General features: G+C 39.6%; 10 protein-coding genes across 17 annotated transcripts; 5 read left to right on the top strand and 5 right to left on the bottom strand.

Annotated features, from left to right (window-relative positions):
* Nucleotides 1-1,226: 1,226 nt before the first annotated feature.
* LOC103482491 (enoyl-CoA hydratase EchA19) lies at nt 1,227-21,698 on the bottom strand. 2 transcript variants are annotated; one of them, XM_008438683.3, is made up of 7 exons: nt 21,382-21,698; nt 19,120-19,290; nt 15,153-15,250; nt 13,477-13,621; nt 3,614-3,763; nt 2,516-2,631; nt 1,227-1,573 (listed from the first exon to the last, which is right to left on the bottom strand). In XM_008438683.3, the coding sequence occupies exons 1-7, from the start codon at nt 21,521-21,523 to the stop codon at nt 1,466-1,468; spliced, it is 930 nt and encodes a 309-aa protein (XP_008436905.1). In that variant the 5' UTR covers nt 21,524-21,698; the 3' UTR covers nt 1,227-1,465. The 2 variants fall into 2 exon arrangements, with proteins under 2 accessions (XP_008436905.1, XP_008436906.2); XM_008438684.3 differs by lacking the exon at nt 21,382-21,698 and adding an exon at nt 21,201-21,368.
* Nucleotides 21,699-22,396: 698 nt separating this feature from the next.
* Nucleotides 22,397-37,380, bottom strand: pdcd6 (programmed cell death 6). 2 transcript variants are annotated; one of them, XM_008438677.3, is made up of 6 exons: nt 37,138-37,380; nt 32,744-32,805; nt 25,812-25,856; nt 24,280-24,438; nt 23,618-23,727; nt 22,397-23,270 (listed from the first exon to the last, which is right to left on the bottom strand). In XM_008438677.3, the coding sequence occupies exons 1-6, from the start codon at nt 37,218-37,220 to the stop codon at nt 23,172-23,174; spliced, it is 558 nt and encodes a 185-aa protein (XP_008436899.1). In that variant the 5' UTR covers nt 37,221-37,380; the 3' UTR covers nt 22,397-23,171. The 2 variants fall into 2 exon arrangements, with proteins under 2 accessions (XP_008436899.1, XP_008436901.1); XM_008438679.3 differs by lacking the exons at nt 32,744-32,805; nt 37,138-37,380 and adding an exon at nt 31,124-31,370.
* Nucleotides 37,381-37,996: 616 nt separating this feature from the next.
* On the top strand, nt 37,997-54,863 carry rec8b (REC8 meiotic recombination protein b). Of its 5 annotated transcripts, none has more exons than XM_017301984.2 (18): nt 38,054-38,735; nt 38,921-39,003; nt 39,843-39,985; nt 40,561-40,636; nt 45,202-45,319; nt 47,064-47,139; nt 48,095-48,165; nt 49,258-49,339; nt 50,333-50,390; nt 50,480-50,654; nt 50,803-50,937; nt 52,121-52,196; nt 52,787-52,944; nt 53,158-53,197; nt 53,288-53,363; nt 53,448-53,543; nt 54,266-54,372; nt 54,485-54,863. In XM_017301984.2, the coding sequence occupies exons 1-18, from the start codon at nt 38,718-38,720 to the stop codon at nt 54,574-54,576; spliced, it is 1,680 nt and encodes a 559-aa protein (XP_017157473.1). In that variant the 5' UTR covers nt 38,054-38,717; the 3' UTR covers nt 54,577-54,863. The 5 variants fall into 5 exon arrangements, 3 of the variants coding, with proteins under 3 accessions (XP_017157473.1, XP_008436902.1, XP_081457561.1); XM_008438680.3 differs by having other exon boundaries at nt 38,114-38,735; nt 38,935-39,003; XM_081601435.1 differs by having other exon boundaries at nt 38,115-38,735; nt 38,935-39,003; nt 48,098-48,165.
* Nucleotides 54,864-63,255: 8,392 nt separating this feature from the next.
* LOC145549340 (uncharacterized) lies at nt 63,256-65,342 on the top strand. Its single transcript, XM_081601438.1, has 4 exons — nt 63,256-63,770; nt 63,939-64,038; nt 64,127-64,256; nt 64,933-65,342. Exons 1-4 carry the CDS (start codon nt 63,643-63,645, stop codon nt 65,028-65,030), a joined length of 456 nt encoding a protein of 151 aa, XP_081457564.1. The 5' UTR covers nt 63,256-63,642; the 3' UTR covers nt 65,031-65,342.
* A 432-nt stretch (nt 65,343-65,774) lies between these two features.
* ipo4 (importin 4) lies at nt 65,775-75,913 on the bottom strand. Its single transcript, XM_008438676.3, has 30 exons — nt 75,550-75,913; nt 75,167-75,253; nt 74,675-74,754; nt 74,542-74,583; nt 74,325-74,454; nt 74,016-74,195; nt 73,399-73,464; nt 73,189-73,290; nt 73,011-73,094; nt 72,742-72,897; nt 72,610-72,663; nt 72,407-72,516; nt 72,220-72,328; nt 71,362-71,491; nt 71,067-71,180; nt 70,851-70,964; nt 70,619-70,742; nt 70,334-70,445; nt 70,121-70,254; nt 69,960-70,037; nt 69,796-69,853; nt 68,603-68,708; nt 68,309-68,502; nt 68,174-68,224; nt 67,895-68,020; nt 67,483-67,709; nt 67,262-67,394; nt 67,059-67,163; nt 66,216-66,285; nt 65,775-66,031 (listed from the first exon to the last, which is right to left on the bottom strand). The coding sequence occupies exons 1-30, from the start codon at nt 75,613-75,615 to the stop codon at nt 65,901-65,903; spliced, it is 3,273 nt and encodes a 1,090-aa protein (XP_008436898.1). The 5' UTR covers nt 75,616-75,913; the 3' UTR covers nt 65,775-65,900.
* A 3,930-nt stretch (nt 75,914-79,843) lies between these two features.
* nanog (nanog homeobox) lies at nt 79,844-83,678 on the top strand. The gene is made up of 4 exons (XM_008438675.3): nt 79,844-80,870; nt 81,544-81,920; nt 82,001-82,144; nt 82,411-83,678. Exons 1-4 carry the CDS (start codon nt 80,492-80,494, stop codon nt 82,756-82,758), a joined length of 1,248 nt encoding a protein of 415 aa, XP_008436897.2. The 5' UTR covers nt 79,844-80,491; the 3' UTR covers nt 82,759-83,678.
* A 4,189-nt stretch (nt 83,679-87,867) lies between these two features.
* Nucleotides 87,868-96,784, bottom strand: tm9sf1 (transmembrane 9 superfamily member 1). Its single transcript, XM_008438673.3, has 9 exons — nt 96,311-96,784; nt 93,860-94,071; nt 92,826-92,957; nt 92,622-92,744; nt 92,163-92,521; nt 91,386-91,540; nt 90,964-91,149; nt 89,479-89,752; nt 87,868-88,967 (listed from the first exon to the last, which is right to left on the bottom strand). The coding sequence occupies exons 2-9, from the start codon at nt 94,019-94,021 to the stop codon at nt 88,574-88,576; spliced, it is 1,785 nt and encodes a 594-aa protein (XP_008436895.1). The 5' UTR covers nt 94,022-94,071; nt 96,311-96,784; the 3' UTR covers nt 87,868-88,573.
* An 87-nt stretch (nt 96,785-96,871) lies between these two features.
* On the top strand, nt 96,872-100,842 carry fen1 (flap structure-specific endonuclease 1). The gene is made up of 12 exons (XM_008438674.3): nt 96,872-97,011; nt 97,374-97,468; nt 97,659-97,761; nt 97,889-97,991; nt 98,123-98,186; nt 98,321-98,430; nt 98,612-98,748; nt 98,875-98,941; nt 99,040-99,171; nt 99,842-99,993; nt 100,289-100,403; nt 100,560-100,842. The coding sequence occupies exons 2-12, from the start codon at nt 97,387-97,389 to the stop codon at nt 100,635-100,637; spliced, it is 1,143 nt and encodes a 380-aa protein (XP_008436896.1). The 5' UTR covers nt 96,872-97,011; nt 97,374-97,386; the 3' UTR covers nt 100,638-100,842.
* Nucleotides 100,843-100,926: 84 nt separating this feature from the next.
* On the top strand, nt 100,927-105,666 carry LOC103456535 (sialic acid-binding Ig-like lectin 13). Of its 2 annotated transcripts, none has more exons than XM_081601437.1 (9): nt 100,927-101,086; nt 101,577-102,611; nt 102,872-102,934; nt 103,070-103,453; nt 103,743-104,042; nt 104,117-104,383; nt 104,848-104,926; nt 105,064-105,103; nt 105,340-105,666. In XM_081601437.1, exons 2-9 carry the CDS (start codon nt 102,536-102,538, stop codon nt 105,571-105,573), a joined length of 1,443 nt encoding a protein of 480 aa, XP_081457563.1. In that variant the 5' UTR covers nt 100,927-101,086; nt 101,577-102,535; the 3' UTR covers nt 105,574-105,666. The 2 variants fall into 2 exon arrangements, with proteins under 2 accessions (XP_081457563.1, XP_081457562.1); XM_081601436.1 differs by having other exon boundaries at nt 102,869-102,934.
* An 8,208-nt stretch (nt 105,667-113,874) lies between these two features.
* LOC103482478 (beta-2-microglobulin-like) lies at nt 113,875-117,780 on the bottom strand. Its single transcript, XM_008438665.3, has 4 exons — nt 117,564-117,780; nt 114,820-115,092; nt 114,553-114,590; nt 113,875-114,425 (listed from the first exon to the last, which is right to left on the bottom strand). The coding sequence occupies exons 1-3, from the start codon at nt 117,625-117,627 to the stop codon at nt 114,577-114,579; spliced, it is 351 nt and encodes a 116-aa protein (XP_008436887.1). The 5' UTR covers nt 117,628-117,780; the 3' UTR covers nt 113,875-114,425; nt 114,553-114,576.
* Nucleotides 117,781-121,896: the final 4,116 nt, after the last annotated feature.

Genomic DNA, 121,896 nt, shown 5'->3' with positions numbered 1-121,896 from the left:
TGCTGTCACTAAAGTAACTTATTTGTCTTTTTTTTTTTTACTCCTCTTAGAAGCCATTTTTCCATTTGTTTGAAAGAAAACACAGTTCTGATTCATAGCATGGATTTTGTGTTGAAGCTGCACAAAAATCAATCCTTTCTGTGGAAATTATTTTAGGTTTTCTTTTTTCTCCCCGTCTTTTTTTTTTTTTTTTAGAAGAAGCCTTTTTGGCTGCAGCACTGTACAGGAAAACAAAGCGGTGATTATTTTCTGGATAAAACGATGGAAGGAAATGGGTCATTTCTACCGCCTCCCACCGTGTGAGTCAGCTCGGGGTAACAAAAAGCAACAGATCCATGTTAAAAGCTTTGCGCACCATTAATCTTTGCCGTGTCATATTAAACAAACATTACTGGGATCGTTAAAAAAAAAAAAAAAAAGGTTTGCAGCTGATCCCGGACCCAGTCGCTGTCACGGCGATCCAGATAAACGAGCAGACCAGACTGACAGGAACTTATACAGCACTTAAGTTCTGCTATATTTATTTGACGCTGATCAGTTGGGCATGTTTGTAAGTGTGTGTTCATGGCCTGAGGTGGCGCAGGTGATGTGTGTGTGTGTGTGTGTGTGTGTGCGCGCGCAAGCGCTGGGTGAACTGGAAGCAGAGGGAGGAGGAAACATTAAACAGGAGCTCTGCGTCCTGTCATCACAGCGTCTAGACAGGACACCTCCTAAACCTAATGAGGTTTTTTTTTCATGTGTGTGTGTCTGGATCACCCACACAACCATGCATCTACACAGACATTCACTGCTGTACACTTTGGGGTTTAGATCTTCTTGTGTAACCTTTGTTTATTATAAACAAAAAGAAAAAAAAAAGTTCAAACTTGCAAACAGCCATAAGCGTCATACGTACGACATATTTGCACACATTTCTCTCTGAAGCTAAAGCCTCCGCTTCGTAGCCACAGGAATGTTTACACCTGGCACAGATCTGACAAGAGAACTTCGGATTTAGTCACACAAGCTTGCCCAGATATGCGAGCAGACTGTTATCAAGTGGTTTTCACATCAGTTCAAGGAATCGGTGACAAGATGGTGCAGGTTTGATGCCTTTTGAAGCCACTTTAGTCCTTTGTGTTGGGTTTGTTTTGTGGTAATCTGTTAAAGCCCTGATTTGCTAAGCACACAAATATTTCTGAGAAATGATTTAATACGTTTTAAATAAATGGAGGGGGAAGAAAAGCTGAAGTACAGGGCTATTTTTTATTATTTTAATACAGAAAATAATGCAATTCATGAAGATTTCCTTTCCCATACGAAGCATACGGCACTGATCTTTACAAAACTTCCTCATTGTGTTTTACATTCTTGATTTTTGCATGTTGTAAAGCAGTAATTATTCAGACTGCAACACAAGTTTGTGGCAACAATAGACTGAGATCACCTGAAGTCACAGTTCATAAGTCCTCCTACATGTGAAATGCTATGGGAATTTCCCTCCTCTTCCAACTCCTGAAGAAAACTGGATTGCCCCGGGAATCGCTTCAGCCTGGATGACTTTGACTCCATGATCAAATTCATACTGCATGGCCTGGACAGAGCAAAAGAGAAAAATTAAACCAATAAAAATGACTCAGAACAGGGATTACCACCTTTAAGATGAACAGACATCTTGGAGAAAGCTACTTATACCAACTCATCTACATAAACCACCCACGCCAATATCTCAGATCAGAACTGGAGCTTTGCAGTATCGCAGTCATCATAGCATCTTTAATGTGTCCAGAACTGCAATTGAAAAGGATGAATCGGATGCAATATTTTTGTAGGATTTTATATTTTAGGTACCACACACTCAGACTATGCAACTGGGGAATATATTTCACCTGACTTTCACTGCCTCGATCCCCACACTTAATGTATTTTTTCTTAGTGGCAGGTCGCAAAGAGTGGTGGTGACATTATGAGAAAGAAAAAGAATAAAAATAGCCCAAAAAATGCAACATTGCCATCGTAATATTCAGCAATAATATCCCAACGGCTTGTTTTTCTAGCAATAATTGGACCTGATCCTTTGTACAGGATTAACTTTGATATTAAATTTCCATACAGCTGTTTATAGCTTTATTGAATATGCCTACATATTTTATAAAGTCATTATATGTGCTTCTAAACAATTATTAGGAGACCCAGTTAGGCTAAATATTCTGTTCTTAGCCATAGTGCCATCACGTTACATATGATACAAAATACCATAACTACAAAATTCTGTGTGTTTCATTGGGATTTTAGGCAACATTTTATGTCATGCATGGTTTTCAAATTTCATTGCAAATAATGTGTGTAATCAGGCGCCTTTGCTCTCAGACCCTTTGGTGAATTTCTGATGCTAAGACGCCATCAGGTGTTAAAAACTTTGAACAACTTTCTTCTGTCCGTTTCTTTGTACGAACCTGAAGTCATTGAATTGGGTGTAAACTGAGAAACCAATCCGTCACTTAAACACTAGTGGACTGTGTGAAATGAAGAGTACCTGTGTGAAGGACTGGGCGTCGTAGCAGCTGAACACGGCTGAGGAGCGGTCTGTCCGCAGGCACTGCTGAGGGAAGGAGCTGATCTGCTCTGCCAGCTGCACGGCTGCCTGCAAAGCTGTGATTGCAAAGCGAGTCAGTTTACCGGTGGCAGCTCTTGCATGAGCGACCGTCTGATCAATCAAAAGGCAGGAAAATGATTTGAATTCTGGAGGAGGACAAAACTCAAAGCATTCATGCACAAAGCATGTAGAATCATCTACGATTTAAGCATGTGGGTAGCCTCAAACCCCATTTGAGTGGACAAACATAAAAGGAATAGTAAACTTGCTAAAGGTGTAACTGTCAGAGAGGTTTGATTTTTTTTTTTTTTTAACGTCGCATTTGTCCAAACACCCCTGGGAAACTACCCATGTGGCGCATATCAAAAACTACCACAGCAGCTTAGACACACAAACACAACGTATGTGTGCGCGGAATGGCAAAAGTGGCTGCATGTGAAGGAAAATGCATGCAGAGTGCTTATGAAGCGTTACAAAGGAAAAGACTCCTCATAATGCGGCTGAGGTTTCCTAGCTTTACGTCACTACACCTCCTGACCCACATCAAAGCCCTGGACCCAATCCAGATCCCTCCTATGGAAAACACTAACCCTGCTGATGGCACACTTTGATGCTTCCTTTGTATGTTTAGAAGCTGCTACTTCTTCCTTTCCCTCTGATGTTAAATGTGTGCTAAGTGATTATCCTTCACAGGGCCAATTAGGCTGCGGATAAACTGTGGGTAGAAGAACTTCCTGAAAGAATTTAGCTAATCATCCTGCGACATCCAAAGTGGGGAGATGAGGGAATGAGAGACTGAGTCGTAACGAGCACACAGAACCATAAACTGCATTGGATCTTTCAGGCACTAATGCAACACATCAATCCTCGGACTCCAGCTCCGTCCCTGATAGATCTTTAATAATACAATTCAATTTGCTCAAATAAATACCCAGTTTTCAACAAGAAACTTGTTCGAAATGTTTCCTCTTCAAGATCTGGAAAAAAAAAAAAAAACTACATGCAAGTAAGGCGACATATTCAAACTACTTTAAGTACCTTGACCGTCAGGAACAACTCGATTGGCCAGTCCGAAGGCTAGAGCCTCTTGAGCCCCGATCGGCCGCCCGGTCATGATCAGGTCAAGCGCTCTTGATAAACCAATGAGGTGAGGAAGCTGCACCGTCCCTCCGTCAATAAGGGGAACTCCTAGAAAAACATTAAGGTTTAAGCATACAAAAAAATAAATGAACAGAAGTAGAGTGTTCCCAAAATACCTTGAAATCCCATTTGTACCATTTGAGATCTAGAGTTGAGCCAAAAATTACTCAGATATGGATTTAATTACATTTTAAAGTTACCAGAATGCTCCATCTGAGTGTAAATAAAAGACTTTCAATGATCATTAAGAAGGGTATAATTTAATGGTATGCCTTTTTTATATAAAATGAAATTAAAAACCATTTTTCAAAATTGATCACTCCTTTAGCACAGTTTATAGTCTCATTTCCTGTCAAAATCTCCCATCTAATACTTGAGCAAGGCATAGGACTGACCTTTAATTACATTTTTTAATGAGTTTGTTTGTCCACAGGTTGATCTACGAAAATAATGAAACCCAAGTTGTCAACATAAGACAGAATGAGAATTAAACGGGGTCTGAAGACTTAATATTAGCAGCTTTTCCCAAAAACATTTTGTTTCAAGACGTCACACAGAATCTCAAAGGCCAGAAGCCTGTTTATCTTCAAACTTTATTTTAAATACTTTGAAATACTGTTCATCTGTACAGACAGGCTTTTAGACATTAAATGTCTTCTCCTGCTGTCTCCTTGAAATGAGTTAAAAAGCAGCCAAAAGAAGAAAAAAACAAACTGAAAATTTCAGAAAGCCTTAAAAACTGCTGATCAAATTCACTTTAACAAGTTAAAAGAAAGTTTAATTTAAATAATTCCTACATAAAAATAGCATTTGGTCAAATGAAAAGGAGTTTGTACATGTGTGAAAGTACATGTTCCCGTAAAAATTAATTCTGAATATACTCAAAATCTGAACTAAAACATAAGGTAAACTATTCCCTACAAGGTAAGCCGCTGTGTGAGTGTAATAAGGGCACCTAATACTCCTGGCAGTGCAGAAACGCAGGTTGCTTATGTCAGCGGGAACAAAGCTCTGAAACGCCTTCGCTCCTATACCTTCTTTACATCTGGTCATACGAGCTCAAACTCCTCACTGGTATCCTCACAGGAAACGTTTTTAATTATATATTATTTCCCTGTCCCACAAAGACTCGGGGCTAGGAGGAAAGAGCGAGTGCACTGCAAGGAACAGTCAGCTTCTGGCATTTATCCTAATTTCTAAGGAGCACCAGCTGGAACTGGCACACTTTCTCCCGATCGGTTCCACACCACAATCCCAACTCCCTAATTCCTCCAAGTCACTGATTCCATCTGACCACCCCTTATTGGGAGCACATGTGTCGAACATGTTGCTATAACCCCACATCATCATGCTTCCCTTCAGGTTGCATTTTCCTTTTTCTTCTTCTCTGCATGCGAAACGGTAACAAGTGACCAGATTGTACTTATACTTTTCTTTGTGTGTTGCCATACATGTGGCAAGCTGACCAAAGATTGTGATCAAGCTCAGGCTGCAGAGGGTTTCCACACTGTTGGTAACGCGAGACTTCATCCAGTTTTACAGCTGATTGTAATCAGAGAAGTGTTTTACACAGACTTTGAAGATAAACACCTGGAGCAGGTGGAACATAGCACTAATATTACCTAAATTCTTTTTGTTTTTAGCTAAATATACAAATTACACAGATCCCTGGTATAAAGGCATGTGTAATGGAGTTGGATTTAGTCCAGGACACTTCTGTTACCTCCTTACTGGGTTCCTCTCTTCTTCTTCTTGTTATTAATAAACCTGTGGTAATCCAGTGGCCTCAGGTCATAAATCATCTCAATCTTGTCAGATTTCCATTTCATTGTCCAACAGTACAAAATTTTACAGTTCTCAAATGGAGTTTCTTATACTTGTGCAGCAGACATATTACGTCTCCCCAGTCATCACCCTTGTTGATGAATTTCTTTGCTTTCAACCGTCAGGCAAGAATCTAGGTCTCTTTTCATCAAAACTTACCGGGTTGTTAATCAGGAGCGCCTTCCAGGTTGGAATCTGTTTTATCGTTAGAGCTTCCCAAATTTGTTGTGGCATAGATTCAACAAGTGTTCAAAATGTTAGATTGTCTACACCTGAAGTAGCGTTAGAGAGGTTATAGTCTTTGACGTGGTCATCTTGGGTTCAATTCCTGATCTTGCAAACCTTGCTGCACGTTTTCCCCACCTTTCTTTTACCTATTTTATATCTAGTAACTGTCAATAAAGGCCTCCTGTGCCAATTATATATTTTTTAAAATGTGACATTACACATATGACAACATCCTGCAAATATCTCAGCTTTGTCCAAATTCCCATACATCACCTCCCAAAGGAAGTAGATTAAATTCTGGTGGCTCTGGAGGTCTTTAGGCAACAGTCAGCTCTTTGTCATGTTTAAGAAACCAGTTAGATATGTGAATTATCCTGCTGAAAGTAGCCATCAAGAAACACTGGTACACTGTGGTCATAAAGGAACAGACATGGTCAGCAATTACACTTCAAATGGTACTAAGAGGCCTAAACTGTCAAGAAAAAAACATGTCAGCTGTTTTAAGGCAAAATTCTGCGCCTACATTTCTTATTTCTAACTAGAGGGTATTAAAGCTAGCCTTAAGTGTCTATTAACAAAAACAAACCCAGAAGGGTGGAAAATTAAGCAACAAAGAAATACAACTGTTGAGAAAGCAGCGTGACAACACAGGGAGGTGGAGCAAGCCAGGAGGACAAAGCCCGACTTAAAGACCAAGAGATAAAGAGGCAGGTTGACCTCCAGTCTGTCTGACTTTGTTGCTGCTGTTGGCACCACTGCTATCAGCAAACGGAAGGATGATCTCCCTTCTTATCCTCCGCGGCCGTCTCCTGCACCTCCTCGCCCAAGGTCTGATAGTGCGGCCTCTCGGGTGCCGTTTGACAGACCTCTGCTTTGTCACACATAAGACTGGCGATGACGGCGAATTTCTCCTTGAAGCAGTTTCCAACTAAAAACTTTGTGTTTGATTTGAAGGTTTAGACGTTTTGTTTTGGTAGGAGGCATTGTGCGTTATAGTGATTCAAATGCAAGATAAATAAGACGACGTTTCACCATTTACTCTGCAGTAATGCCACAAACCGTTTGAAAGGAGTCTGCAGCCATCTTGTCTTAAACACAGATAAGTCTACTGTCAAAGCAGAGGCTTGTTATTGCCAGGTTGGACATGAGTCAGCACAGCCTATTGTTATATAACCACATGTAAGAGGCAGCTCGTTTCCTGCAGCACGGGGTCATCACTGCTTATCTGACGGGAATGAAGGAGAAGTCTGGAAGAAAGAAGAATCATTGTGCTTTATCTGCTTTCTGCACACTTTGATATGCGCTAGCCCCGAGGAAGCAGCACAATGCACGAGCCATTAATATCCAACTGGCAATATCTCCCTGAAAACACTGAAATTCACAGAAAAGGTTATCTGGAAATTAGCTGGGACCAAACATCCGCCAGTCCACAGACACTTATGAAGCAAGAATGCTGTGAAACATGACACACTCGGGGACTCTAGCTGGCTCCTGGTCCTGCTGGCACCCTGACCACATCAAAGCTAAACCTACCACAATGGTCTCCCCCATGAGGGTAATGCGATTAAGTTTGATGTGGATTAACGGTTTCCGGATAACTCCAGACTAAATGGACAGATCCAAAAGAGCGGACTTTCAGGCGGAAGTTTGAAGCTTTGAAATGCTTGCTGGGAATCAATTAAAATATTTCAGTCGGGTTGGGTCAGAGATGGGTGCCACACTTTTAATTTGACTTCATGACTTTTGACCGACAAGGATGAAACTGAGGCCGCCAAATGTCCCATACTCCATGTGCATGTTACAGCCAAAAGCTTCAATGGGAAAAGTTGGGATTTTTTTGCGACAGACCAAATCACGATAGTAAGAAATTGCCACACGTCTTTGGAAAACGGTGCATAGTTTTCAAATGTTTTTACAAGAGATGTGCCGATCAGGTTTTTTCCTGCCAATACCAATCACCCATGAGGGCCGATCACCGATACCAATCACATAATTATTTTATTTTTTTATCATAAATACTACCGGTTACATTATGTGGAAAAAGGAATCATAAATTCACCTTAATTTAGACAGAAACTTGTTTTTAATAATTTTTTCCAAGAGCTAAACAAAACAGGCATTCTGCAAATTGTTCTGCTATCGGTAATACTATCTTTAACAGACTGATAACATATGAAGGCTCTGAAGAAGCTAAATAATGCAAAGAGCCAAAATAAAACCTCTCAACATTGCCAAAAAAATTCAAGTATAAAACTTAACATTCAAAGGCAAATACAGGTTCCATTACAATAAACAATTCAGAGTTACTGAATGAAAATTTCCTGATAGCATGGCGGCTAGCTGATTACTGCTAGTTCTGATTGGCTGTTTCTGACTGAGCGGAGTAATTATGCAGAGCAGGAGGAGGCAGAGGAGATCGATTATTTTTTTTAGAGATTATCTGTCTCATGTTAGGACAGCAAAAATTTTAATACGTATGTAAAATTTATTTTTTTAGGTTAGATGCTGCAGCTTTAAACAGAGGTTCGGTGTGAGAGTCACTACCAGGTGGAGCAGAAGCGGCGCTCCGTCTGAAATATTACTACCTGTAGCGCGTAGCAGCGGTTCAACAGCGAGAGCAGAACCAGCGTCTTACATCGCAGCTCAAAGACTTAAATAATTTTGCGGGTTATTTGTTTAGCTTTCTGACCGTCATGCTAATCCGGGTGACTGTTTGTAGCTGTGTGCTGCTTTACCTGCATTGTTTGGCATTGTTTTTATGTCGTATTAGCTTCGTTGTGTTGATGCATTTTGACGTGCTTCAATTTTCCGCCGCAACACGCAAACTTCCCCATTCACTCAGTGAATTATAGTTCCACTTCGCGTTTGCGCAGTGTGAAGGAAAGAGGAGACCAACTGCACATGCAGGCTGCGAAATGAGATGATCGGTATCGGCAACAAGAGCAAATGATCGCCGATCACCGATCATGCACTTTTTCACGAAAATCGGCCGATTATAATCGGTGACCAATCGATCGACACACCTCGAATTTTTACATCATCCAAAGAAGTGTGGCAAGCATATTAAGAGCCCCAGAGTAACTACTTTTGTTGCAATTACAGCTGGAGATCTTTTGAGGTATGACTCTACCACTGTTACACATTTAGAGACTAAATCATTTCCCAATTCCTCTTAGCAAAGCAGCACAAGCTCAATCAGATTGGATAGAAAGCATCTCCTAACATACATTTTCAAGCCTCACCACAGATTCTCACATCTGAACTTTGACTAGGCTCTTCCATTGCAGCCCTGGCTGCATTTTAAGGGTCGGTTTCTTCCTGAACGGTAAGCCTCTACCAAGCTCATTGGTCTTCATGATTATGTTTGTTGGCTAATGTTCTCTCTCAAGCCACTGAAGATTTTTCTTTCACAAAATAATTATGCAATACTTGGTGTTGGCTTGGCATAAAATCCCATCAAAATACACCAAGTTTTGTAGTTTGAACATGATGAAATGTTAGGGTTGTGTGAAAACTCTTAGGACTGTAATATAAAACTAATTTACAGGAAGGCATTGCAATTATCACATAATATCTGCACTACATGTTAAGGTTTATTCAAATTTATTTTGAAGGGTCTTTTGCTTTCGGACAAATGTAAATTCAGTTAGTTTAATCTGAATGTTTTCACATAAAAAAAAGAAATAACGATGCTCACATGTGTTTACTCAGTTGTAATCCTGTCTGTTTTCCTAACACAGCAGCGTGACAGCTCTGTTCATTCATTCCTCATGAAGGGTAAAGCCTGCAGATTAAACAGAGCTGGTTTGAAGTCGGATGATGTAATCGGTGCACTATGTCGGTCAGGTTCAGACTCTGAGCAGGTGTTTGGATTGGCTGATTTCAAGTTAGCTCTTGGATTGCGGTTTGACTTTGGTTCAAAACCCTGGCTTCTTTTCTTCCTCTCCATCAGTCTTGTGCAGCTACGGAGACGGGACTTAGAGCTGACGAGGGGAAACGAAGAAGAAGCGGGGACTCGAAGGATGCAGAAGATTAGGTGGTGTGTATTTTGGAAGGGTTTCATTTTCAGTCACAAAAAAAAAAAAAGAATCAAAGCGGTGACACTGGATCAACCTTGAACAACCCCCCAGGATTTAGGTTCTTGAATGAAATATTAGTACTTTTAACTTACATTTTCATATGCCAGCTTTTTTCCCCCTCTGCTTTACTTGTTCCTCTGGTTTAAGGAGCCAAAATAACATTGGAGATTTAAGTAAGCACTGTGGGTTTTCATTTAGGTCTCTGAGAACTCAAAGAGCTGTAGACTCTAATACCAGATTCCTGTGATGCAACCTTCTCCTCCTTCTCATTTCCTCTCTGGCATAGCCGAGGGGCCCCAGACAGGAAGCCGCAGGTTTCGGCAGCCAATACCATGCCAGAAAACTGTCAAATCCTTGTGGTAGCCATTGGCCCACATCAGAGGAGCACAGCGCGTCTCCAAGGGGTTTTCAACTCCAAAGCCACCAGGGATTCCCTCAGGCGACCGCCATCTGTGCCCTACCCAAAATCGGTTACAGAATCTGTCCATTAAAAGGAAATAATGGCTAAGAGACACTGGATCTTTAAATAAACTGAAGAACAGCAATGCCTTTGTTGGTAAAGGGGTTTTTGTTTTAGAAGTCATTTAAATTGACTTAAAACAAAGCAAATTTTTTTTTGTCTTCTAAATCTTCCATTTGTCTTGTTCTGCTTCATTAAATTCTTCTAATGTCCCTTTATGTATATTTTTATCTAAAGAAAACCGGCGTCAGAGTTGAAAAGTTAAGACGTCAGTTGTGCAAGGTTAAACTTTGCAGAAAATGTTCATGGATATGCACGGCTTCCTGAGCGAAAAAGTAATAACCGTTCTTAACTGTAGCATCAAATAAAACAGACATAACAGCAGTTTTAACTTAGCTGGAGGAAACAACTGAAACGTGTTGACAAATAAGCCTTGAAAAAGTGAGGCAATGACACCAGAAAATTAATCACTGGGGGAGAAATGTGCAACTTAATATGTAAAAACCGCAGCAACATTTCTCCCTGCCTGACATAGTTGTGAGCTGATGGAAGACGCTGGATTTGCTGAGCGTTTGTAGATAGAGAGGAATAAACCTGCACTAATGCACTCTGAAGTTTCCAACATTTCTCTCCAACCATTGTTCAGGTAAGTAGCTGAAATGGTAGTACAGATATGTAAAATTATTAAAATGAATAGTAATTTTAAGATGTACACTTCATTCAAAAAGCAATGCCTGAATTATTATTACACATGATTGAATTGAGACTATAAATTGGTTAAGTTAGGAAACAATCGGATCTCATGTCTAATAAGAGCTTCATTTGCTGGTCCAAGCATAAGTTGGCAAGTATTTCCAATTACATTTTATTATGAACATTTACTAAAAGTTAAGAAAATAAACAAATGCTCTCTGTAAACTTGTTTGACTGCGGGAGGCGATCAGATTTTTTCAAGCCAAGAAATGGTGCAGAAAAATCCAATTTAGTGGTTTTTTTGTACAGATTAATTTCTATATGTTCCACTAACTTAAATGACAAAGTAATACAAGTAAAAAATGTTATAAGTATTAAAACTGAGAAGCCCCAACGATGTCTCTTAAACTGGAAAGTGACAACACTTAACACAAAAGACTCAGAGCTCTGCCAGGACGCTCTCCTGTTAAATTACAGGCTTCAAATGAAAAGTTTTTCATGTTTATACTCCAAGTCTAGTACTCTCTGTAATTTATAGTAAAAAGCTGTATTTATAAACACCCTGGTTTTATTTCAAGAACTCTAGAAGCATAGCTAAAACCTATAGAAGAGTTGCTGAAGGGAAGTGAAGCCGCTCTTTACACGCCGAATTGCAGGACGGGGTTTTTTTGTGGGGGGGAGAATCCGGATCAGCTCTTTGTGTGTTTACATCAGAAAACTCCATGTTTTAGAAGTATAGTTGAGTCAGGCAGCAAGCCTTACCAGTAAAAATGCCAAAAAGGGAAAATGTTTATAAGGAAATTGTGACATAAATAACCCGTAAGCCCTGCTTGGCTACGCTGTGGAAACCTGGCAGTTGGTCGTTTCCTCCTCTACTTATCAAGGCTGCCCAGCAGACTGTGGCCATGAAGCCAAAAGGTCACGGTCGCCATCGTTATCACTTTGAGGCCCTGTCCTTGCGCACAAACACGAGGAGGCTGTGGTGATAACAGAGGACATAGTAACGACGCTGAAAAATAGAAACAAAGTCGACTTCCTGGTACGAGGAGACGGATGATGAATGCTTGGATGCAAAGAAAACAGACGGTTTTTTGGGGGGTCAGGTATCGTAAGTTGAGAAAAACATACAACATTTCAGTTTGATTTCTAGAATCAAACTGAAAGATGCCAAGTTCTACTAAAACTAGAAAATATATATATCAACATCAGTGTTGATTTTTTTTAAGGAACACAAAGTTTAATTTAGGAGACTTTCCCTACATTGGTCAAGTTTATCAACACACAACTGAGAAATGCCTGTTTATATATAGTTTTTCCCCTCAAACAAAACCCAATACCTACCATAAAGAAAAGGTTGAAACAAGATTCCTGAGCTGCTTGAAAGGATTAAAGATTAGCTCAACTTTGGGAGGAATGCTTAATGACACCTAAGAAAATGTGTTTTATTATTACCTAAGAGGAATCATATTAATAGGGGTTGTTGCCCTTTAAACTATTGCAGCATGGTCAAAAGCACACAGTAATGCTGATTAACTGTGAGACTCTGAAAGCTAAAGCTGTCTTGGAAGAAAAGGGGCAGAGGAACTCGCTCTTTTCCCATTTTCTGACAATTCAAGAGCCGTAGCATCAAAGTACATCCAACTGGTCAGAAATGGGCCAAAGAACTAGCTTGATCTTGCCAGAACAAAAAACGCTTCACAATGTGTAACAATGAGAGTTACTGTGTAGCAGCAGCGGCATCTGAGACTAAAATAAGCAGCATCAAAGAAAAATTAATCTGCAACCTCTTGGCCATTTGCAGAAATATCCATTTCCAGAGGAAAGCCACCCTGTGATGACTTTGGCCTTATTCTTCTGTTTAAGAAAATAAAAATGCATTGTAGCTGGTGAACAATGTTGTTTTCGAAACAGGAAACTCTGGAAGTTTGTTCACTCTTAAATATACAGGACAGAGTCCTATGAACTAAGATGGATGGCTGAACTGGCTGCACAGGCCAAAACTGACCAGGTCAAACCTGAAGGACAATTTACTTCATGTCTGGTTCATCTCTGGTTAGGAGCAGAGTTTACTCTGAGGTAAACATTCAAAACCTTTGACAATAAATATTTAAGAAAGAAATTATCCAGTTGAAATGAGTGTACGATCAGCCACTGGGGAGTCAGATGACTGGTCATCCCGTATTTCTGGACAAAAATACAGATAAAATGACCACTGGAGTCACAACAAACTCCAACTGAACTGAACAATCTTGAGCTTGACAGATAAATCATTCTTGGAGTTTTCTCACATACTGTGGATGTTGTCCGAACTACCAGGCCAGAGCAGAATATGGGAAAACTACTTCTGCCAAAACCAAGCTGCAATAAAAGCAACCCACAGAAGTAAGTGAGCAGACCTGATGTTATTGCACATGTTTTAAAAGCTCAAAATTAATGATCAAATCTCAATTAGGTCTGTAGGGCAGAGAGCAACGTACCAAATCTGCGGCAGAAGACTCCCATGACGGCGCTCTCCTCCACCACCCTCAGGTCAGCCAGCAGGGCCAGCTCCAACCCTCCAGCCACAGCGAAGCCGCTCACGGCCGCTATCAGCGGCTTCGACAGCTGCAGACGCGACGGGCCCTGGAGGAAACGGCTGAATCAGTCAACCCCGTACGCACGTAGGATGATGTTATGCTGCATGGCGATCCAAATGACTGAAGTCATCATGCAGGATGTAAACAGAGTAAACAAGGAGTGCGTATTATCACCACTTCACAGCGATTTATGCTCGTAACGCTACTCGGTAAAACGTTCCAGGCTTCATTTTCTAATTCATTTCTCAGACTGTCAAACAAATGAGGAACAAGAGGATTCGAGTTTTGACCACAGCTGAACAAATGAAGCCGTTTGTTTTTCCTGTATGAGGTACAATGGTCTCATGTTCTGCATAGGAGGTCCACTCAATCCCAACCACCAACAGCAACACGCAGGCCAAGCATTTTTATGGAGACTGTAATTCTCCATAAAAAGGTTACTGTATAATATTTAGATACTGTTAATCCATACCAACTGTTTGCAAGAGAGCATGAAGCTACAGTGAATTGCGTGGGTTTTCGTTAGCCCATTTTTATCTTTTGCAAGTTAGAACCACAAACCTTTTATGCGAGACTGAAACAACGGAGAAAATAAATATAAAGAGGAAGAAAAACAATTTTTGGTTGTCTTTTTTTTTTAATAAATAAAAATATGAAAATGATGGCTCGGATTTGTTTTCAGCCCCTGTGTATGTGTGGCTGAAATATGGTGGTGGCAGGATTGTGCTGTGGGAATGACAGAGAAGATGGCAATCCAAACAGAAAGCCTGTCCAGGGCAATGTTACTTCTGGTCAGACAGTGATGCTAATCTCACAGCTGATTAAGAAAAAGACGAGGAAGAAAGAGTAGAAGAACAACAAAACACATTTCCTAAATAGTGAGTGGCATTAATTTTCTATGAGCGAATAATTTAGCTTTAACAAATAGAACTGAAACATTGATATCATAATGAGAAATCAATTTGTTCTTTTTCTGTTTGTTTTTTTCATTTTTTGTTGTTGTTCTCTTCTGAGTAGTCAGTGTAAAGACCATCACATTATCGCAACTTAGATTAATTAGATTTGCAGCTGTAATTGCAAAAAAGTTGTTCCATATAATAATTAGTGGGCTGAATATGAATGCACATCACACCTTTGAGATTTTACTTGTAAACGTTTGAAAATTATGTATCTATTTTTTATCATTCATTTTAATTCAACATTCATTTTAATTCAACATCTTAATTATTCTCTACTTTGTGTTTTCAATAACATAACCCCTCCCCCCCATAAATTCAATGGAAGTTTGTGACTATAATGTCAAAAAACAAAAAGGTACAAATGTTGGCAGGTATTGTATCCCATACCCAGCAGTAGCAGAAGAGTACTAGAGGCAGCTCTTCTACTTCATTACTTAAAACAAAAATGTTCCCAACTACCTGCTCTCTCTAACATTTTAAAATAAAAACAATTACTAGCAGCCTGAACTTCTGGTTTTAGATTTTACGATTTACATGATTACAGATTTACATGACATTGAAATGTAGATGTAAACCTCACAAGTACACACATGCAATCACAAACCGAGCTCTGCTCACCATTGGGCCAGGACCCTTTGTGACATCTTGCTCCAATTTAAGGGGGGCTTTTTGATTGGCCAGCATTTTCAGATCATAACCAGCACAGAAATTCCCTCCTGGAAGAGACCGCAAAATTACAAAGTATGGCAAGAGAGGAAGGGAAAATGATGAGGAAGAAAGAAAGAAAAAAAAAGGCTGCAATTTGGCTTGCAGCTCGCTTTCTTTTGGCTCGCTGGCACACAAATCCTCCTCCTTCCCTGAAGGATGTAAATTCAATGCATAGGCGCAGACCGTGCATGTGCTCACATGCATCATACTCTCATTAATGGGCAAGTAATGCAGTGCAGCCACAGATCTCTTCCACTGGATTCATGTGGTAATTACAACATTGCCCAAGAGGCAAACAAACACTATGTCACTGTCTAAGGCAGGGACTCATAAAATCCTCCTCTCTCTGTAATGTGACAGTAATGAGAATGATCGTAATGAACACATGTGCCAGCAACACCCATCAACTGGGAGCTCTGATTACAGCTGCGGGTCAGCGTTGGGTTGTTGGAGGAAAAACTGTGTGTCATCCCGTTTATGGGAGCAGCACTGGAAACGAGCGTCTTACACCAGTCAGACCGTTTAAAGAAACGTGAGGAGCCAGAGCTGCGCGCTTTTATTCACAAGACATCAGCACAGAAAATGTGACACAATCGTGTAGGAGATGATGCATTATGAGGGCAGACTAATGTCTTTTAAGCGCGTAAAATAATCCTTTTACACGCGTAATAAAAACAAATGAGACGTCTGCCGTAAAAGTCTAATTTGCAGTGCTATTTATACCTCTTTGAACCTTTTTTTAAAATATTTCGTTATGTTACAACAGCAGAGACACTGAATGGGGAGATCACACAATAGACCGACAAAGCGTCATGAAGTGGAAGGAGTAAGGCTCGTGGTTATTTTATCTGCACATAAAGTTTGTCAAGTGTGGCTCACATTTGTGTTTAACCCTCCTCAGTTATCAGGTTGTAGATGGTTTTTACTTCTCAGAGGAAGAGAAGTCTGTCAACTTTCTTTGACAAAAAGTTCAAGCTCAGCCATATTAGACTGAGAGCAACTGAGTCCACCAATTCTCAGTTGCATTTAGTTCTAGACTTTGACTGGGTCATTTTGATAAATTAATATAATTTGATCTGAATCAAGACATGTAAAGCTCTGATTGGATGCTTACAGTCTTTGTACAACTGGAAGGTTAAACCTCAGTCTCAAAAGGTTTTCTTTCACAACTTATCTGCATTTACCTTCATCTGTCTTCAAAGCAGCTTCCCCGTCTCTGCTAGAGAGCTTGCTAACTCTCTATGTCTCACCGTGGGGGATCTTGTGCATAAAAAGTGCCTGCCATACTTTTTCAGATTGTGAAACCCATGTAGTTTTCCTTCCACGTTGCAGTAATGCTTTAAAGCAGTAGTGTGTGACTTTCATAAAGTACATTATCACAATGTACATTATCACAATGTCGTGACAGTACGATATGAGATATCTAATCATTTAGTAATAATTTTAGTTTACTTATCTCAGCTTTTAAAATAAAAAATTTTATTTGGTATACATTAATAAAATTTATCTTGCTTTGTGGCTCTAGACAAATTTTATTTTATAGCAGTGAGTTCAAAAGCGCTTCTTGGATTTTAAAAGATTGCCGACTCCTGGTCTGCGATATAAAATCCCCCAAAAAATACATTAAATTTTGTTGTTCAATTGTAAGTGAATATGAAAAAGTTCCACCAAGATAAAAACTTTGATTATGACATTAATTCTGGCTACAGAGTGGTAGTTTATGCCACAGCTGGAGCAGGTGGTGAGGGGTTTTCCCTACATTAATTCTGAATCCTACAGCATAATGCTGCTCTTGTACAAAATGATTTAACTCCTGTCCAGAGCTGAATCGCTATCTTGTTATCTTGATCCCCAACTTCCCCAGCAAACAGATTGAAGTCGAACCGGACAAAGACAAAGAGGCCCACATAAGTGTACGTTTCTTTAGATAAAAGCATCTGCTACTTATCAAAACAATTCGGGCTTCTAGATTGAGTTGCCAAAATATTTGACTCAGCAACTAAAATAAAAGCGTCTGATTGAACAAGACAATAGAGTTCTCTAACGTTTAATTCAGTTTGGCTCATCAAGACAGGAAAACAATAGCTGCTTCGACATCAAATTCTTGATATTGCATTTGTGGCGCAGAGCCAATATGTTAACGCAGAAGGTAATTCACTTTATTGATGAGGCTTAATATTAGGTTTAAAATAAGAATATGTGATGATCTTTGAAGCCATTACCTTCACTGTCATTGATATTCTTACTTACTTTGTAGTGAATATCAATGACAATCACTTATAGAAACTACAGTTTCTACAAATGATCAAATTACAACAAAATTATATCTTAAACAATTTGCCACTTTCTGCGTTCATTTAATGTGACGGCAGTGCTGCTTTACCCAGTTAGCATCTGCTATGGCCTTTTAGTCATGTTAAGCAACACAGCATCCAAAGCTTACCTGGCTAAAAAGCTACCAGAAACCTGAACGTGAAATCATCAAAACAAATGTCCCAGCAAATTCAACCCCTGCTGAAAGCAATTACTCTCAACTTCATAAGTAAAAAAAAAAAAGAAAAGAAAAATGAGCGAGCTGAGAGAGTGACTGTGTCAGTGTTAATTTGACCTAAATGGATTCCGTATGTTTGCAGAAACATTACATCCACGCTGGAACCTCCCTGCCTGTCATTTTACGGTACCGAGGCGCTGCTAATCACCGCCGAGGGGTCGGCCGGCTTCTAGTGATGGAGCAGCAGCGGACGATGGCCCGCTGACAGAAATGTGGGGTGTGATCGCTGAAATGCAAGGCTGACTTTTGTCCGTTTAAAGTTAGCCGCTACGTAGACCGGAGCCGTCTGCAGCCATCGTGTGGAGAGGCAACAAATTATACAGCTTGAGGCCACGACACACACCTCACACAGGCTGGTCCCCGGCCGAAGACAATGTTTCCACAGGGGGAAGGAGTTTACGCACCGTGTGCTATGATTAGAGCTGTGACCTGATCCTGGTCCAGCAGGGCAGGTCACCTCACAGGTGTTTGTGTTCACGGTCTGGGTTTTCCAGGCATTCACATCCAAGTATTTTGAGGATGAAGGGATGATGGAAACAGAAGATGCTTTAGTTTTCAGAGCTGTGTGATGTTTAGTGCTTTTGTTGTATTGCCGTATGCAACTTGTGTAAATTCAGTAAAAAGTTCACTGAAAGGTGCAAGTGCAAAAAAAAAAAAACACTTGAAATGGGTTTTGCTTGTGTAAACTTCCTGTTTGCTTGTTTTTGAAGTCAAGAGAAGAACTCCAGTCTAGAGCGTTAACTTGTGATTATTTTTCAGAAGTAATGCATGGAAATTAGTTTCCAAGACAGATAAAGTTTGCAACAAGGACAGATATTAAATATCTATAATCTGAGAGATGTGGGGAAAAAAAAAGAAAGAAAAGTATCCGTATTTATACAAAAGTTACTTGAACCAATATCTTATTTGTTAGTGTTATATTTCTGCCATTAAAATGTTTTAAAGGTTCAAATTGTCTTGGTTTTATATATTTTTTGCTGTTGTATAGCACAGCACGCTTATAAAACAGATTTTTAATCTTAATGAGTTTCTCTTCCTGGTGAAATAAGGTTGCAAACAAACATCTTTTAGCCACATCCGTATCTTCATTTAGCACTTTTTATGCTAAACAAGGGAAGAAGTAGTTTCAGAACAGCCAATCAGAGATTTTTCTTTTTCATTTTTACCTTTTGAACGTCTCAGGCTTTACACTTTTTCTCTGGTATAAATTTGGTAGCAAATGACGACAAATAGACAATTTTAAAATCAAAAAGAAAAGCAAAAATTTATGAATCCTTTTCTGACTGACATGAACCACTGACTCAAGATTTTGCTAGCATTGTTTACCTATCCCATGCAGAACAGCCACGTTCAAGTCCGGGGCGCTGTCGAAGGCCTGCAGCTCGTCCAGCAGACGACTCGCTGTCTCCTGGTTCACCGCGTTACGCACCTCTGGTCGGTTTATTGCCACGGTAACCACGGATCCCCTTCGCTCCGAGACCACAGTCTGACCTGCAGCTAATGACAGACGGCATGTGAGATGCACAGATTGAAAAAAAAAAAACCCATTATGGGTCACAACACTTGGGAGGAGGATGTCTGCGCTGGTGTGAGTTGTGTTTATGTGCGCTACGTATCGTGGCTCGAGGTTGGACCAGGCAGCCGACCTGACATTGTTTAGGTTCATCCCAGGGATTCCAGCTGCTTCCCACACCCACAGGACGCTGCCTCCAGAGGAGACGAGGCCAAGGAAACAAAGCTACTGGATGCGTGAGAGACGCTGACAGACTGCTAAACCAAACCCAGTGGAGGATGAAAAGCAAAGGCAATTTGTCTCAGGCGAGCTTTCGACTCTGCTACACCTTAAACAAACACAGTAATTACACAGAGCTGAGCGAGCTCCAAGGAAGTGAACCGCATCTTAACTACCTCTGTGGGACGTTGTTTGCAGTTTTATTTCAGGAACATTTTGTGGCAGAAACACTGGAGGGGACTTTTGCATCATGCGTTTATGTGAAATTCTGACCAAAAAAAAAAAACATATCTAAAGAATCACACAAGTAGTATTAAAAGCAATTTATCTCAAAATGATATAAAAACCATGGAAAATGGAAAATTTGTGATAGTTGCAAACAGCTAAATGTTATATATTACTCTATTCCGAGGATCTATGCTACATCCATCTTGTTGGGTCAGAATAATTCTGGGAACAATATCGTGATCAACATATTTATTATGGGGCAGCACAGTGGCACAATTGTTGGCATTGTTGCCTTGTTAGCAAGAATCACTGGGGAAACGATGCATGTTCTCCCTGCAGGCATAAAAGAGTTCTCTCTGGGTACTCCTGCCTCCTCTCAGTCCAAAAACATGCCTGTTAGATTACTTGGACACTCAAAATTGATCTTAGGTGTGAGTTTTTGTGTGTCTGTCTGTTGCCCAACAACCACTGGAAAGGGACCGCCATATTTTTCCCCGTTTTACTTGTGTTCGATTAGTGTTCTTTCAAATGATGCCACAGCTGTAAAGAATATATATATATATATATATATATATATATATATATATATATATATATATATATATATATATATATATATATACACCCTGAGTTCTAGGAATTAATCAAAATTATGCAAGATTCAAATATATGATTTCATCTTCATATTCTCAATGTTTCATTCAACAATACAAACTGCATAAATGTTCTCCTGGAAACTTTGCAAACTGGGAATGAATAAGTTAACATTTAATGTACACCAGGGAACAAAATATTGTAGTAATAGTTAGCAATCGTGTTAAAAAGAAACTAATTGAGATCGTCAGTAAACCATAAAGTCTGACAGTGTAATTGACACAATATTTATTTCAACTATCTTTCTACTGCTAGTTCAGAGAATCAATATATTCGAAGTTCACGTTTCAACATATGACACGATTATTCAGTTCTGTTTAGCAGGGCAGTTGTACTACTTAACGTAACTTGTGTAATGAAGGAACCTTTTCTATAATGGGTATGTTCTGCGTTTGTGAAACCACTCTCAACTGCAGTGCAAGATGTATTACCACAAAGACCATGGCGGCTTTTATTATTTTATTTATTTATTTTTTTTTTTGTCTTTGCGATACTAAATGTCAGACATTTTTAGTCTACATAACCCGTCTCTACAGTGGACTTTCTATTATTTACTTTTTTAAAAGCAGACAAAACCATCAAACAGATTTTTTTTTAAATATCCTAAAATTAGAATTAGTGTTTACGTTGAAGGAGTTTCCATTTGTTTACTGTAAACAAATGATTTATGAGCGTTATTAACAATGGAAAAGTTGATAGCCGACCTCAGAAAACATACCTTTTTCTAAAACTCTCACTGGTCAATTTTCAACTTTCACGACAAAAAATCTGAAGTTAGTCATTCCGTACTTACATTGCATGATGAAGTAGCTGATATTGTGACTCAATACAATATCCTTGAATTTGTTATTTTTGGAGTTTCCATCACTGTCTAGTTTTCTGCATTTGATGTCAAATGAGCCTTCTTCTGCAGTGTCATCACGGTGTCCTCTGCTGCCACCTACAGTTCTCATTACACTATTGCACACTCTTACCTGTCCCCGCGTCGTCGCTTCCCGTTGAAGCGCTGTAGGGTTTTGTTGTTTTCAAAGTCATGCTCCCACACTGACTTAATATTCTGCCTTGATGCTTACCGGCGAAAACTTGCCCAAGAGCCCGAAAATGTTTTAGCCACATTGCAAACACTTTCTTAAAGGGACACTCAGACGCTTAGAAATTCACAAACGATTTCGAAATGACACTCAAAACGCTTTTAAAAGCAGTCAGTCTAAGAGCTGAGCTCTGCTGGGAAGGCGTAACCCTGTTATGGGTCCTGATAGAAACCGCAGTCAAAGTGCTGAAGGTTCTGAGGACAAACATACTTGCTGCATTGCAGCAGTCATGCCTGCCAAAATACAGCAGAGGGCGCTCTCCTCTTCGATAAAATCTAGTTTCTGAATTTGGTCACATTTTATTAATCTGTTTCCGATTTGACTCATTGTGATGTTGCCCCTTTTATTTGGTTATCAGGACATGCTCCAACAGTCATTCACCATGGCCAAAACTAAAGGTGCAAGATCGTTTTGAAAAAGAATATTTTAATTTATAGAACTTGAACTTATATTTTTGTTATATTGATTCATTTATATACATGAAAATCAAACTTTTTCTTTGAATCTGAAAGTGTACACAAAGTAGCACATAACTGGGGGCAGTGTTATGCTGCAGGTTACTTTATCTAGTCAGATAAAATAGAAACAAAACACAAGGGTTTATGTTTGGAACTTGACACAATTGCCTTGTTTCCCATGCATGAATCTTAAACTTGAACAATTTTAAGATTTACAGGAAATAGGAAATGCTTTAATTTATTTTCTGCTCCACTTCTATCACATGTATGAGTAAAACAGGAAATAAAAAGCTGCCACCATTAGGAATATGCAAGTACATGAGACATAACTTGTACTTTGACATAATTCACCATGTTTTTGTGGGATGTCTACTTCTGAGTTATCTGTACAAAAGCAGCATTTCTACTTTTATTTTCATCCTTTAAATAAAGAGTGCAAATTTGACATTGGAGGACCTTTTTTAATAAAAGATTTCTTTTAATATTCGTGTTATTTTTTTGTACACATTTTAAGGCATCATGCACAGAAAAAAAAAGCCAAACTAAAGGATATTATGCTCACCCTCTACCAAAAATCATGTTCTAGCATTAAATATTTGCTGTTAAAAATATGTTCATACAAATATGGCATGTAAGCTGGCATGTCAGTGAACCTCAAAGCAGAGCGCCACCTGCTTTCACAGTTTTTGTAAACATGGCTTTGAGCAAAGAGGGCAGAGGACAAGTCAAAAGAAAGGGACGGCATGCTTCAATACGGGGCTTAATTTCCCTGAAAAGCATGCAAATTATATTTACAATGTATTATTTTACTCAACAGAAATATCTTTCTTCAATCGCTTAAGTTTAAGACATTAAAAATGTGTCGACATTAAACAGACAGACTAACAGACAGATGAGACAGATGTGTCCATAATTGTCCCAATACCATGGTCCCCAACATGGACCTGTTCAGATTTTGTCACCAAACAAAACACTACAAGATTTTTTTTTTTTTTTTGTCTTACCATATCTCAATCACTTAATTTTATTTTATTTTTTCTAACTTTAAGATTACAGCTTCTTATTAGACTCTCCAAATCAGGCTGAGACTAGGTTTAAAAGAAAAAAAAAAAAAAAGAAAAATGTTGTAGTGTCCACCCTGGCAGACATCCAGAGGGCGCCGGGAGCTTTGGCACAGTCGTGTCCAGTTGTGCTCTTCTGCGGTCTTCTTCTGCGTTATACGACGTTAAAGACCATGGAAAGATATTGTTCGTAAGACACTTGGATCCAGCCGTCCTGGTCTGTGTCATATCGCCTGAAAACGTCAGTCAACCTCTGCGGAGACGACAGAACGGCCACGTTAAGCGAGCTCAAACGATTGGCTACAACGGCATCTTCACACACGTCACACAAAATCGCCACAAACCACAAAAACTGGAACTGTACACTTCTAGAGAGGCATGTTATTCACTTATGTGCTGCAACTTTCAGACCATTTAAAGTCTGTTGTGTGATTGTTTAAAAACAGCAAAAATAAAAAATAGTTCTAGTGCAAAACTGTTTTTCTTGTAGCTTTCAGCTTTCAGACCAGACCCTTTGATTAAAATGTGTAAAAACAACAGGAAAACATTTGTTTTGAGGCAGCATCACAATCATTTGCTTCAATTGTTTTTATCTGTTACCTGTAATACAATGCAACACTGGATGAAGTCATCAAAGGCCACCTGTCCCTTCCTCTGCCGGTCAAACTTCTCTATCAGAGTGCCGTAGAACTGGTCTGATAGACGATAACCTGCAATGCAACAGTGGTAATGATTCAGAGGCAGTCTCCATTTGTTTTTTAACATTTTAATGTAGCTTTTTTTATATATATATAATAGATGTTTGTTTTTATTTTACTTTAGACAAGTTTTAGATGTAAGGTAATCAAACATTAGATCAAACAGCAGGAAAAACTTTCAGTGGATTATCCGGAACATTTTAACAGGACTGCGTTAAAGCAGACCGGTGGGTTTTGGCAGCGACTGATGAAGGTTAAGACACTAACATTTTATACTACCAATCAAGCTACATACAGAAAACAAGCAAAAGGTTGTTGTTTTTTTGTTTTTAAATTTGCCTCTAATACTTAAGCTGAAGAAAAATGTTTAACCTAAATGAAAGATTAACAGAAAAAGTGGGAAGTAAAGAACACCTCAGACAAGGGGCAAGTGTAAACCGAGGTTACGCTCTGCAACCCTCCTGACATGCCGCTGCCTGTACGCCATGACAGATCGCCCAGCAGTCGTAGCCCTCCACCAAGGCCAACAAATTCGAACTACTAAAAGCATACTTTGCTGCTCACCAAATCCGGTCAGTGCCTGTTTGAGCTCGTTCCTGTCGATGAAGCCCGAGTTGTCCCTGTCGTAGGTCCTGAAGATGTTCTGCCAGTCGGTGATGTACTTCCACACGCCGGCGAACTCGTTGAAGTTGACGCCGCCTTTGTTTTCCCTGTCAAACATGGCTGAGAGGAGGGAAGTGGAACTGGCTTAGAGGCATTTTTCAGACTTCAGGTATTCCTCATGCTTGAGGGTTTTCATGTTTTGTCCCCCTTTCCTCCACAAACTTTAAAGGAAGTGTGTGACAGAGCGACACAAACTAGCGCTTGGTTGCAATATGGTGGAAGGAAGCATAATTCTTATTGAGAGTGGAGGGTCACACACACACAAAAATGTTAGTAGCAACTGACTTGCACAAGCTCAGTGTCCCCCTGCATCGCCGCCGACTTGCAGATATTGATTTTGGTCTATACTGATTTTTTTTTATGTTAAATATAGTGACGCTAAATATAGTGACAAAGTTGCCAAGTTGGCGACAGTGGGGTGACCAGGTGGGGTGACCAGGTGGGGTGACCAGGCGGGTCTTTTGGTCAGCCCTCTCTCACAACAGAGCAAAATGAGACAATGGCTGATTTTCAGAACTTTGTGGAAGTAAGTATCAACCAAATATCGATTGGCCATCTGATTTATCAGTGCACCTCTAATTTTAGCTATATACCTGCTGCAATGAGACTGACCTAAACAATTTTATAATCTCCTCAACATGCCATCAACTTCTTGTTAATGAGCCATTCTCAATAATTCTCTATTTATTTGCTTCTTTGTTTTGGTCCGTCACACACACAAAAAAAATTAGATAAAAGGTGTGACAAAATATGAAAAAGTTCAAACGGTGTGAATACTTTGAATTGAGAGACAGCGTTGCATCTCTTCAAATTAACAGGAGGGTTTAAATAGTGTGTTTTAGAACTCCTGCTACATAAGTTACGAAGAAATAAAACTGCTCCAAGCACCACTACTCCCATTTCCTCACTCTCATGCGGATCAATCCAATTACCGCCCAACAAAGGGAGCGTTATCGCATGATGTGCTCCTCGCTGCAAGACCATAAAACAATGGATTTACTGCGCTCGGTGCAAACGGGAGGAAAGAGACTTATAGGGATTTACTCTTAAAGCTACAACACATCAGGAGATGAAAAAGTTCAATAAAAGAAAAAGGTCGCTTTCTTTTGCATCTGTGCCAAAGCACAATCATCGAGGCTGCGACTACACTGCAGAGCTAAAAAAGTTTGCAACCCGAGCCTCCAAACTCTGACGAATCGATACGTGGAGTCTGAGCCAGCGTTCCTGTTCTGCTGCAGGCTGTGCTTTCGGCTCCATCTTATTGTCTGCTGCAGTTTTCTCACCGGAGCACCACAAAAGATAAGTCTGTCTGTGTCCTCGCGACTTAATGGCTTAATCTGGTCGTCGTGACGCGGCGGGGACAGATAAACAACTCAAACGGTCTCAGCAGGGGGAAAAAAAAAAGGTTGGCGTCGCCGTCAGCAGTTACTTACAGATGATGGAGCGGACCGTCACCGGGTTGAAGGGAGTCCATGTGCCTGGGAATCGAAAAGCAACATGTTTACAATCACAAGAAAGGAACAGAGCAAAAATAAGGAAGAATGTTAATGTGACGTAGAAAAGCTGAAGCAGATGACGCAATTAATGCGGAGATTGATGATTAACTTTAAGATCATCTTCAGAAATATTTATTTCCCTTATCGCTGCTCTCAAAACAAATCACAACTTTGTCACCATATTCCAGCCTTACTTCTTTTAGGCGTGTCATTGTCTTATGAAAAGTTACCATCAGGATGGCTGTCTGGCTGGTGCAAAGCGTGGGCTAATTTATGATGGTCTTTAACAAGTTCACATGTTTTGTTTTTTGCATAAACAAACAATTTGCCCATATTTGAATCACAAAACAGAATATTAATGACAGACAGCCAGAGGGAATTAAAAGGGAAGCAGTGCAGAAGTACTTTAAAAGTGCATTCTTATTCTGGCCAGCAGGGGAAGAGGGAAATAAATAAAACTAAAATCTGAAAGTCATGTCTTTCATAATTGGTAAATTAAAGTTAATATAATCTGTGTGAAAAAAATAAGTTGTTAAAAGCTGTTGTCTAGAGAACCCAAATAATTTGTACACTTTCTGTAATTCTTTTTAAGATAGAGGAATAGAAAGAAAAAAACTTGAGACAACGATTTGTGCATTAAAGTTATTTGCTTTGATGCAGAGATGGAAACTGGACATGCTCCTTTAATTCCATGATTCCCTTGCATCTAATAGTTTTTTTAAGCCTAAATTTTTTTTATAAATTTGAATCAGCTTTCTGCCCTCTTTAGAAAAAAAAGAAAAAAAGAAGCCAGTCAGGAAAATCCCCCTCTGCACATCTCTGATTGTTTTAGTTTCCTCTGCCACTTCCTCCTCTTGCTTTGGCCGTTTTTTTTGTTTGTTTTTTTTTTAAGTAAAGTAGTGAAGAGTTGTGCATCAAACAATAACCGAACCACTAACACCGAAACCCTCCTGACAGAAGCAGAAAAGTGAAGCATTCATCAAATGACCACAAAACAGATTAAGAGAAAACCCTGAGTTGGGTGGCACATTGAAGCCACCACCCCACACACACACACACCAAACCAGTTATTTCTTTCTCCAGAGGTCCATCTTCAATCACAGAAAATAAAACCGTCAACTCTCAAGTCCCTGCAACTTGTACGGGGGTCTAAATCTTTGCTGAGTCACCACCTCTCTTTGTCGCAGGGCAGCAGTTTAATAGCAGAAATAAAGAAGAAGAAAGTAGAAGGATAAGAAGATAAGCTTCTCAAAAAAAAAACAAAAAAAAAAAAGGGAAAGCAAGACTCATTATTAGTCATTGTTACAGTAGCTGGGAGCACTTCATTTCATTTTGCTGACCTAAGAGTGCAACTTCAAATTTTACCCTCAAACCCTAAAAGTGCATGGAAAGAAACAAAATGCTGCTCCTGCTTTCTGCACTGAGCAAGTCTGCAGAGAGAGATAAGAGCCGCTCATTTGAATAAAAAGCAGAAAGATGCACTCAACATTCACCTTGATCTGATCCGAGGCTGGAATAAATGAAAGGACTGGAAAAGCTTCATGTTACTCCAGGAAACAGGTCATTTCTTCTCTCTTCGTTTGCTTTGTTTTATTGATGAGGAGAGGGAGGCTGTTCTGGGATCAGCCCTGAGGCTCAAACTGGGTCTTGGACCAGAATCGAGACGCTTCTTTACCCCACCCCCCCCCCCCATCTGTGGGAATGCTGATCATGGCTTATTGTGTTTCACTCTCTGGTTTTATTTAACCATAGAAATATATATATTTTTTTCTTCTTTCCCTCTGTTTGGAAGACATCAAACCTCAACAGTGTACTCATGAGTAGTGAAGTCTGTAAATCTTGATTAAAACGGAAAGTTAGCTCCGTTTTTATGGGCCGTGCTAGCAGTTTTACGCTGCAGTTACAGCGGTTCGCTTCAAAGGCCCGGAAATTCATTTCCAGCGATGTGCAAGTCCGTTTGGCCCCGTGAAACAAGAGAGGAAACAGGAGGAACAAATCACTTTTTAAAACACCTGGCTTTGCCGCCGGTGGCGGGACGCTGGCTAAATTAGAAACTGCTACACCCACTTCTCGAATGTTCTCAGGAGCAAAGTGACCGTCTTCCCTGACAACATTTCTCAAGTCTGTGGCATTCGCGGAGAGGAATCTTTCCTCATTCCTCTTTGCACAATCTCTACGTCATCCAGAGTCCTTTTCCTTTTTCATCTTTATCTCTTCAGCTCACCCAACAAGCTTTGGAGATTGAAAGAAAGTTAATTTTAGGGCTGGAAAAAATTATTGCTGTAATCGCTCACTCTACTGATTCTTCTGATTAAATGTGTGTTTTGTACAAATCTGACTTAATTATTGCTCTGAGTGTGTTATTTCAACATATGAATACTCCATACTCCATTTAAGGATTAACTGATTACCAAGTTAGTTGACGATTATTTTAATAATCGATCAATCGTGTTTAGTTGTTTCAGGCCCAGTTCTTCTTGATTTGGCAACAATTAGGAAGCAGGGCTGCACCGATTGCCAATTACCGATCGTTAAAAAGCCTGAGCTGGCAATTCCGATTTTGGCTGATATCAAAAGAAGTTTACATTTTCTTCTGCCACAAAAAGGTGATATTTTATCCCCTACCAGCCCATTCCTTCTGTATGCATGTCTTGATCAGAGATCCGATCCTCATTATTATTTCTTTGTTTCTATTTTAATACAGAGGATAAAAGAGGGACGTCAATCATGTTCCAGCGATGGAGCCGTCAAAAAAAATGTCCAAAGGCAGAGCCCCGAACAAGCTGCGACCTTTCCAGCTACACCGGCTCTTTGGCTCACAAAGCCGAGTACACAAACGTTTCACGGCGGGCGCAAGCTGTGAGGTCACCAATGTAGGCTGGATAGACTGTGGCTGTCGAGAGAGGAAGCGGAGGTGGGGGGCAGTCCAGTTTCAGTGCGAGTCTCCCTCTCTCTCTCTCTCTCCAATGGGAAGCCGGGACAATCCACCCTCTGTCCCGTCCACACACTGTGCTCTCTGACCCGCCAACCCAACAGCCAGCAGTGAGGTGGAGAAGGAACGTAGGAGGTGAAGAAAGAGGCAGCCTGGTGGAAAAACAGAGCGCTCCGACCGCAGTGTGTACACAAACGCATAACGGCCCCGTCGGAGCTCACTGAGAAGCTTGTGCTTACACGCTTTGCATAAGCAACCACACATCGATATACACTTTCCCAAACAGATCTTAAATGTTCAACGTTAGACTTCACAAAGTAGTCACAGAACATGCATGAGCCACATCCTGTCAGACCGGCACAGACGTGTGACTGAGGGGTAAAAAAAGAGACAAGTCAGGCTTCAAAAAAAGACAAGTAAACAAAAAACTAACAAATCAGCCTGTTGAGAAAAATTCATACTGCTAAGTAATGAAGAGCGGCTCTTACAGGGTCTTCTTAAGCTCACATTAATAATGACACAGTCACTGCATTACCTCCAAAAGGATTAGTAGTGTCCCGACACAACTTTTTCACTTCCGATACGATACCGATATTGTAGCTTTGACTATTGGCCAATACCAATATTGATCCGATACGATGTCAGCATGAATCATACACACTTTTATTACTTATTTTTTAAGTGTGGATTGTTAGAATAGGCTTGTTCAAGTGGCATTACTCAAAGACCAATAGTCAAAAGCAATAGGTATGAGAACAACTCATCCATTATTAACCAATGGGTCTGCATGTGGGATACAAGCGCTGCTGAATAGAAATGCAGATAAAAGCAGATTGCTGTTATGTTGGAGATTTTAGATGCAGGTCGATATAATCCAACACTTGCTTGTCTGATATCGAACCAATTTTCAATAACAATACCAGAACAAGACACTCTTAAAAAAGAAAAAAAAGCAAATAACCCATTGAGCACTTAAGCTAGCTGTCGCTCCACATGAAAAACATCAGCACGAGCAAAATCGAAGGGGTTATAAGGTCTGTGGCTGGAAAGCAGATACTACACTGTCTGTTTGGAGAGGTAAGCTGCTCACAATAACAATGTTATTAAAGTTAATAAAATCTATTATAGTGATGGAATGCAGAGCGTTACACAAGCCGCTGATTTTATTAACTTTAATGACGGATTTCATAGCAACTCTATACGTTTGAAATTACTCAGATCAGAAGCTTTATCCTAAGCTTCTATCTGATGGATCAGCTAAGGAAAATTTCCCCCCAAAATACAATCCGTGCCTTCATTCCAGCATCCGCCATAGTGCCAGTACATTATTTACTTGTTGGTTCGCAAAGATTTATTTATTTATGACTTTCTTTGTATCTCTAAACAGTAAGTTACTGGAGGGCAAGTTGGGACCAGTAAAAAATACATCAAAACATCCCCAAACTGCACAACGTCGCTCTCTTTTTCACTAAGGCTCAAGGGTTCACACGCAATTGTTCAACTCTTGGCCACCGCCCTGCTACCCTGTACGCTCGATTGATTCTAAAACTCCGACGCGGCCAAGCGGCACCGCATGGTGTCTGCAAGTCGGTTCCTTCTGAATCCGAGTCACGCTACGGCAGCAGCGGTCAACAGCTGTGGTTTATGACAGTCATGATTGCAGGACGCCCGTAACAACCCTGGTGCCTCGCGTCGTCGGCTAAAGAAACGACGGAGTCCAACTTTATCTGGCTTCCTATTCTTCAGTCAAACTGACTCAAAAGCACATCAGATCTTACAAACCGCTGCTAATGTGCGAGTGTAAATGTGAAGACTGCTGAATAAGCTCCTCGAGCTGTGCCGCTCGGCCAGCTCTGCCCGTCAGCAGTTTTTACCACACTGCTGTTTCTACACGGTTACAGTAAAGAGGACAGTAAATCTGATTGCATATCTGCTCTCTGCTGCGCAAAGGCAAGTCAGCGGAGAGATAATAAAAACTAAATTGCATAACATATACGTTTTAATGCGACAATTGCAGATTCAATATGTAGGCCATTGTGTCACAGCCTGGACTGAGGAAGGGAAGAGAGGAGATAGAGCAGAGAGATGCTACATATTAGCAGTTGACACAAAAAAACTATCTTTAGGAGAATGCTAAGCTAATGAGGTTCATAACACACATTCGACGTCGAAAGGGTCAGAACAAAGGATCTCCAGGCTGAATGATTTCACATAAAGAAGCAATTTTAGAAAAAGACAAATACTACAAAGTTTAATTGGTACATAAAAAAAGGTTGAACAGCTTTTACAAAGCCGTAACAAACGGCCCTGCCCTTACAGTGTCGGTGGCTTTAGCGAGAGCTCTGCAGGACGGGATGCAGCGCAGCGTGTGTTCGGCTTCGTTGGCTCCGTTTCATGTCACAATGAAAGTAATGAACTGGCAGAGGAGTCTGGGCCGGGAAGCCTGCCGTTCACTCTGCAAGGTGCACGCTCGGTACTCACAGAACTGACACGCACACAGACAGTGCCGAGTGCCCAAATGGAGGGGGGCGGGGGGACCTGAACCTTGGCAAAAGGAAAACACGAATATCTTCTTGATAAATAACACCAGCCTGTGCCTTCATGCACAAACGCACACTTAAACACTAATCAGTATGCTGAGCAAGAGCCACCGCGCAGCCTGATAAAGCGTTGTTTCACTGCTGCTTCTGGATTCAAGACTCAAATAAATAAATAAATAAATAAATAAATAAATAAAGGGGTTTTGACCCCAAGGTGAATGTGTTCAACAATCTTTCAAAATTCAGATATAAACTTCTTAAACAAAAGTACTGATTAAACAAAATAAGGGCTTCTGGATTAATGATATCCTAAAGTTTACCGCATTTCCATTCTGCAATCTCATTCAAACCAAGGTCAAGAGGAGGTGTGGAGCAGTGATGTGTGGTATGAAAACAGGCAGTTTTCCAGTACGCACTAGTCAAGCCCCTACTCTCAGAAGAAGCGAAACAAAGTCAGTTTATCTGCCAACAAGATATGTCCGTCGTTCAGCAAAACCAGTTGCGTGGTACTTAAAATCTCAAGTCCTGAATAGTGACTGACCCTCCATCATTAGCAGCTCTGATCACCTCACTGATTACTTCCATCCTCTTTTAAACTGGAGAAGTGTTACACCGCTGCCCTTTAAGCACCACCACCTGAAGGGTAATACATTTAAAATGCAACGCACGTTTTTATTTTTTTAACAGAGAAGATATTGAGTTTATTTTAAAGATTATACACGTTTCTGGAGAAGTGTTACACCGCCCAACTCTGTTGTTTTTTTTTTTTTGTCAAACTAACCATCATGTAATGTAAACACAGGGGTCGCATTTAGCTGCTCCAGAACTTCTTGTAATATTTATCTGTTCTCTACCAAACAAGACAGCAGATTGACATTAAGCTCAGGTTTACTTGGGCTAATGAATCAGGACAATGATCCACAAGGGAAATCAACAAAATGAGGATATTAGTCATGGGAACATTTATTTTATTAACACAAGCAGACGCAACAATCAAATGTTGGACCTCCAATGACTTGGGAATTAAGGTAGATCATAAAATTGGGAAACACACATTTGGTTTGCCGTTTATGATAATAAAAAATATACTCATGCTTCTGACTTCATATCCCACTGTAAAAGGTTTTAATGGCCACTACCTAATCCGTTTCATTCTCAGTTTTATCTCCAGAGCTTTTGATATTTCAAGAACAATTGAAGTGTTTTCTTTGGAAGCTTTCATCCCCTTGTCTTCTATACAGAGATAAAAATAAATCAACACCTCCAACCCAGGGATAAAAATACCAATCCTGTTCCCTTTTTGTCCCTACAGCTCGTCAGCCGCATTCATGTAAACAGCGGCAGAGATTTCAGGAACGAAACGGGGAGGGACACGTCGGCAGCACATCAATACGTACCATTGGACAGGGCCTGCTGAAGCTCAGAGTCTGAGATCACTCCACTCCGGTCTTTGTCAACCCTGGAAAGAAAAGAGAAAAATCCACAGATTAGCCCCATCTACTTTACCCTCTTCACACCCACAGACACCAGAAGACACAATAGCAGCTGACATCGGCACCCGCCTGTGGAAATCTGATCACACTAAGCGCGTGCCAGTGTTTCAGCAGCCCGCAGGAGTGAATGGACTTCTATGATCGGGACAAGCTAGAAAGCTCGTCAGGGAGAGACTGGCTTCCAGTAAACTTGGAAAGCAAAGTGAGGAAGAACGCTGACTTGCTTCGTTGCAGACGGATGTCGTCTGGTGCAACCGGCAGAGTCAGATTTAAAAAATCTCAGACAGTCAAGTTGATTTTATATGCAACAACAAAATCAAAAGTGAAAGCGGACAGAGGGGTGCATAGATGAACTTTTATTACAAATATCAGTGAGTTGTTGTTTTTTTTAAGGTTTTCTTCACATTTTTGTCAAGTTCTCAGTGCATTTTTGTCGCTGTATAAAAAAGAAAAAATACAAACTGTAGTATGGATTTATAGTAGACATTTATAAAGTAGTAAATGGACTGGACTTATGAGAGATTGTCAAGTCATACTCAATTTGCGCACATTTAGATCAACTCGGTCATGGCAACCTGGAATCTAACCTGCAGTCACAAGAAGTGCAAAAGCCAAAGTAAAAGAAATACATTTACATTTTGTCAGTGTCCTTTTGGAATTATTGAAGTGAAACATGTTCCTTTAGTCTGTTCCTAGTGGCAGACTAAACCAACCTTTACACTTAGAGCTTTATGCCTTGCCACATAAAGATGGTGATGATGTCAACCACTGGTAGACCTAAGGTTATGGTTGAGAAACATACAGGCGGAATGCAATATGATGTCTGCAACCCCCAATGTATACAAGTTCCAGTGAAGAGACTCTTACTCAACAGGTTTTTCAGCATTATTTAAGACAGGTACTGTCTTAAATAATGTGCCATAGCTCGAAGCACAAGTTTACAGAGTTTGTTTGCATTGGAGCTACAGTAGATGTATACTTTACACTTACTGCTGAAGAACAGAAATCACAGGCGGAGAATGGGGGAAAATTCACATCAGGAACGGTGTTTTCTTAGAAGGCTTAAGAAACCGTTACTTAATACTTTGTGACTCTGGAGTCTTCCTCCAAGACTCAGAGTCATGAGGACGGATAATGACACATGAAATGGCCTGACACTTTTAATCGAGTTTAGTCAAACATCCAGTGACTCAGTCGTTCCTTAGCAACCTGGACCTGTTGACGCAGCGCTCCCTCGGCAAACATACCAGCAGAGAGGAGCAGCGAGGGGGAGAAGACGGGAAAACCCTTCAGCGCTCACACACTCGCGCACACTCTCACAGGACCGGCCCACCGCCGACTGCTTGGGCTGAGGTTTCTGCTCCCAGCTGCGGTATATAGTATTTCTGAAGCCTACGTGGCCGTCTTTCACACGTATACGTTTGTGTGCAGTTCCCACCGCTTGAATTAGGAAAACAAACACAAACCTGCTCCGTCAGCTTGGTGGAATCAGAAATTTTTAAAAAAAAACAACATCTCTGCAGGTCAGAGTAAATGAAAGTTTTGTCACAGTAAAGGTAAAGATCGGTTGGGTTGGCGCCAGCAAAGGAGGCGCCCATCCTCTCCTGAACACTGATCTACTCAAAGAAGCATGTGTGTGTTTGTGTGTCACGTTCGGTGTGTTTTCTCCCCCACCTCCCAATCTCGGCAGCTCATTCTGCCTCAGGCAAAGTGACCTCGCAAGTCAGGGAAGGAGCGAATTGAAAAGCATCATTAAATCTCCCTCTTCCCCCGAAGAACAGGCACCATCTGGAGTTTCCATCCCCGCTGCTGTCAAGCGCAGAACCTGAATCTAACAAACCAAACCAGGACAACACAAAAACACACAAAACTGAGTCAGTGAAAACTGCTCAGATTTTTCTTTTTTCCCCTGTTTCACTTTTTCCTATTAGGCAACATGTCTGAGGAGCAACGCCCTTTCTGCTTTCCACACGGAAACTCCAAAGAAAGAAAGAGAGAGAGGTGAAGTCACTGGTGGGGAACAAAAAGATCCCAAACTTCCCCAACTTCTACTGCACTAACAAGAACACTTTCTTCTGGTTCTTAGACAATAAGTAGCCACTGTACATGATCAGCATTCTTATTCCTGCACAGCAACAAATTCCTGTTGTTGATTTCAATGAAAGGCTACTTGGAGACATTTTTGCCATTCCGTCATCAAAGCAGAAAAAATAGAAACATGACTCACACAGTATTACTTCATGGAGCATTAAAAAGAAACTTGTATGAAGCCCAAAATAATAAACAGAAGTTCTAGATATTGCTATAATATCTATATTAAACATGCTACATACCCTATGCTACCATTACTATCAGAATAGAAATCTCCTCTGATGGCTGATGATGAGCGCCATTTCATCAGTGGATGAAATATGAATGTATCTCGTGTCACCGCCATGATTTTTAATGACTCATCGCAATGACAAACTTATTCACATGCTATTTTGATTCCATTCCTTAACACCGCAATTTCAAAAAAATAGCGTTTTTCCCCAACAGCAGCAGATCATCGAAAAAGCTTTTCGCACATTTGTAATGGAAACGCAGCTACTGGCTGACTGAAATGCTGTCTTTTATGTCTTTCAGCCAGCTGCCCAGTAGTGCGCAGCAACAGGTGGGCGAGAGGCAGAATGGAAATTCCCAACCAGAAATATTTTCAGATGAATTTAGAGCTGACTTATTTAAAGTCATTTAAAAAGTGGGAGTAGAAATGTGGAAATCCTTAAAATACCTCGATAGTGGTAACCAACCCATGTCCAGTCATGACACCAAATAGAATAAAAAAAAAAGTGACTCATTGATGGGTCTGTGTGTTTATACGACACAGATCGGGAGGCCTCCCATGGCTCAACGCTGCTCTAACGACTCCGATCACATGACAGGGAATTCCAGCGCAGCTCAGCCAGATATTGATCTGCAGATGAGGCTGAACATGTGGGAGACAAGACTGAATGCACTCATGACTGTCACACGGTTTGTGTTTGACATTTACTCTTGTTATGCCTTTGTATAATTAAGTCGTCTTTAGAAGTCCTGTTTCTTTGACAACAAACCTAGAAAACTGGGTTTTGGACAAAAATTCAATAGTCCTCAATGAAAGCTCAGAAATCCAAAGTTCTGCATTCATTTATTGACATTTTTAAAGAGTAAATACAAAGATTTACCCAGAATCCTTAGCAGATGTTTCTGCAGAGGTCAGGAATTTAAATCTGAAGCCTGAATAAATACAAACCGTAAGAAAATCGTGGGGTGGATGGATTACTTACTCAATAAGTTTGGGGAAAACAACTTATCCCGCTCTGGAAAACACTAAATTCACGCTGCAGACTTTCCCATTTTTTTTTTTAGACCTATAGGTTTCAAGAAGCAGCAGATAAGAAACATCCAGGAGGAAACCTATGCATACCTCACACTGCATTATTCTGAAGTTCTGCTCCACACATGAATAATTTGCGAGGGCTGGTTCAAACCCCCCACCCCCCCAAAAAATGCCTGCAGCATTTCAGTAGTGTTGAAAGCAAATCCTCTGCAGTATTACATAACTTCAATTATTACCAGGGGCCAAACCAAATCAACATGTCCCTGATTGCCTGCTACTATGACTGCCACAGCTGCTGACACACATTTCAGCCTCATGACCATCAAGAGCCTCGTCAGCAGCCTCTCTCTAATGTTCTCATACGTACACCACATGTAACACATGGATTTACACATGCCCTTTTGGAATTAGTACTGATTTTTTTTTTCTCTCAATAGTATTTATCAGGTACGTTAGTATGAATAAAGTTGCCAGGTAAGAACCGGGGGGATGGCGTGGGGGAGATGCCTTCAAGGACTCCTGGAGGTCCTTCAAGCCCCGGTTTTAGAGCTCCTTCTGCTGAAACCAGCTGATTGTAAGTTTAGCATTAAACAGTTGTGGCACTTAAAACCTTCTGTACTGTGATCAGCTGAGTGACGAGTCACAGCCACAGGCTATGCAGCTCATGAAAAGGAACACTGCCGTAGCATTTCCTCCGCTGGGTCACGAATTTCCCCGAGGACCTTTACTATGAACCAAAAGCAGAAGAAACGACCGGAGAAAAAGACACACAAAAAAACGCACTGTCACTGAAATAATTTGGCGGAACCACCACCCAGTCCGCCTCTCTTCCTCTTCCCGCCTCTTACGACAGCAGCGAGTGCTCACTGCGGAGCGGAGTGAGAGAGAGAGAGAGAGAGAGAGAGACAGGCGGCGGAACGAGCCGTGTCTCCGCACTCACCTCTGGAAGATATTCCACAGGAAGCTCTGGTCCGGAGGAGCGTTGATATGCGGGGGGGCTCTGTAGGGGCTGTGATACGCCATCTTAATAAGAAAGCTCTGTCACAACAACAACAACAAAAAAACTACAAACCACAGCAGGCCAAGTACAGACTGTGCGCTTCCCTCTGCTGTAGTTTCGCTTCTTCTCAGCTGCTTCAATCAGACTTCAGCAGCAGAGCTCAAAGTGGCTGCCCACTCCCGCACAGGGGCGTGGCCAATCATTCACCGCTGCCCATACGGAGTGACGTCACTACGCCCTTCTCTTTCAACTTAAAAATAGCAACCGTAAACGCTGTGAACCAATATTTCCATTTTGAATAAAGTTAATGAAGGATATTGTGAAACACTTAAAATACATACATAGTATGTGATACATACATGTAGTATGTATCGCATACTATGTGATACATACTACATATTTTGGTATCAATCTAATACTAAGTAAAAATAAAGGCAATTTTACTAACAACGAAGCCGATACCGATACTTTTTATTTATTATTATTTAGATCTGATATAAAACCAAACTTCTGACATTCTTACAGGTGTTTTTGAGGTTTTTCCTTTAAATTGTTTTGTTAAATGTGCCTACAAAATGCTCTAATAATATATTATCACGACAAATAGAAACAATAGAACAACAAACAATTCTCTTTATAAAACAAAGTGCAAAAATTATAATTTGAGAGTAAATAAAAACAAAATTCATGATGTAATGTTTGACTAAACTGTTTTAAACTATTTTTTAAGCGTACAAAATATAATTTGAATCTGTTTGCAATGATGCAAGAAAGCATTTGGTCATATATTTACAGAATTGTACATGATTGAATTTTATTTAATTTACCATACAAATCTATTTCTGGAAAACATTTAGTCCTGTTTGTCTTGTAATGTGCCTTGAAATGACATGCGTTATGAATTGGGACTTTATAGAGGGAATTTAATTGAAAGCAGCCAATTAGTGGGTTATGTATTTATATATTTGCTGAGAGCATTATGCATTTATTTATTTATTTTTGTCTTTTGTTAAATATAACGACAAAGAAACAAATTGAGGAAAAATTCTTTGAGGTAAACTGGGGATCACATCCTGGAAAAGTTTTGAGTTTTCTCAAAACCAGTGAAATGGATGCTGCTGGCCTGACAACATTCGGTATCATTGTAATAAACAGATGTGTAGAAAACAAACGAAAATGTTGAATGTGGTTTTACCAACATCACTTTGGCGCATACCAAGGACTTCTCTTAAAAACGTTGAAATGACTGTTATTTTTCCATCAATTCTATTCTTATTTAATATGCCTGGTCCTGAACGCACCACTATTGTTTACTTTCAAACCGAGTTCCTTCCTGAGAGCTGATTGGTCGGTACGGATCCTGACGCGGGAAAGTGTCAGCACGAAATAACACGTCGCTCCTGAAAGTTGTCCTGTGGAGGTGAAATTGACCAACTTCGGGGATTGTTTTTTTTTGTTGTTGAAAAGTGATCGTCTTACAACATGTTTTACTACCCAAATGTTCTCCAACGCCATACTGGATGTTTTTCCACAATTTGGTAAGTTCAACAACGCCGAGTTATTTCATATTAGCTTGTGATGGAAAAATAAAGGGAACTAACAGCAGATAACCAATAATTTCCTCAACGAAATGCATATAGCTTCTGAGCTAGCTAATCATATTTTAGATGAATCCAAAATATTATATTTTAGATGAACATTATATTTAGGTTATATTGTGTAGTTTTTGCTATTCAGGCTAGCAGCCACTGGAGGTATCCGGGTCACTCGCAGGGAGTTCCTCAGGGTCAACGTAAAGCGGACATGGTAAGAGTGAAATTAGTATTTGTTGCTCTAGCTTCAGACTATTAACTATTGGTTTTATATTAGTTATATTTTTTTGTAATGAAACATAAAAACAAGAATAACGTAAAAACATCTCATTTTAAAAGCAAAAAAAAAAAGCTTCATATTTGAGCAAAAATATCGTGGAATAGAACATAATCTGAAAAGTGCGGCATGTCTTTCTTGGTATGTCTTCACCAGCTTAGCAAATCCAGAAACTGACCACGTTGTCCATTCCTCTCTGCAAAAACTCATTCAGAATGGTTCGATTCTGGTCCGAATGAAATGTCTTACTTCTTCTTCTTGTGATGTGCTTTGATTGAACTAATTCCACTGTTGCTCAGACATGGATGTGTTGCGTTGTCCTGCCGGAAGGTGAACCTTCGTCAGTCTCAAGTCTTTTGCAGCCTCCAAGAGGTTTTCCATATTTAGCTCCATCCATCTTCCTGTCAGCTCTGCCCAGCTTCGCCCACCCCAGCTGAAGGAAAGTCATTACGACAGCATAATGCCGGCACCACAACATATCGCAGTCAGGATTTTGTCTTCGGGATGACGTGCGTCGTTAGTTTGTCTTCACTGGTAGCGTTTTTTTGCTTGTAGATCGTTTCATCTGACCTTCCTCTAAAATGTCTATGTTTCTTGCGGCTATTTTCCCACGACTTAAACTTCTTGTCAACATATTCACCAGTTCACCTTTACTGATACTTTGTGTTGGTCTACGATGTAAAATCCCAGTAAAATATATTGAAGAGAGTATTGTACCGTTTTGGAGGTGGATGTACTTTTTGTATATCTGACTACTTTTTGTTCATCCCTCGCAGCAACGATATCTTGGACTATGTGACGGGACAAGTTCCTGCTCTGGAGCCCAACCAGTCCAGGCCTCGCTTCTCCCTCTACCTGTCGTCTCAGCTGCAGTACGGCGTGGTCGTCATCTACCACAAGCAGTGCGCCTTTTTGCTCGGTGAGATTTAAAAAAAAAAAAAAAGGATTCCAGCACATTTTGGCGCCGGCGCTTCGCACGTTTTCTGCCAAAAGCATCTTTTGCCGTTAGTCACAGGAATGCTCAGGAAACACAAACAGCCCTGCCGTCACACATCTCGCCTCCTGACTCACCCTGATATAGCAGGATGCGCAAACCAATATGGTGCTGATGAGAGCAGGATCGGTCTCGATTTACCGACACCGATCCCACATCCAAGAAACATGCAACCCACGCTGCTCTCTCAGTTCGATCGAAGCTGTGAAAGACCAGCATCATCCGAAGGCTTTGTAGTATGGGTCGCTGTGTTTGTGGGAGTCGTTGCGTCTGCCCCGCCCTGACCGTATTGTTATTTGACTGAGTTATTTTGTTTTCTTTTCTTCTGTACACTTTGTGATCGTCATTAAAACCATCGTTTTGCACTTCCAACCCTGGTCTGACCGCGCCTGAATCTTCACCATTAAAACCACCACTTCACAGCTGTTTCAAGCTGTGCACGTGAGAAAACTTGTAACCTCTTTGTGTGTTTTTCTTCTTTTTTTTTTTTTTCCTTTCAGAGGAGGTCCAACAGACTATCGACCGCTGGCTCCGCTTTAAAAGACGCGTCCAGATCGACCTGGCTGAATCCGACAGGTGAACATCCTCACAGCGAGCCGTGAGAAGAGACTCAGGGTGTTTGTGCGACCTTAAAACGTCTCAAATTCATCAATATAAAATTAAGGCCTTATATTGTCTTAAATTAATTATAAAAAAGATGTAAGTGCCTCATACATTAATCACAGGTAGGCCTGTCGCGATAAACGATAAATCAATTAATCGCACGATAAATGAAACCTATCGAGCTCATTTTAATTATCGGCTTTATCGTCTCTTCCTGCCGTTTTTTTTTCCTTTCTCTTGATGACACTGAATGAAAAAGGCTCACCTCCGGTGCTTTCCACTGACCCTCATTTCCTTAGTGTAATGTCCAGCGCACACTACACGAGTTGTCGGCCCATTTTCAAAACCTGAGAGACACATTACCCGACAGAAATCTAGGCATAACGGTTCGATCGGGTTCGATCGTGCTGTGTGGTGTCCAGCCACATGGGCACAAAATAATGGCTACAAGTCCAGTTAACTAATTTTAAAACCAGGCATCAATCAATGCTTTACTACCATCTACCTGTGATGCATGTGGTTAGAGTCAGCATAAAGTCCTGACTCAATAAAAATCATTATAACCTATTTATGACACGTTAACGAAGAACAGCTGAAAACTTACCGGGTTTATCAACTGCGGTAACAATTTGGCTCCAACTTCTTCCTTTGTCATTTCTATATTCTTTGCACGACATGATGTATAAATATTAATGTTGTTTCCGCATATCATTTCCAATGTCCCAAGTGGAAATATATGAGAAAAAAAACTAGAGCGTGAAAGAGAAGCCAATTCAGATAGAGCAATGAAAGACCTGGAGGAAATTGACAAACCGAGAGAAGATCGAGACGATATCTATGAACCAATGACAAAAGAGTTCATATTTCTGCAAAACACCAAAGTCAATTTGCAGGTAGGGTTGGACCAGGTGAAACGTTCATACGAAGAACTCGTTCAGAAGTATGAAACAGATGTTTCTGATCTTAAAGCCCAAGTGGAAATATATGAGAAAGAGCTAGAGCGTGAAAGAGAAGCCAGCTCAGATAGAGCAAAGAAAGACCTGGAGCAAATTGACAAACTGAGAGAAGATCGAGACGATATCTATGAAACAATGACAAAAGAGTTCACGTTTCTGCAAAGCAGCAAAAACAATTTGCAGGTGGAGTTTGACCAGGCGAAACGTTCAAATGAAGAACTCGATCAGAAGTACGAAAGAGATGTTTCTGGTCTTAAAGCCCAAGTGGAAATATATGAGAAAGAGCTAGAGCGTGAAAGAGAAGCCAGCTCAGATAGAGCAAAGAAAGACATGGAGCAAAATCAACAAACTGATAGAAGATCGAGACGATATCTATGAATCGATGAAAAAAAGAGTTCACGTTTCTGCAAAGCAGCAAAAACAATTTGCAAGTGGAGTTTGACCAGGTGAAACGTTCATATGAAGAACTCGATCAGAAGTACGAAAGAGATGTTTCTGGTCTTAAAGACCAAGTGGAAACATTTGAGAAAGAGCAAGAGGGTGAAAGAGAAGCCAGCTCAGATAGAGCAAAGAAAGACCTGGAGCAAATCAACAAACTGAGAAAAGAGCAAGACTTTATCTATGAATCAATGACAAAAGAGTTCACGTTTCTGCAAACCAGTGAAAACAATTTACAGGCGGAATTGGACCAGGTGAAACGTTCATATGAAGAACTCGATCAGAAGTACGAAAGATGTTTCTGGTCTTAAAGACCAAGTGAAAACATTTGAGAAAGAGCAAGAGGGTGAAAGAGAAGCCAGCTCAGATAGAGCAAAGAAAGACCTGGAGCAAATCGACAAACTGAGAAAAGATCGAGACGATATCTATGAATCAATGACAAAAGAGTTCACGTTTCTGCAAAGCAGCAAAAACAGTTTGCAGGTGGAGTTGGACAAGGTCAAACGTTCATATGAAGAACTCGATCAGAAGTATGAAAGAGATGTTTCTGGTCTTAAAGAGAACCAACCGGACCTCCTCAGAAGTCCGGTTGGCTTCTGAGGAGGATTTCTCAGAAGAAATGATAGACTTCGCTGGAGGATCCATCCCAGAGAATTTGGAGAACATGCAGGATGGTAAAAGAAATAAACCAAAGCTTTCGATTTGGAAAAGAATGCAAAACTTTATGCGTTTGAAGAAATTGAAAAAAGAAAGAAAAGAGTGAACTAAAATCAAGAACATCTTGCTCTAGCCATCCTGCCATGCGACACTCCGTCATGAGGAGATTTAGAAAGGCCAGTTTTTTCCCTCCCATTTACCAACTAGAACAGTGTTTCTCAACCCTGGTCCTCACCGCCCCGCTGCTCTGCATGTTTTAGATGTGCCTCTATTCCAGAACAGCTGGTTCAAATGATTGGATTGCCATCAAGTACTGCAGAAGCCTGTTAATCGCCCAGATATACAATTCAGGTGTGTGACAGAAGGGAAATACTTAAAACATGATTCCCTCCTAACCCAATTCAAAAAAAAAAAATTCAAACTTTAAGATGAATTTGAAATAGAAAAAAATGTGAGCAGCACAGAGATGCAGTGGCTAGCACTGCAGCTGCACAGAGAGGATGTGTCACATCTTTGCTGTGTGGAGTTTGCATGTTCTCCCCGTCCCTGCGTGGGTTTTCTCCAGGAGCTCTGGTTTCCCCCCACAACCCCTAAAACATGTAGGTTAGGTCAATTGGTCAATGTAAATTGCCCCCAAAAAGAGTTTAAGAACCTGCAAGAATTGGTTTAAAAAAGTCACCTAAGAGTCATGTGGCATCAGCACTACATCTAAGACTGTTCCTCACCCACCCGTGGCTGCTTCCTCTACATCAGCCCTGTTTCAGTGGTAGGTGGCGCAGAGCCTCAACAACACATAGCTCAATATTTATAGCAACCTATTCATTTAAGAATTACCATTCTTCTTGTAATTGTAATGATTTCTGTTTATTTTCTCACGGTTCTTGTAGTTTTATGGTTTGTCCTTTATTTTACCTTCTCTACTCACTTTTTATGTTGCACTTGCACATAAAAAGTGAGTAACACTTTTTATGTGCATAACAAATGAAATGTAGCTCATTGTGCTGCGTTTAAATCTGGAATTTACAAAAAGGTTGACAAAAAGATCATGCAGTGGCTTTTTTGTTTATTTCAGTGGGGCTGTGGATAGAGTGGTCGTCGTCTTGTGATTAGAAGTTTGTAAGTTCGAGTTCAGCTTCCTCCTGCCACATGTCCAGGCCCCCCTGGACAAGGCCCTTAGCCCCTAGTTGCCTACCGACCTGCTTATCGGTGTAAATGTGTGTGTGGGTGAATGTGACTGTAGTGTGAAGTGAAGTGCTTTGAGTGGTCAAAATGATTAGCAAGGCACTACATAAATTATCATTTATTTTCTTTGATAAATCTTGTGTTTGTTTGTTTTTTTTATACCAAACATAAAAAAGCTGATTTAAAAAGTTTTTACGTCTTCAGGGTCCCGGGTGTTAAATTAAGATTAGAATTACATCTGTACATAATATTAGCTGATAATTGTAATCATAGTTTAATACTCCGGACCCTGAAGAAGTAAAAACTTGTTCTATCTGGTTCGTTTGTTATATAAAAAAACTGATTTTATCAAAAATGAAAGGAACCGTGTGATCTTTCTGTTAGTCTTTATTGAGAAAAAAATATTCAAGATAGCATAACAAATTTAACCAAAAAAAAGTGCAATTTAACGTGAAAAAACTGAGTAGAAAAGGTAAAAAAGAAGAGCAATCTGTAAAACTTAATAAGTAGGTTTTTTGTTTTTTCAAGTAAACTGATTTAGTTTATCAGTTCCAGTGTTATGTGTTCTTTTGAAAATAAAGTGTATCTATCTATGGCAGGAAATCACATGCATTATTAGTCATTTCCATTAAATCAGTGTCAAAAGGTCTTGAAACAATATTATTGTTTATCACAATAATTTTTTAGACAATTGTCCAACAAAATTTGTTATCGTGACTGGCCTAATCACAGGTCTTAAATTTTGTCTTGATGGACTACTTTGTCTTGTACATTGTAAGTAATTTATTTTTCTTATGGGACTTTTCTGTAAAGCAAACGTTCCGAGTCGCATCACACATTTTCATTGCTAACTAGCTGCTAACATACCCTTGTTAGCTAGCACTTCTGTTCAAAAAAAAGCTTGGCACCATTACTGTAGAAAGTATCCCATTTTCTTTTGTACATTTCTGTTGTGATACAGGCCTTAAATTTCACTCATAATGGTCTTAAAACGTCTTGATTTTTAGTTGGTGAAGCTCGGCTGTCAGAGGACGTGAAGAGCAGGCTGTAGAAATGAGAATATGTTTGCTTTACTGACGTGTTGATGGATGAACTGAGCTCCTCATGCAGGGCGCTTCATTAATATTTCATAAGCCACGATATGGAACTGAGGCGGCGTGAGATCCTTTCATGTCGTAGCTCGTCCTTTTTTTTTTTTTATTATTATTCCCCATTGTTCTGCAAGTAAATCTAGCACCACAGGTGCGTTAGCGTCTCGTGGATCCGAAGTTAAAAGTGGCTCCTCTCCGTCTCGTCCTCCGGCAGGATGGCTCTGGATGTTCCCGACGGCCTCAACATGATGGAGGAGGCCGAGGGAGCTCTGGACCCCTTCTTTGGTCTGATGGCGTCCCACCAGCTGCCCAGCCCCTACAAAATAGTCCTGGTACGGTCAGCGCACACACACACACACACACACACACCGCCGGCGCTTCGTGTTGTTGTTGTGGCTTCTGTTGGCTCTGCCTGCAGCGCGGCACATAAAACAGACGGACATCTGCCAGCACAGTGAGCTGCTCCTCATGTCAAATATTTGGTGTGTAAATATTGGCAGGTTTGGACGGAGGTGGCAGCGTCGTGTCAGGAGCAGCGTTGGTTATATTTGCAGAGCCTTCTGAATTCACGCCCTTGAACTTTAACACTATTTTTTTTTTTTTCACTCCATGAACCTCAAACTTTTACATATTTTACGTTCTTGGGACGTAATGCTTAACGATTATAAGATAGTTGGGAGGTGAGAGGATAAGGAAGCTTGGTTTTTAAAAATCTATAAAGTGTGGCGTTCATCTGTATTCACCCCTCTTTACTTTGATACACTTAAATAAAATCAAAGTGAGGTCTTGTCAGTAAGTAGAACCCACTGGCGTGTATTTTAGGTCTGAAATGATTAACCAGATTAATCGATTATTGAAATACTTATCCACTAATAGTAGTTGGTTTATCGTTAATACAGACTCAAAAAAAAAAGAATATATTCAGAGCACTAACTTAGTCCAAACTGATTTAAGATAAAATAAAAAATCTCTGTCTGTAAATATTTGTTTTAACCAAAACTCCACAAGTCACCTGGTTCAAACTCACTAAAAGAATGCAATGTTGTTGCATTTTAGGCAATAAAATATTTATTTTCTTATTTAAAAAAAAAAAATGAATCATGTGTTTATTTTTATGAAGGTATTTTGTTCTATTGAGTGGAAAAAATACCAGAATCTTGAAATGGAAATGCAGAAACCCTTAGTTACTGTTTTTAAGTCCAAATATGAAGCTGAAATGCAGACAGTTAGATCATCCATCCATCCATTTTCTTACACCCTTGCCCCTCAGTGGGGTCGGGAGGGGTGGTGGTGCCTATCTCCAGCTAACGTTCCGGGCGAGAGGCGGGGTCACCCTGGACAGGTCGCCAGTCTGTCACAGGGCAACACAGAGACAAACAACCATGCACACACACACTCACACCTAGGGGCAATTTGGAGAAGCCAATTAACCTGACAGTCATGTTTTTGGACTGTGGGAGGAAACCGGAGTACCCGGAGAAAACCCACGAACATGCAAACTCTATGCAGAAAGACCGGGACCGGGAATCGAACCCAGAACCTTCTTGCTGCAAGGCAACAGCTCTACCAACTGCGCCACTGTGCAGCCGTACAGTTAGATCAACATCTTTATAAAGTTAATACATTAAAAGTAATAGAATATTCTTACTTTGTTTCCTTGTCATGTCTCTGCACTGTTATTCCATGTCACAGTGGCGTTTATCTCCTGAGCCATCGTTTTATTGAACCAGAAAGTGCTTAGTAAAGCAAATCACTTCTCTTAAGGTGTAAATCCAGACGTCCGGTTCTGGTTTCCTGACTTGTTTTGACCCAGACAGTTGTGTTCAGAGCAAATGATGGTGAATGATTGGATAATTATTACAGCCACGATTTTAGTTTCCAATATTAAAACCCAGAATTGTTAGATATTAGTCATTAGAGGGTGAGCTTCTTCACGACGCCCAGAAAATTTTTTCCTCTCCCCCCTTTTTAACACTAACCTTATGTTTAAAATGGCCGCAAACACACAGCTTTTCCACACAGCTCCAAAGCAAACAGATTTTCATTTGTCACACAGTTTGTTTTTGTTACTTGTAGACAGAGTTTGCGATTGAGGATTTGGTTTCGCAGCACTCTGCGGTGTCCAGCCCCACCAACGAACCAGACAACAACGGTGAGTTTTTATTGAGCTATATTTTGCTAATTTAAAAAATGAAAAAAAAGTTTCCCATAACTCTGTTGCCGTTGATAGATTAGAAACAGGAAGTCACAAAGATGTCAGTATCTTCATTAGAGACCAGCGTCTGAGGGATAGTTAGCACATTTAGCAGGAAAAAGCAAAGCTACATCAATCCTAAAGATACAACTGCTTTTGCCTTTGTTTCCTGATGTATGGAAATAAAAATGACTTCCTGATTCTCTTGTGTATAAATATGATCAGTAAAGAAGAGAAGGGAAGTAAAAAAACATCTTCAAACTCACTTTTTGGTGAACTAAAGGTTGAATTAGTGAAGTTCTGCTTAGTCTTCATCAGAGGTTTTTGTGTCGTTTCCTTCAGTCGTTCTTGGTGCAGCGCCACCTCAGGCGAGGGGGTGGAACAGCTTTTTCAAAGGTTTTTGTTTGTCTGACAGCGCAGCATGAAAGCAAACCGCCCTAGCTGAAAATGTAGCAAATGTTGCAATTTTAGTCCAAAATAGAACCGGGTCTACCGGACTATCAGGTGTAAAAACATCCTAACATTGAGGTCCTGGCATCACAAAAAAAAATACTGAAATGCCAGAAAATAAAAATTTGATTGAGTCTCTCAACATTATAATGTTCTAAAATATGAGGAAATAAGTGCAGAAACGATTTAGTGCTGTCTTAATGGACAAAGTTTTTCCTTAAAGTAATAAAAGCTGAGATTTATTAAAAGGCACAATCATGTGGCATTTTTTTTCTTTGATTGAATGGTGGACTTTTCTATTGTTTTTTTGTTTTTTTTTTTAGTATGACATCAGGCTACTGCAACGGAAGACGATTTTAACTTGTAGCGCGCAGTGTACGCTTTCGTTAAGATACAATTTACATATTTTTTAAAAGTGGTAACATCTTCCTGTCTGACAGCTTTGCTTCGTCTCTCCCTGAAGCAGGTTTCATTTTGCCTCCGGCTGCCATCACACTAACGGAGAAGGAGCAGTTTGTCATCAACACTGCTGAGGTAAACTCTCTGTCAGGGTTCAGCTTCAGGAACAACCCCAGTCATCATTTTTAGAGACAGCACACGTCCCAATGAATTATCGAGCCGGGATGCGCACGCGCGCGTGTGTGCGTGTGTGTGTGTGTGAACGGAGTCTCTATTTACAGGGAGTCTGTTTATCCTTAAAAAGTCTGAAATTTACGTGTCTGAAATTAAGCCCTTTAAATGTCTTAAATAAATGTTATTATTATTATGGCCTTAAATCTTACATTTTGTGGCAGGACTAGTTGTTTTTTTTTTTGTCTCGAGGGACTTTTCTGTCAGGCAGACGTTTTCATTGCGCTCTGCGATTTGAAGTGATTGCAGCTACCGCTAATCAGCTGCTAATATTCCTTTGCTAGCTAGCTAGTCCTCTTTTTTGCTTATATGTATATTTATTTTTACAAAAATAAACATATATATTTATATTTGTAGATTTCTTGCTTAACATGTCTTAAATCTCATTCATAATAGTCTTTAAAAGTCTTAAATTTGAGTCAACAGAACCGGCAGGAACCGTGTTTTAGCGTCTTTGTCGCACGCACAGATGTTTGCTTTGCCATCCCCTCCGGCCTTAAAACACGGCTCCGCTCGGTCCAGAGCATAGCAATTCATTTTATGTGCATGTCATGCAGTGAAATTGTTGGCAAACTGTAAACTGTAACTAAACCTTATGGCGTGTTAGTCGACCTCTCTGCAGTGTTTTAATCGCAGGCAGATCCTTGTGCTTTGATTATCAGACTGCAGCGGTACCTCCGCACTGCCTCCTCATTCTGTCACTCACAGACAGATAATGTTCCTCCTCAAGCATCCTCGGCCGATGAAGTCCATTTTGCCCCGATGAGATCTGACTTAATTAAATCAGGCTGCACTCAAACAGACATGTTGTTCACGTTTCTGCTCGTCCGGCTCCCGCCTGCCTGTCCTAAAGCGTTATCTTCGCCCCACGGGCAACACAGCGTGATACATCTACCACTAGCTTTCCTCTGGTTGTAATGTTTCTCATAATTTCCTCACGTTTTTTTTTTTTTTTCGTCCTTGTGTAGTCATTGTCTTTGTTTTCCTCCGAGGCAGGATTTTAACGGCGCTGAGCTTCCTGAAGCCACAGCCAGAGACATTGAGTTGCTGATGGATCAGCCCGATCACTTCAGGAGAGGTGAGTCTCCGTCTCTCATCGCTCTTTTAGTCACAGAGCTTTAACGTGCTTCGCGGAAGCTGCTGCTGTTGAATTTGATTTCTTGGCGTTTCTGGTTTTGTGTCCCACTAATTAAAATAAATAAAAATTGGTAGATTTTAATCCACGTGAGGGGAGTCTACAAAAGGCCGGACTCAGAATAGCCTGACCTGCTTTTGGAACAGGTGTTGCCAAACAGAGAGACGCAACATGTTGCCTAGAAAATTGAGTCGACCCTCTGCTACGGCAGCTGGTGGGCCTTGTTCGTTGCGAACATTTTCACAATTTTTTTCCCCCCCCCTTATCTGTTCGTGTTTTTATTCTTCCTCACAGTTATAGTTATACTATTTTTATGTAGAAACATACAACATTTTCAGAACTGATCTTCTTTATCTTGGCTGAGAAAAAAAAATCTAGTTCAATTTTAAATTGTGGTTTATTGTTTAAAGCTTTGCTACCTGCATTGAGATGTTTATCGAGCTAAAATCTCCCATTAGCTTTCCTACAGGTTATGTTCTTTTTAATGCAATGCCAGACATTGAGTTTTCTTCCCCGCTTTCAGCTGGTTGGGGTAAAAAAGGCTACTGCACTTTTCCCTTACCTGCATACAAACTTGGCTGGAAATAAATTCATTCATAGTGGTCTTCAAAAATTCTTAAAAGTCTGCAGAAAGCCTGATGATGTTTTCCAAATCTTGTCCGAATCATTTCTGAAGTAACATAAATGTGCATTCTGCAGCAGGAGGTTGCAGTACTGTGATCCACCTAATGGTGGCAGCACCTACAAAAGCCTGATCTTACCTGTGTTTTTGTGTCGCCATCTTTTAAACATCGAGGAACATCCAGTTGCTATCAGAGTGCTCTTTCTGGAGCACGGTCATGAAAACTTAACTGTAAAATCTTAAACTCCAACCTGTATTTGTGTGTTTAATTTTCATGTTTTATCTCGTTCTTGTTGTAAATATGTGCTAAACAGAAGATGAGGAGACTAACGAGAGGACTGGGGACCAAGCCGTCTCATCCTTCGGCATCCAGTGAGCCTGGAAACTTTTAAAACTGAGCTATAAAAGGCTGGTCCGCACGAGACGTCGCCTGCTGATCACGTGTGCGTTCCTGCGTCCAGGCTGAAGGACACGATGCTCGGGACAGAGCAGGACGTCATGTGGCTGCTGGACGAGGAGACCGGGGAGCCTGTGGAGGTTCCTCTGGCAGCCGTGGCCTCTGAAATGACCCCTGAGCACGTAGCGATGCCACCGGAGAGCGAAGGGGACAGAGCTACAGAGAGCCTCTGCGACGAGGTCAGAGACACATGGACAGAATCTTGTTTTTTTGTTTTGTTTTGTTTTTTTTAAGGAAACAATTGACAGCATGTCGGAGCATGTCAACATGTACTGCTGTTCTGTAATGCCATTGGTTCTCTGAGCGTGTGGTTTACTCTGCCGCCAGGCGGTGGGCCGTCCTCTGAGGACACGCGGCGGGAGACGCAGGCGCCAGCTGGTCTTTGTGGACCCTGAGGTCCAGATCCCTGACAAAGAAATACAGCAGCAGATTGAAGATCCACTGATTGAAACTCTAAATATGGTACATAACATACACATCAATATTTTATTTACTCCACTAGCTCAATGTTTAAGAATATATTCTGGTACATAAAAAGAGCTTTGGGCATCTTTAAGGTTTATAAGCACTGATTTGCCTTGTTAATGTTTAATGTTTTAAGTTATGAATAAACTAGAGCTGCAACTAACGATAATTTTAGTAACTGATTATTCTGACGATTAATCCGATTAAAGAATTGGTACATGCTGCAGGTTTCTCACTTAACCACTTCAGCGTTTTTGATACATTACAAACACATTAAAGGATGCAAATAAGCAAATAATTCAATCCCCATCTTAAGAAAGTAAACATTTTATTACCTAAAATTCAGCAACATAGAAAGATAAATACAGAAAAGGGTTTTTATTTTCTTTAACTGAAAAATGTCTATATTTTTGTACAGTTTTGTGTTTAATATTGCTCTGAGTGTGTTGTTCCCAATGGCGACGATTAATCGATTACTGAATTAGCTGACGATTAATACGATTAATCTTTACGAGCTTAAAGAGACGATCATTCACTCATTTTTCACAAATCATCTGTTTTAATTTAAACTACCTTTATTTGGTGTAAAATCATTCAATCCAGATTTGACAGGTCTGATTATTGTACAATTTTAATTAGAGACCAAATTAAGTTGATCTGGATGCCTGAAAAATGCTGCAAAGTTTGCTACTCTGCCACAACAGGAGCCATGATTGTGACGTTTCATGATTTGTGGCACATAGAGATAATTAAACCCAACTAAGTAAATATTTTTCTTATTATCTAGAAGCCTTGAGTCTGTGAAAGTATTTGTAGGAACCAACACCAGCAGCTGCACGCATAAACAACAATCTCTCTTAGGAGATGTTGTTCACGCACTCATTGAATTTTCTGTCGCTGCTTGACTGTAATCAGAGTCCTGCTATCCAAGTGTGGATTTCACTGGAGTTTCACTTAATTAAACTGCAGCTTTCTGTTTCTTCCCTTTGCCTTGAAACCCTTCCGGAGTAGAGCTCATTGATTCCATTTCATCCTTCTTCTTCTTCTTCTTCTGCTGTTTAAATTCCTTTGAAGAGTCATGATTTACTTCCAACTCTCAAGCTAATAAAAGAAAAAAGAAGTCACACTCTGCAGCATTCGTCTCAGTACCATGTAGGTAACATATTATTCTTTCTGTCAGACGGAGGTGTTGCTGGACGTCCCCGCGCTGACCAAGAGGGCCTCTCCTGCTCAGCTCTTCAGCGCCCCCTGTGGATGTCAGTAACAAGAGGCGACCCTCGCTCCATTCAGAATAAATCAATAAATCTTGTTGCAGAATATGTTTTTAACTGGCAAACATGATACAGATTAAAAAAAAAAGTTTGATGGTTGTTGTTGGTGCTAAACCCAGTTTGGACAGGGCCAGTTTTTTTTTTTTTTCTCCCTTGATAGATTTTATCCTTTCATAAAAGTGGAACAGAATATCTCTTGGCCCATTTTCTGCACTGACGAGTCTCAATATCTGCTCTTAAAAAAGGCAGAACAAACGCCTGCGGCAGTAACAGGTGGAATAATTGATTTGAACGCGAGTAGATTCCCTGGATTCAGCCTAAATTCATTTGAACAACTAGGTTAGTGTTGAAGTGGCTGCAACACTAACCTAGCTCTTCATGCAAAGAACTAAAATCTTGCAGGTTGATTTAAAAAAAAAAAAAAACATGTTTTTTAATCTGGGAACAAATCAGAAAACTCAAAAAAAACTGAAAAATTCAAACTTGTAAAAATAGCTTTCTGTGACGTCATCTGCCAATCTACCTACTCTGGTAAAGAACACAGATTATCCTCTGACCCCACCCCACCTCCGCAGCTCTCGTCCACCCCGGCCTCCTGTCGCTATGGAAACAGCGGGCCTCCATCGCCGTCCAGAGCGAGAGCGGGGCGACGCGGAGAGCGGAAGAGGAGTCAGAGCAGGACATGGAGATCCTGCGGACGGAGAGGAAGCGGAGGCACTCGCGCATGAAGGAGGTCGGTCGAGTATTTTTAGAGGAGAGCTCGGCACGGTCGCCACGAGTGACAGAAAGCGCTCCCGTCAAACGCCGCTCTGGTTCTCAAGAGTCCTCGCTGGAGTTCGTAGAACTGCTGCGGGGTTATTTTTGAGTTTTTAGCTCAGTTCGGTTGGCGAGACGAACCAGATCACAGAGCGTTCCATCTGATAAATCTGTGCCTCTTTCCTCGCAGATGAGCAGCCAATCAGGACTTCAAACCACTGAGGGCTCATGTGAGTCTTCTCTCCCAAACACTCGCTCCCCATTCAGGATTTGGCAGCACAATAAAGAGATCACCATTATTCACTTATGCTCGTAAACAGCTGCGTTAGATGCGATGCTGGAGATGCCCGATGAAGATAAGTTTGGAAGTGATGTAATGACTCCTGTCAGCAGATGGTGGGTTGCTGATGAACGGAGACGGCTAGATGAACAGAAAACATGTCATTGACTGCGTGTGTGTGTGTGTGTGTGTCTCTTTAGGTCTCCACATGAGGACGCCCAGCCACCAATGGAGCCGATAGCTGAGGAAAACATGGAGATGCCCGAGGCTCAGACCGACGCACACTACATGCTGAGGTTCGCCAATAAGCATGTTGCGCATTGTCGCGATAACCGATATTACTATTGTTTTCAGACCATTTTCAATAATATAATGGTGATATGTGCTGCATAGCATGTCTGTCTAGAAGTCATTGCTGTGAATAAAAAAAAAAGTATTCTGGTAAAGGCTCTGGACCCCTATACTTATATTATCTCAAGGAAGGTGATATTGTTTTGAGACCATTTTCAAGTAATGTAGACATATTTTAATTGGATTTTACTTGATAGAGCAACACAACATAATGCTTTTTTAAAATTTTGATTTCAATTCTGAATCTTTAGAGTATGTGTTGCCACTAGAGCTATGGGATATTGCATATTTTGGTATCGATCCAACACCAAATAAATATAATAAAAAATAAATATTGCCACTATTGATACTGATGTCAATACTTTCTATTTAACATATGTTTTTTCTTGATTTTTCCTTTGAATTGTTTTGTTCAAGCCTTTCAAACATAATTTGGACAAAGTTTACAAGTATCTAACATTAATTTTGTTTCTGTGCATTCTTCTAAACAAAGTGCAAAAAAAAATTATCTTCCAAGACCAAATCAAAACAAAATCATTTTTTGAGGCAGAGTTGAGAAACTACAGTACAAAAACAAAATAACATCTCAAAAAGAAATCGGAAACTAAAGTATCAATCTTCCCAGGCGCTTTCATCAGTCATTTTATCTCCGTATTTATTTCCACAGCTGGATCGCCTCCATCCAGCAGAGATTTGGTGAAGTCGCCTTTGACTCTCTGCTGCCCCCAAAGGCCGACCGCTGTACTGCAGCTCGCACTCTGAACAAACTGCTGGGTGAGGAAATCTGCTGCTTTTCCTCAAATATTCAAGAGTTTCTACCTGAGAAATGGTTCCGATCTGTAAGCTGTGATGAGTGAAGTTAACCCGTCGTCATTTGTGTGTGCAGAGCTGCTGTCAGACGGACGGGTGACGGTCTGTCAGACCGAGCCCTACAGCAGCATCGCCATAGCGCCAGCAGCACTCAAGATGCCGATCTGAACACACCTCAGTGCTCACTGATGGTTTATAGTAGAATGAATTAATTCTTCTATAAATTAAAAATTTTTATGTAAATGATAAGCAACCATTTGTTTCAGCAGTTTGCAGTTTTTAAGCAGTTTTTTTTTACTATTAAAGCCAATTTTAAAGACATTTTAATCTTTTAAATATTTATGGTATTTATATGTTTTAATAATTATTTTTAAAAAACATGTTGATAGTGTTTACACGTTGAGTTTTATTCAAGCTTTTTTCTATTTTAGACCATTAAATGTTACAAAGAGCAACTTTGATTGTGTTGTTTGTTCAACTAATTTAAAACTGAATAAAATTCTATTGACTTTCTCTAAATACAAACTCTAAAGTTGCCTCTTTGTTAAGTGGATATGTTTTCTTTTAAGAGTAACTATTCTTATGCAGCAATATTGCTGCAAAGATTGGGGAGGGTTTTTTTCAGTCATTTCTTTATTTCAACGTCAAAAAACACTGATCGAAAGTCATTGGGTAGAAGCACAATAATTAACAATGGTGGAAATAATATGACATCACGCCTGAACGAAGTGTTTGCATGTTAAATAAACTGGGCAGCAACACTATTTGTGTGGCACCTCGGTGTGGCTGAAGCCTGAGCTGAGGTCGGAGAGCAGAAATCCTCACTTACATCATCTCTCTGGAATGACGAAGCGTTTGAATAGTTTTGTTAACAGCAGGCCGCAGTTCTCCCTCCCAACTTTTGCAGCATGTTCCGATGCAGAAACGCAGGCACCACATGGCTTTTGTTTTGTAAATGTGAGATTACTGGCTTGTGGAAAAGCCACAAATGAAGATGCGAGCGCGACTTATTGCGGTTTTGCTAACGGATGCAATTAAAACCCATTTTGTCCCTATTCTCAAGAATCACTGTACTTCAAGAACAGTGTATGAGGTACAAAGCAAAGTAACTGCGGTGTCTTCAAACCACTGAAACCAGGAGGAATGGTTTCAAGTCGCTTAAATGTCTGATTATAGACGGAAAAAGTACGCCCTCACCTGTTGAGAAAGGTGTATTTAATGTTAAAGTCAACAGTTTCAGTTTCGTTTCATTCCCCCCTCCCCCTCAACAGTTTCCAGCTGATGCACGTAAGGGGCCCGGTGATTCGTTAGGGGCCCGGTAATTGGCCCGCCCCCCGGCCCGACGCTGACTTGTTCTAGTGCTAGTACTAGTGCAACTGTCATATTAATTTTTATACTTTTTGACTTCCAGATGCCATCCATCCATCCATTTTCTTGCACCCTTTTTCCCTCAGTGGGGTCGGGAGGGGTGCTGGTGCCCATCTCCAGCCAACGTTTCGGGCGAGAGGCGGGGTACACCCTGGACAGGTCGCCAGTCTGTCGCAGGGCAACACAGAGACACACGGGACACACAACCATGCACACACACACTCACACCTAGGGGCAATTTGGAAAGGCCAATTAACCTGACAGTCATGTTTTTGGACTGTGGGAGGAAACCGGAGTACCCGGAGAAAACCCACGCACGCACAGGGAGAACATGCAAACTCCATGCAGAAAGACCCCAGGCCGGGAATCGAACCCAGAACCTTCTTTGCAAGGCAACAGCTCTACCAACTGCGCCACTGTGCAGCCACTTCCAGATGCCCTCATATGAAAGCAGTTATCTAACTGTAATTGGAATACGTTTCAGATAAAGAATACAGAACATCATGTTTGCTTTTAGAGGGCATTCCAGAAGACCTCATTTGCACAACATCAGCTGGGAAGCTTGGATGCAAACAAATAATCCATGTCAGGTTCAAGGGCAGCACCCATAGGATCCGTAGCACTTGCAAAAAAATCCTGCTGCTCTGTGAGAGCAAAGGGTAACGGCTCAGTGGCCTTCCCAGCCATTAACACAGGTTTGTAGAAACTTATCTGTGTGTCACTTCATACCTACTTGCTTACAGTAGTTAATCTGTTAGGTGAGAAGAAGGCAAACGTTTAAATTTTAGGGTTAACATTGATACGTTTAGAATTGGTGCTTAGCAAGCTTAGACAGTAAAGAAGATCCAACCAGCCATGTTAACCACAGAAACACAGCTAATAATAGCATGTCAACTTAAAGCTGTTTGTTCACCCTTACAGGACAGGCCGGTGGTATGCTCTTTGGTGAATCTTGTAAAGCAATGCTGAACGGCATGGTCAAGGAGATGAATCCAGATTTTGTATCTCTGATACGCATCGTCATCCTGGAAAAACAGGTCTTTCAGGCTTTCAGGTTAGATGGTGAACTCAGAGCAGCCATACCATGTTTTTCTTTTTCTTCTTCTTTAGGTCGTGATGCACTGTTTTAATATTGTAACGTTGTAATGTTCCAACAAATCCGAGCTGGAGAGTCGCTGTCAGCAGGATGACGTTCAGAGCTGGTTCAGCTTTCTAGGTTTTATTTACATTTCCTTCAGTGAACCATTCGACCCACTCACATAGTTAATACAACAAACTCAGTAAGAATGATTTTGCTTTTATTTGTATTACATCATTTGTATCAAAAGGTAGTTCTTCTTCATCTGCCCTCTTGATAAGGGGAAGTTACACTTTCTGGGCAAAGTTACCGCACTTCTTATTCCTTTTTCCTAAACTTACTTACTTGGGGACGTTGGAGCATACTTTCTTCACCATCCATTCTTAGTTCAGTTGGTTATTCTTTAGTTTTCTTCATCTCAGTGATTTGAAACTAAAGACCACAGGTCACATGCCTCATCTACAAAACCAATCATATTTAGCCTACGCTGGCAAAAAGTCCCCTACACTTACAACTTATGTATGTGGACATGAATTATGGGCCATTCATGTCAAATATAAAAGTCCAGTTCAAACAAACATTAGAGAGACACTTCTACAAATCACACTTCAATTCACTTAATCATTGCTGATGTCCTGTGAAGTTTTGGGACGACATGGACTGAAGCAAGTAGCATAACTATACACATAACAGCGGGACCTGGTGTCTTTACTTACCCAGGCTGCACTTTACATATTAAAATTGTGTTGGAGCCTGAAGTCATTGACTTTCTTGCCAACATTCTGAAAATTAAAAATCAGAAAATTTTGTCTGTTTTGTTAGTCTGTTAGCCTTGTAGATTTTGACCAAATTCTGCTAATGTATGGAACAAGGTTATGTTTCTTTCCTTTTACAATCTCCATCAGTCAAAAATGTTAATGAAGCCTCTAAGGAAAGAGCAGTTCGTATACATTTCCTGTTTTAGGGTTCTCTAAACAACCAACAAAGAAAATACTGGACATGTATTTAGCAAGCTCATCGTCCACATCACCACAAGACCAAATGGTGATGTTGCCAACACCTGGTCCAGTGGAGCCACAAGTAGAGATATTACCTTTTGCTTGTGTTCAAAGTCTCCATATTTTCAGTTGTCAGATAATGAAATTTTATTTGAGAGTAAAATGTAGCTAAACTATAAATCAACCTGGTGACATTAATTTTGTGTTTTGAATTAAATTAAATATTTTTTGTGGGTCAATTAAAAGGTATGTCATCACTCAGAACATTTGACGTGTTTATATTGGGGATTCTTTCCATAATTGCATTGTTAGACACACATTTTCAACTGGAAAGAGAACATGTTTTCTGAAAAAACAGTTCCATCAACGCATAGTCATGTTTTGTGGCAAGACTCTTGCCTGCTTCTAACTAAAAGTGACTCGTTTCCTGTGTACAAACCCTAAGGAACAATAGAACCGGACTCATAGTGGATCTTGGAGAACTCTGATGAAATTCATACCTTTTTTTCTGTCCTATCTCAGTTCGTCTAAAACGAAGAGACAAAATTAGCTATAGCACAGAGAGACGAGTGTTTTCAGACGTTGGCATTAGGCAGAAACTGTATAAACTTTCACAAGAATCAACTTGATCAAATAAATGTTGGATCCAAAGTGGCAAACTATTTGCAAAATTTTTTCATTTTCAGTTCAGTAAATCTATTATTTATAGAGATGTGCCGATCAGGTATTTTTCTGCCGATACCGATTCCGATCACCCATGAGGGCCGATCACCGATACCATCATAAACACTACCGGTTACATTATGTGGAAAAAGGAACCATGAATTCACCTTAATTTAGACAAAAATTTGTTTTTAATAAGTTTTTCCAAGAACAAAACAGGCATTGTGCAAATTGTACTGCTATCGGTAATACTATCTTTAACAGACTGATAACATATGAAGGCTCTGAAGAGGCTAAATAATGCAAAGAGTCAAAATAAAACCTCTCAACATTGCCAAAAAATTCAAATATAAAACTTAACATTCAAAGGCAAATACAGGATCGATTGCAATAAAAAATCCTGAGTTACTGAATGAAAACTTCCTGATAGCATTGCGGCTAGCTGATTACTGCTAGTTCTGATTGGCTGTTTCTGACTGAGCGGAGTAATTATGCAGAACAGGGAGGAGGGAAAGGAGATCGATTCTTTTTTTCAGAGATTATCTGTCTCATGTTAGGACAGCGAAAGTTTTAAAACGTATGTAAAATGTGTTTTTTTTTTAGTTAGATGCTGCAGCTTTAAGCAGAGGTTCGGTGTGAGAGTCACTACGAGGTGGACTCTCACACCTCGCGGAGCAGCGGTTCAATAGCGAGAGCAGAACCATCGTCTTACATCGCAGCTCGAAGACATAAATAATTTTGTGGGTTATTTGTTTAGCTTTCTGACCGTCATGCTAATCCGGGTGACTGTTTGTAGCTGTGTGCTGCTTTACCTGCTATCTGATCTTCCATTTGTACTGCAGTGAGCCTCGATATAGCCAAACTCCTGAAGTATGGCATTGTTTTTATGCCATATTAGATTCGTCGTGTTGATGCATTTTGACGTGCCTCACCCCACTTGCTTCAATTTTCCGCCGCAACACGCGAACTTCCCCAGTGCGTTATAGTTCCACATCGCTTAGGATTTGTTGCTGCGTGTTTGCGCAGAGTGAAGGAAAGAGGAGACCAGCTGCACAGGCAGGCTGCGAAATGAGATGCAGGTGATTGGTTTGTGTGTTCGGCAACAAGAGACCGTGATCGGCGATCACCGATCATACACTTTTTCACAGAAATCGGCCGATTATGATCGGTGGCTGATCGATCGGCACACCTCTAATTATTTAATATTTAATAAAAATCTCTAATGATTATTACTACTTGTAATATATAATATTAAAATTGATTGTTTTAAAAATAATTGTTTTTAAAAAATTCATTTAGCATGTTATAACCACCAGAAATGATAAAATGTAAGGTTATATTCTTTTTGTTAGCTTAATATGCATCACTTTTTTCTGATGGCTATCAGTATTCATTTCCCTCATCTTTTTAAAATTTATATTAAAATGATGGAATTCAAAAAAAGAACACATTAAAAACAGACATATAGTGTTCATGTTATTTAAAGGGCACTCAATATTAAGCCTCCAATCGTTAATAATCTTCATATCTATTTTGAGAATAACCTATTTCATTCTCTGCTACTGTACGTTGCCATGGTTCCCTTTAGTTCTGAATGGCTTTTTTTTTACATGGCAAAAAATAGTTGTTACTGAAACGATATTAATATTAATATCAATTAATATTAATATATTAATATTTAAAAAGTTTTTTTATTATTCATTTATATCTATATAAAAACAAAAATGTGTACTCACATTTTATGGCCTTTAAGTGTTATAACCACCAAAAATAATTGTTTTAAAAAACAATTTAAAAACAATAAAAAACAATTAATATTGATATATTAATTAACATTAATATATCAATATTAATATCAAAAATATATTAATATTTTTGACAAAGTTTGCAAGCTTCTCAATACAGCCGGCACTATCAGGGAAGAGAATGAAACTATGGCTAAGGAAGTCAAACAAATTGCCATGAAAATAGAAAACACAAAAGATCTTGAAGATGATTGTAAGTACTTGGAAAAACAGATACAGACTGGTCGTTCGAGAAACCAAATGTTAAAACGGCAAGTTTATGATCTGAAAATGAAACTCGAGTCTCAAGAAGTCTTGGAGGAAAAAAGCAACACAAGACAGGAAGAACTTCAGCAACTGGAGGAAAGCAACGAGAAGCTTCTAGAAGAAGTTGTTGCCTTGAATTTGAAACTGAAGGATTTGGTTGTATTGAAAGAAACCTATAGGATGTTAGAAGGCAAGAAGAAAATTCTGACCCAGCAAAACAGCTTTTTGCTGAAGAACGTTGAGAAAGTCCAACAAAAAGTTTTACAACAAGACCACACAGAAAGGACTGTCAGACAACAGAAGTGAGCAACATATGTCTTCACACAAACAAAATGGCAAAAACTCCAAGGCTACTCTCAAGGACAAACTTCGGAGTATGACCTTCCTTTTTTCTTCAGCAAAGACTGACAAGAAAAATTGTCTCTCAACTGAGATGACCCAATATCTCAAAGAAGAATCAGACCTAGCATGAACCAATGCCTTTTGCTCCTTAGAGCAGTTCAAACAAAATTACGAGATAGGGCTGCAAAACACACAACCCTGGTGCTTTTCACCAAGGGTTCAAACTCCAACACTTAGTTTCTGCATGGACTTTCCACAAAATTCCTATGCCGATGTGGGTTCTCTCCAAGTGCTTTGGCTTCTCCCACCATCAAAAAAAAAAAAAGCAACATCTTAGTTTCTTTCACATTCCCTACATTTCCCTTCAAACAGTATATGGATGCATACATGACAAATTTTGTTCCACCAAAGTGGAACTGTGATACTCCATGCAGAGTATCACGGGAACTCTGCATGGAGTTTACAATGTGCAGATGTGGGTTCTCTCCAAGTGCGTTGGCTTCTATCACCATTAAGAAAAGGCAACACATTAGATGATTTTAATTAGGCTCACTACATTTCATTTGAAAAAGAGTGCATGCATGCACGTTTTGTTCCACCACTGGATGTTTCTGCATGGACTTTCCACAATATTCCTATGCAGATGTGGGTTTTCTCCAAGTGCTTTGGCGTCTCCCACAGTCAAAAAAGCTCGTTAGTTTCATTTAATTGGCCCCTTTACGTTGTGTTATGAATTGCGGTTGTTGAGGTTCGGACCCAAAAGCAGAGAGGTGAGGCAGCAACTGAGTTTTGAGGATTTAATGAGGATCTTCAGAGAGTCCAGGCAGCAGGTGAGCAATGAAGCTAAAACTCAGCACACAGGAGCTCTTCAGCATAACATAATTAGTGGTTTCTTAGTTACTCCACTGTCTATCAGTTGAAATAAAATGCAAACTGCACTGCAATCACCATTCATTGTTGTATCATCAGCTCACAACAAAAAGTATGTCAGATATCAATTCATATAAATAATTCAATAAATGCTTTCTTTGTGCAAGTTGAGTTTTGCAGTACAAACTTATAAATGATCTGATGGCCTTTTCAAAAATAATCAAATATTTTCTCATCACCAAAGTGAGCTGGAGTCGCCTCACAAAACCACAGGAAAAAGTTTTTGTTTGGGACGGCAAAAACAATTCTTATAAATAAATAAATACGCACATAAATGAATAAATAAAACCACTTTGGTAACTTTGTTTGAAGGGGGTGAATAAGACTAACATGACGCTGTCATAAACTTGACATAACACCTGTCATGAACATGAATAAGCCTTCATGAATATTTATGACTGTTGTCTAGAAAACCTAGACTTTTCTGTTTCAGAAGACGCTCTGACTCCACCAGATTACCAACCAGCTCTGAGGATGAACCTCCACATTGTCTTCATGATGCAAGCTTGTTTTTGTTTTTTCAATGAGGAGCTAGCTACATTTTCAACAACAAAAACTGGTGTGTTGCCAACACCAACTGCTTAACAAACATAATTTGATTTAAAGATAACTGGAAATAATTTTTCTTCTTGTTAATCTAACATTAATAAAGAGAAAAACGCCCGCAGCGTTTACGAGCAGCGGGCGGTCATGGGAGGGCAGGGTCGCAGGCCGGTTAGGGGTGCAGGTGGGAAAACTGGTGTTGGTGTGTCAGGGTTATTTGCTGTTGCTCATGGAAATCCAACATGCCGAGCTCCAGGGTTTCTGGCGTGGAATCTCATTTAAATATTTTACAGAATGCTATTGAAAAATATAGAACAAAATGTCTGCTTCCATTTTCCCCATGTTATAAGTGAAATAATCTGATAGTGGAACTACTACGTTTTTAAATCAATATTAAGGAATTGACTTAAAACAAACTTGTATATAGTGCTGAAAAGTAATAAGTTAATTTAGGCTTAATTCAAGTGTACTCAGATACTTGCACTTGAAAATAGACCAAAAATACCAAAAAAATATGTATTCATCTTATAGCAGAAGTCTGGGACAAAAAACCGTGTTGTGGAGAATGTGACGGTGCTGTGAGAGGCTCATACACCAACCTCACATTCAAAGAGCAGAGGACGAGATGATGCGGCTGGCATCTTTTCATTACACGCCGTCATAAATCTGTCATCCACAATGAACCTGAGGTCAGACGTTGGCATTTTAATGCTTCTTGTCACCTTACATGTTCATCCAAAACACATGAATCACTCAGCTCTGAGCGTTTACACCGTGACTGAAGACACAAAAGGCACATGCTTCCTGTATGCTGAGCTGAGAATAACCCTCTATGACTCCTCTCCTGACTGTATCAGTGTGAATGCAAATGCAAACTCCCAACAATCTGTCAGTCAGCTCTCTGACAGGTTAATAAACCTGACACCTGGGCGACACATAGCGCACATTTCCCACTGGCTGCTTATATCAGCCTGGACGGGTTGAGCTCAGGTCTGCATGCATCTCCACAGTTCGGAATCGTCACCCGGCTAGTATCTGCATCAGTGCAGGCCGAGAATAATAAAGAACAGCTGGAGACAGGAGGAGCAGATAGGGAGCATTGGTCACACTGATAACACTTCCTCAACAAAGAGGGCGCGGTGTTGTTGTCGGTGGTGGAACGGGACAGCGATTCAAGCTGGCGGCGGACAAAAAGCAGGCCTCCTTGGAGGAGGGAGAGGCCGAGCCAACGGGCAGGAAGCTCCGCGAGCCGCAAAGTGTGATGGTGCGCGTGGAGGTGGAGCAGGACATCCCCATGTCAGTGGCGCTGCCCATCGAGCTGCAGGTGGATGGTTCTCACCAATCCTTTCCCTTCCTGGACACCACGCTGGCTGATCTGGGCATCCAAGAGTGAGTCGACTCAAAATTAGGGCCGAAATGATTTGCTTGATGGGCGTTGTGTCCGAGTTCATTGGCTTGGACTGGATTTTTTAGACCCGATCTAAACTGAGTTTGGTCCTTTCTAGGGTTAACTAAAAGTAGAGGGTGCATTATCAAACATCTGGTTTACGTGTCCAGGTCAGACGTGAAGGAGAGGGTGGTGTGGGTCGACACCAAGAAGACGCAGGTGAAGAACAAAACAGGGAAGCTGAAGGAGAAGGAAACTACCATCCTGGAGGTATTTGTTCAGCTACTGGGAAAGCGCATAAAGATTGGGCGAAAGCAGGAAAGCAAAGTCATGGTGGTGTGTTTTTATGTTGCTTTAGGTGCGAGTGAAAGCCAAAAAGCCAGGAGATAAGCAACTCCAGGAGGTTCTGTACAGCACAGAAGCCCACACTGACCGCTCCTTCTGCCGGACAGGGATGGACATTCAGCCCTGGAAGCAGGGAGATCCAGGTTTGTACGCAACTCCTCTGTAGAAATTTAGATTTTAAATGTTATGAAGAGAGGGGAGGAATTGAATCCTCCACGCTCCAGAACTCACACAGCCACTCAAATAGCAGAAAGCTCAGACTGATACAGATCACATTGGTGTGCTAAAGTCTTGTAGAGTGAAGAAAGATCATACCAAACCTCTAATCACTGGAAGACTTGGAACACCACATGTATATCCATTTTCTCTAGTTGAAAAATAAAAAAAACTGCACACTGCTACTCAGCAAGCCTGAGTGGACAAAAATTCAGCTGTAAAAAGATATGCTAAATGGTGGTCCTAGTCTGAAAACTATGCTTCATTTTCTTTCCTTTTCATAACAAAGCACTAGTAAGTACATGGCTGTAACATAACTAAGTCTGAGAACATTTGCAAGTGATTGTACAGAGGTGTACAACGGCTTACAGGGCCACTGAAGACGATATGATAAACATTGTAGAAAAAAAAAACTTCAAAAGATTTGTATTACTTTTGGAACTTTTCTGAGCTTCAGAAGGTGAGGTTATTCCAGCAAATGTTCAAACTCTGAAATTTCCTCCTTTTTTTTTCTTAGAAACTTTCTGAGATTTTTTGGCGGCAATTTACTTTTTTGTTTCCCATCTACAATGGCGTTAATATAAAGATATATTGTCGTTCTAGGGAAGAACAAATTGAAGCCTGTGGAGATGACCATGGCGTTGGGTCTGGAAAACCGTCAGCCTGGGAATACCGAGGCTCAGGATCAACGAGACATCTGATGCGTGACAGGATAACTACCAAACAAAACAAAACAAAAAAAAAAAACACGAATCAACAAGGAGTAGATTTATTAACAAAATCAGAGTTGACATGTTGGAAATATTTGTTTTTTTTGTGTTTTGTTTTTGTTTTTTTTAAATGCATTTTGCATTTTAAACATCACGTAACTACAAAGTTAACCAGATATGAAAGTTGCAATATGTTAGCTTTTGTGCAACTTTCTCCAACACGTACGACCATAAGATGGGAGTTGTGCAGCATATACTGACAGGATTACTTACTGAGCAATAATAACCGTTTAAATCAGAAAACAGTAAGATTTTTCTTTTTTTTTTTTTATGAATTCTAGATGGCGAGGTGGTCATAGATCACTAATGGTGTAAAGCTACAAAGAGATCTCTGTATGGGGCAGTGAAAATTGACTTTACATGTTAAATAGTCTACTTTGCAAAAGATAATGAAGAAAAACAGGCACTTAAGTGAGTTCAGAACAGAAATTAAGTGAACTTATCAGGAAATTAATCAGCAATCGAAACTCCTTACCTCATACAAGTCGGGGGAAACTGTAAACCTTGTCGTCGTTTGAGTGAAAATTATAATTTTACAAGATCAACAAAAACCAGAGCTCAAAGAGAATGTTAAAACAAAACTTCTAAATACCGAATGAACTTTGAAATGTTTAACACAAAGAGACTGGGATGTAAATAAATTAGACCAAGAACTTATGAATGCAGTAAAACTAGTAGAGTGGCTGAAGTGCTATATTTATGTCAAACAGACAAACGTCCCCTTCCCCTCCTACAGTGCAACGTCCGTTGTCCTGTCAGAGTGTTTTACTGTTTGAAGGGAAGATGAAGAACGCGTTCAGGCTACGAGGAGGTGACGGCAGCGGCGAGTTTGGCTTGCTGCTCTGCTGGGAGGGAGGCTGCCGCTGCTTGGAACTCTGCGCCATGCTTCTGGGCCAATTCTTTCATCAGAGAAACCACGGTGCTCTGGGTTTCTGGGGCAGAAGATGAGAGACGGACTAAGACTCGGTGTGGACAGCTAATCATTGAAGACAGATTAGTACAGCTGAGCTGAATGCTGAAGAGCTCTGCACAGACGGCGGCTCTGAATCCCAACTGCAGCATCCCACATTTTCAAACGTTCATCGATGGGCGAGATCACAGATAAATGAGGTTCACCTTTATCAACATCCTTGTGGCCAACAACGTGACTGGAAGCGGCAACAATGGGCTTGATTAACTTCACCACCTAAGCAAGAGAAGAAGGGGAACAGAGCTGTCAGAGCCTTTGGAATCTAAACACAAATGTTGTCTTGCGCTGCATTTATCAGGTTTTTACATGTTCTATATTTAATAAATATAATAAAATATGAAACGGACATAAAGGTTGTCGAGTGTCTGTTTCAGAGCTGTAAAATACACTGAAAAGTATTTTTGGTCAAGTTTATAGTGCAAATATTTTCGTACTCTAGAAATAAGGCAAAACTAACAGGTAACTTTTCAGCGAGATAGATGAGCTTGTTTTAAATAAATAATTCCTTCATTTTGATGAAAAAAGTAGTTCAACTGGGATTTTTTTTTTTTACTTATACCAGGACATTTTGCCCAAGTTTTAAGTGAAATTTTTACTCGTACCATTTCATTAACATAACAGAATTATTGACTTAAAGCAAGCTTGCTGAAAAGTTACTTGTCAATTAGTTTTGTCTTATCTCAAAAATATTTGCACTAGAAAACAGACCAAAAATACTTGGAAAGGTTTAATTTTTTGCAGTGCAGAGCGCAAACATTAGAGGAGATGACTTCAGGTCATCCACTGCTGAAAAACATCTGAAACGGACCGTTCCTTCTGTAGTTTCATTATTTTTTACATGGTTTTAGATTGTTTTTAAGAGGTCTTAAAATAAAAAGAGGGATTTTTACAGTGACGGTATGCCCTGCTTTGACGAAAACAGAAGCAGGTGTGAACTATTTTCCAGTCTGGAGCAGGAGTGTTGAACTGGAAGTGGGTTTCTACCGTACCAGGACAGGATTGTGTTTGTAGAGCATCGTCAAGCAGTTAAACACCGTCTGGTTCTCCTCCTGATCTTCTTTAAGTGGAAGATGTGTCGCCAGAGCAGTTACGACCTATAATTAAAAACACTCAATATTGTGGACAGTTTTTTTTTTTATTTGGCTAATTTTCTGCATGAATGTGAAGCAAGGCTAGTTAAAGTGGAACCAACCTGCTCCAGAGGGACGGCGTCCACGTTGCTCATGATCATCCTGCAGAGGGCGGCACACAGGTTGTCGATTACTCTGAGGTCGGACTCCTTGCCAAGCATGTTTGAAAACACAGACAGCATCATGGGATAGTCTCTGCGTGGCGTTCTGTTAAGGATCGACTCGGAGCGTACGGCGAGCGGAACACATGGCTCACGGAAACGCGGGCAGATTAAAAGGATACGACACGACAAGTGGTCCGGCGGCTTGAGCCAGGCACCCCAGCCCAAACACGCTGTTGTTGCGGACCTCGGGGTCGCTGTCCTTCACTCCGGCAACCAGAACGGGAAGCAGGCGATTGGACAGTCGGCCTGCCACCCCTCGGCCTCCTGACACGCTCACAAGAGCGTGGAGGATTTCTCCGATCGTCCCCACGGAAAAGGAACGATCAGCCACCGTGCAGGACGATTTCTTTTGAGAAAGGGGGGAAAAAATAAAAAAACCATCCAAATATAAAGAAACTTTTTTTTTTTTTACAAAGCAACAGTAATTCCAAAAGACAACATGTAGTGTGACAGAGAAAGAAACAGATTTAAGTTCGCATCAGCCTATCTCCAGCCTAACATCCACATCTGCGTCAGCGTTCTTAGACTTACAGCTTTACTCATGATGAGAGGCAGTAGATCGTTCAGGTAAGGAGCAAACTTGTCTGCGGGAACGCTGGCGGCCACCAGGGGGATCCCTTCTCCTGCAAGCTCCTGCAGCATAGCGTCAAACTCTGCCTGAAACAAAAAACGCAGAAAGAGCGCAATAAATACCACCCTGGTTTGGTGGACAAACATTTTCACTTTATGTGAAATAAATGATGCACAAAAACCGAGGTATTATTTAACTATTTAAATCTACACAGAGTGGAACATTGATAGTTGAAGTACCTGTTGTTCTTCGTCATCGACCTCGTCGGTGCTACTGTCTTGGCAAGCAGTCTAATGAAGAGAGAAAACATTTAGTCTTGTAATTCTTCAATATTGAAACTTACTCCTCCTCCTGTTCCATCCCCCTGCCCCCACCTTTTTCTTCAGCACGTCACGGATGACGTTGCTGATCTCCTTGAGGTGTGAAGGGTTTCTGAACACTTCCTCCTTGCAGGACTTGATCACGGCGTTCATGGCTTCCAGGACGCCCATGACGACGGGCCGCTCCCGGTCCATCCGCACCGTCTCCACGAAGCACAGGAGAACCACGTCCAGCAACTTCAGCAGTGCTAATGAGCCCGAGAGTCAGTAGGGAAAAAAAGGAGAGCATGTTTTTAATGTCGCTGGCTATTAATAATGAATTATTCATTTAATAATATCCTCTTTTACCCTGGTGGTTGGTCTCGGTGCGATTCTCAGTCCAGACTTTGCGCTGAGCCTGACAGAACTGACCCAGAGCGCCCAGTGCTGCCCTGCGGACGTCCTCGTGGGGGAACTGTGGAGGGAACAAATTATTAGTGCTGTTCAGAGCAAATCCCCACCATGAAAACACAAGGCACACATTAGAAAAAGTACTGCTGGAGTTTCTTGCGACAGCAAATGTGGGCTGTTCGCTTTCTGCCGCTGTAACTGTAGAATCAATACCGCTGAGTGGGTGGTCGATAACACACTCATTATATATCATCTTTCTGCCACTAAGGTTTTGCAGTTATGCACAAAGCTAAACAATAGGCAGCAGACAAAGGAAGGGGACAACTGTAATACAACGCTGGCTACGTTTGTAGCTAGCAAGACAACCTAATCCCATTTTTAAATTGTTCTTAGCTAAATCACAACTGTATCCCAAACTACTGCTTTAAAGATGTAATGGATTTTATTTATATTTTATAGTTCTTAAGCTGAAAAAGGTTTCTATGAACATCTAACTAGTAAATTTTAGTATGTAGTAATACTACTGGAGTAATTATGAATAAAATAATCTGAATTAACCTTTAGGGTTCCCACAGGTTTCACCAAGTAAAATTTAAGACTTTTATAGACCGTAATCAATGAAATTCAAGACCTTTTTATCCACAGAAATGTGCAATCTATGTCCAGCCAGCTGGCGATAAATGTGCACTTACCCAAAGTGGTCGCACAGGTAAGCTAGCTAGCAACAGTATATTAGCAGCTAGTCAGTGGTAACCTCAACAGTATAGAGGCACAGAACACAATAAAGACGTCCGAGTGCGACTCAAACTTTTGCCTGACAGAAAAGTTCCACGAGAAAAAAAAAAAACACCCACTTGGAATATACAAGATTAAATAACATATTAAATGCCAAACTACATTTTACTTAAATTTAAGACATTTTAAGGACATAATGACACCCTGTAAATAAATTGCATAATACAGAAAACTAGTGTTTGGATTACAGATATCAACACAACTTTAAAGAATAGATTAGTTTGAGATATTTTTTTATAACCATGAATTAAAGTTTAAAAAGGTTATAAGGTACACTGGAACCGTAAACCAGTGAACTGAATGGAACCAGTCTAAGACAGTGTGACCCGGCTGACCGAACATCCAGGGTGACTTACATCTCTCATCTCAAACACCTGCTGGAAGCTGGACTCCAGGAAAGGCTGGAAGGCGACTCTGCGATGTCAACCCAGAGTAACAACAGGTGAATATTCCACAAGCAAGTTCTGGGAAAAAACATAAAACAAAATATCCAAAGCAGCAGAAAGTGAAAATGTGTTACCCGGTGCTTAAGGCGATCTCTCCCAGAGCTTCACAGGCATCCTCCTTCTCATCGATGTAGGCGTTTTCCACGCTGAACCTGCGACACGTGAAACAAAAGCAGAATGACTACGAGCCATTTCTGACCAGCAGATGTGGCGGTGATTATGTGGCAGAACCCACCCTGCGACCTCGTGGATGTCTGCCTCCGAGTCGTCTTCCAAAAAGTCCTCTTCGGTTTTTCCTCTCGCGTTGTTGCCGTTATCGTCGTCATCGTCGTCGAGCAGGACGAAGGTCTTGTCTTCGTCGAGGTGAGCCTAGAAATCAGTTTTCAGAGTGGACTTCAGTTTAGAGAATACCCGCGGAGGGATGGGTGTGTGTGTGAACACTTTGTACCGTGATGCCTTCATTAGACTTCAGAGCGAGCTGCATCACAGTTGTTATGGCAGTGAGGTGGGGGATCAGACTTTCGGGCGAGACGGTGGACACAGCTGAATACAGACCGTACCTGATTGCAAGCAGGGAGGAAACTCTTAGAAAAACACTTTCAGCATGAAAACTGTTCCCTCGGATTTTAGGTTTTTGGAGTTCAAGCAAAACCAAAGAGTGAATTTGGTTTATTTTATGCATGCTGCGTTTTGGTGTGGCTAAATAGCAGGGGCAAAAAAAAAAAAGACGTACGTGCATCGTCGCAGGTCAGGATCGTCGATGGTGTCGGTGAGGTTGAGGCCGAGCTGAATACATTCTGCAGCGAGAGGACTGAAGACTTCCTTGCCGATCATGCGGGCCAGTACAGCTAGAGTGTCTGAAAACAGGAACAAGTCGAGATCGTCATTGATACAACCCGGACAACGAGTTTGTCGTCGTCAGTTTTGGACTGAGAACTGAATTAAAGAAAATGTGGCTGATTTACCGAGGGACTGATTTTGCAGAGGCCTCATCTCCTCTGTGGTGGCGGTGAGAAAACCTTTCAGGCTTTCGATCACTGGAGGGAAATAGGGAACCAGCAACTCCTTGGCTGCGTTAGCTGAGAACATAAAAGACGATAATAAAGAAGAAGACATCGACCTGTTTTTTGTAAACGCTTTCTTGTTGCTTTCAGAAAGCTTGACTCTGAATAAATCCTCACCGATAGCACCTATAGCCGACACGGCCAGCTCTTTGATTTTCATGTTTTCTGCATTCCTGAGGGCAGATAACATGGTCTCCATCAGGGTGGGGAGGTAGGGCTCAATGTCAGATCCTGTTTAAAGAAAAATAAAGTACATAATGATTCCAGTTAAGAAATTATTCTATCAGGAAACTTTAAAACAGAAAATGTCAAAATCAAATTTGAGTTGTGTCAAAAATGCTGATTATTTAATCAGCATTGGATTAGAGAGATCAGCTTTATAGTTTGCGAGTTAACCGTTGACCTTTCTTACCCAGGTTCTCCATGAAGTTTTCCAGAGCAAAAAATGCCTTTGTGACGTGGCCGATCTTGGCTTCGTTCAGGGAGGTGAGGTATCCCAGCAGCAAAGGCATCAACTCTGCACAGTACTTACTCACTTCGGGCTGAAAGGTCCAGAATGAAAAACAAAGACAATTATATTCAGATGAGGTGTGTTAGCATACTAGCATGCAATTTGGTTCAGAAACAATTAAACATGGCAATAATAGTGGAGCTTTTTCTGGAGGTATGACAATAGTTTTCAGTTATTGTGAATTAAAAAGGCTCTATTTAACTGTATTTGAGATACTGAATCAGGACCTGAAGACAATATTTTTCAGCCCAAATCAGGACGACACAGAAGCTCTAACAACTAGCTGTGACATCCAAAAAGAAACTTGCAGCACATATACAAATATTACCAATTAATACATCTGAATAGGTCAAAATCTGAATTTGAAAAATGTTGTGAAGTTCCACCATTTCCCTTTTAACCCAATGCAGAGACTAGTAGATGCCATTATAATATGCAGTTTTGACCCACGAAATGCTTAGTGCTTCCTAGAGATTTTAACAGCTCTGTACATTTGGAAATTTGTTTTAAGGTGCATCTAATAGGTTTGATAAAGTGTTAATTGTTAACCATTCACAATTTATTCCGCAATTTAGAAATTACTGGCTTTAACACATATAAAAAATATGGCTGCGACTGCATTATGATCAGTTTTCTTAAATTTGTTTGACAGTCATTAGGCGACCATTTCCCCGTTATTCTTGTTAGGATTCATGTTTCTTTGTTTTTAAACCTCTGTAAAAGTACACTTTGCATGCATTTGTGATTAAAACCACTCACCTGTAAATATTCAGAGAACTGTCCGAGAGCAAAAAGGGCGGCGCTGCGCACCACCCTATTGCTGTCTGACAGACTCTGGCAGACAGTCTGCAGCACCGATGGCAGCATCCTACCAAGCACACACAGACTTCATCAGACTCACATTTACATCAGTTGTGCATTTTAACCATTTCCTTTTCTAACATACTTGGAGCGTATGTAGTCTGCACACCCCTCAGCCAGCACAGCGAGACACATGAGACCGCCCTTCTTTTGATAAGGGTTCTCACTGCTAAGGCAGGCCTGGGTGAGGGGCACCTAGCAGGACAGGATGCAGTTAATACATTAGAACGCTCATATAGGAGGAACGGCGTGCATAAGCTGCTGATAATTAACATCTGAATGACGTACAAGTTGATGAAACAGTTTGTCTGGAGGCATGTGGAGCGCCATGGTGTCAATCATCTAAAAAAAAAAAAAAAAACTTATGAAATTAAAGCTTTTTCTGAGTCGCTAAGTGATGTTGACATCCCTCATCTCCACCTGAGCCGCGCCATGCTTGGGGTTATCGCTGTCGTTGGGGTCGCCGCCATCGTCCTCTTCGTCCTCTGGGTCTTGCTCGCCAGGAGGGGGGGCTGCAGTCAGAATGGGGAAAATGCTATGCAGGATGGGATTTAGTAGCTTCAGCTTCAACACCGACTGCAAGAAACAAAGAATTCATGGATATTTTTGCTTTTTGTTACTACTTAGTCAAAGAGTGGACAAACTGCAAGCTACTAGTGGTGGTGGTGGGTGGGGGGGTTTCTACCTACATTACTTTTCAGCTTGATGAGGAAGGTGATGCAGGAGAGCGCTTTCACTCGCAGAGAGTCGCTCAGCGTGGTGTCACTGCCCACCTAAAACACAAACTCGCATTGAGACACAGAATTGTTTAAAACTACTTTTTGGAGATAATCCAGGAGTTCAAAAAAGGTCACATTTGCATCTCACCTCCAGGCAGAAGCGGACGATGTCTGCGATGTGGGGGACAATGATGGACATTTCAATCTCCATGAGCTCAATTAACACCTCCATGGCTTCAATGGCTTGGTTCTGAGCACACAAGCATCACAAAGCCTACAAGTTAGAACACCGTTTCCTCAGGCAAAACTGACCCAGCAACATCTGAACAAAAGAGGAAGTGCTCTGAAAAGAAGTTACCTCGTCTGCCTTGATGAGGTGTTTTAGAGCAAGAATCAGATTCGGAATGATGGCACGCATTTCCTTCTGCAGAGCAATAAAGTAAACTGTCAAATAAGGCAATAAAATAAACTCTGCAGAACATAAAAATAATAATAATTGAAACTACGTATGGGCATTTTATTGTATCATTCATCATGAAAGATTTCTTGCCATGACAAGAATTTTGAGTGATCGTCGTCACAAAAAATTTCAGTCGATGTTTTTAAAAAAATGGCCAAAAGTTCATTTTAATATTTTCTCCCTAGTGTTTTCCACGAGAGCATCAATAAGTAAATTTGATAATATAATTAAATGAAGACTACGTGCAGTCTAGTGATACAAATCACACTTTTTTCAAGAACATATAAAATCCGTGACATGCAGTTGCCTAAAAATGAAGTACTGTAGCACATAAGTTTATCTTCATTTAAAGTATTGTGATAATATTCTAAGTCCATATTGTCCACCTCTAACTGAAACACAAAAAGTTTTAACTTTTATGTTTGGACTCCCACTGACACCTCTCATGGCGGGTCAGTGGGAGTCCCACCGCAGTTTAGCCGTGAGAGGCTAAACGGTGAGCTGCACTCGCTCACCATCTCTTCAGTGCCGGTGTACGCAATAATGGCGGTGAGGGTGAGGATGCAGTAGTAGAGCGCTGTGGGGTTGTTGTAGTCCTGCAGCACGGTGCTGAACAGCTGCAGCAGCTGGCAAAAGTGAGGCTTGAAAGGTTCAGGATTGGACTCTATAACTTTATTCAGCAGCAGGAGGCCAACCTGTCGGGACAACACAGCTCAAATGACCAACTAAAACCAAGACCAACGTGTAAACAACATAGCAGGAGGTCTTAAGAATATTAGGTCTTAAAAAATTAATGAATTGTAGCTGCGAAACATTAGGTGTACCCCTCTGTCGTGAGGATTGGTGCTCTTGGTGGACTGGTTGAGGAGCTGCAGCAGAGCGGGCCAGCGGTCTGGGGTTTCGTATCTGACCATCACTGCACAAAGTTGGGAGACAGAGTGCTGCACCTTGTGTCTGCAACGCATCAATATGGAACATTACACGGTGTTAATCTGCAGGACACATTAATGTGTTATTTCTGTGGATTAGTCCTGCGCTTACTCTGCTTCCATGGAGAAGGCTTGGAGCACCACCGCTTTTAGGCTTGAAGCAAAAGGTAAACAGAGTCACAACTAGGCCTGGGTGAAGTTCATTTTAGTAGGACAACTCTAGTATTTAAACAGAAGAAGCAGACCTCTCTCTGTCATTTGGGCTGATCTTATTCCAGTGTTTCTTCACTCTTAACCTCAGCATCACTGCGGCTGACTGGCGAATCTGCATGCAAGCAGTAAACCATAGAACACATAGATGTTGCCGAATTTACAATAATAGTATTAATCGCTGCAAGCCATAATCATCTAAATTATGAATAATATAAAACCACTCCTTGTTAATGTGTATGTCCAACCTCCATGCAGACATCTAGAAATGTTTTACTTTTCTGCTATATGTGCAAATATTGTTGTCTTGGTCTTGAATTGTGCATTAAATGAAAAGAAGCTTGACCAAGTGCAGCATTGGTAAAAAAAATAAAAATAAAATCTATAAAAAATAAAACATCTAGCTTATGAATTAAGCTGCCAAAAGACAGGAGGAGTTTCATCAAGTGAACACAGGCTTTTTTTTCAAACACCTACTGAACAATGGCGTTTCTATAGCAACATGTCCTGTAACTGCTTCAACAAACCTCAGGGTTTTGGGAGCCACTCATGACAGCACAAAGGGCTGGTATTATAGCCGGGTCTTTGAAAGCCTGCTTCAGCTGGACTGTGGCCTAAAAAAAGGGAGGGGAATTGGGGGTGTCATCAAAAAACTGCTTAGGTTGACAGCACAACAGCATATGTTCATTACTCGAACTTTACAAACAGTGGACATATATACGCGGTTGCTCAGGAGATATTGACCGAACCTAAGCAAACCGTTCGACCGTTAAACTGTCATTTGATTTCAACCGTTAACTTAGCTAACTTAACCAACTCCCGAGCTGTTATTTCTAACAGCTAACAGCAGTTATCTGGCTTTCTTTCGACACTAGCTAAAAAAAAAAAAAGAGCTAGCTTCACTTATTACCTGCTGTATAATGGCATTGTCAGGCTGTGTCAGCTGTAACAGGATTTGCTCGAGCTCTTCTATCATCTTGATAGTTGCGATGAACCTCCACTTGCTCTTTAGGCGACCGTTAACGTGTAAATATCACTCAATGACACAGACTGAAGAGTAAGCAGTCCTTTCACGGTGTGGCCTCAGTCATGTATACAAAGTCTTTTGCTGTTGTCCGGAATGCTAACTCCTGAGTCTGTTAGAGAAAACGCCTTGGAAAAAACCGCGTATGTCTGAATGTAAGGAGTCGCCGAGTAGCAATGACAGGTATGAGTCTGGCTCGGTCAGATCCGCTCTGGAACGTTTGGACAGCCAGAAGCACGCGGGACAGAACACCGGCCAGGAGTTCCATGTGAGCTGAATTAAAGAGACATGCACATTCTTAAGATTTATGAATATGAACAGCGCCAACAACTGGAAAGGAGGACAGCTGAAGCTCAAAAATAAAATAAAATCAGCTTTTGGTGCCATGTAAAACGTCAGTAGCGAATGTGAGACCCGTTTGTTTTTCAGGACGTCTTTGTCTTCAGAGTGTGACCGCAGGGATATACTTTTAAAAAAAAAAAATACACTTACATGTTCGAAATAATGGTCAAACGTCCCATAAACATGTTTCTAAACATCGTTCATAGTCTGAAGCAGATGAGCAAATTGCTTTGGCAATATGGGTGTGGGTGTTTAAACCGAACTCTTTGAATGCTTTCCGTACTTTGCTTGTTTTGAAGTAATATTAGTTGAAAGTAATTCATAGGATATAAGGTTCCAGTCACACATTTACAAACTTTCAACATCTAAATAAATTGACTCATGTTATAATGCTAAATATTGAATTGCAGTTATCATCCTAATATTAAGGTCTTCAACAGTGAAAATGCAAAGAACTGCTTGCATGTGGCTTTTGGAAGGGTTTTATATTTCTACTGCATTGCATTCCATCATGAATAACAACATTTGACTGGTTCAATTGACTTTCGCTCTCCTTTAAAGTCCATCCAACCAGGTAAGGGAAGGAAAAAGAGTTAAAGACTGGTTAAATTGTGGGTGAATTGCAGTGCATCTACCATCATCCCAATATTTCACAATTGCATTGTGCAGCTCTAGCTTTCTTTAATCCAAATGGGGTCAAAATTACAAATGCAGGCACAAACGCATACATAAATCAGGACTAAAATGCAGTTACAATTCTTTTAGTCTTTTGAAGATAAATCGCCTACTTTCTGTACGACATTAAATAGCTTGTGGTACAATTGTGGTTGGATGTATGATCCCATTCTTTTTCGAAAAAGTACATATTGTGCTTGGTTTTCTGGCACACAGACTATGCCTGCTGATATTAGGAAAACATGTGAGCATGTTGGTGGCATCTGCGTAAATCCCGGGTGGAGGGGGGGGAGAGGGGCAGACCCCCACAATCTTGGAAAAGTCTAGAATTACCCCCCTCCCTCCCAAAGAAATTCTGAAAAAAAAACTTGTATTTAAACAATATCAATATAAAAAAGGCAATAGAAACAAAGACCGAAGTAAATCTGCCATTCTAGCACTAACCGACAGCTCAATATGGGAGACGAAAGCAGAGGGGCTACTGCAGCTGACAGTAAATAAAAATAAAGTATGCCTTTATTTCTTATCTTCTTCAACGTAGGGCCTTTAAAACCACAAAATAAAATCTGAATATTTTTCTAAAAAAATTCTGGTGCTGACCTTTAAGTTTAAGTTATGATACTTCCCAAATATTCAATTCCTACATATGTATAGGTTTTAACACGAAAAAAAAAATGCTTAAAGCAACTTAAGTTATAATTTAAATAACACATGACTTGTATTGAGAACCACTGCAATAAATCAATATTTATGAGGAATTTTATTAAGTGGAGTTACTTATTAAAACTTGTTTTTATTTAGAGCCTTAAGTTTTTGTAAAGGTGTAGCAGAGATTAGATCTGTGACACTGACCCAAACTCATATCTAGGCGACAATTGAATCTTTTAAGCCGCTTTCGCACTGCACGGAACGGAACGGAACGGTTCCAGCCCTGTTGCGTTCGCATTACACGTCCGGTACCATCGAAGCGGTACCGGTACCAGCTTACTCGCTCGTTCATCAGCGAGTAAGCTGAGGGGGAAAAAAAAAACAACTCATCATTAGACCAGGTGATTGCATTATATTGAGACGAATCCACTGCTAATTGAAACTAATAATAAACATATTGAAAAGAGCACTCTTTACAAAATAAAATACAGTTTAGTGAGAGCCAGCTGTCAACGGAAAATCAACGTCTGACTCTATAACAACCAGCGGCCAATCAGCTGCTGGTTCTAAGCAGAACCGCTTGGCCGGCACGAGTGGTTCCATGGGGCCGGGTGGAACCGGTCGCAAGTTGTAATGCGAACACGCTCGGAACCGTTCCGTTCCGTGCAGTGCGAACGCGCCTTTAGTTTGACTTCTATGGGTTTCAACAGGTTGTTTACTGAGAAGAACACTTTTGTTATTCACTGCTACATACTAGTAATTTTTGATGGTGCAGCTTGAGAACACACAGAAAAAATGTAACCACGTTTTACTATTACTTTCTTCATTTTAAGAAGAGACAAAAAAAAATGTATGCATGCTCTGTAGATAAAACTGTTGTAGGTTCTATCTGTTCCTCTATCTCTTTTAGCCTCTTTTAACTGCTTACACGCTGCAGCTTACATGACCATGTTGACGTGTGTATTACAGAAACTGACTGAAACTGATTAGATTATCCTAGAGGGAGGGAACAAATTGCAGAGAAGAATAAAAAGCTAAACTCGTGCTACAATCTTCGCTTCACTTGGTGTCACCCCTAAGGTTTGCTAACTGTGGCCGCGGCGCTGGACAATGAATGTAACTCTGCTTCTGTTCCATTTGTATGTCATGAATAGCTTGCAACATTTGATCATTTTTCACCATTAAAGCCTGTTTTTAATATATAACCAAATCTCATTATTTCTCAAGGTAATTTACACTTAGGGGTTCTGGTCAGGTTCTGGAACTGGTAAAAGGTCCTGGTGAAGCACAGAGACTAAATGAACAAACTCCAACAAAACAATGCAAATGTGCATCTGTAAAAATCTACCAATTTGACTGGAGTATTTCCTGGAACCCCTCTTTTCAAATTCAAAACCTGTGCATCCAGTCATCAAAAGGCAGTCTGTAATCCACTCAAACTCTGTAATCCACTCATACATGCCAATGCTGTTGTTGTGCACAATTGGCTGCCCCACCCATCCCTCCACACACTGACCTCGGCTGACCCTTCTGTGAGTGCTTGGCTTGTACAACATCAGAAAAGCCCGCCTTGACCTCGCAATCAAGTTAGAAATGCTAATGTCCTCCATTAGGCCCTTGCTTCTCACCTAATTTCATCACTAACTGAATCATTATCATGTCAAGGAGGAGGACAAACAACACTTAGAAGGTAATTCACAGCCTAATCTGAATCATCTTTATGAATAGACTTGCAGAGACAAAGAGGCAGGAGTGTGCATTTCAAGTGCAGGACTGTAACTGCAGGTTAGTGTCTTGTCTTGCCTCCCTTCACCCATCTTAGGAGTCCATCTCGGGTTTATGTTTGAGGATAAAACCTGCAGACAATTCTCTTGCCTTCTTTTATAGTGCCTTCCAAAAGTATTCACATCCTTTCTTATATAAATTTTGTCACTTTCTAGCTAAGAGCATTTCATTGGGATGCAGGTGATAAACCAACACAAAGTAGCAATTTAGATGTGTGTTTAGGGTTTATGTTCCGCTAAAAAGATGAATCCCAGACCAGGTTTCAAGTATTCTGCTGCCTCCAAAAGGGTTTCTTCCGAGATTTTCATTTCTTTAGCTCCTCAGATCAGAATCAACCATCTTAATGCCACTGTTGAAGATGTAAGATGCAGCCATCGTCATGTTTTATTGTGGGGACAGTGTGCTAGCTTTATGTTCTGTATAGCATTTAGCATGCTGGCAAAAAAGTTTACTTTATGGTCTCATGTCACCAAATGCTGTTTCTTCACATGTTTGTGGATGTGGGTAGCGGCATGGCATTTCAAACTTTAAGTAGAACTTTTTTTTTTTCTTTTTGCTTTACTTCAGCAATGATTTTGTTTTTGCGCCTCTTTTCCATAGAGGGCATGGATGTTATCAAAATTAGGAGGTCTCAGAGTTACAGGGCTGAATAAAAAGGCATAATTGTAGGTTTTACTTAATGTTGTTTCTTCCTCTTATTGGGAGTGGTCCACTATTTCATAACACTAACGTTTTAGTAAATTTGGCATTCGGGTTAATACCATTCATTTTAGAAATTTGTCCTGTCTTAAACACAGAATTAGCTGAACTGATGAGGCTCTGGAAAAAAGTATAAGGGCTCATACATAAGACATAGCTTTGAAGATTGCACATAGAAGAATGTAATTGTTGCAACTAAATGCCACACAAAAGTGTGGTATTTGTATTTCAAATAATATTTTCACACAAAAATAAGGATAAAATCAGATAAAATAGAAGTGCATAAATAAATCATTACAACAAAAGTACATTTCTTTAGGATATTTGTGCTTAAAAAGGTGAGGCTATTGGGAAAATATTACTAATTTGCAAACGACTGACACTTTATTCTGGATGTTTTAACTGGGCGTTCAATGAAGGGAGCATTTAAAAACAAATAGGCTCAGTAACAAATAAAAAGGCTTAACCTGAATGAGACGAGGGGGAAAAAAATGTGATTGGTTGAAGGAAGGTTCCCGCCTACGCCTGAGATCTCACACTCCCCGCATCTGCCTATAAACAGACTCGGAACGATGTTTTCCCGATGTTTTACGGCGTCGTTCTTTTACTCGCAACGTAAAAGAACCGTCGTTTAGTTGTTTCTTTTTTTTCTCGTGACCCACAATTTTCCGAAAGGAAAATGGCGGAATGGAAGACGCAGGTAACTTACAATTACAACCCGTCTTATCATACCTACGCCTACAGTCTTGTGTACCAGTCCGTAGCCGAGCAAAACGACGGAAACCTGCCTGCCTGGGACGAAAATGGAGAGCCGGACTACAACGACGGAGCGCAGCAGAACGTATGCACCGCGGTCGCTCCCATTGCCACTGTGAACGAGAGCGAGTCCCCGCTACGCAACCCAGGGACCGTGACGGGAAGTTATCAGAGTTCCGAACTCATGTACGTCGATGGGACCCAGGCAGAGCCCACAGCGGAGGCCTATGGAGACGGAGGGAGTGAGGTGAACCGTGCCAGGAAAAATTCCGTCAGTGACTCTGAATCGCACACTTCACCTGGTAAGTTGAACATTTAAATGTATGGCAAGTTGTAAACGTGTTTTTTTTTAACTTCTAGTTAGTTTTTTTATGTCAGCATTCCGTTCAAATACTTACGCTTCCTGCAACAAACGTGTAAATTTCTTTCTCGAGTGTTAAAGATGCTGCGAAGTTTGTTTCCATCTTGGTTTTGAGGTTTCCAAATATGGGCGCCACCCAGCGCGCGGAACACCAACACCGAGTCTGTTTAGTGCCAGAACTGCCACAATTCAATAAAGAAATGATTGACAATTTTAGGTTAAAAAAATTAAATGTCTGCAATTTTCTATGTCTAGTTGAATGATTTAATAATTCTACTTCTTTTTTTTAGTAAAAAAAAAAAAAAAAAAAAAAGGAAGCATCGTGTAATGTATATATACTGCTAAAAAAAATAAAGGGAACACTGAAGTGTTCACTTAAGTGTTTAAGTGTTCCCTTTATTTTTTTGAGCACTGTATTTTTCAAAATTCATTTTATTATTCAACCTTACTAATCAGTCTGTGAGCGAGTCTAACATTGTTATAAGGATTACCATCAAGATGTTTATTTGGTGAGTCACATGGACAGCATCAAGTTAGTTATTGGTGCACTAAACTATGAACCATGAGGTGTATTAACATTTATTTGACTAATAACCCTGTTCTTTCTCATTTAGATTCTTGGAGCTCTGTCAGCAGCCGCGAAGGAAGTCTTCCTAAGGTGGCCCCCACTACCTGGGTCGAGAATGCTGTTAAGGAGGAGCCTGTCGTCAGAACCGTGGATGGCAGTGAGGATGTTTCCAGCTCTCTCATGGAGGACTCCCGAAACTTAGCCACACTCGGGAACGGGGCTAGCGACAACTCAGCCCCTGCACCCCTGCCTTCCCCGAAGACGTCTTGCACCAATCCTGCAGCTAATCCCAAAGTGAAGGTCCGGGCAGCCTTCACAGAGAGGCAGATGAATGCTCTCGTCCAGCGCTTCAGTGTTCAGCGCTACCTCACTCCAGCTGAGATGAAGAACCTGGCAGACATGACTGGACTGAGTTATAAACAGGTGAGACATGATCAATGAATGATGGGCGCAGGATGGAGTCGTTTGGCACACTTTGTAACGGTTGTGATCTCGGTTTGCAGGTGAAGACCTGGTTCCAGAACCGGAGGATGAAGCTCAGGAGGCATCAGAAAGACACCAGCTGGGTATCAGAGCGTTATGCCGTCCACAAAGACGCTTCCACTCACAGACCGGCAATGCCCAACATGGCCCCACACATCCCACCTGTAAGTGACTTTGATGCTTTACAAGAAGAGTGTACTAGGAACTCTGTTTCTGTTAGGTGTCCAGTACGAGTTTTCTGTTAAGAAATAACAGAGGAATAGCGATCTGGGCACAGAAAAACGCATCCATAATGGAGGCCTAACCACAGTTGTGGTTACGGCCTCAAAGGCGAGATGCAACACTATACCATCCAAACATTTTTGGCACATGCCGGTTGTAAAGTCAGAGAACTAATTTGTCACTTGGTTGTTGTTGTTTTTTTTTGCAGTATCAAGGAGATGGTCGGCCCCAGTTCAGGGAGAATTACAACCAGCACGCGATGGAGACAGCTTTTAAGAAGACCCCACCAAATATGTCCTACTACCTTGCTGCTGTGGGCGGCACAGCTGGATCCTCCGGTTTTTCACAGTGGCCCGCTAATACTTCCCAAGCCCCTGTGCCAAATCAGCCCGATAATGATAGATGGCCTGTACCACAAAGGGGTGGCCCCTTTGATTACAGCTCCAACACCTTCAACTCAACTAATTACATGCATGCTGCACATTTTGAAAGCAAGGAGGGGGAGGCTGTTAACAGCCCCCTAAACCCAGCTGTAATGCATCATGGAAACCAGTAGCTGGTGCGGGTAGTTATGGAAACCATTAGTGATTTCACTGAGGTGTTGATAATGATTTTCTGTAATGATTAACTGAAGATGCTCACCTCATTTTGTAGTGAAATGTGATTTTTTTTTTAAGCAGAATGCATTGTTCTGTGTCTTTATTTCAATGTACTATTCTTTTTTCTTCTTTGATTTTTATATACTACTATTATGGGTGTTCTGAATGCTTTGTCACAGCAGATGCGTCCATTTTGGACGCACTTTAAGCAAAACCTTCACTGTGGTGCAAAGTAACATGCTTGATATGCACAATTATGTAATAGCATGTTTTAAAACAGAAATGCAGGGTCAATTTACAAGTCTTGTTGTGTTGTCTTGTTCATTTTTGTGTTAATGCGTGGCTATGTTTCCACAATCCCTTTTCTATGGTTTAAAATCTTTTAGATGGTGCTGGAGACAAATTGATTTTGATCATTTATCTGTTGAAGATTAAAGATTTGAAAAATTAGCATTTTTTTTTTTTTTTTTTACTCTGGATTTTGTAGATCAGAATGATTCTGGCTAAAACACTACCTGCGTGTAGTTTTACAGCTTTGCATTCATATGGAGTTTGAATTCACTTCACCTTCCAGAAGAAATTATGAAAATTGTCACTTGTTTGTTGCTCACCTTATTTTGTGGTGCAATGTGATTTTTTTTAAGCAGAATGCATTGTTCTGTATCTTTTTTCAATGTACTATTTTTTTTTTTTCTTCTTTGATTTTTATATACTACTATTATGTGTGTTCTGAATGCTTCGTCACAGCAGATGCGTCCAGTTTGGACGCACTTTAAGCAAAACCTTCACTGTGGGGCAAAGTAACATGCTTGATATGCACAATTATGTAATGGCATTTTTTTCTTTTTAAAGAAATACATTTTCAATTTACAAGTTCTAGTGTCGTCTTGTTCATTTTTGTGTCACTGCATGGCTAAGTTTCAACAATCAGTTTTCTGCGGTTCAAACTCTTTGAAGATTAAACAGATCTTCAGAGATCTGTTTAATCTTCAAAGATCTGTTTAATCTTTGAAGATTAAACAGATCTTTGATATTTATCTGTTGTTTAATCTTCAACAGATAAATATCTGTTGAAGATTAAAGATTTGAAAACTCAGGATTTATTTCTTTTTTTCTCCGTTTGTATTTTGTAGTTCAGAGTGATGCTGGCTCAAACAGTACCTATCATCTAGTTGTACATCTTTGCATTCATATAGAGTTTGAATTCACTTCAACTTCCAGAAGAAATTATAAAAATGAAACCAAGTCTGGTATTTTCAGTCATTTAAGAAAATCAAAGATTACTTTCATAAAATCAAACAAAATAGGTGTCAACTCGGCCACATTTGTGCAGCAAAAATTTTCGTTTGTGCCGCTATATAAAGAAAAATGTTTGTAGAGGCAGTGATTCTTGAGAATAGGGACAAAATGGGTTTTAATTTTTCCAATTTAAAAAAATATATATTTCTCAACCCTATGTATGAAAATATGACAAATAATGTTTTGGAAATGTAAAGATGCTAAGGTGCAGGCTCCCAGTTGCAACATTTTCTTTAAAAATTAAATTTTTAATCAACCGGACCCAGAACTTTGTCATTACCATCTGACAAAAATAAATATTAAATAATTTTTAATGACCCTATTGATATTTTTACTCATTTTTACAGACAAATGCTTCTCAAGAAACAAAAGAAATATTATTTAAAACAAAAAACAACAAAAAGTCCATCTGACGGAGTTGACATAACTGAAGGTGGTGACAAACTAGTGAGTAAAAAGAAATACTAGATACATGTGAAGTAATGCAATTTATGTAAAATACATTAAAATGAATTAATTGCACATTTAAGTGAGATTTATCAACAATTTCACAGACGGAGTTGACAACATACCCAACTTCCTCGATTTATGTTATTCTGAAGGCCACATTGTAGCTCATCAGATCCATGAAATCTTTACATTTTTACCAAAATTAAGCTTTTATTTCACAAAATTTCATCAAAGTTTTGTAAATTGTCAGTTATGGTGTTGACACATCATGGTTGTGACGAACAATTTAGGAATAAAACAAAAGAAAAAACAAAAGAATAACATAAACTAACCAGAGCTAACTAGTCCTCTTAGCAAAGGAAGAGAAAGGAAGAGGTCATGGGGTCCTCAGAAGTTCTGGTGCCCCCCAATAATGCCTGATTTATTTTTTATTTTTTTTACTTTTTTTTAAATGTCTGACCGTGTTGACAAAAACTAGGGACAAATTTCAATGGAGTTGGAAAATATATAAAAATGTTTTTTTATATCATTTTTTAATATCATTTTTAAAAGTATCAATTTATTGATACTTTTATAATTATTTATATGAATACTTATACTTAATTGTCATAATATGTTATATTAGTATCCCTTTAATTGTTTTAAACTATTATAATATTTTGAGTTCTGCTCCAGGACAAGGGATTTTACGGGCACCATCCAGCTACTACTATGTTTAAAATAAAAAAAAAATTCAGCAAACACCAGGAAAATATACATTGTTGTGCTCACATGACCCAGGTTAGTTTAGTCAGATATTTGAAAAAAAATTATATTTTGTGTATATTTTATTCAAATTTTGTACTTTATCCATAGGACCTGTTTTGTCCCTATTCTCAAGAATCACTGAGAGGTCATCAAAGGTCATGCTGGATCTGTGAATTTAATTTGAAATTAAGTGCTAAACTATGAACATGAATATTTAAATTTTAACGTTGATGAAATTCCCTTGGAACTAGGTCTTATTTAGAATGAACTGGTGCAAAACCTTCACTCAGTGACCTGTATGTTAGTTTCTGATCACTAAAGGGTGGGACCAGACAAACTGTACTGCTGAAATACAAAAACTAGAGCAAAACATGTGCCAACTATCTAGTCAGCTGTTTCCATCTCAATTTCATGATCGACTGTCATCATAAACACTTATTTTCACGACTTCAAATCAGTGCACAAACTGTTTATAAAAGAACTGATGTTCATTGACCTTTAATGAACTGTGGAAACACTAGTGATGGGTCCAGCAACACCGACGCGCCGGCGCATGCATCAAGCCCATAGAACAACACCCGTGTCGGTGCGCGTATTGGTTTCAGCAAGTCACGTGACCAATACAGGAACTGTTTCGAAATGCCACTGGATGCCAAACTGTGTTTATAAGGAAGCGAATCTGTGAAAAGCAGTTGCCAAACAAATTCTTGATTTTTTACATTTTCATCTATGGAGCAGCTTCAAAGGAAATGTTTCTGCAGTGTGGGACCATTTTGATCTTAAATTGGAAAATAAATGTGTTTTCATTTTTGTCGTTTCATCCGGTTCTTGTCAGTTTCTACTTAATCTATATGAACCCAAATTCAGCTGAAACTGACTTTTAGTTTACTTTCATATTATATTCTGCAGGTTAAGTGTCGCATATGTTTGACTAAACTGTCTTATTTAAATAAATCTACCTTTTCAATGCTGAGGCATTATGAGGCCAGGCATGAGAATGAAGTCCCAGATTCACCTAGACAAACTCAGATATGCAGCCATTGTAGAAATTACTCAGTTGCATTTTATAAATTATTTCACATACAGTGAACCCTCGCTGCAACACGGTTCACTTTTCACGGTATCGCTGCTTCGCAGATTTTTTCTGTGTAGTTTTTTTCCCCACATTGTTCTTCGTCCTAATTGACCATATGATTGGTGAGAACAGTCTCCGCGCTACCTGAATGCCAATAACATTACGGTGTTTAATACAGACTGGCCACTCAGAAGATGGAAACTGAAACTTTCAATGTCTGCTGAAAAAAAAAAAACTGTGGCCAGAGGCAGAGCAGAACCCGACCGGAGGCTCGTTTGATGAGATCCATCGCAGCTTGGAGGAGACGCTTTAATGACATGACTGCTGATCACATTAATGCCCGATTGACGCACATCCGCTGACCTGAAAACAGGCTTTGTTCTTTGGTTTCAATGTAGAGTATGTATTTATGCTGTGTAATAACTGTAAAAAATAAAGGTAACTACTTAACGGATTTCGATTATCACGGGTTATTTTCGGAACGCGATCCCTTAGAAAAACAAGGGTTCGCATGTAAATGTAGTGTTTACTTAATGTTTTTCTACAGCAGAAGTTTTGTCAAAAAAGCGTAACAGGCTTAATTTCAAAAGGTTGTAAAAGCTTTTTTTTTCAATAAAAATGTGTGGGGGGAAAAACAGTCCATGGATCCTCATTCCAAACACATTCACTTAAATTTTCACTTTATGGAACATGTTCACTTTCTTTATTGACTGTATATCAAACATATTTTAAATGTAACTGAAGATATGACATAATACAACATATAATATTCAATAAAATACAAAGACTTAAATCTTATTGTACAGACTTGGTCATCAAATCACTACGTTGCCTGTAGGAATTTTTAATGTCCAGCAGGTGTCAGTATTGAGTGACACAGTATCGACACAGTATCAATACAGTGTTGCTATGAGTCGAAACGCCTCATGACGCCTCATTTACCCATCACTAAGAAACACTTTTTTAAATCTTCAAAATGATAGCGGCAAAATCAAAAATGTTTGCTGCACAACCCAGCACAAACATAGCACAAGCGTTTGACACCAATTTTGCTGATTTTATAAAAGTGGGGAAGAACTGGTTTACCTTTTGACCTTTAGCATTTCATCAGTACCTTCAAAGCCAAAGCAGTGCAAGCGGAGTCGAGCTTATTGACACCCATTTTGTTTGATCTGAAGAAGGTGGGGCCACTGGTTGACCTTTGATGATCTCTAGAAACGTTTCTTTATATCTTTAAAATGATAGCAGCACAAATGAAAATGTTTGCTCCACAAACGTTTGACATCAATTTTGTCTGATTTGAAGGTGGGGGAGCCAACTGCCTACTGTCTTAAGAGTTTTTTTTTTTTTTTTTTAAATCAGATACTTGATTTTTTATTTTTTTTAAGTTAGATGTTGCAATCTGTGAAACATGTTAAAATGGAAGAAAGCTGCAAACGTCAAGCATTCACCAGACGAGTATGATAATCTACAAGAAAACGACAGAGAACTTTGCTTTGCGTTGTATTAAAAAGCACTTTATTGAAAAAAGTATTTACATCAGAACCAAAGTTGATGGTGACCATAGAATACAATTACAATATTCCCCTTCACCAACGATTAGCAAAAAACTGCTTAAATCTACAAGGCATCGTTTCTTCCATCCACCGTCGGGACAAAAACAACTTCAGATTCAGTGCAAAACAATCTAAATAGACTTTCTTTTCTCCAATGTGTATGGGAATATTCACTGCAAGTATCACTTGCACTGCTGCACAATCAACTCTACATTATATTATTAATGTACTAGAATTTTTAATAGCCAGCAAATGCAGCAAATAAGATTTTGGTCAAAACCCATTGTTGATATACTATACAAGTACCAAAAGGTGCAGCCAGCGTACTGCGTCAGACATGTCGCACAATGTGTTCGTAATGCTATCTGAGAGCAATGATCCCTTAGAAAGTGAAACAACTTGCCTTCTTGCTAAATCCCACACCTCAATGTGTCCCTTCATCTGCCCACTGATGCACCAAGTTTCCCTTGCTCAGCCAAAAAATAAAAAAAACTGCAATTTGAGTCCATTACTAACCCTTCATGGGAAGTTCAAGGCCCCTATTTCTTCTCCCGTTAACAGAACAGGAGACGTGGAGTGACAGAAAACACAGAAGACTGTCGATATGTTTGATCAGAAGGTTTGTCTTGGGGTCCCGCCTCGAGTTCAATCCATCTTCAGGCTGCGGTAGATGTAGCGAATGAACGCCAGAGAGGCCCAGAACGACACGCTGCCCAGCATCAGCGTGAACACCATCGCCGTCAGCAGCGAGTATCCGAAGAACTCGGAGCTTTGCACCAGGCCGCTCATGGAGGAGCGGTTGCGGTAGTAGAAGACGGAGTAGACGAAGATGAAGAGGCCCGTGGATCCGGTGCTCAGCACGCTCCGCCACCACCACCTGTAGTCCTCGCCCGACAGGAGGAAGTAGGTCAGGGCCACGGAGATGCAGGCGCCCACCGAGAGCAAGATGGCGAAGACGCAGAGCAGGATGCCGTACAGGGTGTAGTGTTCTCTGCCCCAAACGGTGGCGAAGATGTAGTAGAGTTCCACCGAGATGGCACTGAGGGGAGCAGTTTCAGGAAATTATTAAAACAATCTTTCACAGTTTAAGTTTTCCTACATTTTGCTAAAACACGTGTTGCCTTCATACCCACAAATATTTTTTGTGGGTCTAAATTTTTTACATTTCGTCACCTTGCAACCTCTTATTTTAAAAAAACAGAGATTTAATTATTTGTTTATTGGCACATTTTAATGTATTTCTAAAATTGCATATAAGCATAAATGGTTAAATGAAAGAATCTGCACAATATACTATTTTTTAAATCTGATTAATCAATTAATCATTACAATCATGGATAGAAAAATCAATTACTAGAATAATTGTTAGGTACAGCCACACAAAGATGCTAGCAAACCATAATTTTTTTACCCCAATTCTTTGGCAAGGTGCTGTAAATGCTAATTCCAAGCAACCTATGAAAAATCCATTTTTAATCCAATCTGAAGTAAAGCGCTAAAGCTTCCAAATATCTAAAGTTGCACCTCTTGTCGCAAAACCCAGAGCTCACCTGAAAGGCAGGAAGCCGCCGATGGCCATGTGCACGATGGTGTGCTTGTACCAGGGCTGCGGCGGGATCTGCCGGGGGATGTTGCGGGTGCGGCACGGTGCCTGGAAGCTGCCGGCTCGGTTCTTCCCCACGATGCCGCCGATGACGGTGAGGGGGAAGCCCACCAGCACCCAGGCGCCCAGCAGCAGGAGCACGGTGGTGGCCGGCAGAGCCTGGGTGGAGCCGCTCCACCAGTGGACCGAGTTCACTACGCTCCAAGTGAAGAAGAGCGGAGCTGCGGGAAAGCGTGGCCAAGTCAACAAGACGCATCTACCGATTTCCATTTCATGCAACGGCGCCCTGGAGTATATGAGATTGAGCATCGCAGGCCGAGCATGCTGGCGGTGTGTTTCATTAACCTGAACAAAGTGATGCACATTCTAACTGCTGCTAACAACTTACAAGCAAATTATATAAATTGCTTTTACGCTTGATAATCTTCCGTTCTTGATTGCCATAAGTGTTAGATCTGCTTATTTAATTAGATGGCAAACTGCAAACTTTAAAATCTGCTGACTGGATTAGACCTATTCAACCCTAACATTTGCAGCCTTTGCAAGAAACTCGAATCAGGAAGGAAAAAAAAAAATCATCAACTCTTCTGCAGCTTTCACTGCAAACCAGCTGAAGTCTGCTGATCCCAAACATGTGCGACAAAAAGGTAAGATGGCTCCTAAAGCCGGCTGAACACTCCTGAGGGAATGTTTACTTTACATCTGATATGCCTTAATCTATTCTGATTGGTGTAAGGGAGGGTCACTTACTGGTGTCACATTATATCAGAGTATTAAAAAATGACAGTTTTTTATTACTAACATGTTCTATGATGAAGTCCAATGCCCCAATATCAGATGCAGGAGTTTTATTGCAGAGTAACACGATGCTGTTCCTCTCTTACATGTTGGTGCACTCTGCACATTTACCAGTCGCAAAGTCACCAAAAAGTGTTAATTTAAAATTTCATTTATTTAGTAAAATGACATTTATTTTTACCAATCATCAAGAATTCAGGCTGCTTTTTACGCTGTACAACATAGTACAACACTGGCATTGGTTTCATGAATTGAAATGTCTCAGTGCTGTACTGAAACATCCACTCACGACATTCAATACTTTGTATTTTAAGCGCACTGAGGGTTAAAATCATAAACACATGAATCACTATCATTTCCAGCTTTCTCCTCAGCCAATAAAAAGTTATGAGTTTGTACATTCCTGTTCCCCTAAAAATAAAGTTTACAGTACCAGCCTAAAAACTAGTACCATGTAACACAAAAAGACTTTCTACTTTTATAAAATTATTTTTTATTAGACCTGCCTGATATAAGCTACATGTATAAAAACTGGTCATGTATATTAAAATCTCTTTGCTAGTTAAACTTACATAGTAAATCTCAAACAAAATGATTTGAACCTGAAGCGGTGAGGTTCCCACGGCAACCTCACCTGAGAAGAGAGACGATGTGAGGATGATGTTCCACACCCAGCGCTGCCCGTTGATCTGCGTGTAGAAACTGCACGAGACGTAGCCGGACACGCAGCTGGTGAGCGCGTACAGCACGATGGCGGCCGAGTTGATGGCCCCGTGCCGGTGTACGTTGAACATTCCCAGCAATGCCATGACGATAATGGCTGAAGCAGAAAGAGAGCACAAAAGAGCCATTACATCAGAGCTGGGTTATCTTTGCCACGCATTTGTTAAGGTCCTCGTTTCTCTGTATCACGCTTCCTTTATACAAACTTGTAGCAGCCGATTGGAGCTTCCTTTTTCAAACTTGAACTGGGGTATTTCTCTTTTGAACAATCTCGTGTCTTCGCGATTGGTTGTTTGTTCTATACTGCATGTCTGCATGAGGCTGGAGGCTCACCTGTGGCGAGAGTTAAGAACTGAGCTCCGACTCCGAGAACAGCGCACAGAAGGCTTTTAAACGGCGGGAATCTGAAAACATCCGTGTGTATGATTTTCCAGCCGTTATCTCCTTGGTCCAAGTCATCGCAGCCGCCCTCCTCTTCCACATTGTACCTGAAATAAAAGGGCGTTTTGTTTTTTTTAAACACAGAATATGCTAGGGTATCTTCTGCGAGATGCACAAATGCATTCAAGATGGTGACGAAGAAAGATGCCCAGAAAGCAGCTGAAATAAATTTTGCACTGTTCAAAGACGGTTAACACTTCAAATGGTGTTTTGTCCTTGGTAAGAATCACATTTTGTGAATCGATTTGTAAAATAAAATTAGTCCTGACAGGACAAAGCTGGTAAAAGCCATTTCCTTGCTCTACGTTTAGCTTCATACAGAGGGTCTGGACTCTTGGCTATTGAAAAAAGATTGCTTCCTTTCAGATTTTAGATTTTCCTCAATCGCTAACATTTGTTTGTGATGTCTGAAATATGTACTCTGCCTCCCTTTGTACGCAGTCAATAAAAGAAAAAACACCCCACCATTTGGTTGTGGAAATTAACTTCTTATGCACCCAGATCACTTTTAACAACACCAAACACACCAAACATGGAGCAGAAAAGAAGACGAATGCTCACTATAATCCACTTTTTCCTTGACGTCGTGCAAAACCTCAACGCTAAACTCACCAGAAACGGTAAAACCAAAACTGCGTGCACCAGGTTCTTAACGGAACTGTGAATTACCTGGCAAAGTCATTTTTAAGGACCCGCATCAGGATGATAATGACGAAGCCCAGCAGCAGCACCACCAGCACCAGCGAGTTGATGATGGACAACCAGTGGATCTCCAGCGTTTTCGGGAAGAACGAGTAATCTCTAAGGCGCTCGGCTCTCCGGGCGGAAGGCAGGCTGGACTCGTACCAGCGGACGCTGTAGGTGTGCGTGACCGTCAGGCTGCCTCCGCCCACGCCGACCCCGCCCACCGCTGCTCCTGCACCCTCCTCCAAGGGAAAGGGCTTGACGTCCTTCACCGAGACATTGGCAAAGATCACGGAGTCGCCGTTGTACTCGATGTTGAAGTCTAGGTGAGTCCACAAGCCCACCTGATGGAGGAAAGGGGAACAAGAGGAGGTGACAGGTAACTGGGGCAGGCAGACGGCACAAACAGCCACTAAAAACAAAATCTGCGGTTTCTCTCTTCACCTTGTGGCTGTGAGGCAGGAAGCCGCTCTCTTCAATGTATCCCACAAAGCCCCAGATTGGGATATCATCCAGGACAAATTCAAAGTAATACAGCTCCTCGATGGCTTCACGGAGCTCGTCCACCTGAGGCGCATGAAACAGAACAGCTTTTATGAGCAAACAGCGCAACGCATTTTATTTAAAATGAGTCCCTTCAAATATTACCTGTTTTTCCGACAGCGTGAGCTTGCAGAGAGTTTTTCTGTCCACGTTCTCTTGGAAGCGGATGAAATATAAAGACTCTGCCATTCTGTCACCGTCCAGCACTTCGCCCAGACTCAGGGATTTGTGGTGCACCTGAAGAAGAAGAAGAGGTTTTATGATGAGATGTACACCAGCAAAAAAGCCAACGTGAGTAGTGAAGGGGAGCAATGAGCTCAAAACAGAACATACAGTTTATTTACATGAACTATTTCAGTGAGCGTAAACTCTTATTAACCAAACGTTTTAGAGCTGCAAGAGTTTTTGAGAAAACCTACAATAAGTGGACAAAAGTTATCTTTTCTTAATCTCTACTCAGAGCACAGGTATCCTATCTCATTATAGGATAGAAATATATTTTTTTAACAACTTGAGTTAGTATCTTACATGAAAACTTTGAAAGAGCTTAAAGTACATTTTATTCAATTCTATCAGGGTTTCACCAACTCAAATGCAAGACGTTTTTAAGACCATTACAAATTAAATTTAAGAAAGCTAAATGCATGAACTTAGCCCAGCCACCTGGTGATAAAGCAGATGCAAAGCTTGTTAGCAAGAGTATGTTAGCAGTGAGTTATTGGTAGCCTCACTCGTCTGAAGTAACAAATGATGTAGATGTCCGAGTGTGACTCAAATCTGAGGAAATAGTTCCATGAAAAAAAAAAAAAATCATAAAATAGATAATACAAAATGTAAGAGTTGTGATAAATGTATTTAAGGCCAACTTACTTTTTTTTTTATTTTTTAAATCAAGACATTTTAAGGCCTTAACTTTAGATACACAAATTTAGGACTTTTTTAAAACTTTTAAAGGATGTGCGAATACCCGGTTTATAGCAAACCGAGCAATAAATAGGGATAAAAAGTCTTTTTTCCTAATCATGCCGTCACGATGGAAACGTAACATCTTAAAAAATAAAGAAATCTAGCTGTCAAAAACTGACTTAATTTTCTCTCTTAATTTTTCCTACAGTGTCACAGCAGTGAGACTGACTGACCTTATCTGGTCTGCAAACAGGCAGAGTGTAGTAGTGATACGTCTCCTGAGGATTATGGTAAGGGCCCACTTTGTTGACATAAAGAGTCACATTGTCTCCCTTCTTGTAGCTCGCTGCCCAGCCTGAGAACAAGCCCAGGATCAAGAAGCGGAGCACTGCCATCGTCCTCCTGTAGCCGCCTGGGAGCTATCCAGTTCCACCGCGTGCAACACCTGCAGCAGAGACGAACAGTTTGTTTATATGCGTAGAAAATCCCTCCCTTCTAGCACACCATTCCTAACGTTACGTCAGCCTGTTCACTCATTTGGGGTTTTAGCATTTGGGGTTAAGACAGGCAACTATGCACATTTCAATAAACAGAGCAGGAAACTTTGGAAACAACCTTTAACAGTTCACAGGGCCTCCTTTATTGAGAGATGCTGCTCTGGTTGTGTGTGTGCGTCGTGGTTTTCAAGCAATCTCATCAGATTCACTGGGTGAAACGCAGATTCAGTTTCATAAAGCCTTAAAAAACACGTCTTCTGGAAGAAAATCTGAGCTTTATGCATACCGGCAGTGTGACTTTTAAGTGGAAAACCTCATGTTAGGGTAAAGGTAATGCTTTGGAACCATTATACTCAAAATGGATGAAATAAATTGGCATTAGAATGTCATTCTTTGTACAATAAGCTGTGTTCACTTTTACTATGAGTTACGAGTACAAAAGAAAAGCAAACAGGTGTAACTAGCTTGTGAGGTTGGTTGTGGAAAGAGACTGAAGGACAATTATTGCAGTTATATAATTTTAGCACTTGAGAAGCCACTGTGTGAAGTGTTTCCTCTTTGGACTTATTTGCAAAGCAGAATTTTATGACAGTAACTGTTGTCTCATTCTATTTAGCATATTTGGGAGAATTTGACAGCATATAAACGTATTTTGGCTGGAAACATAACTAGATAACTCAGGGGTTTTCAAACAATCATCAACTTAATGCAAACCCAATTTTCCAACTACCAACATTTTTATTAAAAACTACTGGACAAGAAGTCCTGGATTCTTTACAGCCTGTTTTGATGTTATAAAAAAAACCCAGAAAAAACCCCAGCAAACATGACATAAAAATATCATTTCTAGCCTTCAAGAGTGGCATCCTGTGATTCCATTTCTTACTCAAAAGAGGACATTTCCAAATTTGTATGCAAGAAAAGATTAAACATGGATGCCTTGAGTATAAAAGTGACAAGTGCAGTGAAAGTAAAAATTCTGAGTTATTTCCTCACCTGATGATTTGCATCTCCATAATTCTGTTTGCATGCACTCCTATAAGGCCAACTTTAGTGATCATGTTGTATAAATCTAAATGCAGACAAATACACTGATATTGGACTATATCTAAGATAGTCCTTAAGCATTTTAACTAGCAATTCACAGAGGTCTTCCACCTTCCCAAACTTGGCAAACATGGCATTTCCACACGAGTCTCAGTTGTTTATTCAGGTTGATTGCAACACAAGCCGTACATGTTTCAAGCTGATCGGCTGGCCATGGAATTCTAACAACTTTACATGTAGATGCTTAGATTTCTTCTTGTTTGAGCCAATTTGACAATGACAACCCCCCCCCCCCCACCCCCCCTCCCAAAGCTGTGATCGATACGGTGGTGGAAGCGAAAGCAAAAGATGACGTTGACAGTACGAATCTGTTTCCACTACCTGTTGGAATTTTCTCTTTGATTAGATTCTTGACAAATGTTGGTTAATGCAGGTTTTTAGCTGGTATCATCTTTAATAATAAGGTTCGCAACCAGCACAGCAACATGCTATCAGAAACATACTCTACCACTACCATTTAGCACTACAATGACACTAATTGCAACTCCCGGTGCATACATGGCGGGTCCAACTGCTAGGATGGGTTAATTATAAATCTGACTGCCCTTGTAATCATTGTCTGTGAAAGCGGCAAGTGATGCTGTACTTCTGGAACTCAACTGACCTCTTCATGTTTTGTTTTGTTGGGGTTTTTTTTCCAAAGAGGAAATTATCTCTTTGAAGGGGAAAACATACAAATAAAGATAAACCCCTCAAAATATCAATGGAAGTACTTAAAAGAACCAATCAGTCAGTGCATGCCTCATGTGATGTCACTGGAGGAATGTGTGAGTGGAATCATATATTTGAGAGGTTAAGTTTTTATGTTGATAGAAAATGACAGAAAAATAAACAACAAAATTACAATAATGTGCTCTATCGGTGAAAAAGCACAACTAAAGTGGGTTTGGTCGACTTTACAGAAAATCTGTTGAGTAGCTTTAAACAAACCATGAGTTTTTGGGGATTCCCCCCCTTTACATATACCTAGACATTTTAAAAACAATACACGTATGGAGATTTTCGTTCTAAAGCAGACATGATTTACAATTATTGAAAATGTCTTAGTCAAGTTGCTAAACTCTGATCTGCGAGTCTCACCGTCCTGACACCTCGGTCCCGGTGCTGCAGAACCAACTAAACCAGTCTGGTCGCCGGATTTCTCGGACTCCAGGCCCTGATGGTCCGCTCGGCTCCGATAACGCTCACCGAGAAGCCCTAACGTTGCAGCCGAACACCGGTGACATCCTGGATGACGTGCATTAAAAACGATCCTCTCCGATAATATCTGTACACTCTGTACTTTTACTGACAAAAGTAGGAGAAGAAAACGGGCTCCGACTACACGTCACCTAAAGAAATAAAAATAATGACGACTCGCTTCAGTTTTCCGGGGAAGGCGGAGAATCACGAAGTACACACCTGTAATGTTATCGTTATTTTAACAGTTGTAATGTTTTGCCTTCTTTTAAATCATTACAACTTCTGTTTCCCACATGAAAAAACACCAAAAGTGGGATTAAAGCGTTTGGAGCTGATAGCACAACGTATTCACTGTCTTCTATACGGACCGGATTTCCTTCAAGCTCAATGAACCAATCCGGTGTCCCTTTTGGACTTCCGTATTAAAGCTCAGACCAGTTTAATCGCACCAGCGCTAACAATGTGCACGTCTGCGTGATTCCATGGCGCTGATATGCTCGACATTTTGACTAGTAATGCCTCCTAATTCATTTCCCGCGAAACTATCACAGTTTCTGGCGCTCGAGACGTTGTAGCAACTGGGTAAACTAGGCTAACAGGTGAGTCTGAGTAAACAATTAAAACTACTGACCTTTACAACAAAATACAACGTCAGAACTGTATGTAGACGTTCACTATGATTATTATAGGTCATATTGAAGCGCTTTAATTAACCGAAGCTTCTTTTAGCAGCAACGTTAATCTTCGCACCATATTAGCAAAGTAAAACATCGAATTTAAGGTGGCTTGCAGTAACTTAATGTGTGTTAACTTACTCATCCTACATATTTATATGTTTTTTGTTTTACAAAGACGTATCCTTTTACTCGGCGTGGACCCCTCGCTGCAGTGTGTTGATATGTAATTGTAAGCACGCTTTCCGCTGTTATCTCTGCACATTTCTAACAGCATTATTTTTCAGATAACATCTCACAATGGGAATTCACGGACTGGCCAAGCTAATAGCTGATCATGCCCCCGGTGCCATCAAAGAACAGGACATCAAAAGCTACTTCGGTAATTCTAACGTATTACTTTTTCTACATGTAATTTGTAAGGTCACAAGAATCGCAAATACATGTTTAGTGTCATTGTTGGAATAAAACGTATGTCAGTCGTGTTATTAAACTTTTTTTTTTTTTTTTTTATTAACCATACAGTGAGATTAAACATAAAATAATCTTAATGTTTTAATTGCTTTTTGTAGGCAGGAAAATTGCTATCGATGCCTCCATGTGCATCTACCAGTTCCTGATTGCTGTCCGACAGGATGGGAACGTTCTGCAGAGTGAAGACGGAGAGACTACAAGGTGCAGCATAAATGATTTTATTTCTGACCATATTTGCAGTATGCATTGGATACACTAGTTTTTCCCAGAGCAGTAGCCTACCCCCACTGCATGAAGTAAAGAGGTTTGTGACTTTCCCTTTTTCTAGCCACTTGATGGGAATGTTCTACCGCACAATCCGCATGTTGGAGAACGGGATCAAGCCGGTGTATGTGTTTGATGGGAAACCTCCACAGCTCAAGTCAGCTGAGGTTTGTATGGACTCTTGTCGGGCACGGGCTGATAAGAGGTCACGGAGTACATAAACTGAGTTTAGACCATGACTTTTTAAAGTTTGTGCAAATGACAGTCCAATGTTTCCACCAATGTTTTCTTTGTTTAGCTGGAGAAGAGAGGGGAGAGGAGAGCAGAAGCTGAGAAAATGCTTGCCAAAGCTCAGGAATTGGGTAAAAAAAAAAAATTTCAATTGTTATTTTAGTAACAAAACTTTGCATCCTTTCTTTTCCCCTCACTGATGTGAAAATGAAAAGAATAAGGAATATGAGTCCTGTTTATTATTATTTTTACTTCCTCAAACCAGGTGAACAAGAGAATATCGACAAGTTCTCCAAGCGACTCGTGAAAGTCACCAAGCAGCATAACGACGATTGCAAGAAGCTACTGGCCTTGATGGGAGTGCCTTATATCGAGGTACCATTAAAAGCTGCTTTACTTCTCTTACTTAAAAATTGAAAAGAATTTAAAGAATTTTCTGTGTGTCTTGGCTCTACGATGAATTTGCAGATTTACAGTACTTGAATATATTTCAGTTGCTACTGAAGAAATGTGCGTAAATAAATGTGCTACGTGATTTTTTTGTTTGTTTTTTTAGGCTCCGTGTGAGGCTGAAGCCAGCTGTGCTGCTCTGGTTAAAGAAGGGAAGGTCTTTGCTACAGCAACGGAGGATATGGACGGACTGACCTTTGGGACGAATGTCCTGCTAAGACATCTCACTGCCAGTGAAGCAAAGTACAAACCTTTATTTATTTCTACTCCTTTTTCAATCATTTCATACAGATAAAAATGAACCTTCTGTTTATGTCGAGTGCTTATATATTTAATTTTTAAATGCCTTTTTTTTTTTTTTTGCTGCAGAAAACTTCCTGTTCAGGAATTTCACTTTAATCGCATCCTGCAGGACATCGGTCTGACCAGTGAGCAGGTGGGTTGTTACTGTTACAGTAAGTATTTGCTGCAAAACAGTAAATGCTTATTGTCTGTGCAGCGCAGGACTCAACTATCAGTCTTTGCTTCTTCCAGTTCGTAGACCTTTGTATTCTGTTGGGTTGTGACTACTGCGGCACCATCAAGGGAATCGGTCCCAAGCGAGCCATCGACCTGATGCGGCAGCACGGCTCCATCGAGGAAATCCTGGAGAACATTGATACAAATGTAAGTTAAATCTTTTTTTTTTCTCTCTCTTACTGAGATTCTTTCTGTGTTTTATGTAGAACAAGCGGAAGCATTTTCACAAGCGATGCATGTTAAGCTGCAGCACTTAGAGAAATGTTTTTATTTTTATTTTTTAAAACACCGACAAGGATGCATACAGCTTACAAAAAAATTGACAAAATGTGTCTTGCAGATGATAAAAATCACACCTCATGCTTACGTTAGTTTTTTGTGCATTTTATTTGAATGCATTTTGAATTAAAAATACCTTTTCTGAATTCTTGTAAAACTCAGAATGGAGATTAGTCTGTAAGTACTGTACAGATGTTTCCCACAATTTCTCCATGTTTCATTTTATTATTAAAAATAGCTGTTTGAAAGAACTTTATAGAAACATGTTTACTTGACTTCCCATTATACATTTATCTAACCATTCACAATGTTTGTTGAGTCAGTGGAAACATGTATGTAGTCAAATATATATATATTAAAAAAAGTATTTTGAATAATGTCTGCATTTTTAGCTAACCTCATCTTTCAACTTCATGATATGTGTTGGGTCACTCCTGTTCATCTTTTTACTAGATGGTAAATAAATGAATTGTGGTCAAACCAGGCAGCAGATGTGATTTTTTTTGTTTTTGTTTGCATTTTGTTCACCTTCTTGCAGAAGCATCCGGCCCCAGAGGACTGGCTGTACAAAGAAGCGAGGAATTTGTTTTTGAAGCCAGAGGTGGTGGATTCTTCCACAGTGGACCTGAAGTGGAAGGAGCCTGATGAGGAGGCTCTGATCCAATTCATGTGCAGTGAGAAACAGTTCAGGTGAGCTGACTGGAGACTCATTCTGGATTTTTAAACCTTTTTTTTTTTTTTTTTTTTTGCATATGATGCTAGAACTATTGTAATGTTTGCTAGACGAACTGCTTTTACATCGTTAATCCACTAGTCTCCGCTGTTGGCTGTTTTTAAATGCAGTAGCTTTATATTCCTTTTAGTCATTTTTGAAGGATATTGTCCACTTGTCACTTCAGCCAGTTAAAATGGTCTTATTTCTCCCTGATTACCTGCATACAGCAGTATTTTTTTTAAGTTCTGAGTCATTTTTGTGTGTTTTCAGTGAGGACAGGATCCGTAACGGCTGTAAAAAGATAATGAAGAGCAGACAAGGAAGCACACAGGGAAGACTGGACTCTTTCTTTTCCGTCACTGGTTCACTTTCCTCAAAAAGGAAGGTATGCAGACTTCAGCGGAACGCTAACCTGATGGTTATTTCAAATGTTATTTTTAAATTGACGTTATTTGTGGTTCCTCATGTTTTTGAGACTCGGTTATATATTGATCAACTAGAAAAATATTAAGTATTTCCTGTTTTATTTCTGTATTCTTAGGAACCGGAGACCAAAGGATCTGCAAAGAAAAAACAGAAAACTGGAGCAACTCCAGGCAAATTTAAGAAGGGCAAATAGACTGAACTCTGATCACTGTTGATGTTACTGTTATGTATACAACGTATTAAATAAGAACTATAACTTCAAAATGCTGCACAGAAGGAGCTATAGTTAAATCATGATTTCATTTCAATATTTCTTGTTTATGACCAACCACAATCCAAGCTGGCTGTATTTTAAGGTGCTGAATGCTTGAAATAAAAAATCTTATTTTGTAGTGAAAGCTGTCGCCTGACTTTTGATTCATTTTTATTAACACTTGAAATCTCGGCCGATGGATTGGAAGCTCACCATGGACAGATTACTTAAAAATAAGTGGAAGTAAAAACAGCTGACTCATCTTCAAATATTTTCTGCATCATTTACAGAAATAGCGGAAAATGACTGGACAGGGAGTATTAGGTTCACATGGACTCAGAAATATTTGTTTGAACTGAAAAATGTTTCTTCCTCTTTTATTTTTATTGGTTATGTTAGAGATTTTTTGGTATTATCATTTTGTTGTTACTTTAGTTCATATTCAGTCTAATGTTAGAGCAGATTAAAATGTTCTCTTCTTTAGTGTGTGTATTAACTGACCTGGGGGGTCACAGCTGCCTGTTCATCTTCAGGTGAAACAGTTTGACCAAGATTTGAACCGGGCTCAGGCCGTAAATCAGATATCGCATCTGGAACTGGGTTGCTAGTTGTTTAGGTAAATTGTTTTACGACCTTTGCTGTGTTTAGGTAAAATGTTTTACGACCTTTGCTGTTTTTTCTCTGCTGTCTATCTTGCCTATCCTCCCTCTTTGAAGTTTGAAAATAAAAGACAAGCTTTACCCAAAGATTTTCAGAACGCTCTATGAACAGCTCGGAGGAGCAATTGATAGAGTTTGTTCTCCTTTGCAAAGTTTGTCATAAAATTCATATACGTTGTCTGTGGTTCTTTTATGTAGGTTCTAGGAAAATACCTATCAGGTTACATTTGGATTCAGTACAAAAAAGGATAAAGAATGAAATTACATGGACCGGAAAATCGGAGAATGCAACAAGATGAGTAGAAGTATATTTGAGACGAGACAATCGCTTTCAAAATATGACCAGCTTTGAGTACCATCATGCAACTTGTTGCCTTCAGAAGTCAATCACTTTGTACATTTTGTCTGCAATTTAATTTTCCTAAAGAAATCCGACTGTTCTGTGAAGGCCTCTGTTGTAAAGCTGTAAGAAAAGTGTGTAGTGATGCGTGTGGAAGAAGATGCTCTGGTGAGACGAAGCCAGAATTGGTATATAACGAATTCCTGTGTCATGTTTCCATCATGCTGTGAAGATTTCCTTCTGCAGTGACACAGAAGCTGATGGGAAAACAACTGAGCCCAAAAATCTGCTAAAGAAGGGCCGAGTCAAAGTCCAATTCTAAATCCAGAGAATCTGTGGCGAGACTTGAAAATTAAAGTATCCCATCGACAGTCACGCTTTCTAAAGACATACCTCAAAATACAGCAAAATGTAGTTTAGTCTGCAAAGCACTGAGTCAAAAGTATCGACTATGAATGAAAGTCACCCTTAGATTTTATTCGCAAAACATTTTTGAAAAATTATAATTTCTCATCTTTTTGACGTAAAATCCGTGTTAAAAAAAATATGAAGGTTTGCATTTGCGACATGATCTAATGTGAAAAAGCAAACTTGAGGGTGTCGCTTTGATGAGTCGGATGCTAAATGAAGCCGGAGGGGCGAGTCAGATTGGGTCGGGTCGGTGCCCTGATACGAATGATTAACACTGGACTTTCTTTCTGGCAGGATATTGAGCAAAATAACATTTTACCAAGAGGCATCATGTGATAGTTTGCAACTGTGCAACCATTTGAATTAGTCTTTCTCTGAAGGAGCTTCCTCTTTTTCTTCTCCACTCTTTCTGTTCAGCAAACAAAGAAATGAAGTCCTTTCAAATACAGCTATTATTAAAATCAAGTCACTGCGTAAAGAAAGGACGTCTTGTGTGCTGGTCAGGTAAGAAAAACATTTCTAACATTTTTTTTCATTGTAGTTACTGTATCTGCTGATGCCTTAGTTTTACTTCATCTTCCATATAAAAAAAAGAAAAAGATTCCCACTCTGATTTCACAGATTTACAGAAATGATTGTACTAAAAGACAAAAAATACATTTGCCAAAACTGAATTATTGTGGGTATAAAGAAGGAAAACTATTTAGCATAGAGTGAAATCAAGTCAATTCTCAAATTATTTCTGTTTGTTTGCGAATCAGCAGCTTCCTGGATGTGTTTCAGTTTGGCAATCGTCTGTTCCTTACTAACTTTTCAGTTGGTCTCAGGTAGGCTTTTCAACAATTATCATTGAAAAACACATTTAAAAAAAGCAATGCTGAGTATGTTAGTACATGCCTAAAAAGTTAGATTTGTGTTGACGCCGGGTGTGTATTTTGCTGACCATGACGATGCATTTTCAGGTGCTGCGGACGATTGTGAGACTAATAAGAAACCAGAGATGGTCATCACAACGCCAGAAAAACTGGAAGCACTGAGTGGATCGTGCCTACAAGTCCCATGCAACTTTTCTGCTAAAAAAAGTGCAAGCTTTACGGGAAAAAACTTTGGGGTGTGGATCAAATCAGATTCTAGATTTAAAGAATCCCCGACAAATGTGATTTTCAACAGCAGTGGGTCGATAAAAACGTATCCGCTGGAAATTACGGGGAACCTGGAGAGACAAAACTGCACAACTGTGTTTCAAAACTTGGCTCGCAAACATTCAGACATATACTTCTTCAGAATTGAACATACGCAGTTCAAGGCAACAGCTTCCTGCAGTGGATTTCACTTAACAGTCAAAGGTGAGAAATTGTGAATTATTAAACAGAGTGTTAACTTCATGCCTATTGTGATTTTATTTTAGATATACACCAGTCTAATATGTGTTTATTTTAAATTTTGTTTACAGACCGATGACCGTGTCATAGCTTTGTAAGATTCTGAGCAATTAGGTTAAAAGTGGTATTTTAAGATTTATGTAGAGTGAGTAGCTGAGAAAGAGAGGAAACTTTCACTGCTTGAAAGTGAAAATCACCAGAAATTGTTTCTATAATGCATATTTTAACATGTTTATTTGATGTGAATCCCCAGATTCTCCTTGGAGTCCCAGTATTAATGTTCCCTCTGACCTGAAGGAGCATCAGTCTGTCACTGTAACCTGCTCAGCTTTCACTCCCTGTCCAAACTCACCTCCTGAACTCACCTGGAATCTCCAACAAGACTCTCTCAGTCAAACACAGGAAAACACAGATGGAACTTTTACAACTAAAATCCAGGAGAACATCACTCTATCAGACACACATGATGGATACAACATCAGATGTTCTGCCAGATATCCTGTGATTGGAGGAAACAAGACAGCAGAGACAGAAGTGACTCTCAGTGTTTCATGTAAGTGATCCTATCAGCAGGTCATGGTTCAGCTGTTTCTGATCAATAAAGTTCATGTGTCTCATTTTCCTCAGATGCTCCTAGAAACACCTCAGCATCCATCAGTCCATCAGGTTTGGTGTCAGCAGGTAGCTGGGTGGAGCTGAGCTGCTCCAGCAGAGCCAAACCTCCACCCAGATTCACCTGGTTCAAGAACAGCAAACATGGAGCCATTAATGTGTCTGTGGGGCCGATTTACAGACTTCAGAGGACCAACATGACAGACTTGGAAAGTTATTACTGTGAGGCTGAAAATATTCTGGGGATTCAGATAGTAACATTGAATCATTTTAAAGACCACGGTAATTTCTATATGTTGGTTATGTTGATATATGATGTTAAAGTGCTCCAAAACTAAACCCTTACTTGTGTTACGCGTGTCCAAATGCCTCCACATATTTTCATAAATGGTAGCGGAAGAAATACTATTTATAAATAAATTACATTTTGGGTTTGTTTTAATAAATAAGAACTGGATACAATATTTTGAAGTTTAGTAAAAAAATAAAATAAAATAAAAATGGAAAAAACAGTGCAGTTGATTTATTGGCTACAAATGAAAATAAGCTTCAAACCAAATTGAAAACGAGAGGAAGAGCAGGGGATTTTTGGAAATGAGATAATAAGTAATGTATGTGAGAATTGGAAAGGTTTTTTTTGTTGTTTATGCAGGCCTTCGGTGTTGAATCCATTCTCTTATTTCTAGAAACATTGATTGCGAAATCTCATTTAACTTGCGCTGCTGTTTTTGGTATTTTACGGATAGAAACAGATGCATTGTGGGGAGAAGCTGCTGGCGGATTTACTGCGATCATCATTCTGATCTGTGGCGCTTACATCCTTTGGTAAGCACGATGTATAATCCATCTGTCTGATTTAGAAAAAGTCACTTAGAAGAAATCAGAAATTCGGTCGTTATGGTGGATTTACTTTGAAAATGTTGAGCCAACAATTCTTTTGTTCTGCTTTTTATTTTTTCTAGGCGCTTGAAGTTTAAACGTTCAGCTTTCCATCAGTCTCAGGTGAGAAAGTACAAGCATCCTGTCAGAAAACCACGTTTTTATGTTTATCTTTCAAGGTATTGGCAAACATCTATGTTTGTGGTTTACATGTCCTAAAATAATAAATTGTTTTGACTGTATCTCAGTTAAACCCTAAGATGAGGGGGGGGGGGTGGAAAAGCGAATTCAGCTGAATCAGCGTCTGCATTTTGCCCCCCCCCCCGCACCCCCCCCCCCGCCCCGCCCCCCTCTCCCAGAATTCGGGTTTCCAAGAGCCTACCATCACCGCAGAAAACCAGGACATCCATTATGGAGACATTGACTTCTCTGCGATGAGACCGTCGCTTAAAATGGCCCGAGACGAGACAGATCAGCAGAATGTTATGTATTCAGAAGTGAAAGTGTGCCGAACTGGAAACTGGACGGAATCTGTGGACGGCCTCTACGCTCAGGTGAAGAAGAATCCAGTCAAGCCGCATTTCACCTCGTGAAACTTTATCGCACAGATACGTTTGACGTTTTTCTCTGAACTCTTCAAACACAAACAGCTGTTTTAATTTTTAAATTTTTTTTTACGGGGGGGGTGGGGGGGGGGTTCCGATATTTCGTGTTTCCTTCCACAGACTATTCACAGTAGTTTGCTATTTGTGAAAAGCAAACTACTTTGAGAGGATTTAGACGTTTACTGTCCAGTTAGACAGCGCATTTATTCCCAAGATTTAACTTCCTGGTTGATGTCTTGAGACGTTGCTTCATTTCCACATATTGCTCCTTTCTCATGAAGCCATCTTCTTCTTTTTTTTTTAATTTTTTATTTTTAAGCGCACCAGTCCCTCCTGCAGCAAAGCAACAACATCCTTCCATCTCCATGCTTTCTCCTTTCCTTTTTCCTCAAAATGAAACGTCATTATGCCCAACCGCTTCAACTTTAATTTTATCGGACGTCTGTCCTTTTTTTTTTTTTTTTCCTGCAATTTACGTCAATTTTCCGATCATGTTATGCAGTTCCACTCCTAACGACGCTCTCTTATCCAGAGCACCTTTCAGAGAAACACGTGTGAAGAAGGTTACAGGGGGGAAATGCTTGCTCTAGAGTGGACAACGTTGATTGTGAAGGGAAAAAAAGTGAGTCCATGCTGTCAATGATCACATATTCACAGATCATGTACTAATGAATAAACCAGTCACAAATGAGACGTAGTTGATTTATTCTGTAAATAGATTTTCACTTAAATAAAAAGAAAACGATAAAAAGTATTGCTTAAGAGATGCAAGTAGGATATCGGTATGGTACCTAGTGGTTAAGAGTGTCACTATTTAATGCTCGAAATATTAGATTTTAGAGTTATTTGCGTAAAAGAAGGAAGAAATCAAACATCTGGCAGCTATTTGTTGTAATAAAATTACTTTAAAACAAATATCTACTTTAAACTTTGCATTTGTGACTGACGTGAAATATCAACCGTTGGATTAAATATATTTAACTTTAACTCAAAGCCTATAAAATGGACATTGTTTTAGCTGCACATTTCCATATTCATACAGGAAACAGGAGGCAGGTTTGGCGTTGGGTTCTGAGAAAGCTTCCCTGACTTCTTCTCTTGTCTTCCTCGCAAAATGTAATTAGAAGGTTTAAAAAGAACAAACTTTATTTTGTTGTTTTGTTTGATCTGATGACTGGTGATCTTACAGCATTAAAGCAGTTGTCAGAATCCTCTTTGCGTGAAATAAGTTGATTTATTTGTCTAATTTGGAGCTGGTAAATAATGGTAGGAATGTTATTAGAAAAGTAAAATCTAGTGGAATGAATCTGTACTCTGAATTGGATGTGAGGCGCAAAACCGAATGAATCAATGAAGCATTTCCAAAGAAAGCCGTAAAAAAAAAAAGCAGAGGAAGGATTGCCAAAATTACACACACAATTTTTTTTATTTTTTATTTTTTGGAAAAGTACCAAGTTTGTTGTTGTGGGCTTTAAGCCTGGTATTCAGTACGTTAGGTGATATCTTGCTCTTTTAACTCAAAAACACGAGCTTGAAACCTGAATGCAGTTCGTATCTGCCTCAAACCTACGGGGTGAGTGTGGTTTCAAATTAAAATTAAAATGAGGAAGTTGGTCACTGGTGTTTCTGTTCTCATTTTAAGCAGGCAAGAAGTGAAAATAGGACTAATTATGTCAAGGAAATGTTTTCTTCAATCATCTGTGGGTCTTTGTTCACAAATTGCGAAACCTCCCTTTTTTCCAGAGAGCTTATTGACAAAGACATGTATGTAAAAAAGTATTAGGTAACATCCTTACACTGTAGGAAGCTACCAAAGTCTTTCAACTTTACCAGAAGTCTATTATATGTGTGAGAGTGAATGACGTAGAAAGGAGACTTGATCTTTCTAACCACCACAACCTTGCAAGGAAAAATAAATACATAATGTCTTTCTAACTGGGTCCATTTGTAACTTTGAGAGTTGCATTTGTCTTTATTTGGTGGTGAAAAATTAATACTCACAAAGACAACAGATTTTAAATGGGGATTAAAATGAGGAAACAAAGTTCTAAGTGTGTATGGCGAGTGTGATACAGACCTACGATTCTATAGCGTTATATTTGTGCCAACATTTTGAGTGCTAATGTTTTCTTTTCCTTAAGTAAACATTTTGTTTTTAGCATGTTGTGAAGATTACAATAAATATGATGATTTTTCAAAGAGCCTATTTTTATTGTTGGTTTGGTCAAGAAAAAAAAAAAAATCTTGACAGTACAGTAATTAAAAGTTGGATTCTTTTTAGCCTGTGATTTTCTGCTTTAAAATAAATAAATAAGGATAAGAGAGGCTATGGGATATGGCAAAATGTGTTCAGGACAAATAACTCCAATCTCTGAAATCACTGAAAGATGCACAACTAATTTTCTCGCCGATGCGTGACAACTTCCTGTTTTTAACAGTCTGTCTAAATTTACACAAGGACATCTGAACAGTGGATGCAGTTAGTGGCCATCACTTCTACTCCTCATTCCTTTATTCAGGTTTATTTCTCCAGTGTGGCAGTGCAGACATTTGGTAAGAGCAATTTCTATGTCTGGCAGAAAATTATACTTTGGTGGTTACTATGGATTTTTGTAAAAAAAAAATAAAAAAAAAAGATCATTAACTTTAAGTTTTTTCTTCTTGTACTGACAGTCATCCATCATGATGGACAAAATGTTACTGAGTGTCCTGTTTTTTTCGAGTAAGTGTTTTTTTTGTGTGCGTGTTCATTTCAACCATTTCCAGTTTGTGTTACCTACTTCTGTGACACAATTCGGTCAAATAATGTAAATTAATTTATAGCGGAAATAAGTTGGATCAGTAAGCTGGTAGCTAAGTTCATAGTTACCAAATTGTATGACTAAATTCATGCCAAGAATATGTAAAAAATTGTTGTGGTTTGAAATTAGATCAGAGTGTGATATCTCTATTACAAACAATCTATTTTATTGCATTTGGAGAAACATAACCGAGCAGCAAACTATCTTATTTTTATATTTCTATATCTATAATATAATATGTTGTGGTGTTATTGTGATAAAAGCGGCAATAAGAAGTACTTATTACTTTTTAGGTAACTATGGTTGTGACTGGTTTTGCAGGCTCTGTGATTGGTTGTGTTGATGATGCGGGCCTGTTCATTACCGCACCGACACTGATGGAGGCTCTGAACGGATCCTGTTTACATATTCCCTGTAGCTTCACAGCTAAAAATGAAGGCAGCTTTTCCAGTGGAAAACTTATCGGAGTTTGGATGAAAAGTAACCCAAGTTTCTCGACATTTCCACAAAATGTGATTTTCAACAGCAGTGAGAAAACGAGCGTCTATCCCATGACCATAACTGGCGATCTGAAGGGGAAAAACTGCACCACTTTGTTTTCAGGCATAAACCAAAGACACGCAGACACATATTACTTTAGAATTGAACACGGTCAATTTAAGGCTTCGGCTATTTGTGATGCTCTTCAAATAAATATAAAAGGTAAGGCAGTTTTCTGTTATTTAATGAATGACGTTAAAATGAGGAAGAATGTTAAAATGCATCACTAATTTAAGTCAAATATTTAAAAAGTTAATTCAGTTGGAACATAATGCTTTATTTTTTGCTTATGCTGTCCACTTTGTGACTTCCAACACAACGTTATTACCTCCAGTATTACAGAAATAGATTTTTTTTTCTTGCTTGTTTGTTTTTCAAAACACTTAATTCAAAATGTTGTTTTTATCTTGTGCCTTGAAAAAAGTATCCACAACTCTTCTCCCACATTTTATCCTGTTGCAGCCACAAACGTCAATGTTTTCGTACCAGGTTTTTATGTTAAAATCTAGACCAAAATACAACAGTCCCTATTTTTTGAAGGAAAATGACACAATTTTTAAAATATTCGATTAATTAACATCTGAAAAGTGTTGCATGCATTCAGTTCCCCTGAGTCAACAGTTTGTAAAACCGCCACCAGCTGCAATTAGAACCACAAGACTTTGTGGGTTGGTGTTGTAATCCTGCGGGACAAGTCTCAAGTGTTTGGCAGCTTCCACTCTGGTTTTCTACCAGGATTGTCTTGTGTTTAGTTCAGTCCATCTTCACATCAACCCTCTGACCTGCTGTTTTGTTTGTGCCTTACTTACATCCCTTCAACCTTACAACTGATAATTTGACTTACTGCATAAAATCTGTTTATTTGTTTGTTTCCAGAATATCGTCTTTTCAGTGGCAATGTGACAAAATAGAAAAAAAAAAAACTTGTTCAAGGCACTGTACATGCGATGATGACAAAACCAGCTTTCAAAAATCTGAGACAATGTATGTTTATAGATTTTAATGCATTTACTATTTAACATGTGACTCCCCAGATTCTCCTTGGAGTCCCAGCATTAATGTTCCCTCTGACCTGAAGGAGAATCAGTCCGTCACTGTAACCTGCTCAGCTTTCACTCCCTGTCCAAACTCACCTCCTGAACTCACCTGGAATCTCCAACAAGACTCTCTCAGACAAACAGAGGAAAACACAGATGGAACCTTTACAACTAAAATCCAGGAGATCATCATTCTGTCAGACACTCATGATGGATACAACATCACATGTTCTGCCAGATATCATGTGATTGGAGGAAACAAGACAGTAGAGACAGAAGTGACTCTCAGTGTTTCATGTAAGTGATCCTATCAGCAGGTCATGGTTCAGCTGTTTCTGATCAATAAAGTTCATGTGTCTCATTTTCCTCAGATGCTCCTAGAAACACCTCAGCATCCATCAGTCCATCAGGTTTGGTGCCAGCAGGTATCTGGGTGGAGCTGAGCTGCTCCAGCAGAGCCAAACCTCCACCCAGATTCACCTGGATCTGGATCAGCAAACATGGAGCCATTAATGTGTCTGTGGGGCCGAATTACAGCTTCAACGCCACTGAGCGAGGAAAATATCACTGTTTGGCCACAAATCATCTGGGGAATGAGAGATCATCAGGGATCGTTCTGAGGTTTGAAGGTAAATTGCTAACAATACTGAATGATTTCATTTTACATATTTAAAGGAGGACCTCAAGTTCTACATGTTGTTTGTTTCATGGAAGTTTCGTCGCAGCAATCTGAACACTGGGTGGAAATTTGCACTGGAATCATTACCATCATCGTTCTTGTTGTCTGTATTTGGTGAGTGTGTGTTCAGTTCTTTTGCTACCAGTGTTTATATGTCTCCACCAGCTCTGAAAGGAGACATTCTTGTGCTTCATACGGTTTTACATCTGATTTATTTTCCAGAATTTCTTTCGCAGTGCTATAGTTTGCTGGAGGAGAAAAAAGAGGACAGATGCAGCCGTACCACGGCGACAGGTATGAATATGCTGAACAGCGCAGCAGATTCTTCTTGTGACTGAATACATAAAGATTCCAAAGTTGGAGATTTAATTACAGAAATCGGTTTCAACTTATTTACTTTTACAGATTGAAAATAGTAAAGAGTCTACAAGAAGCACTAAAGAGGAAGAAAAAGAACAAACCCTCCATTATGGAGAGATTCAGTTTCTAAAGCGAAGCCCTGAACCATCCAACTGCAGAGTGGACGGTTCAGACACAGTCTACTCTCAGGTTAAAGTACTTGAGCCAGCAAGTCGTTTGAGGCAAATGGCTGATGACCCAGAATGCCTCAATGCTCAAGTAAGACATTAGTGATTTTAGATTTATTTTTATTTCTACTGGTTTCTGTGTAGTTTAATCCTTTTCAAAATACCTCATGTACAAAAAGGGCACCTGAATGTGTGAATGCAATACTTACACTTCCTCAACAGGAAACTTGAACTTTCACACTTCAGCTTTTCTTTTTCTTTTTTCAGAAGAATATACACAGATGTATGCAAATAATGTCAGAGCTCTGAAAAAAAGGGGAACCTTGCACAGTTTTCTGTTCACACATCTGCGGCAAATGAGCACCAAGAGATTAACTTGTGTCATGCATGTGCCTGAATCCCATGTCAGCTTTGTTTCATATGCTGTCTTGTGATATCAGACAGAAAAGCTGTATCTTATCAGTTTGTATTCTTTCATTTTCAGCCCAGTTATAATCCAATGCATTGCAAAGTACACGTTTCTTTAAGGTTATGTAGGTTCATATTCTCTTGGTTCTGCTCTCCACTTTGGTAGTCACCCTACTGATGTGTATCTAATCTTTCACTATTCCAACAAAAACGTTCCTGAGTGCATTTATGTTGTTGTCATTTCCTCATGAGCTTTGTTACTGCAGTTTCTGCTACAGGAAGTTTCTGACCTTTTTCTTTTCCTGCTCACAGCCATCAACATCTACGTATTTGAAGAAAGATGTCAATTAAACAATAAATGAAGTTACAATAAGTTATTGTGACTTATGTACGAGTCACAATAATATTAATTTTTTTCCATAGGGATTAAAAAAATACATATAAATAAATAATAAATACGTTGAATCTGTGGCCTCTCGGAGCTGTGAGGGTTATGTCACAGATGCTTTTGAACGGCTTCATGAATTATTAAGCAAAAATGTACAGTAAACTCAAAGTGAGACGAAGGAACAGATGAAACTTAACAGAAAACCCAAAAGGAAGGGAAACATTTCTGCATATTTTCAGTATCTTATAATCCCATTCAGACGGTTTGCAGCTGTCTGAATGTTTGGTGTGCTGGTTGGAATGCAGATTTCTGATGTGTGTATTGAACACACAACATTTGCGTTATCCTCCAGTTGGAGAACTTGTGAGGGAAAAGTTTCAAGTGAAAGGTTGGACAGAACAGAGACACAAAAACTTAAGATATTAACTAACTATAACTATAATTTATGCACGAAAGCTGTAGTTGATTCATGAGGTCACCAAGCTAGCGCTGAATGTAAAATTACCCTAATGTGTGACATTGCTAAACCGTATGCTGTTTCACATTTAAGAACTAAATATGGGTTATTTGGTTTGTAATAATTAATCAATTTTGACCAATAACATTGAATTTTCTTTAAATGACACATTTGAATCCAATGTTTTAAAATGCATTGTGCATTATTAAATCCATGTTTCTGAGATTTATTTTCCAGAAATAAACCTCAATGTAAATATTATACATTTCAAAAACTGCAGAAATGCTCTCTTCATTACAAGTGCTGTTTTTAATTATATAAGCTTTTCCTGCTTTCCCTTATTCTTATTTAGCTGTATGGTTGCTAAAAACATGTTTTAAATACAGCAACCATTCACTTCGTGTTTGACTTTGTTGTCAGCCCAAGTGAAAATGGTAACGGATGGAGAAATTGTTGTGATACCAGGAAATACTTTGTAAGTTTTCAATACCATATTTGAAGTGGTGAGGACAAATGAGAAGCCACTGGCTTGTATTTGATATAAATATACTTATGGGTTCTCTTTATCTACTGTTTCCAGACTGTTTTCTTTGTGTTGATTTTTGACATCTATTTGCTATATGTCCACCCAAAATCCACACGATTTCGATTCAAGGTCAAGAAAACTTTATTGATCCCAAAGGGAAATTAAATATTGTTGTAGCATGTAGGAATAAAGTCGTGATATTACGACTTGTTTCATATTATTTATTCTCGTATTATTTCGACATTCTTTTCGAACCACTTTATTGTCGTAATACTATGACTTTATTCCCGTATTATTTCGACATTATTCTCGTTATATCATTACTTTATTCTCGTGATACTACGACTGTATTCTCCTAATTTTATGACTTCATGCTCGTAATTTTATTTTTTTCTTATGGTTGTTGCACTTTGTCATACAAATACCGAAATAAGTGTACATTTTAAAATGAACTCTTTACCTCCATTGAAACTATCAGACCTGCTCCCCCTTCCTGAGTTAGCTAGCATCTGTGGTTACAAATATCAAGCGTGTCTATATTTCCATCAGGGATAATAGCGCCATCTTTAGGCCACACTACTTCTAAATATAAGGCTGCAGTCTCTCTCTCTTACCACTAGGGGCGCTGTAGTTCATCAGCAGCTCAAAGTGAACAGTTGTTCTTTGACCTCATGAAGAGTTTCTTTCCCAGATTCCAGCATTCCCAGGTTAGAAAGAGGCCCGTTTCCCACATAGACTGGTTGGTACGCTTATAATTGTAATCTTTAATTGGGAGATTCAACAATTGATCTGATTTAGTGAGTAAAAAACAACTTAAAAATGAAAAACTGTGACCCACAACCCATCAAATCCTTGAGTCCATTCAGTCGCCACGTAGACTGCAGACATCAACAGGTTAACCATTTTAAAATGAAAGAAAACAGAAATAGAACATCTTAGCCAATTTTATTTTATGTTTAAATCATATATACAAAAATCCAGTGAAATAGGCACTTTTACATAATTTCAAAGTTATTGCATCAAACTGTTTTTTTTATTCACCCTTGAAGCTTTACATATAAAACATGACAGTTGAGATAAAATGCAGATTTAGCCTACTCTAACCTCTCACACCATCAGAAAGGAGATTGCATGTGATTAATATAGTAAATGACAAAATAAAATGTAAATGTGTTTATTTTGATTGTTTAGTATTTTTTTAGATTTAGTCCAACTTGAAGTTTAAATGTCCCCCCATGCTGACTATTATTGACAAGTTGACAATAACCAGATCCAGAGGCAAGACAAGGAAAACAAAAAGTTCAAAAGTTATTTCCTTTTTAAGCTCAGGTGCATTTTTACCTTACTCTATTCAGAGAGCTCAAAAACACTTTTAAGTTCCAATTTGTGTTCTTGTTTACTTTCTGCGAGAGCTGAAATTCACAAATTCAACATTATTTGCAAACTCCAAACTTCATCCTTTACAAGCAGAAGACACCTGTGGATTACACAGAAGAGAAAAAACAGTGTCAAGTTCCACATTTACAGCAGATTTTTACAAAAAAAAAACTACCTCATGGAAAAACAGGATTATCAATGCACAGAAACTTTACTGTGGTACATACCTGGAGCATCACAGTGCGTACATCTTACACATCGGCATCTGCAATAAGACAAAAAAAAATAAATCCATTATGTTAGTTTATGAATAACTTTCCAGACAATCATTTTCAAAATGTATGTATACTGTATATCACCAATTAGCTTGTAGCCTAAAGCATAGTGGAAAACAATATCTTTCAACTGAGTTTCCACAAGGGTCCTCTTTCTCATTCGGGTCCCTGTGGTTCAAACAATTTTATCAATAAAGTGCAAAAGCTTAAAAGCAGTACCCCATTCATGGGTTGTTTCATTTTCCACATGTATCACTCTGCATGTGTAGCGCTCTCCTTCCTTTGGAGTGAAATGCGCGTGCTTGGTGAGGTGGTAGTGCCAGTTCTCCTCAAAGGCCAGGTCAGTCTGCTTGGCATCAGCTATTTCCTGTCCGTTCTTCAGCAAATCAATTTTGATCTCTGGTGGGTGGAAGCCGCTGACGTGGCAGATGAGGACGTTTTCCTTCCCATACAGCCCAGGGTTGCGACTGTAGATCTGCACCTTTGGTGATGCTGACAACACATACACGGACAGCATTAACACATCTTCAAAAAAAGGCTTTAGAATAATTCAACAAAATTATACACTTTTTTTTTTTTAGTCTTAAAATGGCAGTGACAAATAAAAGTTATGGCATTTGGAGAACTGAAGGACTTTCTAATATAATGTTACAGGTAGCTGCACAACTGCGCAGCTACCTAAGGTTTGAGGAACATCCAGTTCTTCCTCTTTTATCATCTACACAACCAACATGAATACTTTTTTTTTTAGGTTGACACATTCCACATTTAATACTAATGCACAGTCATCCCTAAGGGCCAATTAAAGAACGCCAAAGAGACCAGTTAACTTACCAAGGAAGACGCTGGGAGATAAATATATTAATCCTAAAAATGTCCCAATCCTTGTTTTAGGGACATAAAATTTGTTTGCTTTCAAAACTCGTCTTATCACCATTTTGCAGTGACTAATTAAAGCCGCTGACATTTTTGTTTGGGAATGTTTTTCTTACTAACGTAACCAACAGCGGACGGACCTGTTTGAGTGGAATGAGGAACAAGGTTGCACTTGAACGTAGAAGCAGAAACATCAAACACTGTCCCCCCCAGCCGAGAGACTCTCAAAAGGAAAGACGCCAACAGAAGTTGTTTTGAACAGACGGATGGGAGACAACAAAACCAAACTCTACAGCCACAACCATATATTTCTGCTCAGGAACACAGTTTAATACAATTACACTCCAACAGTCCTCTTGGGATGATTGTTTTCTAGTAACTCGATCTGTCAATAGTTGGTATCTCCTCACCCATACCTTGTACAGCCATTGAAAACAAAAAAAGCTATACTTTGTACCCAGCTAAAGTCCACAATGAACATAAAACTCTTGGACTTAGACATGTTTTACAATCTTAAGACACAACCTCAGTTTCTTTAGGTGACTATAAAATCCTCATAATATTCTTTCTTGTGGATAAAATTGAAAATGTGAAGAACATCTTGATTATAACATTATATTTTTAAATTATGCCAACTTTTTTCTCATAAGTAACAAGTTCTCTAAGACTCAATAAAAGTGTTGTTTAATACAGTAAAACCATTTCACACTCCAGGCCCATGACGAGATAATAAACAATGGATAAGAACTGGTTCTAATCACAGCAGTAAATTTAGTGTAGTCAGGAAGAGGTATTGCAGCAAAGTGAGCAATTTTGCGCAACACACTCAGGGTTTTCCCCCAGTGTATCATAAGCCTGGTGGGCCACCAGGCTAAGTATTGCTTATTTATTTAAGTCGTTTTAAAATGTTCACATTTTTTCAGACTTTATAGTTGGTGTTCAGGTATAAACCTTCCAATCTTTCAAAAATACATAATTATCAAGGGATATTTTTAAATTTCCTGTCAACTTTAAAGATTTTTTAAATTCAAAATCACTCAATCATGCTGGACGACTGCCCTAGCACCCAACCACTAGGCTTATATGTTTTCTGGGGGAAACCTTGATACTGAGTCTGACTGGATTGCAATGTACCTAGAATCAAATTGAAATTTATGTAATTTAATTTAAACAGGACTGATTTTATTTGACATCTTTGATTTGGACCTCTTTGCATTGTAAAGTGCCTTAAAATGACCATTGTTGAAAATTGGCCCTTGTAAAACAAACTGAACTAAAGGCTTTGATACATTAGCAATAAAACTCCAACAGTCAATGTATGACTCATATGACATGGCAGACACTTCCATGTGCCATTATATCATCTATTCTCTTGGTTTATACATGAACCTGAGAAACATAGTTAAACACCAGGCAAAGCCCCTATAAATAAACGACAATAAAATGTAATCTTAACATAAAACTTTTTCTTTTTATCATTGAATACTAATACGTTGTTATTATGGTAAAGTTAATATGGAAAAGTTGTCTTGAGTCATAGAAAATCCTTTAAATGTAGTTGTATTTTTCAGAAGTACACCAAATTGTACAGAATATAGAAAAAAGCAAGTCACGTTCCTTTAAAATGAGCTCTATTTACGAAGAGAACCATAAAGCCAGCTACGTGTTTGTACTTTTCTAAATAAAAATAAATAAGTCCAAAATTATGCGGGTTATTTAGAGAGAAAAAAAAACATAACAGGGCTCTGTCTTTTAAAAACGATTCAAGTACGAGTGTACTACTTAACCACTACAATGTATTTACCGAGAATTATTTTTAACAGGTTACACAAAGACAGTGAGCGACATGTTTGTTTTTATTTTAAGAAAGCTTCTTACAGCTATTCTAAAACAGATGTGTCCGCTTAAAATATTTGTTCTATTTTAAGCTTACTCACCGCACTAATAAATTAGTAATTTATCCGGGTTATATCTATGGTTAGGCCTGAACCTGTACATTTTCGAGTCTTCTTCCTTGTAACACAGCGCCATATCTGTACAGTATACCCGCTGAAACAAAAACAAAATACGGAACACAACTAAATTACCTTCTTTAGCCATTACAGCATAAGACGCGAAGAGAACAATGACCAGGAAAACCAACTCCTTCATGATTCTTTGTTTTAAGACGGTCTCTGGTAGAAGAAGGTGCTTTCTCTTCGTATAAAAACGATGACAAAAAGTGCGCAACAACTCGAATCGAAAGTAAAAACGTTAGTAAGGTGAAGGACACCCAGATAAGACTAACCCCGCCTAGCAAAGTCACTGAAGGCCACGTGATATTCCCTCAACCAATAAGGAAATTTAAAGAAACTGTCGCTAGGTGGAATTTACATTAAATTATTGACGTTTTCTTTTTCTTTTAGTTTTCTGTGTAGCTAGCAAGCAATGAAAATGTGTCTTACCCCCATCTAGTGGTCAGAATGTTAATTATAATCAGCTTGGTTATAATGGATCAATCAAGTAATATGTAAAATGAACAGATAATTGAGAAGTTTTGAGTTAGTTTTTAAACTATCAATCACATAAGATTTTTGTTCTTAATTTAAGATATTTGTTCAAGATGCCTGACCTTAATTTATCATGATGACGTAATCCCATGGCAATATGGCATGAACAAGTTCGGACATGTCATCTTTTCCTCGGTACTTTTAGAGAGATAGAGAATCACTCTTTCCTTTCCAACACAGTAATAAAATCTAGTTGTATTTTTTCCCCTTTTGTTTTTCTTTCAGATTGTATTCTCGGACACATATTATTTTATATTATGTTTCAATGCAACAGTTGCGTTTGATCTTGCATATATATATATATATATATATATATATATATATATATATATATATATATATATATATATATATATATATATATATATATATATATATATATATATATATATATACACAATAATAAATTTCCCAATGTAAATAAGACAATTTCATATAAAATTAGTCAATAGTAATTAGTAAATTACTAATTTCATAAAATCAAGACATTTATTAACATAAATACGTGTAAGATTGTTCTAGTAAATATGTTCATTTGGAGCCTAAAGCCGACAGAGACCGAGGCTAATTTTACCTCGGTCTCTGTTAATTTTTTCACCTCACAAAAGAGAGCAGGGTCCAAAAATAGTCCTGGTCCATGTTTGTCCTACTTTAATCTACTAACATAAAAATACTATCTGTTGACCAGGAAAGATCTCATCGTCAGCTCCAATGGAATAAACTACCTCAATATGTCTTCGATCTTGGTAACTTGTTCTGTAAGAATATTTCAAACTCACCAAAAAAATGGTTTGGATTATGAATAAACACTACCTTATTATCTGGAAATTTATGTTAAGCTGCTGAAGTGGTGGTTTATACTTTTGCCTCATAAATATATAATTGTGGGTTTCAGAATTATTTTTGTAGGTTTTTTTTAACCCTTTGCAGTTTGCAGTGAGTTGTATTTTTTCATGGTGAGATTTTCTTGAGGAAATGCAAATAAGCATATTTAATACTCTACTAAAGCAGTCAATCAGCAGTTCCATTGACAACATATAACAGTGAGACTTTTACAGATGGGGCTAAATTACTTTAAAAAATACTTCCTGCTTCACAGTATAAGGAAGGAAGACAATATATAACCGATATATTTAACCAGTAACACCTGGTCTGAAGGCGAGACTCTAGCTTTGTGATCTGTTCAATAACTTTAAATAATAAACTCTCCAATTTGTTGAAATTTTCAGCTTTGGTAAGGAAATATTGTTGCAATTTTTGAATTTGTCATATATCTTAAAATGTGTTAATTCTGTTCACCTATTCATTGCTTTACTTCTCGAATTTCTGGATTAAAATGTTCATTTTCATGTTGAGAACTGCTTTGAGTTTTAAGAAATGTTCTATTACTATTGTTTTAATCTTGTTTCCAGTCTGAGAGATGGCAGCTCTGTCTGAGAACATGCTAACAATCAACATGGTACTGAGTGTCTTCTTTTTCCCTGGTGAGCTTTTTGATAGTTTCCTTTCAATTGGAGAAACAATTTCTAGTCTAAAATATTGAATCCTGATATTGTGTGATGAAACATGCTGCAGCTATCATGAACTTTTTCTGCGGGCAGATTTGGCTCCACATGATGCTCATCATCATTGAAATTACTTCTTTTGCAAAGTGGTTTGAGACTAAATGGTGCTCTACAAATAAACTGAATTGAAATGAACCACGAATCTGTTTGGTGCCAACAGCAACTTCACTTTTAACTGAATAACATACAAACGTTTGTTTGAGGAGTTTAAAGCAGCATCTAATTTTGAAAAACAGTTGTGGTTCAGCTTAGTTAAAATAAAACAAACTACATTTTGATTTATCTGAATACTGAACTTACATCTTTGAAACAAACCCCATTTTAACTTTAGTGCTGTCAAATATTCTATAACACACTCATTTTGTGCTCATTTACTGTCATGAAGCAACAGCTTGAAGGTTTACTTTGAGTTTTCAGCCTGAGCCATCAGAAAAAAGTGATACTGTTTCTTTAAATTCCTCTTTAAAATAGAATTTTGACTCTGTGCTTTTAGGCACTTTGGCTGATTGTGTTCATGAACTACGGCTGTTCATCTCATCGCCACAAACAATGAAGGCACTGAGTGCAACCTGTTTACACATCCCATGCAAATTCAGAATTAAACCGGAGGAAAATCTTGATGGTGGGAAACCCATCAAGATTAAAAATGATGTGAGGTTTGCACTGGCTCCACAAAATGTTGTATTCAACAGCAGTAAATCCGTTAACATCTTTCAAATGAACATCGCCGGAAATCTGAGAGAGAGAGACTGCACCACCATTTTCTCTAATTTACTCGCAAATCAGTCAAACACATATTTCTTCAGAATCGAGAATGGTCGTTTTATGAGCACAGCCTCCTGTAATCCTCTTCAAATTGGAGTTCAAGGTAAGGCAATAACATTTAACACTTTATGATATCTTTCTTCTTATTTCAATCACAAACATCAGTGTATTTTATTGGACTTTTATGCGATAGATAAAGTGCAAGATATGATAATTCTGCTCGATTCATCTCCCTTTGGAGCGCTGTCTGGGATTTGTCCCATAGAGCTTGATTTCTCATTACATCTTGGCAAATCCATGAACACCAGAAGGGGGGGGATCATTTTAATTCAGCTATTGTATTGTATTACACTCTGAAAATCTAACAGAGGGTAGATCTTTGTATTTTATGGTAACAGAAAATTTTATATGGTATGGTATTTAAAAAAAAGTGAAAGAGGTGTAAATATTTTTGCAAGGCAGAAGGAGGATTAACTTTGTTCCATAAACAGTGTGTAGTACCTTCTGTTTAGTGATCATGTTTGCTTTCAAACCCCAGATTCTCCTTGGAGTCCCAGCATTAATGTTCCCTCTGACCTGAAGGAGCATCAGTCTGTCACTGTAACCTGCTCAGCTTTCACTCCCTGTCCAAACTCACCTCCTGAACTCACCTGGAATCTCCAACAAGACTCTCTCAGACAAACAGAGGAAAACACAGATGGAACCTTTACAACTAAAATCCAGGAGAGCATCACTCTGTCAGACACACATGATGGATACAACATCAGATGTTCTGCCAAACATCCTGCGGCTGACAACGTAGTACAGACAGAAGTGACTCTCAGTGTTTCATGTAAGTGATTCTATCAGCAGGTCATGGTTCATCTGTTACTGATCAATAAAGTTCATGTGTCTAATTTTCATCAGATGCTCCTAAAGACACCTTAGAATCCATCAGTCCATCAGGTTTGGTGCCAGCAGGTAGCTGGGTGGAGCTGAGCTGCTCCAGCAGAGCCAAACCTCCACCCAGTTTCACCTGGTTCAAGAAAGGCCCCCAAATATCCACTCAAGTAGCTACAGGCATCTTTCACAAGGTTCAATTCAGAAAGGACGATCAGTACTTCTGTGTAGCTGCAAATAAGCTGGGTACACAGAAATCATCACCGATCAGTATCATAACAAAAGTAAGTTCTGCTTCCTCTTTTGTTTTCCTTTTCAAAACCCTTAAAGATATTGAGATAACAGTTCTAAGCAGAATAAAAGGTTAATTTGGGAAAGAAACGTAAACTATTGTTTTAAGACTTTGCCATCTCATCAATATCCTAAGAACTCTGTTATTCTGGGTAGATTTCATCATGTTATTTCATTGCATTAATGAAGAACTATTGCATCTGTTCAAATGTTATATGTTAGGAAATTGGTTAAGATTTTCCTCTTCTACAAAAATAGTAATAAATGTAAGATAACAGTATTTAAAGCCAAGATATTTTCCATTCAAGGAAAATAGCATGTTCTCTTGTTGAAGGTACACCGGGACTCTGGATGTATATTGTAATGGGGAT

Source organism: Poecilia reticulata, chromosome 20, assembly GCF_904066995.2.
Source record: "Poecilia reticulata chromosome 20, P_reticulata-male-v2, whole genome shotgun sequence".
NCBI classification, from domain to species: domain Eukaryota; kingdom Metazoa; phylum Chordata; class Actinopteri; order Cyprinodontiformes; family Poeciliidae; genus Poecilia; species Poecilia reticulata.
This window is presented reverse-complemented; position numbering and strand designations above follow the sequence as displayed.

Excerpts from the sequence above, each read along its gene's own strand:
- LOC103482478 (XM_008438665.3), bottom strand. The coding sequence starts at position 117,627 with ATGAAGGAGTTGGTTTTCCTGGTCATTGTTCTCTTCGCGTCTTATGCT. Across the intron at positions 115,093-117,563 it reads TGCTGTAATGGCTAAAGAAG|CATCACCAAAGGTGCAGATC; the intron begins GTAATTTAGTTG and ends ATGTGTTGTCAG.
- fen1 (XM_008438674.3), top strand. The coding sequence starts at position 97,387 with ATGGGAATTCACGGACTGGCCAAGCTAATAGCTGATCATGCCCCCGGT. Across the intron at positions 98,431-98,611 it reads TGGGAGTGCCTTATATCGAG|GCTCCGTGTGAGGCTGAAGC; the intron begins GTACCATTAAAA and ends TTGTTTTTTTAG. Across the intron at positions 98,942-99,039 it reads TCGGTCTGACCAGTGAGCAG|TTCGTAGACCTTTGTATTCT; the intron begins GTGGGTTGTTAC and ends TGCTTCTTCCAG.
- LOC103482491 (XM_008438684.3), bottom strand. The coding sequence starts at position 21,360 with ATGAGAACTGTAGGTGGCAGCAGAGGACACCGTGATGACACTGCAGAA. Across the intron at positions 19,291-21,200 it reads CAGCTACTTCATCATGCAAT|CTGCAGGTCAGACTGTGGTC; the intron begins GTAAGTACGGAA and ends GTCTGTCATTAG. Across the intron at positions 3,764-13,476 it reads AGTCTTCTGCCGCAGATTTG|GAGTTCCCCTTATTGACGGA; the intron begins GTACGTTGCTCT and ends ATGTTTTTCTAG.
- rec8b (XM_008438680.3), top strand. The coding sequence starts at position 38,680 with ATGTTTTACTACCCAAATGTTCTCCAACGCCATACTGGATGTTTTTCC. Across the intron at positions 48,166-49,257 it reads TTGTCATCAACACTGCTGAG|GATTTTAACGGCGCTGAGCT; the intron begins GTAAACTCTCTG and ends CCTCCGAGGCAG. Across the intron at positions 52,197-52,786 it reads CTTCAGCGCCCCCTGTGGAT|CTCTCGTCCACCCCGGCCTC; the intron begins GTCAGTAACAAG and ends CCACCTCCGCAG.
- nanog (XM_008438675.3), top strand. The coding sequence starts at position 80,492 with ATGGCGGAATGGAAGACGCAGGTAACTTACAATTACAACCCGTCTTAT. Across the intron at positions 80,871-81,543 it reads TGAATCGCACACTTCACCTG|ATTCTTGGAGCTCTGTCAGC; the intron begins GTAAGTTGAACA and ends TTTCTCATTTAG. Across the intron at positions 81,921-82,000 it reads CTGGACTGAGTTATAAACAG|GTGAAGACCTGGTTCCAGAA; the intron begins GTGAGACATGAT and ends CTCGGTTTGCAG.
- LOC103456535 (XM_081601436.1), top strand. The coding sequence starts at position 102,536 with ATGAAGTCCTTTCAAATACAGCTATTATTAAAATCAAGTCACTGCGTA. Across the intron at positions 103,454-103,742 it reads ATTTCACTTAACAGTCAAAG|ATTCTCCTTGGAGTCCCAGT; the intron begins GTGAGAAATTGT and ends GTGAATCCCCAG. Across the intron at positions 104,384-104,847 it reads GAATCATTTTAAAGACCACG|AAACAGATGCATTGTGGGGA; the intron begins GTAATTTCTATA and ends TTTTACGGATAG.
- tm9sf1 (XM_008438673.3), bottom strand. The coding sequence starts at position 94,021 with ATGGCAGTGCTCCGCTTCTTGATCCTGGGCTTGTTCTCAGGCTGGGCA. Across the intron at positions 92,745-92,825 it reads TCACGCTGTCGGAAAAACAG|GTGGACGAGCTCCGTGAAGC; the intron begins GTAATATTTGAA and ends CATGCGCCTCAG. Across the intron at positions 91,150-91,385 it reads GTTCTTAACTCTCGCCACAG|CCATTATCGTCATGGCATTG; the intron begins GTGAGCCTCCAG and ends TTTCTGCTTCAG.
- pdcd6 (XM_008438677.3), bottom strand. The coding sequence starts at position 37,220 with ATGGCGTATCACAGCCCCTACAGAGCCCCCCCGCATATCAACGCTCCT. Across the intron at positions 32,806-37,137 it reads CTGTGGAATATCTTCCAGAG|GGTTGACAAAGACCGGAGTG; the intron begins GTGAGTGCGGAG and ends TTTTCTTTCCAG. Across the intron at positions 23,271-23,617 it reads AGTGTTGCATTGTATTACAG|AGGTTGACTGACGTTTTCAG; the intron begins GTAACAGATAAA and ends TCGTCTCCGCAG.
- LOC145549340 (XM_081601438.1), top strand. The coding sequence starts at position 63,643 with ATGGTGCGCGTGGAGGTGGAGCAGGACATCCCCATGTCAGTGGCGCTG. Across the intron at positions 64,039-64,126 it reads AGGAAACTACCATCCTGGAG|GTGCGAGTGAAAGCCAAAAA; the intron begins GTATTTGTTCAG and ends ATGTTGCTTTAG. Across the intron at positions 64,257-64,932 it reads CTGGAAGCAGGGAGATCCAG|GGAAGAACAAATTGAAGCCT; the intron begins GTTTGTACGCAA and ends TTGTCGTTCTAG.
- ipo4 (XM_008438676.3), bottom strand. The coding sequence starts at position 75,615 with ATGATAGAAGAGCTCGAGCAAATCCTGTTACAGCTGACACAGCCTGAC. Across the intron at positions 74,455-74,541 it reads GCCTTCTCCATGGAAGCAGA|ACACAAGGTGCAGCACTCTG; the intron begins GTAAGCGCAGGA and ends GATGCGTTGCAG. Across the intron at positions 73,465-74,015 it reads ACACCGGCACTGAAGAGATG|AAGGAAATGCGTGCCATCAT; the intron begins GTGAGCGAGTGC and ends ATTGCTCTGCAG.